The following is a 144,179-nucleotide window of genomic DNA, read 5'->3' as shown; positions in this document are numbered from 1 at the left end:
AAGCGAAAGGGGAAAAAAAGCTGCAACTCCAGTGTTGCAGGGAGTTGACTTCTGTGGAGCTTTGTTTGCTCTCCAGTTTGCTTCCAGTAGAAAGAGAGAGACATGCATGCTTTCCCCTCTGTGAGTATTTGTAGGAATAGCCACGGAGCTGTGGTCAGGCCCTTGCAGAGGACTTGAAAGACGCAGGCCTGGGAATAAGGGCTCTGTCACCTCCGTACCTTGATCCCTGCCTGTGGGGCCTGTGTCCGAGACCAGACGATGTAGTGTGTCGTCATCGAATGCATGACCTTCAGGAAAAGGCCACCTGCTCACTCAATTTAACCCTACTGTGCGCACACGCAGACCTCTTCCACCCCCACCAGTCCTCTCCATCTGAGATACAACTTCGAGAGAATTCTTTCCCCTTCAACCAAGGTATTGTCTCTGAGATTACTTCATTAAAGTGCAAATGGCCCCATAAAAGATACGAGGGCCATTGTATTAATTAACAATGACTTAATGCTCCTTCAATCATACTGATTAAGTAAAAGAGAAGATCCCTAACACTTGCTAATTACCGTTTTAACAAAGGATCCCAGCCTCCAGCCGCCATAGCATTAAAGCAGACTGGAGAATATTGTTTTATTTCTGCTCTATTTATTTTTAGTGACTTTATATTTGTGGCAGATGCATTTTCCATTTTATGTCACGTGGGATTTTCTTTAAGATGTATTTATTTCTTAAAAATGTGAATAAATTTAATAGAAGTTATTAAGTATGTAATAACGCAGGTGGTACTCAATAATGGCAAAACCCGGGAAGGCTCTGTACAAAAAATGAGCATAGAATGATGTCATCCTTGACCTAGTAATAAGTTAGCCTAACTTCAAAAATTTTTTTGATTTTAAATTATAAAACAGTGTAACCAATTCAGAGAAAGTTTGAGAAATAGAGACAAAAAAAAGCATCTATAAACCTTCTGCTCACACATATTGATGTGGGAAATAAAGGCAGAAGGAAATGTAGATAAAATTAAATGTCCTTATAACCTGCAGCCCATTGACAATTACTTGAGGCGGGCAGAATACAATGCTTCTCCAGGAAGATCCTAACTGTCTTAGTGTTAATACCTTGCCTAGAGGGAAAAGCAACCTTGGTTTGACAAACAGCAAGGCCTCTGGTATCCTGTGTCTTTAGCATATGAAGATCCTTTTGGAACTTTCCATATCTTTACTTTCCCCACCCCCAAAGCATATGATCATTTGCTCCTCATAATCCCGGGGCAGGAGGGGGCCACACATAGCCGCCCCTCTTTCTGCCCACGGGTCCTGTCCCCGTACCTTAATAAAACCACCTTTTTGCACTGAAGAAGTCTCAAGAATTCTTTCTTGGCCATCAGCTCTGGACCCCACCAAACCTCACTTATATACAAAAACTACATCATTTGGTGCTCCAACGTGGGCTTCCAGTCTTTTCATCTGGACTCTGAGCTTCGGTGCAAACTTGGTGAGTCCTTTGCTCTCCCTTTACTTCCATTCCGGGGGCGCTTCAAGGAGTATGGTCCTATTGGAACACCTTCATGTCAATTGCTCAGGCTACAATCCTTAAGCCCGTGGCTACTCTACGGGGAGGAAAAAGCCTGCCTTTTGGCTGGAAGTTAGTCCCCTGGCTGGAATGGTAATAAGATCCAGGAACTTGATGCCCTCTCTTTATTCCTGTCCTTATACAAAGTTTTCTGTCTGGGCACGGGACAGCCACCTAAATGACCAGGATGGCTGCCAGTCTTAAGACTCCCGTGTGAGGTTTCCTCTTCATTGATCTAATGTGATCCCCTCCACATCCCTGGTCTAGCTGCTTCCTGCCGCGGGACCTCCACTTGGAACTGGCCGCAACCAGTACCCGATTAAATTAAAAACCCAACCTGGGACCGTTTCCTAGGGAAGTTGGCTGTAAGGACTACATGTGTTGGAATGTCCCTTAGACCACGATGGATTTCCATCTTTACTGTTTTCTGTCAATGTCCTCTACTTAAGTTATAAAATTGGATACTTTCCTCTTGTAAAACTTCTCTAGTGTATTCCATGGGTTAAAAACAGCCAGTTCTACGTGGCCTTCAGTGGGGCAAGCGAAGGCACAGTGTGACCTTCACGGAGGGGCCTTCACACCAAGGCAAACTTGGTCCATACGCCAGCACCCATCATAGTCTAGAATGCGATGGGGAAGCGGGGAGAGGGCAGGTCTCCCTCCTACAGGGCCTTTACGGCAGGCGGTGATCATAGTGATTTCATTCAAGGGACGCCTCAGGTCGCGTTGACACCAGGAACCTCTGACATAATCCTGCACATGGGATGCCACCCAGGAGTTGGGGGGTGGAGGGGTTGTCTTGGTAATGGACCTTCTCTCTTCAGTCTCCAAGGACTCTCCCTTGGGATGCCTTTTAACCCACTGGAAACAATTAGGATTGCAAAATTTAAGAAAGGTACTGCATGGCCTCAATAGGATCTATCCGTTAATCTCTTCTGCAGGAAACAAGGCCATAGATGGAGGTGCCCTAGGTCCATCCCAGGCTTTCAGGGCTTTAAATCAGGACCGGGACGTAAGGGCCTCTTGCAGAATGTGCTTGGTCGTAACCAGACCAGTCAACTCCCTCCTGGTGTATTGGATAATTATCTAAATAGGCCTCCTCCGAATAAACCCAGGTTGGAGGAAACACAGGCCCTCCCTAGCAATGGGGACTCTCTGTCTCTCCCTCCCCGTGTTCCTCCTAATAGACCAGGTTACTCTAGTGGTATGTGGGGGCTTCTCCCTCACTCATTTCCCAGGTTAATGGCTGTAACTGGAACCAACAGTCCCCCGTGTGGTGGGATCTCTGGTTAGTCTATTTCAGGTCGGGAACTTGAAGGAATATTCCCAAGCAGCAGCCAAAACTCCCTTTGTTTCAGGGAACTTCCCTGTCTTCTCTGGCCCGACGTGGTCTATTTCCTTTTGTTGGCGGGAAAACATGGTGTCTGCCCCTCTGTTGGAGCTGTTGAGCTCTAGAACCAGGAACCCTTTCTCTGCCTTCTGGCAGCACTTTGCCTCTTCTGCCTTCCTGTCCCCCTCCTATTTCTGCACCACCTTGGGGGCGGCCTGCATAACTGGCTTCCCTACCAGCCTGGGTGCCTCTGGTACCAGCTGTTTTGCCCGTGGGTCCTGCCCCCGTGCTTTAATAAAGCCACCCATTTTGCACCAAAGACGTCTCAAGAATTCTTTCTTGGCCGTCGGCTCCGGACCCCCAGAACCGCACATATATTTAAGAACGACATCAATATCATCTGTCACACTTGTGTGTGTTTTGGGAAGGCTCCCTGTGATGTAACGGACATGCGGGCACGCCTGGTAGGCTGAGCAGAGGTCACAGAAAGTGGCTGCCCCGGACTGAGAAGTCCCGGACCTGGCCAGGGTTGGAAGCTGAGAGGGGCCCGGGGGTGGTATAAGGGGTTCTTTAACCAGAGGATAAAGAGGTTGAAAGGGAGAATGTCAGGGGCACCAATCTGAAAGTTTGGTAAGCACAGCTCCGTCTGGATGCTCCCAGGAGGAATTATTTGAAGGAAAATCTATCACCTAATTGCCTAATGGCCAGATAGGACCATCCCTTTGCAAGGACCAGCGACACCTTCTGGGGAAGATGCAGAATAACTAAACTGCATAGGAGCCTGGAATGTTCACTCGAAAGCTAATGTATGAATGATGATGTCACTTAGAATGAAACCTCACAGGCCAGAAGTATTCGTGTGGTGGGATCAGAGTCCCACACTTGTTACAGTGCCTTGGAAGTCACATCATGAGCGGAATAATTATTTTTTTGATCCACTGAAATAATTCACCCTTTGCAGGGACCAGAAGTCTTCCTACAAGTGGCAACTGTCCACCAACGAAAAACAAAACTGCAAGCTGCAAAATAAAATACGTGTTTGTGTGTGTGTGTGTTTTAAGATTTTATTTATTTATTTGTCAGAGAGAGAGGGGAGAGAGAGAGCACAAGCTGGGGGGGGCAGCAGGCAGAGGGAGAAGCAGGAGCCCTATTCGGAACTCCATCCCAGGACCCTGGGATCATGACCTGAGCCGAAGGCAGATGCTTAACCGACTGAGCCACCCAGGTGTCCCATAAAATATGTGTTTATTTGGGGTCTTAAGGATTACAATCAGGAGACACTGATTCAACTGAAATTGAAAGTGCTCTGAAGAGACAAAGGAGGTTATAGAGTTTTTAAAGAGGAAAGAAGGAATTTATGTAAGTTCTGAACGAAATGTAAGTGGTGCGGGCAGAGCTGGAGGTACACTAACCGGATGGGCTGGGTTGCTAGGGCCAGTGTTAGGCGGAAGGTCCATTTATGTCCATTTTAACATATAGTAGATGCCTTGGCTCTTAGCGGAGTTCAGCAAAAATTCCAAAATTGGAGACAGAAGACATGCATAAGCCTCGCTTCCTCAATGTCATCCTGAATCCATTTGATTTTTAAAGAAAAATTTAAAAGATTTTTTTTATTTTTAAGTAATCTCTACACCCAGTGTGGGGCTGGAACCCACGACTCCAAGATCAAGAGTTTCTTGTTTACACTGACTGAGCCCGCCAGGTGCCCTGGCTCCATTTTAAAGAACCCTCTTAGCAACGCTTACTCCATTTTCTTCTGTTCTCACAAATGCTAAATTAACAAGGAGACCATTCGACTGGGGGCTTCAGTGCCTTAGCAGCCGACTTCAAAGAACCCAAGCCTAAGGGGCGCCTGGGTGTTTCAGTCGGTTAAGTGTCAGCCTTTGGCTCAGGTCCCGATCTCTGGGTCCTGGGATTGAGCTGCTGTCCCCTGGCTGATCAGGGAAGGCCTCAAAGGGAGGTGACAGCTGAGTTAAGACCTGAAGCATGAAGACCCAGGAAAAGGGCTAGGGAAAACCATCCAGCTACAGGGCAGTTGCTGAAGCAAAGGCACACCAAGTGGGCCTTTCAGAGGGACAAGGTGAAGCCTGTGGGCTTGGACAGAAGGAGGGAGAGAGGCACTAAAGTTAAATGTTTAATGGAAGGCAGTTCAGCATGATGGTTTAATGTGCAGACTTCAGAGCCAGGCTACCCAAATTCAAATCCGCACTCAACACAACCTAGCTCTGTGACCTCGGACATGCTACTTAACTTCTCCGTGGCTCATTTCTTCATCTATAAGTTTAGGTAACGACTTCATGGGGTTTCTATGAAGATGACATGAGTCATTCTAAAGAAAGGCCAGTGCGGCTTGGTACCTGGCTAGTCTTCAATAGATACTAGATATTAAGTTAATTTAATAATTAAGTTAATTAAGTATTAGTGTGTCCATGTCCACGTAGACTAGTCCAGTGGAAAGATTCCCCGTCCTTGGGACCGCACTTGAAAGGACACTGACAAGTTGGGAGCCCATGACTACTTTTTTAAAGTTGATCAGTAATACACTAGAGACCTGCGAACGAGGGCTCCCGGGCCAAACCTCTCCCGATGTCTGTTTTTGTAAATCCCCGCGTAGGAAATAGTGTTTACACTATTAAATGTTTGGAAAAAATAAAAATAGGAATATTTCATAACACATGAAAAATATATGAAATTCAAATTTCAAATATAAATAAATATATTCACAAAGTTTTATTGGAACACAGCCAGAGTCTGCATTTATATGCTGTATCTGGCTTCTTTCTTGCTCCAACAGCAGAGTTGAGAAATTTCCAGAGACCGTAGCCCTAAAATATTTATTATCTGATGCTTTACAGATAACATTTGCCAATCCCTGTAGTACATCATAATTGTTAGGAGTGTGGATTTTGGAGACTGAATTTCCTTCTAAGCAAACGGACATAATGGGAACTCCCTCAACAGACTGTGATAATTAAGAATATTTATCCTATAGTCTGAGCTCAACAAGCTTACCCCTTACTTTGACAATGATGATAATGATGTTCCTCTTGCTGACAGTTCAGTCTCCGATTGACAACTTTCCTTCTTAAATTATGTAAATATTTTCCCTGGAAACCACTTTTCCACCCTGGAAGACAGTTTCTCTCTCTCTTTTTTAGATTTTATTTATTTGGGGTGCCTGAGTGGCTCAGTCGTTAAGCGTCTGCCTTCGGCTCAGGTCATGATCCCGAGGGTCCTGGGATCGAGCCCTGCATCGGGCTCTCTGCTCAGTGGAGAGTCGGCTTCGCTCTCCCCCTCTGCCCCTGCTTGTGTTCCCTCTCTCGCTATGTCTCTGTCAAATAAATAAATAAAAAATCTTAAAAAAAAAGATTTTATTTATCTATTTATTTACGTGAAAGAGACAGAGTGAGAGAGAGAGAGATCACGAGCAAGGGGGAGGGGTAGAGGGACAGGCAGACTCCCTGCTGAGCAGGGAGCCCGATGCGGGGCTCGATCCCAGGACCCTCGGGATCATGACCTGAGCCGAAGGCAGACGCTTAACCGACTGAGCCACCCAGGTGCCCTAGTTTCTCTTTTTTTTAAGCTCATTTTGTATATCTGTGCACACAATAATAGTTTAACTCTACGAGGGCAATCTTTCCCCTTTATTTCTAAGTTCTTAGAGGGCTTCTCAGCTAAGCCTCCCAGCATTTAAAAGCACAGCTATGGAGCTTTCTAACTCCCCTCTTCTATCTATGCTCAGGTTGACAAAAGTTCACAAATCTGTTTAAGTAAACAGGATACCTTTACAGGCTCAGTTTATTTACTTCCTGATTATGGAACAAGATGTGGTTTGATTGTTTTAGGCTATCCTGAGACAAGCTAGTAAGATATCACCGGATGTCAAATATTCTCCCAAATTCATTCACTTTTTGTTTCCTTTTAAATAGACTTTGTTTAAATTAGAGTAGGCTTAGGTTCACAGCAAGAGTGAGGGTATCATACAAAGTTCCTGTATAACCTCTGCCCCCCTTCCCCCACACACAACATACTCCACTTTAAATATTCCACACCAGAGTGGCACATTTGTTACAATTGATGTACCTACGTTGACATATCGTCATTACCGAAAGTCCATAGTTTACATTAGAGTTCACTCTTGGCATGGAACAATCTATGGATTTTTACAAACGTATAAGGACATGTATCCACCGTTATAGTATCATACTGAATAATTTCATGGCACTAAAAGTCTTCCATGTTCTGTCTATTTATCTCTCCCTCCCCCTATCCCCTGCAACCCCTGTTTTTTTTTTACTGCCTTTTCCAGAATGTACTCTTTTTTTTTTTTTTTAAGATTTTATTTATTTATTTGACAGAGAGAGACACAGCGAGAGAGGGAACACAAGCAGGAGGAGTGGGAGAGGGAGAAGCAGGCTTCCCTCTGAGCAGGGAGCCCGATGCGGGACTCGATCCCAGGACCCTGGGACCATGACCTGAGCTGAAGGGAGACACCCAACGACTGAGCCACCCAGGCGCCCCTCCAGAATGTTCTATAGTGGGTATCATGCAGTATGTAGCCTTTTAAGATGGGCTTTTTTCACTAAGTAATATGCACTTAGGGTTCTTTTATATCTTTCCATGATTTGATAGCTTATTTTTTCCCCACCCTCTACCCCCTGGCAACCACTTTTCTATTCTCTGTTTCTATGAGTTCAATTTTTTTTTTTTTTGGTTCCACACGTAAGTGACACCGTGCAGTATTTGTCATTCTCTGACAGGTTTATTTCACTTAGTGTAATGCCCTCCAGGTTTATCCATGTTGTCACAAATGACAGGATTTCCTTCTTTTTTAAAGCTGAATAACAGTCCATTATATATATATATATGGACTATATATATCACATTTTCTTTATTCATTCATCTGTTGATGGACACTTAGGTTGTTCCATACCTTGACTATTATAAATAGTGCTGCAATGAAGATGGGAGTACAGGTACCTCTTCAAGATAATGATTTCATTTCCTTTAGATATATACCCAGAAGTGGGATAGCTAGATCATATGGTAGTTCTATTTTTAATTTTTGGGGGACCTCCATACTGGTTTCCATAGTGGCTGTAGCAGTTTACATTCCCACCAACAGTGAAGGAAGTTTCCTTTTTCTCCACATCCTTGCCAGCATTTGTTATCTTAATTGTTTTGATGATGACCATTCTAACAGGTGTGAAGTGATAGCTCTTTGTGGTTCTGACTTGCATTTCCCTGATGATTAGTGATGCTGAGTGCCTTTTCATGTACCTGTGGGCCATTTGTATGTCTTCTTTGGAAAAATGCCTATGCTGATCTTTTGCCTATTTTTAAATAGGGTTATTTGTTTTTTTGACATTAAATTATCTGAGTTCCGGGGCACCTGGGTGGCTTAGTTGGTTAAGCGTTTGCCTTCGGCTCAGGTCCTGATCCCAGAGTCCTGGGATAGAGTCCTGCCTTGGGCTCCCTGCTCAGTCGAGAGCCTGCTTCTCTCTCTTTCTCTCTCCCTCTGCTGCTCCCCCTGCTTGTGTGCTTGCTCTCTCTCTCTCTCTCTCAAATAAATAAGAAAGTCTTTAAAAAAATAAATTATATGAGTTCCTTGTATATTTTGGATATTAACCCCTTATCAGACTATAATTTGAAAATATTTTTCCCATTCTGTAGGTTGCCTTTTAATTTCATTGATGGTTTCCCTTGTACAAAAGCTTTTAAGTCTGATGTAGTCCTGTTTGTTTATTTTTGCTTTTGTTGTGGTTGCTTTTGGTGTCATAGCCAGAAGTCATCGCTAAGACCAATGTCAAAGAGTTACTCCCTATGTGTTCTTCTAGGAGTTTTGTGGTTTCAGGTCTTAATCCATTAAAAAATTTTTTTAAATGATTTTTTTTTTTTTAAGATTTTATTTATTTATTTGACAGAGAGACACAGCGAGAGAGGACACACAAGCAGGGGGAGTGCGAGGGGGAGAAGCAGCCTTCCTGCGGAGCAGGGAGCCCGATGCGGGGCTCGATCCCAGGACCCTGGGATCATGACCTGAGCCGAAGGCAGACGCTTAACGACTGAGCCACCCAGGCACCCCTAAATGATTTTGTTTATTTATTTGAGAGAGAGAGAAAAAGAGGATGAGGAGCAGAGGGAGAGGGAGAAGCAGATTGGCACCGAGTGCAAAACCTGATGTGGGGCTCCATCCCATGACCCCAAGATCATGACCTGAGCTGAAATCAAGAGTTGGATGCCCAACCAACTGAGCCACCCAGGCCCCCCCAACTTATTTTTTCAGTAAGCTCTACACCCAACATGGGGCTTGTACTCATGACCCTGAGATAAAGAGTTGCATGCTCTACCAACTGCGCCAGCCAGACACCCCAGGTCTTGATCCATTTTGAGTTGATTTTTGTATATGGTGTAAGATAGGAATCCAGTTTCATTCTTTTGCATGTGGCTGTCCAGTTTTCCCAACACCACTGTTGAAGACACTGTCCTTTCCCTATTGTATGTTCTTGGCTCCTTTGTGGTAAATTAATTGACCATATTTGGACTCTCTAGTCTGTTCCATTGATCTATGTGTCTGTTTTTATGCCAATACCACACTGTTTTTGTTTGTTTGTTTGTTAAGTAAACTCTACACCCAATGTGGGACTTGAACTCACAACCCTGAGATCCAGAGTTGCATGCTTCACAGACAGCCAGCTAGGCACCCCAATACCACACTGTTTTGATTACTACTGCTTCATAATATGGTTTGAAATCAGGAAGTGTGATTTAATGCTCCTGTAAGTATCATTTTAATTCTATTGGAAATGGGATTGTTTTCTTAATTTCTCTTTCCGATAGTTCGCTGTTGGTGTATAGAAATGTAACTTGTGTTGATTGATTTTGTATCCTGCAAATTTACTGAATTAATTTGTTAGTTCTAGCTCATTTCTTTTTATTTATTTTATTTTAGTTTCGTTTTTTAAAGATTTTATTTATTTATTTGACAGAGAGAGACAAAGCGAGAGAAGGAACACAAGCAGGGGGAGTGGGAGAGGGAGAAGCAGGCTTCCCGCTGAGCAGGGAGCCCGATGCAGGACTCGATCCCAGGACCCTGGGATCATGACCTGAGCCAAAGGCAGACGCTTAACGACTGAGCCACCCAGGTGCCCCCTAGCTCATTTCTTTTTAATGCTGAATAATATTCCATTGTCTGGATGTACCACAGTTTATCCATTCATCTACTAAAGGACATCTTGGTTGCTGCCAAGTTTTGGCAAGTATAAGTTAAGCCTCTGTGAATATTTGTGTGCAGGTTTTTATGTGGATATGTTTTCAACTCCACTCAGGGAAATACTAAGGAGCACAATAGCTGGATCATATGGTAAGAATATGTTTAGTTTTGTAAGAAGCCGACAAACTATCTCCCTTTTTTAAATTTATTTTTAATTTTTTTTTATTTGAGAAAGAGAGCACAAGCAGAGGGAGTGGCAGAGACAGAGGGAGAAGCAGACTCCCCACTAAGCAGGGAGACTGACACGGGCTCCATCCCAGGACCCCGGGATCGCGACCCGAGCCGAAGGCAGATGCTCAACTGACTGAGCCACCCAGGCGCCCCTACAAACTGTCTTCCAAAGTGGCTGTACTATTTTGCATTTCCACCAGCAATGACTGAGAGTTCCTGTTATTCCACATCCTACCACCAGTGGGTAGTGTCAGTGTTCTGTACTTTCGCCGTTCCAGTAACTGTTTAGTGGTATCTCGTTGTTTTAATTTGTATTTCCCTAATGACATGGTGTAAGGCATCTTTTTATATGCTTATTTGCCATCTATATATTCCTTGGTAAGGTGTCTGTTCAGGTGTTTGCTCACTTCTAAATTGAGTTGGTCATTTTCATTGAGTTTTTAGAGTTCTTTGTATATTTTGGATCTATGTCCTTTATCAGATATGCCTTTTGCAAATATTTTCTTTCATTCACTAACTTTTAAATAGAAACCACTTGTAATTCTTTTGGTTGGAGAAGCAAAGTGAGTTCTACAATAGAATTGACTACAAGATGGTAAAACTAAAATAATTTTTTTCCATTATAGCATGAAAATTTTTTTGTTGGAATGGCAGGGGAATTTTGGGGAATAAAAATACTGCCAATACTATTTTGGGGAATTTTGGGGAATAAAAATACTGCCAATACCATTCATCCATCCAACAATTATTTATTGAAGACTTACTATACTCCAGGGACTATTCTGACCTACTCCTAGGAAACAGATCAAGGGTAAACAAACCATAAATCTCTTCTCTGGGAGACTTTTATGGCCATGAAGAATAGAAAGATCACTCCCACCTACATAAACAAATATTATCACAAACTTTCTTATCTCTGTTCTTCTAGAAACCCATTTGAACAGTCTGGTCAAATGGGTGCTTACTCCCCAAGATGCTTTGAAATATTCACCTGCAGTCTTTGCTGTGTCTACCAATTTTAAAATATACTATGATCTTTATATCACCGTAATTAAGCCCTCATAATGAGAGACCTGCCTTCAGCCCAGCTTCTCAGGCCTCATAAATATTCCAACATCACCCTCTGAGCTCCAAGACTCTGTCACAGTAGTGTGCCCTCTTTCTCTTTTATTGCAGTAAGAATAACTCAGCTTTGTCTTAGTAAGAGGTTGTTTCTCTGGTATTTTCTGGAAGCCACTGTTGGACAGCAGTAAATTGCAGTTTTTAAACTTTTATTTATTTATTTATTTTTAAATATTTTATTTATTTATTTGACAGAGAGAGAGAGACAGCGAGAGAGGGAACACAAGCAGGGGGAGTGGGAGAGGGAGAAACAGGCTTCCCGCCGAACAGGGAGCCCGATGCGGGGCTTGATCCCAGGACCCTGAGATCATGACCTGAGCCGAAGGCAGACGCTTAACCGATTGAGCCACCCAGGCGCCCCTAAATTGCAGTTTTTTAAAAAAATTTTTTTATTTTTAAGTAATCTCTACACCAAACATGGGGTTTGAACTTACAACCCCAAGATCAAGAGTCACATTCTCTACTGACTGAGCCAGCGAGGTGCCCCTTATAGGTGAAGTTCTTTTTTCTTTTAAAGATTTTTTTTTTTTTAAGTAATCTCTACACCTAACATGGGGCTTGAACTCACAACCCCGAGATCAAGAGTTGCACGCTCTATAGACTGAGCCACAATTTTAAATACAAATCACTACTTAGGCCTCATTAGGAACATGATATTTGAACAAAGATTAAAAAAAGGGGGTTCACCTTAGGGAATTGTGAGAGGAGAGTGTTTCAGGCAGTGAGGATAGCCAGAACAAAGGTTCCAATGGGGTTCAGGCCTGTTTTCACTATAGCAGAGTGAGCAAGGAAAGAGTAGTGAGAGATAAGGTCAGAGGTTATGTGTGACCATGAGTGAGGTGTGTGCGTATGTTTGTGCATGCACATGAGTCTAAGGGGTAATAATATAATAAAGAGTCAGCTAGTTAGTCTACAAATATTTATTGAAGTCCTACTATGTGCTGTTCTAGGTACTAGGGACACTGTGATGAGATAAATCAATTTAATGAACATACATTCCAGTAAACAAACAAAAAGAAAATTTCAGATATTATGGGCTCTGAAGACAAAAACAGAATAGAAAGTGACTTCAAGGAAGAGGCTACTCTACTTGTGTGTTAGGCAAGTTTTCCTGAGAAATTGATGCTCAGCTGCGGTCCCCACAAAGAGGAGGCAGCTGCCTGATGAGTGTGAAAAGAGCATTCCAAGAAGTTACAACAATTCACAAAGCCCCTAGGGAGTGTGAGGGCTAGCAGGAGGTCAGTGTGGCTGGAGCATGGTGGATGAGCAGAAAAGAAGGGCTCCTACTACCTTGATGGTTGGGCAAGGAAGTCAGAGTCAAACCATAGATAATGCTAAGGGTTTGGATATCACCCAACACGTCATTGGAGGCCATCAGATGGATAGTGATGTGATTAAGCAAATGTTTATGAAACATCACTTGGATTGCCATCTGAGGAGGGGACTTTCAGGAGAGGGAAAAGAGAACCAGGGAGCGAGGACTCCAAGAGAGGAGTTTCACTGAAGCCTCAAGAAGAAAGAGTTTCCAGAAGGAGGGAGTGGTCTGTCTGGCCAAAGGCTGCTAGCCAGCCCTGTAAGATTAGGACAGAGAACCGGCCACTGACTCTGGCAAGACCTAGGTCATTGGTGGCCTCAGTTAAGAGCCATTGAGTAGAGGGGTGGGTGTGGGAAGCCTGACTGGAGTGGACTGAGAGAAAGTGGGAGTGAAGATGTGGACAAAGCAACCACAGTCAACTCTTCAGAGATGAGCGGAGCCCAGTTTGGTGCCTAGACTAGAATTCAAGTTCATGACATTTGATTCGTAACTAAGAGTTCTCTTCTATGGAGCACTGATGGAAATTAAACACTCCTCAAATTTAAAAAGATAGTTGCATTACAATATCACCTGATTCTGAGATTGCCAGTAACTTGATTCAAAACAGTAATAGTTAGCACTTGGACTAGAAGATCAGAGCTACTGAGAGAATTGCCCCCAGACTCTGTCTGCTTCCGGGAGGTACCAGGGCCAGAGAAGAAAAGACCAAGTTCTGAGGGTGAGTTTGGGGAAGATATAAGAGGAAGAGGCTGCCCTACCCTTAGACCTCTTACCAGAGCTCCAGGGCAGGCTTGGAGAGTGACATGGCTGGGCCCTGAAGCTGGTGGCAAGGGGGCAATCTTAATCATACTGGGTGAGAGCCTCCCATGTGGAGAGAAAAGAGGGTAAAGCTATGCCTTTTTGACCAGAATTGCCTGAGAGAGCTAGAAAGGGACACTGAGAAATGAGAATATTTTTGTTCAGATTGTGGGCTTATGTGTACTTTGGAAAGTTTGAATTAATGAGTGGCGTGGTGGTTAAAAAACAATCAGGGTTTCAGACATAGGCAGAAGTGATAAGGCAGTGTTTTTCGGGGGCAGCCCTGCAGTATAGGCTGAGCCAGCTTTGTGGGCCTTTGCTCTTTGCAGCTGTCCAGGGCTACACACTTGTTTTAATGCATCGCTATCACTATCTTAAAGTTCTTTTTTTATTATTTTTATTTTTATTTATTTTTATTTTTATTTTTTTTAAAGATTTTATTTATTTATTTGAGAGAGAGAGAGTGAGAGAGAACATGAGAGGAGAGAGGGTCAGAGGGAGAAGCAGACTCCCCACTGAGCAGGGAGCCCGATGCGGGACTCGATCCCAGGACTCCAGGACCATGACCTGAGCCGAAGGCAGTTGCTTAACCAACTGAGCCACCCAGGCGCCCCACTATCTTAAAATTCTTAATAATTTTTTGGCAGGGTCCCCTGTATTTTCATTTTGTGCTGAGCTCCACAAATTATTGCCTAGAGTGTAGGTTAGGGTTCATCTCTAAGGCAGGCATTTTTCTATCAAATATGGATCAATTCTTAATAGATTAAAGAAGGCTATATCAGTATGTTGTTGGCTGTGAGCAAGAATAAGACTTCCCAGCATGGATGCATAGATAAGTTTAGCATTTCTAGGCATTACTGTTCTCTTAGGTCTTCTTAGGACAGATGTCCTTAATTTTACAAATAAAAGGAAAAAATGTGTTAAAAATTATAGATATTTCTGAATATTATTCAGCCTTAATAAGAAAGGGAATTCTCACAAATGCTACAAAATGGATGAAGCTTGAGGACCTTGTGCTAACTGAAATAAGCCAGTCACAAAAAAACAGGTACTGTGTGATTCCACTTATATGAAGTATCTAGAGTAGTCAAATTCACAGAGACTGACAATGAAATGGTGCTTTGCAGAGGCTGGGTGGATGGGGATATGGGGAGTTGTTTAATGGGTATAGAGTTTCAGTTTTGCAAGATGAAAGAGTTCTGGAGATTTGTTGCCCAGCAATGTGAACATATTAAACACTACACTTAGAAATGGTTAAGATGGTAATTTTATGCTTGTGTATTTTACCAGTTAATATATACATCTATATACATATATATGAGAGCCAGAGAGAGCATGTGCACAAGCAGGGGGAGAGGGAGAGAGAATCTTTTTTTTTTATTCAAGAGAGAGGGGGAGAGAGTGCATGTGCTGGTGGAGGAAGGAGCAGAGGGAGAGGGACAAGTAGACTCCTTGCTGAGTGAAGAGCCCGATGTGGGGCTCTATGTGGGGCTGGACTCCGGGGCGATCCCAGGTCCCTGAGATCACGACTTGAGTTGAAGTCAGATGCTTAACTGACTGATCCACCCAGGCAGTCCAAGTGAGAGAGAATCTTCAGCAGACTCCACACTCAGCTCGGAGCCCCACGCAGGGCTCCATCTCACAACCCTGAGATCATGACAGGAGCCCAAATCAAGAGTTGGTTGCTTAATTGACTGAGCTACCTAGGTGCCCCCCAATTTTTTTAATTAAAAAAATTTTATAGATAGTTCTGAAAACTCCCACAGAGAGGTGCTTGGGTTGAACATATCAGATGTTTTCTTCCATGGGGGAAGAGATAGGAAATACGAGATTTCTAGGCGGTTTTGATATCAAAACAGACCGATTTCAAAGGCTTGGTGCACTATTTCATCCTTTTGTCTCCAAAGAACTGTGTCATATGAACTATATTATGCTGTCTTGACTTTCCCTGTGTTTTTTTTCTATTATCCTGATAATGTTTTATCCAATTCTCTACAAAGAATTTTTTTAAGAGCCTACAATGTGTGAGGCACTGCCCGAGGCAATGGGTGTACAGTGGTGAACCTGAGAGATTCATCTCATTCTCTGTTCATAAGGCTTCTGTGAAGTAGACAGTTCATCCCACAACTAACTTGTGGTAAGTGTCATGAAAAGAAATTCAAGAGGCAGGGAGAGACTGTGACAGGGTCTGAGGCTGGAGGTCTAGAAGGCTACCCTGATTATAGTAGATTCAAGATGGCTGCCAATTCTTTGCCCTTCTCCCCATGGAGAGACCCTTCCTCTGAATCTAGACGGGTCCTGTGACTTGTGTTAAGCAATCGGGTGCACTGGAAGGGAGGCTGTTTATCCCCTGAGGCTGGGCCCTAAGGGGCCTTAGTTCCTGCCTTTGTTGCTTGAAATGTTTTCCCCTGGAAGCCAGCCATCATATAAGAAGTCTGACTACCCTAAGACCACCATGTTGTGAGGAAGTTCAAATTAAGCATGTGGACAGAGAGAGGCCACAAGGAGGAGCACCCAAGCACCAGCCTGGGAGTGAAGTCTTCTTGGACCTTCTAGTCCAGCCTTGCCAGCCACCAGATGAAGGCAAGCTGAGTAGATGACCCCAGCTGACCCCACATAAGCAGAAGGACCCAGCTGAACTCTGCCTGACACCTGTCTCATAGAATCACCAGCAAATAACATCATTGTTGTTTTGAGCCACTATGTTTAGGTAGTTTGTTACACAGCTGTAGCTAACCAAAACGCTGGGGGAAACAGTCTGTGACTGAAACAAAGGGATGTTTGGACTTGAGCACCTAGCTTTAGCACAAGATTCCCGACAAGGCACCATGGCAGTGGGGCAGGGCCTGACAGCTCACCAGAAGGCAGGGTTGAGAGGCAATAGAAGGAGTAGTATTTACTAATGAACAGAGTCTTGCTCTCTCTAGGACTCATGGGTGCTGTGGCAGTGGGATGAATTTGTAGCGTCTGAAAGCAGAAAGATGTGAGAATTACTCATAGGGAATAAATAAACCTACCCAATGTGCCCTCTGATTTTGTGTCACCAGCCTATCTATACACTTGTCAACTTTTCATCCCTTTGGGTACCTTTCCTGACCTCTGGCATCATCCCTTCAACCCAAATTTCCTGGTGCTGCTTTGTGCCTATTACCCCCAGAAGCCTGGCGGCACATCGTTGTACACAAATGGAGGGATTTCGGGACACCTGGGTGGCTCAGATTGTTAAACATCTGCCTTCGGCTCGGGTCATGATCCCGGGATCCTGGGATCGAGCCCCGCATCGGGCTCCTGGCTCAGCAGGGAGCCAGCTTCTGCCTCTCCCTCTGCTCATGCTCTCTTTCTCTGTATCTCTCTGTCTCAAATGAATAAATAAAATCTTAAAAAAAAATGGAGGAATTTCTTGGCGATGTTTCTGCACCACCAGCCACAATACCTGCAGGGCCCCAGAAAGCAGCACTCGCCCGCCAGGCCTTCTCTCCCTGTCTTCCTCAGGAAGGGGGCTTACAATAAGAGGAGAGGCCAGTGACAAGGATGTCCCCTTCCTGCACACTCCTGGTGTGCCAGTACGCCATGCTAAATATCACAACGACCCGTGAAGAGGGAGCAATGATCCCTCCGATGCAGATGTGGGACCTGAGGCTCAGACGATGGGAGAGCGGGTCCGCATTTGCACTGCTGGTGGGACAGGGCTGGGAGTGTGCCCTTTGAAGAGGGAGGGACCTCCCCACACGTGCTCCAAACTGTTCAGTACTCAAGGCCTGAGTTCTTTGGGCAGCTTCTCTGTTGATGGGACACTCATGTTCTTTCAGAGAAGGTCTTTGTTTACAGAGTGGGAGGAAGAAAAGTTAGTACTTGAAATTCTGCTCTCTTGACACAAATGGCCTTTTCTGGAATGATTTATCTATTTATTAATGGGATTCATCAATTTATAAATAGCACATGTTTTTTTTTTCTACTTAGTTTTTTTTTTCTTTTTAAAAAATTTTTTAAATTATGTTATGTTAATCACCATACATTACATCAGTAGTTTTTTTTTTTTTTTAAAAGATTTTATTTATTTATTTGACAGAGAGAGACACACACAGAGCAGGAACACAAGCATGGGGAGTGGGAGAGGGAGAAGCAGGCTTCCCGCGGAGCAGGGAGCCCGATGCGGGGCTCGATCCCAGGACCCTGGGATCATGACCTGAGCCGAAGGCAGACGCTTAACGACTGAGCCACCCAGGTGCTCCACATCAGTAGTTTTTGATGTAGTGTTCCATGATTCATTGTTTTCGTATAACACCCAGTGCTCCATGCAGTACGTGCCCTCTTTAATACCCATCACCAGGCTAACCCATCCCCCCACCCCCATCCCTCTAGAACCCTCAGTCTGTTTCTCAGAGTCCATAGTCTCTCATAGCACATGTTTTGTATGTGGCATTGAGCACAGAGGTCTTCATTGTGAGTCACAAGATACAAGTTCTACTTCCCATATGAGATGGAACTCTGTGACAAATTGTTTTACTATTCAGATTTTTCAGATCTCAGTTTCTTTTTTTTAGGTTTATTATTTATTTATTTTGAGGGGGGAGGGGAAGAGGGAGAGGATCTCAAGCAGACTCTGCACTGAGCACAGAGCCTGACTCAGGGCTCCATCTCACGACCCTGAGATCATGACCTGAGCCAAAATCAAGTCAGTCACTTAACTAACTCCCAGGCACCCTTCAGATCTCAGTTTCTGTCTCCTCCACTGGACTGAGAATAATTTGAGGGCAGGGAATGTTCTGGTCTTCTTCTTATCTCTAACATCTAGTACAGGGCCCCCAGATGTTTGAGGGTAGAAAGAAATAGGAAGTGGTGCCTGGGTGGCTCAGTCATTAAGCGTCTGCCTTCAGCTCAGGTCATGATCCCAGGGTCCTGGGATCGAACCCCGCATCGGGCTCTCTGCTCCACGGGAAGCCTGCTTCTCCCTCCCCCACTCCCCCTGCTTGTGTTCCCTCTCTCACTGTGTCTCTCTCTGTCAAATCAATAAAATCTTTAAAAAAAAAAAAAAAAGAAAGAAAGAAATAGGAAGAGGGAGAAGAAAGAAGGAAGGGATTTATCATGTAATACTGGTCATTGGATCAGCTATATGATAAAAAGAAATGTGCAGTGTTTGTTGAAAGACAGGTGGACCTGGGTGGCAAGCTTTTTAGGAGGAGGGGAGATGTAGCAAGGGCCTCTTCTGCAGAAAGGGCACAGAAGATGGAGTTGACACGTACATACAGGCAAATGCCTTGGCAACCTTCCCTTTCCTGGTTCCTCCTAACACAACTGATACCGCAAGATGACAAGCGGCCCAACAAGAGGACGGAGGGCAGTCAGCGACAGCTCTGTCCGGCCACTTTCCTTTCCAGTTACGTCTGTAGGTGGCAACAAGAATGCAGAGGTCCAAGGAGCCCTTAACACACATGTGGAATGGCAATTGATTTTTTTGTGCCACCAAACTTTAGCTGATACGTGTTGTTTGGTGACCTCAATTCTTCTGACCTTTCCAGAGCAAACTCCCACTTTAGGATCATGCCAGGATTTAAACAGGGAGCCTCAGCTGCAGAGGGCAAAGGAGTCATGCTAATAAGCTCTCCAATTCTGCTTCTTGCAGACAGCTTTGGTTTGGAAGGAGAAGGCATTATTTTTGGAATTCCTTCTTGCTTTCATCCTGTGCCTTGAATGATGAATTCCCTAGTGTTTCCTCTCCAGTTGCTCCTGGGGAAGCAAGTGCGCTTTCAACCCAGAGACTGGGTGCCTTTTTTTTTTTTTTTAAATCATTTTCAATCTGCCCACTCCAACCCTCCAACTCTCCATCTTCTGCCTCCATCCCCCCGCCCCCCATTAAAATCACCTCCATCTGGTCTCCAGAACAGTGGCTTGTTTGAGAGGTGCTAATATGGTGAGCGAAACCGTTCACAATATTTATTTATTTATTTTTATTTGACAGAGAGAGACAGCGAGAGAGGGAACACAAGCAGGGGGAGTGGGAGAGGGAGAAGCAGGCTCCCCGCTGAGCAGGGAGCCCAATGTAGAGCTCGATCCCAGGACCCTGGGATCATGACCTGAGCCAAATGCAGACACTCAACGACTGAGCCACCCAGGCGCCCCCCGTTCACAATGTTTAAAGTCCAGTTTAACTCTTCTGGTGTCTAGAAAAAGTGACTTCATGGATCTTCAAACAGATGATAGCGTCACTTGACTTAGGGCATTAAAATACAGAGGTCGGGGTGAAGGGATAAGGGAAGGACACAGCTCTGCCTTTGTCGGAGGGGGTGATATTTAAAACTCCTATGGTCTTTCATGGAGTAGACAGATGCAGCCACTGTTTACTTACAAATCCACAAAATACTTTCAAAATGTAACTTCACTCTGTGGTTTGTTTTTGCTAAATTATCCTTTACTAATTTTATTTATTTATTTATTTATAAAGATTTTATTTATTTCTTTGACAGAGAGAGAGAGAGCGCGCAAGAGAGCACAAGCTGGGAGAGGCAGAGGGAGAGTGAGAAGCAGACTCCCCAACTGAGCAAGAAGCCTGACATGGGGCTTGATCCGGGGACTTCCAGGATCATGACCTGAGCCGAAGGCAGAATGATGCTTAACCAACTGAGCCACCCAGGCGCCCTGATCCTTTACCAATTTTAAAAAAGAAGTCTCAGAGGGAAAACTACACTTTTCAAAGTTAGATGCAAATCAAAATCTATGAGCATCTTTCAGATAAATTTTCTAAAGAGGAAAATAGATGCAAATAGTAATTTGGGGGAATATTTGTGCCTAAAATAAAAGAACATGCCCTATGTGAGTAGGGAGTAGTTCCTAATATTGACTTATCTGACTAAATGTATTATTTCTTTTTTAAAACATGGGACTGTGGTGACCAGAAAAGGAGCCTTTTTGACTGTTACTTTTTAAAATATTTCTATTTTTTTTAAAGTAGGCTCCACACCTACTATGATCCCGAGATCAAGAGTCACATGCTTTACTGACTGAGCCAGCCAGATGCCCCAAAGATGTTTGACTTTTTTTTTTAAGTAGGCTCTACACCCAGGGTGGAGCCCAAAGTGGGGCTTGAACTCATGACCCTGAGATCAACACCTGAGCCAAGATCAAGAGTTGGATACTTAGCTGACTGAGCCACCCAGGAGCCCCGATGTTTGACTTCAAATGCAAAAACTTGAAGTGAATTTGAACTTGCAGTGAAAAATGGATGGACTTGGTGACCCTGTCAAAAGCATGGGTGTGTGTTTCTCTGTGTGTGGGTGTAATGTGTTTAAAGTTGTATCGAGGGATGCCTGGGTGGCTTAGTCGGTTAAGCGTCAGCCTTCAACTCAGGTCATGATCTTGGGGTCCTGGGATCGAGTCCTGCATCAGACTCCCTGCTCAGTGGGGAATCTGCTTCTCCCTCTCCCTCTGCCCGCCCCTCCCCCTGCTTGTGCTCTCTCTCTCTCTCTAATAAATAAATAAAAATCTTTGAAAAAAAATAAAGTTGTATCGAGTCTAATATGGTGGCTCCTGAGATGTAACGATTAAAATTTTATTTTATGTATTTTTATTATTTTTTTAAGATTTTATTCATTTATTTGACACAGAGAGACACAGCAAGAGAAGGAACACAAGCAGGGGGAGTGGAGGAGGGAGAAACAGGCTTCCTGCCGAGCAGGGAGCCCGACATGGGGCTCCATCCCAGGACAGTGGGATCATGACCTGAGCCGAAGGCAGACGCTTAACGACTGAGCCACCCAGGTGCCCCAATGATTAAGATTTTAAATAAACTTAACTTGTCCTTTAATTCTCTAAAGTTGGTTTTAATTAATTAATTAATTAATTTGTTTATAAGTTTATTTATGTATTTATTTATTTAAGTAATCTCTACACCCAACGTGGGGCTTGAGCTTATGACCCCAAGATCAAGAGTCGCATGCTCCACTGACTGAGCCAGCCAGGCGCCCCTAGAGCAGGTTTTAAATAAGCCTGAATCTGACAAGAAATCTTACTATTCATTCTTTACAAAATTTCAAGTAGTCAAGTCATAAAAGGAATTTCTCAGTTTCTCCGATGGCTCCTAGAAATAAAATCTGCGATCTCAAGAATACAGTGTTAAACTCTGAAATACGAAGGACTCAGGCATAAGCACGGATGGGCCAGGGGAGGGGAGACAAAGGGAGAGATTTCTTTCCCCTGAATACATTGTCCCACAAAGGTGCCTTGTGTACAGTTTTCAAGATCACATGTAGACACGATGGTTGTTAACATTTTAATGAAAAAAAGTTTGAGGAAGCCAGTGTGAAATTCTCAGATGAAACATCAGTGGTGAGATCCTGGGACATAAAAAAAGATCATCAAAACTGGGCGTCTCTTTTATTTGCCCTGTCTCCCACCAAACATCTCTCTGCCTGCCTGTTAAAGAAGGAAATATTTGTGGAGAACACATTCATCCTAATGTGCTAAGTAAATGAAGAGGATGTTGCAATAGTGAATGACACAGTGTATTAGTTCTTTTGACCTCAAGTACCTGGTATTGTCCTTTACTGAGCTTAAAGTTTGTCCAAACAAGCTTAATCTCTCTCTCTCTCACACACACACACACGCATGTGCACGCGTGCACAAATATCAACCTCCCCACTCCTCCACTAAACCCAAATGAGTCTGTTTTGCTTCAAAATAATTCCTTCAGTAACTCCCACTTCTCTCAGGATTTAGCAGCCACTCGGGAGCTGGTCCCCAGGCCTCTGCATCTATCCATCTCTTCTCTCCCTCCCAACACCTCTGCCATATTGACTCTGAGGTTCTTGAAAGCACCACACTCCCTCCTCACACCTCCAAGCCTTTGTTTTACCATTTCTCTTTACCTCCATGTCTGCCCGATTCTGATAGGTCTTTCCACATTTAGCTCACTAGCACTAGTTATCCTAGTGCTGAGTAGGAGTTATCCTCACTAATGATAGTCCTGAAAACCTTCCAGGACTATCTATTTGCTCAAATCAGGATGGTACTTCCCCAGTGAGTTTTCATGCATCTGTCTGGGCCTCTATAACAGTATTACACCAAATGGAACCCTTTGTCTTTTCCTATTTACTGTTTCTTTTATAGTAGCACAAAAGCTGTCTCATGGCAAGTGTCCTTTGTACATTTGATGGATGAATTGTTTAATCAGAGTTAACGTACTCACCTGTGTGCCTAAGTGGATGAGGACAACTAAATTTTATATAGTTTGCTTGACTAAGAATATTTTCCTGAGAGTGATTTGGCAACCCAAAAATTAGTGGGGGAAGTAAACAATAGTTACTGAACAGGCTGCCTTTGATTATCTTCTGTGCATCATCTATTTAACCGATGAAGACTTTAAATTATTTTTGTGGGGATAACAATACTAACTAAAAATAATGAAGACCACATTTATTATGGATATATGCTAAACATCTTTTTTTGTTGTTCCAAGTGCTATAATTGCAACTCCAAAATTTATCTTTCTCCTCCAGCCAGCCAACCCCTAACACACACACCCAAAGACACACAGACACACAGACACACAGTCCCCTAGAGCCACCTCATCAGATTGCATCTTTAGTAGTGTCCTTTAAGAAAAATGTTGCCACATTTCCAAAGTCGGAATGGATCTCATAAAGGAAAATAGAAAATGATAAGAAGACCCATTCAGTTGGCATATGTGGCTCCCCTTTGACCTCTTCAAACGAACCAAGAATTCAAGAGTGAAAATCGTATCGGGAAGCAAAACTTGAAATCTTCTCCCAAAGCCCTTTGCACCCAGTCATGTGGACCTGTGCTGAGTACAAAGTCAGTTCTGCAAGTCAGCTGGTAGACAGAAGAGTTATTTTAGAAAGATCATCTCAGGAAGCTTATTTATATTCTCTTTGAAGTAATGAGTCCAGTGAACTCTTGAACTGGAGATTTGAAGTCCTTAATTTTTGCTGTCACTTGGAAAATAATTACTCTTGATAATTTTTAATATAATTTATTAGAGAGCAACAAAAGTGGCTGACATTATTATTAGCTGGACTTTTGGCCTGTTTGGTAAACACCAGATAAAATGTTTTGAGGGTGGAGTTTGAAAGTCTAATTAGACAGCATTCAAAATAAATATCTTAATTTCAAGCATAGTTTGTATTTTTCAATGGACATGAAAGACTGTTAGAATATTCTGCCTTGCAACTCTGTATTCCAGAGAAATGAGGTTAGAGATCTGGCCTGGAATTTGGCGTAGAATCTTTTTCCATAAGGTGTAGTGAGAGGCGAGAGACTTAAGACTGAGTTTTAGTTCCAGTTTTGCTTCTGTGACCCTGGCCAACTCACTTCAACGTGAACTTGGATTTCCACAGCTACTGAGTAAAGGAGTTGGACTTTTAGTCTCCTTACATCTCTGATGATCTGTGTTGGATTATTCCATATCCAGATAAAGGAGGCCGCATGTTTTTGGCTCTACCAACTACCATTTACACAAATAACCCTCCCTTGTCTCAATGAAGGGGGAAGTTATACACATGCCCTGCTGCCTTCCACCCTGGGAAATGCACATGGATTCCAATCAGGGGGCCCCAGCTGACCGATATGTCTACAACCTGTTCCCACTCCACTGGGTGGGGGGCTTCTGGAGGCAGTTGGGTCACGCTCTCTGACCCAAATTGGCAAAGCGAGAGAGCAGTCTGATGTGCCAGCAGTTACATGACCCATCCTCGGGAGGGAGAATGGGGTGGGCGAGCCATGGTTCTGGGGAAAGCCTCATTCAGGTTATTTGCTCTGCGTGAGGGCCCAATCCCTTCAACTGGCCTCAGTACACTTGCTTTGCCTCTTTCTTTTCCCACACCTTCTCTGGATCTTGATTTCCCTTCTCATTAGTGCAGCTGGATTCTCGTTGGCTCATAGAGAAGATAACGTACCTAAGCCATTCACCACCACCCTAACTCTTCCTTGGTGCCAGGACCCTGATTGGGGTCAAGGGTGCCCCAAGCCCATGTAGCTAAGGGCAGGACTCCAAAGACTCAGCTCTAGGGGAAAACCCTGATTGTTGTGAGCAAGGCACTGTGCTCCCATTTGCCTGTTATCCTCACTAGTGATTGGTTTGGGTATAGGCATGTCTTATAGTTCTGGCCAATGTTGGGGAGATCAGTTGAGAGACTTCGGGGAAAATTCCTATTGTGATGTCTGCATGCGATGCCTTGAATGTCATGGCCATCTTCTGAAAATGAGAAAGATAAGCTGACAGGTTGAATGAATTTGGTTGAGTAGAGAAATGGGAAGAATTGTCTGGGTCCTTGGTGATTTGATGAGTTGCTTAATCAACCCTGGAACCCAACTACCTCTTGAATTCTTGCTATATGAGATAACTTTTTTCTCACTGCTTGAGTCAGAAGCCACAAACATTTTAATACAGTTCATGCCGGCACACTGGCGAGGCAATGAGGAGACCCCTGGGCTTTAGAATTATGTGGACCCGGTTTCAAGTCTCAGTTCCTCCACTTATAGGTTGTTGCTGAAGACCAAATTACTTTATAACTTAGTGACTGGGACGCCCGCGTGGCTCAGTCGGTTGGGCAACTGCTTTCGGCTCGGGTCGTGATCTCAGGGTCCTGGGATTGAGTCCTACATCAGGCTCCTCGCTCAGCGGGGAGGCTGCTTCTCCCTCAGCCTGCTGCTCCCCCTGCCTGTGCACATGCTGTCTTTCTTGCTGACAAATAAATAAAATCTTTAAAAAAATAAATAAAAATAAAAAATAAAACTTAGTGACTTAAAAAAACACTAAGCATGTATCATCTCTCAGATTCCGTGTGTTGCTACTCTGGGGTGGCTTAGATTTTTCTTCTCTCATGAGATTGTAAACAGGTATCGGCTGGGGCTACAGTCATCTGATGGCTTAACTGGGGCTGGTGGGTCTGCTTCTCAGGGGGCTTACTCAGGTGGCTGCTGGGAGGCCTCTGTTCCTCCCTATCTGGGCTTCCCCATAGGGCGGTTTGAGCACCCTCTGTTTTCAATAAAGGTCTTACTAGGTCTATAAAGTCCTTATTAAAGGACTGGATGGTGCAGTTGGTTAAGTGTCTGACTTGATTTCAGCTCAGGTCTTGATCTCAGGGTCGTAAGTTTATTTATTTATTTATTTATTTATTTATTTATTTACTCACTCATTTATTTATTTATTTATTTATTTATTTACTCACTCATTTATTTATTTATTTTATTTATTTACTGAGTGAGTAAATAAATAAATAAATAAATAGATGTCTTATTGTTATTTTGATGTGGCAAGGCCAACAGATCAGGAATGACTGCCAATGAAAAGATAGTTGGTTATACTCCCAGATCACAAGAGGAGGGCACATCCACATCCCTAGGAAAGCCCTGGGAAAGGTCTGGAAGCAGAGGCAGTAGGGAGAAGATGAGGCAAGAGCCACAATAAGTGGTTTCCATGTGAAGGAATGGGTAAAATAGGCTAAGTAGGCTTAGGATGGGCTAGTTTGAATTATTTCAGCAGGCTCTGGGGCATAATGGCTATTCCCTAGTTGTCTAGTACCTGGCCATGGAGTGATTAGGGCAAGTGGACAGTGGCCCAGAGTGCGGGAGCTCGATAAAGGAGGGGATGTGGGCCCTGGACTGGTTGGCTTGCATTTGGAAAGTGTGCTCACAGACAAGGCGTTTGTTACCTCTAGGAATTGGCTAGCCCTTGGAGGGGCAGTCCCTCCAGGCCATTAAGGCCCTAGATGTCAAAGCATGAAAATACAAAAATAAAAGACATGATTAATGCATCCTCACAGCATGGTGGCTGGCTTTGCCCTGGGTAAGTAGTCCAAGAGAGCAAGGCAGAAGCTGCAATGCTCTTTGTGATCTAGACTCCGAAGTCACAAACCATCACCTTTGCCAGACTTGAGACAGACTAGTCCTGATTAAACGTGGGGGGAAACGACACCAGCATGTAAACACCTAAGAGGTGACGATCACTGGAGCTCATCTTAATGGCTGGTTACCACACATTTGAGAAATTACTTAACCTCCACGTCTCAGTTTCTTCATCTGAAAAAGATGGTAATAATATTATGGTAGTCATACCTCTTGGTAGCAAGCAACAGAAAATGATCCTGGCTTACTGAGACAAAAGGGGAATTTATTGGATATATTTAGGGCAACTCACACAATAGAAGGAGGCCTGGGAGCAGGAAATGCCATACAAGGCCAATGGTTTGCTGGAGAAACCTCCCCTCGACACTGGATATTTCTGCCAGAGCTGAATTCCCAGCACCATGGCTGTTGCTGTGGGTCACTCTCAGCTGCTTCTGCATCCTGAAGGTTCCACTGCACTAGCAGAGTGGGGACAGGAGGGTCTGGCCCCTTCTGCTTCCAAAAATTCAACAAATGTCCATTGCAAATCCACGCCTCTTGGGATGCTCATGAAGACGGAACAATAAATGAGTCTTTGGAAAACTGAGAGTCATCAGTAATTGGTTGTCTGATAAACCTCAGGGTGGCATTGACATCAAGTGGGTGCAGAGACCTCAGGTGGAGAGGGATCTTGTCTTAGCCTCTGAAGCATTCTCATAGTGTGTCCAGACACACTGATCACTTCTAATCACACCCTCACCCAGCCCCTGCTCCTATACACACGTACACATTCTGTGTGTTTCCAGCTTTATTGAGATATAATTGTGTATGTTTAAGGTGTACAAAGTGATGACTTGATATATGTCTATACTGCAAAATTATTAGCCACGGTAGGGTTAGTTAGCACCGCCATCTCCTCACATAATTATCTTTTTTTTTTTTTTTGTAGTGAGCACATGTACACATTCTTAATTTGCTGAGTTTTATACAAATCCTATCTCCACTCTGATTTGGTTGTCCTGTGAGCAGAGTTGGAGGCAAGGGAACAGTATGTGACTAATTAAGAAAAGCAGGGGCGCCTGGGTGGCTCAGTTGTTAAGCGTCTGCCTTCAGCTCAGGTCATGATCCCAGGGTCCTGGGATCGAGCCCCGCATCGTGCTCCCCGTTCCGTGGGAAGCCTGCTTCTCCCTCTCCCACTCCCCCTGCTTCTGTTCCCTCTCTCGCTGTGTCTCTCTCTATCAAATAAATAAATAAAATCTTAAAAAAAAAAAAAGAAAAGAAAAGAAAAGAAAAGCAAAAGCCTCCTGTGAAAATTTCAACCCTGGCCTCTTGGTACCCTGATATGAACCACCATTAATCGCACTAACTGGTGGCAGATCCTATTAGTGTCTTTATTACCTTTACTTTTCTCTCAGTTTGAATTGTCAAGGCATGGCAAGACACCTCTTCCCCGAGAGCCTGTGCTTTGTTAGCTGTTGGCATGGGTCTTACTATTCAGACTCAATTATTTCATTCAAAGTGTTTCACCCATGTTGGGTTTGAACTCACTGAGGTTGATGCGTTTAACTTGTCAGTGGTTCTCAGATTTCAGTGTATGTGAGGATCACCAGGAAGGCTTGCTAAAACACAGATGGCTGGGCCTCAGCCCCAGATCCTCTGTTTTAGTAAGGCTGGGGTGGGGCCTGAGGATGAGCATTTCTAGTAAGATCAGGTGGTGCTGATGCTGTTGGTCCGACACTACACTGACTTGGTGACTTGGGGCGGTGCTGGACTGCTTTGTAAACGTATACTCTTCCCAATAATTGCCTTTCATAAAGAAAGCCAAGACAATACTCATAGAGCCAGATTCCATGGTACTCAGAAATAAATACTGAAACACGATTTCAGTCAGAAAGATATTTACATGCATGGAATAGTGTTGGCTACCAGAACTTGACCAGATAGCAGTTAATTATTTTTCTCACATTCTCAGGAAGACCAGAAGCTGTCCAGGGCTAGTGAGATGACATCACATGATCAGAGGCTCAGGCTCTTCCTTTCTTCTCTGCCACCCTTGGTGAATGGCGATGGACCTCATGGTCACGAGATGGTTACTGCCCCTCCGGTATTGCCTCTGCCACTGTGGGCAGGAAGAGGAGGGAAGATAACGAGGAAATGCAGGGGTGGCTTTCTGGGTGGCTCAGTTGGTCGAGCAACCAGCTCTTGGTTTTGGTTTAGGTCATGATCTCAGGGTCATGGGATCAGGCCCCGCGTCTGGTTTCATGCTTAGCAGGAGGTCTGCTTGTCCCTCTCCCTCTGCTCCTCCCCTGCGCTCTCTCTCTTCCTCAAATAAATAAATAGGAAATACATGTGGGAGCTTTCCTGAAAGTCCCTTTATAGACTTACGTTCCATCCTCATTGGCCAGAACTATGTCCCATGGCCACACTCAGCCTCAAAGGAGCCTAAGAAATCAAATAGTTTTAGTTCAACACTTGTTTACCCAAATAAAATGAGCTTCTGTTAATGAGGAAGAAAGGGAGAATGGGTGGAAACGAGCAGGCTCTGTCTCAGCATTCACCTGCTTGATTCTCAAAGGATCCCACACAGTGTCCTCAGGCCAAGTCCATATATGGTCTAAAGCAACCACACAACAGGTCAAGGGCCAAAGGACATGGAGAGATTATCTCTACTGGCCTTTCTTGTTTCATGCCCATGCATATTATATGAAAAGGGTAAGGTCTGGTTAGAACTTGATTCTTTCTGGGCGCATGGGTGGTTCAGTTGGTTAAGCGACTGCCTTTGGCTTGGGTCATGGTCCCGGGGTCCTGGGATCGAGCCCCACATAGGGCTTCCCTTGCTCTGCGGGGAGCCTGCTTCTCTCTCTCCCTCTGCCTGCCACTCTCCCTGCTTGTGCTCACTCTGTCAAATAAATAAAATCTTAAAAGAAAAAAAAGAACTTGATTCTTTCTAACAGGACTTTTGAGGAGTCTTCTATGTTTAGGTACATGTAATGACTTTCCAAGACGGGGATAAACATGCTGCATTTCCCAAGCTTATTTGACCACAGAAGCTTTTTAAACATTCCCCCAGAGTATCTCTCTGAATTAAGTTCCACCAGACTTTTGCCAGGAAACTTTGATCTATTCAGCATGAACTATCAGATCCCCCCAAAATGGAAAAAGCAAATAGGCTCTTCTTGAATCAGTGGGATAGTCCTCTCTTTTTTTAAGAGGAAGGAAATGAATATAGGAACAGTTGGTGAGGGGCGCCTGGGTGGCTCAGTTGGTTAAGCAACTGCCTTCGGCTCAGGTCATGATCCTGGAGTCCCGGGATCGAGTCCCACATCGGGCTCCCTGCTCAGTGGGGGGTCTGCTTCTCCCTCTGACCCTCTTCCCTCTCGTGCTGTCTCTCATTCTCTCTCTCTCAAATAAATAAATAAAATCTTAAAAAAAAATTGGTTAAGGAACAGCTGGTGAGGGGCACCTGGGTGGCTCAGTGGTTAAGCGTCTGCCTTCCCCTCAGGTCATGGTCCCAGGGTCCTGGGATCGAGCCCCACATCGGGCCCCCTGCTCAGCGGGGAGCCTGCTTCTCCCTCTCCCACTCCCCCTGCTTGTGTTCCCTCTCTCGCTGTGTCTCTTTCTGTCAAATAAATAAATAAAATCTTAAAAAAAAAAAAAAGGAACAGCTGGTGAGTCAGGACATGGGGTGTGGTGCCTGTCTGTTGTCTGGTAACTCCGTGAACTTGCCAAGCCCCTCGCCCTCTCAGAGGTGTCCTGTTCTTATTTGCAAAGTAAGATCTGTAGGAGATCAGGCTGCATCCCAACAAACTAAAATGTTTGCTACTTCACAGCTCCTAGAAATGTCCGGAAGGGATGTCTGAATAATCTTTGTTAATAGGAGACATGGGAAGTAAGAAGAATAGTTTAAGATAAGAAAAATTCTTTTAGAAGTCAAGAATAGTTTTTTTTTTAAGATTTTATTTTTAAGCGATCTCTACACCCAACATGGGGCTTGAACTTACAACCCCTACATCAGGAGTCGCATGCTCTGCTGATGGAGCCAGCCAGGGGTCCCTAGAAGCCAAGAGTAGTTTTATGAGGAGCGGGGGCACCTGGGTGGCTCAGTCGGTTAAGCGTCTGCCTTCGGCTCAGGTCATGATCCCAGGGTCCTGGGATGAAGCCCCACGTGGGGCTCCCTGCTCAGCCAGGAGCCTGTTTCTCCCTCTCCCCTGCTTCAACTCCCCCTGCTTGTGTCTCTCTGTCAAATAAATAAATAAAATCTTAAAAAAATAGAATAGTTTTATGGGGAAAAAAATACCTTAATGAATATGAGGGATGGAGAATGTGGGATTGCATTAATTTCCTATGATTTCTCTAACCAGTTACCACAAACTTGATGGCTTCAAAAGAACAAATTTTTATCAGTTTTGGAGGTCAGAGGTCTCATCGGGCTCAACCAAGGTGTCAGCAAGATTGCATTCTTCTCTGGATGTCCTAGGAGAGAATCCACCTCCATGCATATTCTGGTTTCTTTTTTTTTTTTTTTTTTAAGATTTTTTATTTATTTGACGGAGAGAGACACAGCGAGAGCAGGAACACAAGCAGGGGGAGTGGGAGACGGAGAAGCAGGCTTCCCGTGGAGTGGGGAGCCCAATGCGGGGCTCGATCCCAGGATCCTTGGATTGTGGCCTGAGCCGAAGGCAGACGCTTAACGACTGAGCCACCCAGGCGCCCCGCATATTCTGATTTCTGAAGGCTGAGCACATTCGTTGGCTCATGGCTCCCTGCCACCATCATGAAAACCAGCAACACTGCACTGACCGTTCTCCCTTGTCACATCTGCCTCTCTGACAACAGCTGGGAAAGGTTCACCCCTTTTAAGGAACCCCGTGATTAGGTTGAACTCACCCAGATAGTTCAGGATTACTCCCCTCTGAATTTAACATCTGTAGAGTCCCCTTTGCCACGTAAGGTGACGTATTTACAAGTTTTGGGGATTAGGGTGCTCTTTGGGGGCTAGGGGGACATTATTCTGCCTTCTACATGGATGAAATGTTTTGTCTAATGAAGTGTAGGTATTTTTTTTTTAAAAGAAGTGTTTTTTTTTTTTTTTTTTAAGATTTTATTCATTTATTTGACAGAGAGAGACACAGCGAGAGAGGGAACACAAGCAGGGGGAGTGGGAGAGGGAGAAGCAGGCTTCCCGCAGAGCAGGGAGCCCGATGTGGGACTCGATCCCAGGACCCTGGGATCATGACCTGAGTCCAAGGCAGACGCTTAACGACTGAGCCACCCAGGCACCCCAGAAGTGTAGGTGTTGAGAAGACTCACTCTCCTTCCTTTCTGAGTCTCCCTGAAGTTCTGTCCGTATCTACACTTCTCTATATCTTTAATAAACTGTTCTTACTTCCAAAAAATAAAAAATAAAAAAAATAAAGAAGTGTAGGTGTTGAGAAACTAAAGCATGTTCCTGAAAAATTGAAATTAGGCTTCATAATTTATGGGGTAAAAAGGAGTAGACAGGATTGATACAGAAAAAAAAAAATCCAAGGAAGCTGATAAGTTACAACATGAACAAAAATAGTTAACTGTGTTAGATACACATTAATCCTTTGTGAAAAAGCCAGAGCAAAGAGTCGAGGCTTAGCATGGGATTGCTTTTCGCTGTTATATAGCATACCTTCACAAAACAGAACTAAAAACCTAGAACTTACACCATTTAAAAAGCAAAACTTCATTAGCATTAACGAAGTTGGTCCTGCATGGCTTTGCTTGACTTTCAGGGGTGGAAGATGGTGGAATAGTCATCACAGAGCCCCAGATAGTGTTTGAAAGAATTGATAGGAACTGGTGAGGGGAGGACAGCCTTGTCTTTGTTTAGTGGCTGCAAGAAACATGGCGTTTACATTCAAGGTGACAGTGGGCTTGGGGCCAAGGGTGGCTAAAGCATCATGCAAGGGTCAATAAGATGGTAAGAACCAAATTCAAGTAAAAGTATCCAAGTGAAGGGTGTACACTATGGCTTTCTCAACCTCGGCACAACTGGCATTTTGGACCAGATCATTCTTTGATGTGGGTGACTATCCTGTGCATTGTAGGAAGGTTAGCAACATCTCCAGATTCTACCCATCTGATGCCAGGAGAGCCCCTTCCTCAGGTTGCGACAGCCAAAAGTGTCCCTTAAGGCGGCAAAATGGCCCCATCTGAGAACTGCTGGTATAGACTGAGAACAGGTGAGGGGAAGCAGTGAGCCAGTGGGTGGAACCTAGAGCCTGGAGAGATTTTTCAGGACATGAACCAAGGGAACATTCTCCAGATCCTTTTGCTGGATCTTGGGGGACTGGCAGGGAGCCACCAGGAACATCCAGTTTGTTTGCACATTGGTCTCTAACTTGGCTGTGGCAGCCTCCAGGTCAGAAAAGCTCAAGCATAATTTATTTAGGTATTGCACTCTGGCTATTGTCTATTTGTTATGCAAGCACAGACTTTAAAAGGTAATTCACCTGGGCAGGTGATATGCTTGTTTGTAATATAAACAACCTGGGATCTATTATCTTGTTTCACTCATCTAGAGTAATTGCCAGTCCTCTAGGACCTCTGATTTGTAGAAGAGGGAGAAAAGAAGAACTGTGGACTCTGGATTGCAAGCTGGGCCACCTCAAACCTATACAAATGATCTTATGCAATTTAGAAAAGATGCACCCCTGGTGGATGAATTAAAAAAAAAGGTGTCCCTCTGGGCGGGTTAGGAGCAGGGCTAGGAGAACAGGTGCACCTAATCTGCAGCCTTGGCCTCCCTCAGCATGGCACCCTGCACAGTGAGCACCTGCCGAGCCCCTGGGCTGCAAGGTCAAGCTCTGTGTCGCATGCTGCATTTTACGTATCATAGGAGACACACGTTAGCCTTGGAATCAGACAGGACATTGGGATCCCCTAGCTATGACAGGTCCTAAACTTTCTTACCATCAGAATTAGAATTTTCCTACAACTCATTGTCAGAAACAGAGGCAATAGATTATGAAGCAGTGAGCGAGAGGTGGTTTAGGAATGTTCTAAGGGAGAAAAAAGCAGAATGGATAGCTAGAAGCTGTACCTGTTGGCCTTTTTGTGTCTGGACTATTCATTTATAAATTTAGGTCCTAAGTGATGAGGTGGATACAGAGACAAATAAGGGAGATGTGCTTTTTGAGTGAGGGCAGACCTCTGAAAGCGCTCCTAACTATTAAACACTGGTGGCCCAAGGCCTCTAGTTTAGGAGATGCCATCCCGCAAAGCAAATCGTGATCTACTACCTGCATTCTGGTGAACTTCCTTCAAGGACCTGGGAAGACCAGCAGTGTTAACCCTCTTCCTGGATGGGCTAGGTGTCATTCTGCCGAGGGACAGAGAAATTCTTTTTTTTTTTTTATTTGAGAGAGGGCAGGTAGGGTGGGGTGGGGCAGAGGGAGGGGGAGGGAGAATCTCAAGCAGACTCCCCATTGAGCCGGACACAGGGTTCCATCTCATGACCCTGAGATCAGGACCTGAGCTGAAACCAAGAGTTGGATGCTTAATCGACTGCGCCACCCAGGTGCCCCAGGACAGAGAGATTCTAAATCAAGAAAACCTTCATTAAATGCAGATGTTCCCCTGTTGTAGACGAAGACCCTGAAACACAGAGTCAGGCCAGCTGTTACCATTTGCAGGGACGGGGCTGGAGCACACATGGAGGCGCAGAGCCCAGGTCTGATATTTAAATAAAATTTGTTCCATCCTTGCCCCTGGGCAAATATATCTTCATAGCAACAAAATTGGGGGAAAAAAGTGACATCTATGGGTTTTATATGACTGAAAGTTTGCAAAAATTTTAAAAATGACAATTTTGTGATTATTGCACACTTGTGGGCATTCTGTTATGACACGTTTAAATGAGCATTAAAGGGGCGCCTGGGTGGCTCAGTCGGTTAAGCGTCTGCCTTCGGCTCAGGTCATGATCCCAGGGTCCTGGGATGGAGCCCCGCATGGGCTCCCTGCTCAGTGGGGAGTCTGCTTCTCCCTCTCCCTCTGCCATCCTGGCCTCCACGCCCCGCTTGTGCTCTCTGGCTCTCTCTGTCAAATAAATAAATTAAATTAATGAGCATTAAAGGCATACACAATTCATGTATGATTACGTTTATCCATAAAATTAATATTTTTTGCTTTAATCTCAACAAAATCATTATATTCTTATAATCAATATTTTCACATAATTTGTGTGCTGTTGACAGTAAAACCCAACTAGATTTACTTTCTTGAATCTTAGATTTTTTAAAAATTTCACTTTGGGTAAGTTTTACTCGGCAGAGGCAGCGGCAATTGAAATTGTCAATAAAATTCTTTTTTTATTTTAAAGATTTATTTATTTGAGAGAGAGAGAGAGCGCGTGGTGGGGAGGGGCAGAGGGAGAGGGAGAGAGAATCTTGAGCAGGCTCCACGCGGAGCACGTAGCCAACGCAGAGCTTGATCTTCCCGAGACTACCGCCCGGGCCAAAATCAAGAGTCGCTCGCTTAACCAACTGAGCCACCCAGGCGCCCCTGAAATTGTCAATAAAACTCTTACTTACTAATCACAGTGTTCCTTAAAAGGGGAGAACCTTTCCCAGCTTTCCAAGACGGGGATAAACATGCTGCATTTCCCAAGCTTATTTGACCACAGAAGCTTTTTAAACATTTCCCCGGAGTATCTCTCTGAATTAAGTTCCACCAGACTTTTGCCAGGAAACTTTGATCTATTCAGCATCAACTATCAGATCCCCCCAAAATGGAAAGATTTATTCCCATCTTACTTTTTTAAAAAATTTTTTTATTGTTATGTTAATCCCCATACATTACATCATTAGTTTTAGATATAGTGTTCCATGATTCATTGTTTGTGCATAACACCCAGTGCTCCATGCAGAACGTGCCCTCCTCAATACCCATCACCAGGCTAACCCATCCTCCCACCCCCCTCCCCTCTAGAACCCTCAGTTTGTTTTTCAGAGTCCATCGTCTCTCATGGTTCTTCTCCCATCTTACTTTTAAATATCAAGCATTGTAATGGGGTCACGCGATACATTGCCATTATCACAGACATGAATATCTAAATTTCATCCTATAAATTAATTTGTCATGATTTGAAAAATCCTTTAGAACAATATCTTTTAAAAAATCTAGATTCCTATAATATTGTAAAGGGTTGATGTCATGTCTCATGCACATTATGTGTGCACCTACGTGCACACACATTTGAGAGTAACATGAGCCGTTTGTGAATATTGTGCTAATTCACGAGAAACCGTAGAACCATACACTGGAACAAGAAGAACAAGAATCCATGGGCGACAAAGGTCTGGAGAGCTAAGTTATCTTTCCTCCCCCCCACCCGCCCCAGGAGCTTCTGCTGCCCCGATCCTCCTCCCTCTCCGAGGCGTCTCCCTCTACAGACGTCTGCAGCTTTGGGTGTGCTTACCTGTAGTTTGGAGAACACAGGGCAAACGATGGAGGTTTGCAGGGAGCGGAATGGTGTTAGCCAACTGCCGACGTTCAGGGTTACAGGTGGGACTGAGCCAGTGCTCAGAGCCACGTGACAGAGAGCCTTTTAAAGGGCCAGGCCCTGGAACCCCCAGCATGGGTCTGTGGCCAGCACTGTGTTACTTGCTAAGTCACCATATAGATATTACTGGAGTGGGTTGAATGGTTGCCCCCAACAGATATGCTCATATCCTCATCCCTAGAACCTGTGAATGTGGCTTTATTTGGAAAAAGGGTCTCAACAGATGTGTTAAATTAGGGATCTCAAGATAAATCATTCTGGATGATCCAGGTGGGCCCTTTGTACCATGCCAAGTGTCCTTGGAGGGGACAAATAGAGGAAAGTCAGAAGGAGAAGAGAAGGTCATGTGAACACGGAGGCGGAGAGGGGAGTGCTGTGGCCACAAGCCAAGGAGAGCTGACAGCCACCAGAAGCTGGGGGAGGCAGGGAAGATTTCTCCCCTAGAGCCTTCAGAGGGAGCACTGCCCTGCCGAAAACTTGATTTCAGACTTCTGGCCCCTAGAGTTCTGAGAGGATCATTTCTCTTGTTTTCAGCCACCAAATTTATGGTGATTAGTTATGGTAGCCTTAGGAATTTAGGCTAATTACAACAATTACTAATAATGTTGAACATTTATTAGGACTGATTACATGCCAGGCCCTTTACTAAACCCCTTTCACAAGCATTATCTCACTTAAACCTCACAACAGTCTCAAGAGATAGGTGCTATTATCATCCCCATTTTATAGATGAGCAAACTGAGGTTCAAAGGGGTCAAGTAGCTTGCACAAGGCCACACGGCTGGTAAGTTGGGATTTGAACCCAGGTCTCTCTGATTCCAAAGACCTCTTTTAAGCACACACAGAAACCTCCCTGCTGTGTCATGGACCCAGCTGTAAAGGAGACACACCCTACACTTGGTGGTTTTGTCTGTGCAATGTGGTCTTTGTCCCCCTTCTTAAAAAGGGGCCTGATTGGGATGCCTGGGTGGCTCAGTCAGTTAAGCGTTTTCTTTCAGCTCAGGTCATGATCCCAGGGTCCTGGGATCGAGTCCCGCATCAGGCTCCTTGCTCAGAGGAGAGCCTCCTTCTCCCTCTGCCTGCCACTCCCCCTGCTTGTTCTCTCTCTCTCTCTCTGACAAATAAATAAATAAAATCTTAAAAAGAACCTTAAAAAGATTCTTTGAGCACCCTCTCCCCAACCCTGGGCTCTTTACCACCGCCTCAGAAATGAGATATAAATTACAATGGGCCACTCTTCTAACTCAGTGGATCATGGGAACACTGTTTCTGTGTCATAAAGAAACATTTTAGGCATACACAATCACTCATAGTTCTTTGCATCTATTTAGCCTCTGGGTCATTCGGGTTTATTTGTAGATGTTGCCAAGATGAATCAAAAATCTGGGGAAACTCTTTGTCCTTGGAGAAGGACAGCAGTAGGGATGGATTCTTGTTACTTTCTTTTTGCTGATTTTGAACTTGTGTTAAGACTATCTCACTGTCCCAGGAAAAACAGAAAGAAAAGTTTGTGTTCTTGAGACTTAAAATATATTCTCTGAGCTCATGTAAGCTAGCTATCAGAATTTCAACACTGGACTCTGGTGATGGTGTGATTTTGGAAACAAGCATTTCTTTCCTTCTCTACTTTTGTCCTGTCTTTTGGGGATTAGAAGGGACTGTTCTTTGTCTGCTGACAAACCCAAATTGTGTGTGTGTGTGTGTGTGTGTGTGTGTGTGTGTGTGTGTGTGGTGATTGTGGTGGTTGGGGGAAGAAGGTCCGGTTGAGGTGGTTACTTTTATTTTGTTACCCTTTATTTCTTTTCTTTCAAACAAAATCTACCCCATTTTACAGGTGGAAACATTGAGTCTTGGTGCCTCGAAAGGATTTTCTCCAAGATAATTCAACCAGATAGACTTAATTACAAATGCTCTGCTTGTCTTCTCAAGAAGCCCTTCCATTTAGTGAACACCAGAGCTGTTATACAATGAGTTCTGAGGCTAATTTTAAAGCAAGTCATGTGTCTCTCCCGTTGCTCTGACCCAAATATGAGACAGAGATTCAAAGTTACGCACAAAGAAAACCAAAATCAATAAGGAGGCCCTACATGAGCACTTTGGTTGATTCAGGAAATGTGCGCCTCATCTTTCAGCCACTGCAATGCTTCTTCACTTGGGCATCACTCGCTGTTTCACTTAGGACCCTGCCCCCCGCCCCCCCGAGACTGTGCGGAGGGGGACCTGAGTCCAGAGCCAGGCCCGGGGACGACTTGGGGTCACTGTTCTCTCCAAACAGCAAGAGATGCTCATCTAACCTCGCTCCCAGAGATGGCTTTGCACTGGGCTAAGCCACAATAGCTAAGAGGTTAGAAACCCTTGTTCTCTCGAGGGGCTGGCGGTGGAAGGACAGGGGAGCCGGGCAGCTGACAGGCCGGCGCTAGGAGGCGCTAGTGCGGACAGAAGGTGCTGGCCTCATCCAACGGAAGGTCACTCCCGGTCTCACTTTTCTGAGTCCCTGCCTTCTGTCCAGGTGTCCTGCACACAGTCTCCCCCCGGAGCTTCTCTCCTTTCTCCTTTCTCTAAACCAAAACGTGCTCCCAGGGAAGGATCTGATCAATTCTTTCGCATCAGGAGAAGGGACAAACTCTTATCTTCCCAGGAGCATATGCATTTTGAGGACCTAAAGCAAAACTAATGAGTCTCTGTGCAATTTCTGAGGTCAGGGAAGTCAGGTAAGAGGGGCGCGGCCCGCTCTGGGGGGCAGGCAATGGTGCAGATGTGCAGGAAGGTCCGGGTGCGAGCAGGACAGGCATTTCCAGAGACGAAGTCTTTCATCCTACGGTAAGACAGGGCTCCGGGGGCAGGTGGAGGCGGCCATGGGAGCTAAGGAGGCAAAGAGCAGAAAACCTTGAGCTCAAAACTCTGTGCTGGAAGTTATCTGCTTTTTCCTACAGAAAATAGAGGTAAAACTCACTCATTTATTTATACTTTCATTCATTCATTCATTCATTCATTCGTTCGTTCATTCAAATGAAATGGTATTTGCTATCAGAGAGGCAGTAGAGAGAGCCATGAATGAGATACAGAAGGCCTCTCTCTACCTGGAACAATGGAACTTTCTCTCCAACGAGCAGGGTGAGGCTAATATATAATTTCACGTGGTTCGAAGTGCTTTGAAAAGACAAAACAGGGTAGGGAGATAAGAGAGCAGCAAGGAGGGTGCATGGGGCGGGGGTGTTTAGATGAGGAGGCAGGTCAGGCTTCCTAGGTCGGGTTTCCGGATTTTGCAAATAAAAATACAGGACACCCAGGGCGCCTGGGTGGCTCGGTTGAGCGACTGCCTTCGGCTCAGGTCATGCATGATTCTGGAATCCCAGGATCGAGTCCCACATAGGACTCCCTGCTCGGTGGGGAGCCTGCTTCTCCCTCTGACCCTTCCCCCTCTCATGCTCTCTCTCTCTTTCCCACTCCCTCTCAAATAAAATAAAATCTTTAAAAAAAAATACAGGACACCCAATTGCATTTGAGTTTGAGAGAAGCAATGACAACTTTTTCAGCCTAAGTGTGTCCCATGCAATATCTGGGACATACAAGTACTAAAAAATTATGCATCATTTATCTGGAGTTCACATTTAACTGGGTGTCCTGCATTTTGTCTTGTAACTCTAGCCCATGAGACCCCCATGAATGAGGTGAGGGAGAGTTCCAGGAGAGAAAACAGGAAGGGCAAAGATTTCCAGGCAGAAATGAGCTTGCTTTGTTCAGGGAGGCCCATGTGGTTGGAATAGGGGGGACCCCAGGGAGGTGGGCAGGGGCCAGATCATGTGGAGCCACAGGCACATGTGAAAAGTTTGCATTTTATTCTCACCTGTGGGATTTTTAAAAAGATTTATTTATTTATTTGAGAGAGAGAGAGAGCATGCGCGCACGTGTGGGAGAGGGAGTGCAGACTCCCCGCTGAACACCCGACCTGGGGCTCCATCCCAGGACCCTGAGATCAGGACCTGAGCCGAAACCAAGAGTCGGATGCTTAACCAACTGAGCCACCCAGGAGCTCCTCATCTGTGGAATTTCAAGGAAAGCCCTCAGCACCGCAATTACTCGTTTCCATGAATATTTCAGTTGAGTATTGTGTTTCCCAAAGCAGACACCACTGGCATTGCTTTAAGACCAGACTAGGAGAGTAGGAGAGTAGGTGAACAGGAGAGTCGGTGCTTCTGCCCTGGGGGAAAGTGAGCAATGTTTCCCCTAAATCTGCTTGACCTCACCCTTCTTCCTCATTCACTACTGCCTTCAGTTTTCCTAGCACAGGACAAAGTCTTTCATCCTCCCATAAGGAATGAGCTGACAACACTACCGAGGGAAGGGATTTAGGGACTCAAATTCTGACTAGTCTGTAAATGACTACCAGGAAGTGTTTGGAAAGTGACGAACGGGAGAGCGTGTAGCAGGAGTCAGGGGAGGACGGCAAGAATATGAACAGGGGGAATGTGAGGGTGCTCACGTCAAGCACCGGCAGGGTGACTAGCTTGCCTAGCTCTGACCCTGAGTGCCGGCCGAGTAGTATTGGAACCAAACTGTCACCCCTTCTCTGTATCTAGATGGCCAAGAATCTCTCATGGAAGAGATATTCAGAGCCAGGCTGGCGGCAAACCAATACTGCCAGATGGCAGAGCAGTCAAAATATTGTGCTGTGACGCCCACACTGTGTTTGGGTAAAGGCTGAACTTACATTCCTGCAGCAGACCTCGGTGGGCTCCGGTCTGAGAACGTTTCCTGCCGCCTCTGCCATTTTCCTCAGCGACTCACTGAGTGACTCATGGCTCATCTCCAGCAGTTTGTTCCTTGCAGAGATTTCTCTCTCCCAACCAGCCTCTTCTCTGGCCTTCTAGTAAAAGAGGCCCTATGCTGAAGAAGGAGGTTTGACTGTGTTTCTGTGAGAACAGAAGAGCCCTACCTAACTTTCCATGGAATGCGGGGTTTGGGGACCCAAAAATAATCTTGTGAGGTAAACAGAAAAGCAGCCTCAGGTCCAAGTGACAGAGTGTGGACTTCTGTCTTGTATCTTTTCTCATGTATGACGGACCGTCAATTCATTTGAAAATGATTTAATGACTTGTGCAAGATCTCATAGCTGCTTGCTGCCCTCTAAAACAAAAATGTTAGGGGTGCCTGGCTCAGTTGGAAGAGTGTGTGGCTCTTGATCTCGAAGTCATGAGTTCGAGCCCCATGTTGGGCGTCGAGATTACCTAAATAAATAAAACTTTAAAATAAACATGTTCTTTTTTCTAGAAAACCATGGTTTAGAAAACAAGACAGTATCTTCAAGAGGGAAGGGGGTTTCTCCCATTGTTGCAAAGGCATTTCTTTCAGACAGGTTGAATCACTTGCTGGTGGACTGGTCGATTCTTCCCCAAAAATGTAATGACTCCCCCATTATACGAATGATAAATGTTTACTGCAGAAACTTTGGAAAAGTTAGAAAAACACAAAGGGGACCATAAATATCACCTGTAATCCTCCCATTGAGATATAATTGCTGTTGACATTTTGATGTTTCCTTCCTGTCTTTTTCCGCATACAGATGACTGTATTTTAACAAATTGGAAGAAAATGTGGTATAAGCTGATTGATAACTGGTTTTTTTTAAACTTGTTTTTTTATTTAATACTATTTCCGTGATTATTTTCTCACATCATAAAATGTTTTCATCATCCTAGGGGTCCCTCAATCTACTCATTTGGACTTTTAGGTTGTCACCTTTTTTTAAAATTATAAACACCATCACAATGGGTATGCTTGGTCTTATCAAAATACAGTGATGTTTCCACCCTGTGGTCTGTCTGGGCCTTGGTTTGAGAAAAGATTGAAAACAGGGAAAAAAACAGAGGACGATAGGCTTTAGCTTGATTTGCCTCCGTCTGCCGGAGAAGGAAAAGAAGTGAAGCCAGGATTTCCAGAGTCCCACCGTAAAGGCTGTTTCCCTTCCCTGCGCTCTTAATTCTGTTCCTCCAGCTTATCACCTCCCTGTCTCTGCAGCTCCTTGGCCTTCTCTCTGCCCTGCCCTGCCGCCCCTCATGGCCACCCCAGAACTTGACTCAAAAGACCCTCCCTGGTCCCTCTGGCTGCAGCTGAGTGTTTGCTGCGTCTTGACTCAGTGTCTGAAAAGTTCTTTCTAGGAGCAGCGAATGAAGGATCAGCGTTCGAATATCTGAAGTCGTGCCTATAAAACTCTTCGGTTTGCACCTGCCTTGCCTGTGGGTGCACCCCACCGCGCGGCTCTGCCTGACCGGGGAAGTGGTAAGAAGCTCAAAGAAAATTAACGATAGTGTGACCTCTGGATTTCTTTAATTTCTTTGCTGGACAAACCCACCATCCCTCCATTCCTTTCTCATCAGGCACTAAGTGTGCGTGAGTTCTAATAACTAGAAAAATCGGGATGATCATAATTCCCAAGCTAGAATTTGAGAAGCAGATGAGAAAGCTCATACAATCAAATCATGCTCAACTGAGTGCTTTAAAAAAAAACCAAAACACCTTTGTTGCAGGATTCCAAAAATAGTTCCCAGTGCTGCCCTTCACCTTCACAATTATTTTAGTCTTCTGTTCTAAATCTGAATGGCACAGAGCAGCAGAATTTGTACATTAAGTTCATAAGGGAACAGTCAGCTCATTAATTCTTAACATTGGTGGTATTTGACTGTTCGCTGTCATATGCTCCGTTCCAAAATCTATCTGGCCCGCTTTTCTGAGATGATTAAGATGTTGTATTGATAACCTGAGGGCTATCAACAACACAGTGGCCTTCCTGTGTGAGACAAGGTTATAGCCCCCCCATGGGAGGGTGTGGGTGACAACGACACTAATCATCTCAGGTTCATTCGTTCACAAGTTCATTTATTCAAATATGTGAGACTTTCCTAGGTGCCCGGCAAGAGAAAAAGTGTTTGCCTTCCAGGAGGGAGACAAATAAATATTTAATATAAATGAAAATGTTACAAAGCAAAATAAAGCCAAGTAAGAGAATGGAGTATGTGTGTCAGAGGGGAGGAGTGGGGGGCAGTGATATTTTAGACCTGGTAGTTAGAGAAGGCCTCTTTGGGGAGGTGGTATTTAAGTGCAGGAACCAGTCATGGAAAGAACTATGTGGGGATGAGCAGCAAGGACAAAGACCTCAGGATGGGAGAGGATCCATCAGAGAGCTAGCAAAGACTCGAGGGCGGCTGAATGCATTGTTGGAGGGTGGGGGCAGATCCGAGGAGGCTGGGGGCCAGCTCAGGGAGGGCCTATAGGTCATTGGGAAGACTTAGCATTTTATTCACTGTGAAGCTATTGTCCAGAGGTGGCCCGAAGGCAGGGGGAAGTTAGTGACCCTTAGTCTGCTCTTCTGTGCTCTTTCCCACGTGCTGATTCACTTCAGACTCTCCTGGTCCCTGAGCCCAGCAGACTACTTCAGGTCCCAGCAGGCTGGAAGCATTGAGGGATTCTGGGGAGAGTCTCTGTGTCCTGGTCACTACGGCTGTCAGGTCCACTGTCTTGGTGGTTTTATAATTCAGATGAGCTGCTCTGGCATCCTGGGTCTATTGGAAACAGATTCGGGACTCCTGGGTGGCTCAGTTGGTTAAACGTCTGCCTTGGGCTCAGGTCATGGTCCCAGGGTCCTGGGATCAAGCCCTACTGTGCTCCCCTTGCTTAGCGGGGAACCTGTTTCTTCCTCTCCCTCTGCCTGCCGCTCCCCCTGCTTGTGCTCTCTCTCTGACAAACAAATAAATAAAATCTTTAAAAAAAAAATAAATTCAATCAATTAACGTATAATGTATTATTAGTTTCAGAGGTAGGTCAGTGATTCACCAGTCTTATATAACACCCAGTGCTCATTACATCATGTGACTTCCTTAATGTCCATCACCCAGTTCCCCATCCCCCCACTTACCTCCTCTCCAGCAACCCTCAGTTTGTTTCCTATGATTAAGAGTCTCGGGGCGCCTGGGTGGCTCAGTGGTTAAGCGTCTGCCTTCGGCTCAGGTCATGATTCCAGGGTCCTGGGATCGAGTCCCGCATGGGGGTCCCTGCTCGGTGGGAAGCCTGCTTCTCCCTCTCCCACTCCCCCTGCTTGTGTTCCTGCTCTCGCTATCTCTCTTTCTGTCAAATAAATAAATAAAATCTTTAAAAAAAAAAAGAGTCTCTTATGCAGGCGCCTGGGTGGCTCAGTCGTTAAGCGTCTGCCTTCATCTCAGGTCATGATCCCAGGGTCCTGGGATCGAGTCCCACATTGGGGTCCCTGCTCGGTGGGAAGCCTGCTTCTCCCTCCCCCACTTCCCCTGCTTGCGTTCCCTCTCTCACTGTCTCTCTCTCTGTGTCGAAAAAAAAAAGAGTCTCTTATGGTTTGTCTCCCTCCCTGATCTCATCTTGTTTTATTTTTTCCTCTCTTCCCCTATGATCCTCTGTTTTGTTTCTTAAATTCCACGTATGAGTGAGATCATATGATAATTGTCTTTCTCTGATTGACTTATTTCGCTTAGCATTATACCCTCTAGTTCCATCCACGTTGTTGTAAATGGCAAGATTTCATTTTTTTGATGGCTGAGTAATATTCCATTGTGTATATATGTATATATATATATATATATGTTTATATATACCACATCTTCTTTATCCATTCATCTGACGATAGACATCTGGGCTCTTTCCATAGTTTGGCTATTGTGGACATAGCTGCTATGAACATCGGGGTGCAGGTGCCCCTTTGGATCACTACATTTGCATCTTTGGGGTAAATACCCAGTAGTGCAATTGCTGAGTCATAGGGTAGCTCTATTTTCAACTTTTTGAGGAACCTCCATACTGTTTTCCAGAGTGGCTGCACCAGCTTGCATTCCCACCAACAGTGTAGGAGGGTTCCCCTTTCTCCGCATCCCCGCCAACATCTGTTGTTTCCTGACTTGTTAATTTTAGCCATTCTGACTGGTGTGAGGTGGTATCTCATTGAGGTTTTGATTTGGATTTCCCTGATGCCGAGTGATATGGAACATCTTTTCATGTGTCTGTTGGCCATTTGGATGTCTTCTTTGGAGAAATGTTTGTTCATGTCTTCTGCCCATTTCTTGATTGGATAATTTGGGTGTTGACTTTGAAAAGTTCTTTATAGATTTTGGGTACTAGCTCTTTATCTGAGAAGACATTTGCAAATATCTTCTCCCATTCCGTCGGTTGCCTTTTGGCTTTGTAGACTGTGGAAACAGATGAGATTTTTAAGGAAAGCAGACTTTATTTCTGCTACAATGCCACTCACATAACCATCAACTATTATGTGGGGATAATTCCTTCTGAGTCCCCCCTATAGACCATGTGAACAATATGTATTTTCTCCAACCCCAGAGAACCATGCTGAGTTTTAGAGGAGGTTAGATAATTTGACAAGGTCACATTGTGTCTTAATTCAGGCTGTTGTACCAAGGTACCATACACTAGGTGGCTTACAGACAGCCATTTCTTTCTTATAGTTCTGGAGGCTGGAAGTCTGGGACCAGGGTGCCAGCATGGTCAGCTTCTCGTTGCGGACCCTCTTCTGGGTTGCACAACTTCTTGGTGTATCCTCATGTGGCAGACAGCAGAGAGACATGACTCTTCTAAGGACACTAATCCCATTCATGAGGGCTCCACCCGTGACCTCCTCTACTCCTAATTACCTCCCAAAGCCCATCTCTTAATACCATCATATTGGGGGGCAGGGTTTCAACATGACTTTGGGGGGCCCCAAACATTCAATCCATGACACATGATTATTGAGTGGTGGTGGGATTAAATTCAGATCCAGCTGGCTGGAAAGCCTGTTTTTACTATCTATCACACTGGCTAATCCTTCCTGAGTACTTTCATTCATCACAACATTTATCAAACATCTCCTGTGTTTGGAGCCGTCCTGGGGATGTAGACACAGATAAGAGGCAGTCCTGCCCTCAAGTGTCTTAGAAACGAGTGGGCTGTCTGGAATCTATACTGCGTCTCCCAGAATGGAGATCACACAGGCACCCCCACTGCAAATACACACACCGTTCTGGACTTTCTGACATGGAGATTTGTCTTATTCTTCTCATTAAAGAAACCTGCCAGTGGCCAAGCAGGTTGTGCCGTGCACGAATAGCACCTGTTGACCCATTTATCATTGGCTCACATTGGCACTACCTGTTCACATTGGATTTCACTTTAATTTGGATCCTAAACTGTCACTTTATTATTATTATCATTTTAAAGATTTTATTTATTTATTTGACAGAGAGAGACACAGTGAGAGAAGGAACACAAGCAGGGGGAGTGGGAGAGGGAGAAGCAGGCTTCCCGCAGAGCAGAGAGCCCGATGCGGGGCTCAATCCCAGGACCCTGGGATCACGACCTGAGCCGAAGGCAGACGCTTAATGACTGAGCCACCCAGGCGCCCACCTAAATTGTCACTTTAAAAAGTCTTCAGGGGGAGGGCGACTGGGTGGCTCAGTCGGATAAGCATCTGGCTCTTGGTTTCAGCTCAGGTCATGATCTCAGAGTTGTGCGATCAAGCCCCGCATTGGGCTCTGCACTTAGCCGGCAGTCTGCTTGAGATTCTCTCTCCCTCTCCCTCTGCTTCTCCCCGCCACTGAAATAAAGAAATAAATCTTAAAAAAAAAACATCTTCAGAGAGATCAGCCTGTGATGCAGGGCTAAAATGACACGTTGTCAATGTAGAAGCCCAGCTGTCACTCAGCGGCAACGCAACTGAGGGCAGCAGGAATTGGCCAGTCTTGGAGTGAGTGCTTACAGAATCATCAGAGCCCGGCATCAGACTCACGCATTTGCGGGGAAGGACTACCGCTCAGGGGAACACATAGTGCTATCAGAAGCTTCCAGATGACTTTCTAGAGAAGGCGTGAAACTTCCAGTGATAGCTATTCAGCTCAGGAAAATACGAGTCACCGATTTAAACACATAGGTAAATATGCCAATATTCTTCCATATGCCTCAAAATGATCTCAGTTATAACAGAGATTATTCTCGACGACAGTACCTTGGTTGTTTCCTTCAGAAGAGTCACCACAATTTGTAATTATTTTCTCTTTGTCTTTCTTCCAGAATGAGGCGATCTTTTCATTGTTGTTTCCCCAGCAACGGGCAAAATGCCTAGAGCAGAGTGGGCACGTGCAGAGGAAGAATCTGGAGGGGTTGGAGGAAGCAGGAGTCCATGGCCAAGATGCTGTATACCTACCTGTGGCCAGAATGATTTGGAGATGTCTTTCTTCAGTGTCCGGGAGAAGCTTAGACTCAAAAGTTTTACTGTGATGCTGAAAAAGATAAATGCTATGTAGTTGCCTAAGGAAATATATGTTACTGTTAGTTTTTTAAAAGAGGTTTTATGAACAGGGCACGCCTAGGTGCTGCAGTCGGTTAAGCAGCTGACTCTTGATTTCAGCTCAGGTCATGATCTCAGGGTTGTGGGATCGAGCCCCACATCGGGCTCCACGCTCAGGGAGGAGTCAACTTGTCCCTCTCCCTCCCCTTTCCCCTCCCCCCTGCTCTCTCTCTCTCTCAAATAAATAAAATCTTAAAAAAGGTTTTATGAACATATTTTTTTTGGAAAAAAATTTATTAAATTTACAGATGTTACTTGGTGTTAACTTTTATGACTTGGTGGTTTCTTTTATTCAATGGCATCCCAGAATGAAGGAAATGGTATAAATAAGTAAAAGCCCTTTAACTATTCCAAAGCTTTAAATGAGACATTTTAATATTTGGGGATCTTTCTGAGTGACTCTCCCAACGTTCTAATCCATTAACTAAAAACCCTCACTAGACAATGGGTATTTTCCAAATAATATAAACCACATGGGTATAACTTGTGGGCAAATTCTCACCTGGTTGGAAAGGAAGTAGCCAGCACGATTTGAATACATGCAGCCGTTAATCGCGGCTGAGAAGAGCTGGTCCGAGGGGCTGCTGTCGGGCAGGGGCCTCTCCCTGCATAGTGAGCTCTAAGGGCCAGCATCCGCTTGGGAACGGGAGAGCCCATTCCTACGGAGGGAAGCCGGGCCTATCCTCTCTGGGACTCTGCTTCATCTGGAGAATGATGGCTGTCAATACCTCGACAGAGGGAGGAAAGCGCCTCTGGCCTCACTCAGTCACTGCTTGGTGCTCGGCACGTGACCTAGGTCGTTCAGGCTGGGGTTAACAGAACACAGCAGACTGGGTGGCTTTTAAACAATAAACATGTATTGCTCACAGTTCTGGAGGCTGGGGGGTCCACAACCAAGGCACCAGCAGATGTGGTGTCCGGGGAGGGTCTACTTCCTCACGGATGGTCATTTTCTCGCTGTCCACGTGGCAGAAGGGAGATGCTAGCTCCCCGGGGTCTCTTGCACAAGGCAGTCATCCCAATCCCAGGAGCTGTCCCTCCTGACAATATCACCTCCAAAAGGCCCGACATCCTGGTACCATCACATTGGGCATTAGGCTTCAACGTAGGAATTTGGCAGGGACGGGGGTAGGGGCAGGGAGAGGGGAACGCACATTCAGACCATGGCCCTGTCCCCACCTGACTCCCTTCCAGGACACCTGAACCAGCAGGGAATGCCCTCAGGGATTTGGAAGGCTGGTGACAGCACCACTTCTACTTCACTCTGATCAGAAGAAAAACTGCTGTCTCCAGAACAGTGCTCCTTCTCTGGTGCTTTCCTTGTACCCATGGTTCACTTTTATTTATTTATTTACTTGTTTGTTTGTTTTAAAGATTTTTAAAAATTTTTTATTGTTATGTTAATCACCATACATCATTAGTTTTTGATGAAGTGTGCCGTGATTCATTGTTTGCGTATAACACCCAGTGCTCCATTCAGTACGTGCCCTCTTTAATACCCATCACCAGGCTAACCCATCCCCCCACCCCCCTATTTTAAAGATTTTATTTATTTGACAGAGATAGACAGAGCGAGAGAGGGAACACAAGCGGGGGAGAGGGAGAGGGTGAAGCAAGCTTCCTGCTGAGCAGGGAGCCTGATGCGGGGCTCAATCCCAGGACCCCAAGCCCGATGCGGGGCTCGATCCCAGGACCCCAAGATCATGACCTGAGCCGAAGACAGCCGCTTAATGACAGCCACGCAGGCGCCCCCATGGTTCACTTTTAATCCTTTTATCTGAACTTTGTGCTTTCTCCTAATCTTTCCCTGCCTCTGCTTCTTCAGAAACCTCACTGCAAATCCCACTGCAGGTCCGGGGACACAGTTGGCGCCCACTTGGGTCTGGGGCCAGAGAGTTTGCCAAATTCCTTGATCTCATTTCATAAAAAGCCACATTTAAATCATGAATTACTTTCAGTATTGTGGTAAATTTAAAACATGCTGTAAAAGACAATTTTCCTATTTAATATCATTTTGTGACGCCACTAAATTTAAATGTCCAATTCATCTACTTTTTTAAGAAATTTGAGTTCCCTTACCAAAAGCTATTATTAACTGAGCTTCAACCAAGGATAACTTAGTGCAAATAATTTGTGTTGAATAGATTTAAAATCTGATACAAAATTGATCGGCGTGCACCTTCTTCTGGTTTACTTACCTGTGTGGTCTTTCATCCTTGATAATAAGTGACTATTACTGTAAAGCTCTGTGCTAGAACCTCATATTTCATCTCTGCATTTCACCTCAGCCATCTGTGCTAAGCATCTCTCTCTCTCTTTACAGTGCAGGAAACGGAAGTTCAGGAGAGTGAGGTCACTTGCTTACAATCCCACACTAAATGGCAAAGCCTGGATTCCCACACATCCGCCGTGCCGCTTCCAAAGACACACGGACCCCTTCCAGCACAGGCAAGAGTGCCTTCTGTGCTCTAAGACATGTGTCCTACTGCACCCAGTTCTAAAATAAGGGTGGGATTTAGGGTGTAGCTTGGGGCCACCACAATTCCCTCTTCCCAATCCCTTAGGAAAGCTGAAGATTTGGATCTGACTGCTCTCTTGTAAGGGCATCACATGACTTCTGGCCTTGGTCTTCTCATCCGTTTTACCCAGCGCCCCGAGAGCAGAGGGCACCCCTGGGCAGGCAGGAGGGGCTCTGACATGCCTAGTCACATAGGCTTACAAAGGGCCACCAGCCGGAGCACTTCATGAGGGGGTGCAGGGGGGCATGAGGTTGTGGGAACCTGGTTTTGATGGTCTGTTCCCAATAGGTACCTGTCTCACTGGGAACACTGTCAAGGGGAGGGCATACAAATTGCTGGAAAGTGCTAGCTTGGCTGAAACATCGTCACATTCATCAGTCACAGGAAACCCTCATCTATGCTTGTTATTTGAACATAGAATGCCATTCGTAATATGTGCTGACATAATCACTTAAGAATTTGTTTCCAAGCCAACATGGAATCCCACCTGTGGTCCATTCCTTTAGGTATCCCAAGTTTTCAGACTTCAAATGTCAGTTCTTTGGCTAGAAGGACTTTTCACAAGGGCTGAGGCCCCCTTTGAATCTGCTCGACAGACTCCCATAGGTTTCTAACTAACAGGTGAGTCCCCAGGCTCCTTACAAGCACTTCGGGCTCCTCCTCAGTGCTGGTAAGGGAGAGCAGGAGGGCACGTGGGCAGGAGGCATAGCGAGGGATAATCCTTAGAAGGCCTAGTTACTACCTCCCCCTGGGAGCTCTTAGCCACATTCTACACATTTCATCCATGGGAACACCCAAATTCCACCCTCTTCGCCCTTGACCTCACTGGAAGAATAAGCACTTTCTCTCACACAGCCAATGGTTCTTTCAGCAGTGCCATTTAGCCGCGTCAACCACGGACTCCTGTACTTTCCTACAGATGCAACGCTGTCTCCCAGACGACCCTGTCACCACCTCCTGAAATCTCGAGGGTCCGCGAAGGCTCAGATGGAGCCCCCACCCTCCCAGAGCGCTTCTCGGTCACCCTGCTAGAAGAGTTCTCTCTCCGTGGACTATCACAGTAGTTGGGTACATCCACCTCACGGAACTCACCACAGAGCCCCCTGTGAAATCATCTGTGTGGGTGTTTGATCCCAAGCTAACAAAGGCTCCTTTAGGAACGGAAGCCTTATCTCACAGATCCCTGCGTACCAAGCACTCTCCCGGTGAGCCAGGTAACATTCTTCAGAGGTCTGGTCAACACGAGAACACGAACGGGCAACAGAGGGGGCAGTAAGCACCATTCATGAGAGTCCGGACGATCCGAAAAAGGGGACAACCCCTGACGACCGTGTGATTGGTTCTCTGCCATCACTACCTCATCAGGCACAGGGCTCCACCCTGCTTGTCCCTACAACGTCCACCGCAGAGCCTGAGCCATCTGCCACAACCTTAGACCACAGGCTGGGGCCAGCCATCATTCGAAAACGACAGCAAAAATCAGTCCTGGGGAAATTTCTCCCTTTGGGTGAGTGCCATCCCTATGCTGGAAAAGAGGAAATGAAGCTCATAAAAATGTCGAAGATGACAAAAAGTGCGCTTTAAGTTGGTGCCTAGAATGAGAACGAGTGCTATGAAAGCAGAGAGCAGACGACTAAGGTAACCACTGTCTTGGTCCTGTTTTCTCCAATGAGGGCAGGATCTTCCAAATTGAGAGTGCAGAGAAACATCCGCTTCGTACCTGAAGTCTAAGACTGATGTGGGGAGAGTGGGAGACACCTGTTTCAAAGGAGATCACATGGCAGGACTGCTGTCAGGGCTCGGGCGAAACCATGAACAGAGGACCAGATCCTGAGAAGCACTGCCCTACCTTCCCAGGGGGGAAAGGGGGGAATAAGGAGCTCCTAGAAACTCCAGAATGGTGAACTTTATGTAGAACGCTGGCAAAATCTGGAATGATACAGACGATAAACATTCTGACTCCTAACAATTGCTGGTTTCTTTCCAGCTCTTGATTCAACGTAGTGTCACACCAAAGTAACCTCCTTTTTTGTTTTTCTTGATAGGATTACCACAACAGCCAACCCAGGAAATCACAAAACAGTAGCTGAGAGTTTTAAGAGACCAGTGGGGTGGACTGAACAGAACACAGTCTTGAAGGCGATAGCTAACACTGAGACTTTACTCTGTGCTTGATGTGGCTCCAAGGGCTTCTGTACTGTATTTGCCCGCAAGTTACACAGGTAGAAGTCCAACCAGGCAACCAGGCCCCCAGGCTGTGCTTTTCACATTAGGCTACAGTGCCTTTCCGCATGCATGGCAAGGCTGCTAAAAAGAGGGGAGATGTGAATCCTGCCCTTCCCATACCGATGGGCAAACCTGCCCTTCCGCTTCCCTGTAAGAGAGAAGGATGGGAACGCATCGGGCCTTGCTCTGCCCTCTGACCCACTTACTTCTCGGAGGGGAGGAGGGCGACCTTCTGGTTGCCAAGATGGGGAGATACAGTGAGTATATTTTCTTGGCACGGCAACGTCATCAGGACAGAATACGACACTGCAAGGGGACCTTGTAGTTTATGGTGGGTCCATTACTGGGCTGATAATCAAAATATTTTAATAACCAGTTCATCACCAGACCAACAAACGCCACAAACCACTGGTGTGCGAGGGCCAGCCCTGGTCAGTTTGCGTCAATAGGGTTATTGGCCAGGGTAATAAACCCCGTTGTGGTATTAGCATCACCAATCCAGTCTTTCCAGTAAGAGATGAACTATTTTGATTTTCATTTATCTGATTTCTAGGTCCTGTTTTTTCTTTCTTTTTTTTAGGTCCTGTTTTTTCAATATGTGCTGGACTTAGAGGGGAAGGGCAAGGATATGACTATCACCACCAAAACCCCAGGAGTCCTCTGTACTTTTCAGACAGTATCCCCAAAATTAAATGCAGTTTCACATGACATTTTTAAGGTGATACTGACAAATTAGAAGGCACTCAAAAGGTAAGATCCAGCCTACACTGCGGACCATGTGTTATGCAGGAGATGGAAAGACGGGGGCCATTCAGGTCATGGCTCATGCATACGTGGTTGGACCTGTAAGTCGGACTGTGGCAGGCTGAGGGGTGGGGGGAGGGGCAGAAAACAATCTTTGGCAAAGAAAGTGGTAGAGCTTTGGGAATAAGGTGGGCTCCCGTTACTCTAGCGAAGGGTCAGCAAATTATGGCTACAGCCCTTCTGTTTCGCGAGTAAAGCTTTACTGGAACCCAGCCATGCCCATCCATACACATATGGTCTATGGCTGATTTGCACTCGACAATGGCCCAGTCGAAAGTGGGGTAGGGACTGCAGGGACTGCAAAGCCTAAAACACGTACTCTCTGGCTTTTTACAGACCTCTGGTCTAGACCTAGGAAAGCAACTAACAGCCTGAAGGTGTGTGTGTGTGGGGGGGCGGGGGGAAGAAAAGAGGAAGAAGGGGTATGTTTGGAAAGCTGGGACCTTTGGTTGGGGCACGAGAAAAAGGCAGAGAGGAAACAATTAGGGTGGAACCACCACCATGTTTTACTATGTGGGGGTCCCTCCTCATGTGAGCTGAGCTACAGAATACCCTTTCCAACTGAATTACCTACATCTGTTGGGGTGAGTTCCAATTTTAGTATATGTGCTGCCGAAGCGAGCACTGGGGGGAGTTCCTAGAAGGTGGAAAGAGTGGATTTTTCTCCTGCCTGTCCGAATTGGCAGCATATAAACAGTAACATATAAACACACGAGCACAGGTAATCAAAAACGTTTTAATGATTAATGTTTAGACATTATTTAACAGTGTGGGTATATTCAGATGAGCTAAAGCACACTTTGACAGCACACTACTGAATGTTATAGTTTCTGTATTGAAATATGTAAGGACATTTGCAAACTAGTACCTAAGAAGACATACATTTACAAATATACACATTCTAGATTTGATAAGGTAAATGTAAACAGATGCTGTGACTCCCTCCAAACAGAAAACCCACAAAACTAATAAGAGAACCAATCAGCTCCCTGTAATATGAATGTGCAAAATTAAAGCATGGTAAACTGATATTTACATAAATATCAAACCAACAATTAGTTTATACATTGTCAATGACCTTCTAAGATGTGTCACGAGTGGTTCAATGACTGTTTTTTCTCCCAGTGGAGAAGGTATTCAGAGACTAAATTCCAACACTTTAAAATGACACACACAATAGTCCTTATCTGTTTGACCACTGCCTCCATGGTGAGAGACATGATTTTATGATAAGCAGTCTCATTTTTAAATAAGCAGTTCTACACAGGTCTTTAGATCCTAAGCAGAAAAAGAAAATTACAGGTACTATTAGATTTACACTAAACAAATTATCTCTATGCAATTTCCCAGTTCTCTTACATTGTAGCTATCTGTTTAATTTTACCTTAAATTTTTTTTAAGGTCCCTTTTTCCCCCTTCATTCATTTTTATAAGCTAGGCACATTTTAAAAGAAGTTTGTGTCAAAACAGAGAGCAGTACAGAAACCAATCCAAATTTGGACCCATTGCTCATCTATGGAATTCTGTCAAATGGTAAATATTCAATTATCTCTTTTGAAAAGTATACATCCCCTCTTTCACGAGTGGAAAGCAAAGTGGGCATTGTTTCCTGTATAAAAACACTTAGCACTTCAGAAATTTTAAATGTCCTATTCATCCTACATACTTTCCAAAATCTTGAAGACAAAGAATATATATCTAGGTTTCATCAAGACTGCTTTAGAGCCCCCCCCTTTACATTATCAATAGTGGCACTCAAAATAAAAAAATAAGATCTGTTAAAAAGTTAAACTGACCTTCCACTAGATTTGAGCCTGCCTGATTTAAAGCCAGTATTATAAAACTGAAGGTGCCGTTTCTGATTTCACATGTACAAGTCACTTGAAATTATGTGTCACACACTAGTTTCATAAATCATGGTCTTTGATTTTTTTCTAAACAGAGCTATTAAAAACGAATAAAAACTTGAAACATACCTAATTTAAATTAATAAGCTTTGGGCCCTGCTTTTTAAATTTTAAGGCATGTGTGTTTGTCTACTGTAACAACATTGTACAAATTTACAATCACATGCATGATCTACAGTAAAAAAAAAAAAAGGTGTGGATTACAGTGTTTTTAAATTGTGAATCACAATTCAGCACCTATCATGTTATAACTAATAAGGCAACAGCAGTGTTGTATACTACAATAATACGCCCTCCACAGTTTAGCGCAGTGGTCGGTGAGAGCCCAGAAATGTTAAAAATCTTATGCCTACGTGTCTAATCTGTATACATTTTCTAGGGGTTTTGAACTGATGAAAGAGGTCCTACATGAATCGCGCTATTGTAGGCCGGACTAGTTACAGCAGCTGTTAACGAGCATCGGGCACAACTCATACTGTGCTTACAATCAGACGATGGGTTTTGGAGGTTTTTCAACTCTTCGGCGTCAATCCTTCCGTTGCTTCCTCGGCTTCACGTTGTTTTCCAGGGAAGAAAAGCTGTTGCTGTGTCCGTTCACGGCAGCCACGGACCCGTTCTGGTGGTCCTTCAGGTGCTCTTTCCTCCGAGAGGCCCCCTTCTTGTTGTAAGTCTGAAATGCATCAGGGCAGATGGGCCGTGTGACTGGGTGCTCTGCTGGGGGTTGGGGGGCACCCCGCTTCCCTAGCTCTAAGCCTAGATTCCTGCCACTGAGATGTAAGGTCTGCCATCAAGCAACCCTGGGAACGTTTTTTGCCACTGGTTTCAATCACTTCTTTTTTGAGGCGTAGCCTGAGGTAAGTTCACAGGGGAATGGGCTGCAATGTAAGGGCTATTCTACAAACGAAGTAGAAAATTCAAATTATACTTCACTTGGCTGTGCCCTCTCTGTATGTGGATGGCAGAGGATCGGGGCTACACGGCCACACCAGTTTCCCCCGCTCTGTGGGACCTCTCCCCATCACTCACATCTCTCACCTTCAGAATTTGCTCGTGAGTTCAGCAACTGCTTTGGCCCGTATGTACGAAGTGCTACGCTGCCAAAGCAGTTAAAATAGTATGATTTCAGTTTTGTCGGGTCCCATCCCTTATCCTCCCTCACGCCTGATGAATGTCCCAAAGTAGGGCATACACCGCCCGTGCGGCAGTCCGGGAGCTCCCTCGACCGTGCCACCACACCCAGGGGTGTGGGGCCTAAGGTGCAGGTGGGCACAAGGATGGCAATGTGGTGACGCCCCCAGGTGGCTGCTCAACCAACTGGACTTCACTGCCGCCACGTCCCTGGCCTCTGCCCGGGCTCCTGACCTCTGGTGCCTGCCCAGAACCAGGCGCTGCCCACGGGAGCAGGAACACACCTCATCCAGGGGTAATGGGGAACTGCAAAGTGACCCATGGAAATAATCTGCCCACTTGGACCCTTCTGTGAGTAAAACTGACCTTACATCATGCACTTGGGAATGAACGGAGCCCCCAAACCTGAGCAGTGGAGGTGTGACGGAACTACAGCTGAGGGCTGTGACGGACATGTCTTTGGACATTGAATGTAGCCCCAGAGTTCAGGGCAGCAGGGCTGTGGGCCTGCTGGCGGAACTCACCCATCACATGTCTGCACTAGGCTGGGAGCAAAGCGCCACGGAGCTTGCCGAACAGCTCTGCTTTCCCACATGAATCCCAAGCTCCCCTGCCAAAGATCTAGAACCCCGGAAGTTTGGGACAGACTTCAGCATCTCCTATGTTGGCAGTAGTCCCCCTCCCAAAGGTAGGGGCTGACCTGTCACTGTGACTAAATTAGAGCCCGCTGCCCGGCACGCAGCAGGGGTTCTACAGGTCGTCCGCCTTAAACGAACAGAGGAGGGCCTTTGCTGGAAAGGCCACGAGTCCCAACTGCCACGGAAGAGTGAGACTTACCTGAACGTAGAAGTTTGTGAAGAGAGTGATCAGAGAGATCATGTATCCGATCTGGAAGTAGAGCCACCCAAGAGGGAACGTGCACGGCCAGAGGACCCCGCAGCTGGTCTGGATGATTGTCAGCACAAACTGCAGCTGGTGGGAGAGAGGGCCACAGCTGAGCAGCACGGCCACAGCCCACGGACAGGGCACCACGCCAGATGGGCTCTCCATCCAGCACGACGAGTCCGTGAATGAACACTCACGGGCCCTTCTGGAGGCGAAGTCCCTTCACAAACACTAAGCAGACATTTATGCATAAAGTTCTCCTAAACTATATATGTGCCTTTGTCATATACATTCTTCTCCGCTTCCTACTACTTAAACCACCTTCTCTAAAATTCCAAGAATAGTTAACAATACTACATGGTATACATGAAAGTTGCAAAGAGTAGATCTTAAAAGTTCTCATTGTAAGAAAAAACCCTATAGCTAGGTAGAGAGACTGTGGCTGTGACCTGAGCTTACTGTCACAATCCCTACACATGCCTGATCAGTACGCCATACACTTCACAGAATGTTACAGGGCTAGTACAGCTCAGGGAAGCTGGGGAACAAAGGAAAACTTATCTAACCCCCCCCAAACACACAAACTTTAGGGACCCTGTATAGAGATGCAAAGTATTTTTTTGTATGCTTTATATTTTTAAGGGAGAAAGGAAGGGTGTGGAGTGTATGTTTATTTTATTTTTTTAAAAAAAATTTTATTCATTTATTTGACAGAGAGAGACACAGCGAGAGAGGGAACACAAGCAAGGGGAGCGGGAGAGGGAGAAGCAGGCTTCCTGCCAAGCAGGGAGCCCGATGCAGGGCTCGATCCCAGGACCCTGGGATCATGACCTGAGCCGAAGGCAGACGCTTAACGACTGAGCCACCCAGGGGTCCCTGGAGTATATGTTTAAAAAGAGAACCAGTGATGTCGCTGTGGGATGCGCAATTCCTATTTCTCCCTTTTTTTTTTTTTTTTGAAAGATTTATTTATTTGAGAGAGAGTGTGAGCAGGGAGAGGGGCGCAGAGGAAGCGGGAGAGAGTTCTCAAACAGAACCCCCGCTGAGCACGGAGCCCAACGCAGGGCTGGACCCCACAACCCTGAGATCATGACCTGAGCTGAAACCAAGAGCCGTACGCTTAACTGACTGAGCCACCCAGGTGCCCCAACTTTTCCTATTTCTTATCCATATACCCTTTTGGTTTGAAGAAGGCTGGTCAACAGATTTAAACTTCTATCAAGATATAATGCTAAGTCCAGATTATTTCTGATGAATAAATCTTTTTTTTTTGGATGACAGATCACAGAACAACTGCTTGGAGAAACAGGGGAAAAGTGTTAAAATGAGGTGTGGCTACTGAAGGGTGAGTCTTCAAGAGGAATAATAATACTAGGGGGGAAGGGTTCTGCCCACTGGATTTCTGGCCCAGCCCCCAGGGTTTCTCCGTAGAACTGTTTTTTCCCCCCTTCTTCTCTTTTTTAAGGTAAGTATTCTAAGCTAAGGAATAACTAGGAGTGGTGCTTAAAATAAATCTAGGCAAACTGGGTGCAATCTTCTACCTCAAAGGGCAGAGCTTAATGGGAAACCAACTTCCCCAGTCTGTTCTTGTAAATTCTGCTTTTGCAGGGCCACAGCCGTGTGGTATAAATCAATCTCCACATCACTTCTCAAGTGTAACAAGAAGGTTAGAGAACAATTTTCCTGCCTCACAGGTGGGTGGAAAAAAATTAACAAGGACTAGAGAGCAGCTGGCAAAGAGGTGATAATGAAATGTCAAACACGTAAGTAGCTCAGAGGATCTTCTCAGATTTTTTTTTCCCAGACTGTTATTTTTAAATATTGAAAAATCACAGTTGACTTGGAAAGACTGGAATCAGCTTGGTTTCTTTAGAGAAATACGCTGATAAAGCAAGGCTAGGGCTAAGGCTTTACTGCCTAAACCCCTCAGTCAGCTGGCTTTGGACTACTGCCTCAGTGTCCTCATCCATAGAGTGGGGATAACAACATGAGATGCGGCTACTGGAATAGTCCACGTAAACCTGCTTTCTTAGCATGAGTGCTTGACACAGAGTACACTCAACCAAGGTCAGTGTTTCACATCCGTAGTAATAGTAATTAGTTCACGAAAGAATTCACAAGGGGAGAGAAACAGGCGTCCGTCATATCCTGACAACTCAGGGAAGCTTCCGGAAGGACGGTAGGACATGATCACCGGGTGCCAACAGCTGCTGGGTGGCCCTGGCACGGCCAACCTCGGGAAGCACAGCAGGTGCCATCCTAGCCAACAGGTGCTTCGCTGCATGGGGGCTGAGAGGTTGCCGGGCACCTATCTTACTGACATCCTCGCTGCCTAATGGCTACAAGCATCCGGGACTCCTGCTACCCCACAGCTCCTTCTAAAACTCCCGGGAACACGGGTCACAGTGGTCACTCTGGATTCTGGATTATAATTAGGAAACACACAGGCAACACATACTTTGTGCACAAACTAAGCACGAAGGACTGAACTTGAAGTCAGGAAATCAGCTTCTTGTCCTCATTCTACAGCCCAACTAGCTGTGTGCTCACAGGCATAGTTTCCTCCTCAATTGAAAGAAAATCCTCTGCTCAGCCTGTTGCAAGTAGTTTAATTGGATCGAAAGAGAAAGGGTGGGAAAGGCACATATCAGATACTATTAAAGAACAAAGCCAGGAAGAGGGGTCTGCCAGGCAGCAAGTCCTGGACAAAGAGGCTGAGTCACTTACCAGTTGCCCCTGAGTGATATACTTCTTCCACCAGAGGTATGGGCGCACGGAAGGGACGGACGACAGACCGTAGTACGAGTACATGAGGACATGGATGAAGCTGTTCAGTGTGGCACCGAAGTAAGCTGAAGAACAGAGGGGATTTGGGAAGGAGAATGCATCAGTGTTTTACACATAACAAGATTCTGTTCAAATCCGAAAAACAGATGCATTCAAACAGGGGCTGGCAAGCACTGTGTGAACCAGTACTTGGAATTCCGTTTCCACTGGGGCAGGCAGACTGGGATGCTTTAAGGCCAGGGTCAGCTGGAGCTGCCAGGCAGGCATCTAACATAAGAGTCAGGAGACCACCTCACAGCTTTGTTGCCAGACCCCCCATCAACTCCCAGCGCAAGGTGCTTTTCTTTACATGCCGAGCGCGTCAGGCCTGGGGAAGATAGCTGATGGGCAGGAAGTTCAAAGCTGGCTGGCTAACACACCTGCTGAAGTTGGAAGAGGTCTTGGAGGCCTCGGCCTCCTTATTATTCCCCAGGACTGCAGGGCTGAGACCACATATTTTTTCAATAATACAATCCTGAGTCCAGTTCCTTGGAGATAAAAGACTCCTCTTTTATCGCATGCTTCTAATTTCCAGTAGAACTACCAGTTCTTTTTTTAGCCTCTCTGTCCTCCTCCCCCACAGCAGGCAACCCAACAGAGCTCGCCAGTTCTCCCACACACAGTCGGAGGTGCATACGGCTGGGGTCAGGGAGGGAGGTTCTACCTCTGGCTATCACAGTAACTGACTGTGTGACCTTGGACAAGTCACATCCAGGTCCTGGTTGTTTCTCTTGGGCCCAGTGCGGCTAGTTAAAATCTGCCATCCTGTGAGTTCTTTGAAAATGTAAAGAGACACTGTTTCTATTAGAAAGTTAAGTCAGATAATCCAGAGCCATGAGGTGTGATGGTGGGAAGAAAACATGAGAGGGCCGGGGCCTGGAACCTGAGCTCTACCAAACCTTTTACTATCTCAAGTTTCCTCCCAAACCACAGGGAGCTGGGTTTGGTGAGTCACCTTTCTGGTTCTAAAATTCTATGACTGTGTGAATCTTGGTGGGCCGGGTTAATCCAGGGCAGTGCCATCCTAGGAAAAAAACCCACATGAGCAGACCCAAAGGTTCTCACATTCGTCAGTGCTAGATGGCAGAAATTTTGATCAGGACATTTGTTAGAACTCCCAAGCTAAACCTAGAGGAGACAACTTAATCTCTGAAAATTATGAGAGACCTCAGACCATATGCTTTCTAAAAACGACACACATCCGTCTTTGGGCATTTACTTCAAATTTCGGTGCTTGCCATTGAAGATGCCCTGCTAACTGTGCTTCATGGAACACGGCAGGCTCATATGTGCAGACTTCCTCCTGTGCTCTTCAGCTAAAGCTGTGTTTCATCATTAGTCTTGTTCCCTGGGACTCCCTCAGTGGTGTGGTTCTATCTATCTGGCCTGCCCCTCTCAGTCAAATATCTTCCAAATTGTAGAGAAACAAGGACTAGAAATAACCCAGAACACCTACCCTCTATGACAGAGGACACTGTCCCTATTTCCCTATAAGCCCCAGGCTGGGGATTTGGCATCTCCCTCACCTTGGCAAGTCAGCCAGAAATAGGTTTTGTCAGCTTACTGAGTGCACAGGCCACACAAACGATCATTAAAGCAACTCGGACACAAAGTTCCAGTGTTTGACCTAGAAATCCACAGAAAGAGCACCTCCTCTAAAAGCCTTGGTTTCAATTCAGCCTCTCTGCTCACACCTGTCCCCAGCAAACCCCCCCCCCCCCCACCATGTAAGACTTACAGTGGCCGCAGGGGACCCAGTTCATCACAAACCACCATATGTTCAGCATGGAGGCGTGGTGGTAGACGTGCAGGACTGTGATCTGGTGGTTGTTCTTCCGTAAGATGAAGAAGAAGGTGTCCATGAATTCAATGAGCTTGGAGAAATAGTACCACCAGAGGACACGGATAATCTAAGAGGAAGAGATCATCAATGTTTCTCTGGACCATCACCCCGGACGTGTTTTACTACCATCCCAGAATCCCAGGTTCACTTGAAGCCTGAGCACCCCACTGGCTCCTAAAGTCCTTCAGCAGCTGGGAGCTCTGGTCATTCTGAGAGTGTCTCTAACCAAAGAATACTGGGGGGGAGGGGGAGGTGTGGAATGATGACAGGGAAAATTTTAAAAGCAGCACGGCCATCTTTCAAGACTAACAAAAACAGGAGGATCAAAGTTCAAAAAACCCCTGAAGCCTGCCTAGTCCCTTTGGAAGGACCTGTGAAGCCATCGGTATAAAAAACCCTCCCGAGAGGCGCTTCTGATTTCAGGGGCTGGCGTGGGGGCAGGTGCCAGGATACAAGGCGAAGAAGAAAAGGAATCAGAACTTTGTGTCAGGTCCCTGACCAGTTAAATACGTCACACAGTTCTAAGGAAACAACTGCCCATCTGAACTTAAAGCAGCAGCTTTTTATTTAGAACAAAACACTCAGAGTGGAAGTCAGAATCTAAAGACCACCCTTTAGATTTCAGCACTTTAAGGAATGATTACAGCATTTAAGACGTTATTCTTATGATCCTGTTTATATGAATGCTGACAAATGCATGTAGTTTTTTTTTTTCTGGAAACCTAAAAAAAATTTTTTTTTCAAGATTTTATTTTTAAGTAATCTCTACACCCGATGTGGGGCTCCAACTCACAATCCTGAGATTATGAGTTGCACGCTCCACCGACTGAGCCAGCCAGGTGCCTTTTCCTAGAAACTGTTAACAGGACTTACTGTTACTAAATGAAACTTTAGTTTTCATCTTATATCTCTCATGTTGTTCAACTTTTCATACCATGTGGACATAGGTTTTTAAAAATTTTTTTTTAAAATGTCAACAGGAATTATCTTGGGCAGTGAGGATATGAACCATTTTGTCTTTTGTACAATTTATTAAAAAAAAAAAAACCTACTTAAAAAAGAGAGACCATACCTTCATATCTGCTTCTCCCGCGCTGCGAGTGCCTTGACAGAAGAAGTTGTACCTGCCTTCCCATACTCCTTTCACTAACTAAAAAAAAAGGATAAAAAAGGAAAAAGCCCATCACCAACAAGATCAGAAATATGGAAAGCCCTATTCAATTAAACTTCATCTGTTTCAGAATCTATGACAATTGACCTTGGGCTGGCTGAGGCAAGTCTGGTCTTTGCTCCTCAGCAAAAAGCACGACGATGGGGAGTGTGAACACCGGGAAGTCTCCATTTCACGAGGGGTGGCCTGGAAGTCAGTCACTCCAGGGTGCCGCCTTACCAAGCTGGCGGTCTCCACAGTTCTCCATTTCCTAGGCTGTCCCAAGACCCGGACCAACCTGATGGCAGGCTCCGGTCCCACATGCAGTCTCCAGGGAGATCACACCTTCACAAATTCAGCCCTTCCCTAAACCAGCACTTCTCAAACTTTGAGCATGGTGTACCACCAGAATCCCCTCAGGGGCATGTAAAAACAGGATCACCAGGGAGTGTTTCTGATCCAGTAGGCCCGGGGTGGGGTCCAAGAATTCATATTTTTAACAAGTTTCCAGATGATCCTGATGCTGCTGGTCCAGAGACCACACTCCAAGAATCACTGCTGTAAAACCTAGGATGATTTAGTCAGCCTCGCCTTCGTTATCTCCTGTTGCCGTGTCATCCGCTGGGCCCAGGGAGCAGAACTCTGCAGTGTCACAGAAAGGACCCCAGAATCAGGGGGTATGCAAGCTCTAGGTTACAGGCCTGCAGTATCAGCAGTTCTCTATGGTTTCCTCATTTATCCATAGCGAGGACAACTGGCCTAGATGAGATTTAAGGACCCATTGTAACAGTCCAGAGGGAAGGTTTACTTTGAACACCTGTGCACGTCCATACTATTTTCTAAACAAACACCTAGGACAAGGTGCTATTCCTTGTTCATGTGAACTGTAGCTTCCTGCTTCCCAAAGCCTATGGTGATCTTGATTTTTCCTGTTGACCTTCTCTCTGGGGGCCGATTGGCACTCTATAAATGGGGAGAATTCTGAGGTGGCCTGACTTGTGCCTGATCTCATCTGGTATCCAACATAAAAAACTGGCCCTGGGTCTCAAAGTGTGTTCCCCAGTCCAGCTCCATTAACACCACATAGGTGACATGGAAATTCTTGAGCCCACCCCAGAATCAAAACTCTAGGGGTAGACCATCAAGGTAGGGCCTTAGAGTCACGATCACAGAGCTTTTGAAAACTGAATACTGTGGTTTACAAAGTGTGGTTCCCAACCCAGCAGCATCAGAATCACCCAAGAATTTGTCAGAAACACAAAATCTCAAGCCCTACCCTAGACCTTCTGAATCAGAAATTTCTGAGTGCGAAGCCCAGAGGCGTGGCAACAGGCTGTTTCACAGGGGACTTTGACGCAGCTAAAGTTTGCAAACCACCGGCTGAAAGCCTTGGTTCCCACTCTAGTTACATAACAGAACCACCTGGGAGCTTCTAAAACCTGCTAACGCCTGGCCTCGCCCCAGATCATGAAACCGGAATCTTGAGGGGCCTTCACAAAGCTCTTAAGGTACTTCCAACCTGCAACTAGGAATGGGAACCACGGGTTTCATGCTGGGTAAGCAGCAAAGGGATTACAAGGGCCTGAAGACAAACGGTTAAACTTGAACCCAGTTTGACCTCAGAAATGCCAGAGCGGGCGTGGCCATTGCACTCTGAACGCCCTTCTTAGAAACTGCTTTTTCTTCTACTAACTTCCTTTCTGTGGTTTGCCTTCTGGCTTTGTCATCTTCTATACATAAAAAAGTATTAAGCGTTAACATGGTTTTCAAGGCCAAAGACCAACACAGGCGTTTGGAGTACACATGGGGGAGGCATTGTTTTTCGATGAAGAGTTCGCATTAGGAAGCAGAAGACCAGGGAGCCGGGACGAGTTAGGCTGCCGTCCACCGAGGCCCAAGATCTGAAGCGAGCCCGCTAGGTTCCTCGGGCCCTGGGTGTTTTTATGTAAAAAGGTGAGGTTGGACTAAATGATCTCTAAAGGTTCTAATTTTCTACAATTCCTATGTTAGGACTTTTAAAAAACAGACCACACACAAACTATGCTATACTTCACTATCTTTGAAAGACCAACATCCGCAGGGTAATTTACTAGAAGGTATGTCGTCCTTTTGGACAATATTGTGCTCTCAAGTCACGGCAGGTTAAGCACCCACATGCAGACCCATCCCGAGTTCCAAGGATCGAGATAAAAAGCCTGAACCTCAAGTGGGATTGGGAGTTGGGGGTGCAGGCTTGTGCGCCCTCAGAAGACCTGAGGTGGGGAGAAGAGACTGGAGTCTCCCCGCCCTTCCTTCTACCCCATGAGGGAACCAGTGAATTATCTTCTGTGGCTGGAGGTTATGGAAAGGGAACGAACGGTTCTTGAGAAAATTTTCACACGACTACTGCAAATGATAAAAAGGATAACACAGCAAAGTGCTCCATGAAGATAAATTTATGCAATTTAAAAGATGCCTTTATTTAAAACGATAGCCTTACTTGGCAAAATTAAAAACTTATTAACCATGATTGTCCTCACTAGACATGCTTTTTGAAATGTTAACAACTGTCAATTTAAAATTCTAGAACCTACCATCACTGCTTTCCAGCTATTTTGGTCTTTCGTGTCCTGAGACACTCTGGGTTGGTTTGCTTTTGCCAATTTTAGAACAGGATGGCTGGTTGTGTGTGCAGAGTACAGACCACTGCATTCATGAATGCCTACCTTGGTAGGGGAGGGGACAGGCAAGGGAGCTGAGGAAGAATAGAGCTAATCCTTCCTTGTATTCCTGTAGGCACCTTGACCTCAAGGGTAGGCACACCTGAGGAAGGACCTGTTAACTCTAGCAGAGGGGACGAACACATCCCTTTCTTCTAAAATGTCTTTCAGAAGGCATCCAGGTTGGATTGCTTTGCTCCTTAAGCTAATTACTTTAAAATTCCATTTGTCCCTCTTCCTATAATAGGAAAAAAAAAAGACATGTGTATCTAAAACACCCAGCATCTCTGGAGACTAAAGAACTCCAGGTCTTGGGGGGTGAACTTCCCCCAAACTGAAGCATTAAAACAGGTACACAAACCAGAAGCTTTCAGCCGGCTTCAGGGCCCTGAACCCACCGTCCCCTTCTCCCAGGGGGGGGCTCACTACAGCCCCCAGGGCAGCTCGCCCTCCCTCACCACTGCCACTCAGCACTTCCACTGGGGCCAACCACTGAATTCTGTGTTTAAGACCCTTCAGTGACTCCCAGTGCCTTTAGAACCAAATCCCAAACCCTAGGTGCAGCATTCAGTCTTCCACTGCTCTTGGACCTACAGTCAGACGGGCCCCCTTTCGTTCCTTGCCCACTGTACAGTGGCCAAGGGCAAAGTGCACAGGTTTGGGCACTAGTCAGGAGGACTTTAATTCCTAGCATCCCACATTTAGCTAGGTGACCTTAGACAAAGGTCTGTACACCTCTCTATACACCTCAGTTTCTTCACTCCCCAAATAGGATAAAAATAGCAACCCCGCCTCTTCAGGCTGCCATGAAAAGTAAATGAGATGGATGGAGTGTACAAATGCTTACCCTACCCAACCTGGTACATAGGATAAACACAACAAATGTTAGCAGTGACCATTCGCTTATTCTTTTCAACTGGAATGCTGTCTACACCCAGGTACTTCCATCTCTAGCTCTTAAAATCCTAACTATCCTTCGAAGTTTGCTTAAAGTTATTTTTTGTTTTTTAAATATTTACTTATTTATTTTAGATAGATAAGAGAGTGGGAAGAGGGAGAGAGAATCCTCAAGCAGACTCCTGGATGAGCACAGAGCCTGACATGGGGCGTGATCTCACAACCCTGAGATCATGACTTGGGCCAAAATCAAGAGTCAGATGCTTCACCAAATGGACAACCCAAGAGCCCCTAAAATCCTCTTTTCTTCATGATTGCTCACTTGGGCCTCCAGTCTGAAGTCTGTCCTTCCTCTAAGCTCACCCTGCCATGGCTTATAGTTATCTGCTCATATGCTCCCTTTCAACCCTTGTTAAAGGGTCTGTTTTAAGCTCTTTGGGAAGCTCACACGGGTGGGGACTGTGGCTCCTGCATCCACAGAACCCAGCACGGGGACCTGCACACAAGACGTGCTGAATAGTTGCTAAACTGATGACAAAGTTTGAGGCCCTACTTTTCGCCTCCCCCCCCAAAATCAAGGCCGAATATATTATTCATAGCCAAAAAAACAGCCCCAAACCAAAAAGATGTCATTTCTGCTTTGCAAATGGAGAAACTGAAACACAAGAAAGTATTTTAGTGAAACCTGGACTTGACAATATTCATCTGAATTCTGTTCACAAGACGGAAGAACCCGTCCCCATCAAACGTCATAATGCGGGAATATGGAAAGTTGAATTCTCAAATATCCTCGGTTTCAGAAGGGATAGAATAATTTAACACACGAGGACCAAGCCCCTGAGTTAAAGTTCATTCATCTAAGACTCTCATCAATTCTCTATAAAATGGGCCTCTATCAGAAAGTTCTACTCCCTCCATCCCCCATAAGAGGGAAACAGCATGGGCCCTGCTGTTCCAGCGCCCCTCTAGGAACACATCAGTGGACACAATGCTCTAGTCAAAGTCACCTTGGCTACCGTTTCCCTTCAGGGCTTGGGCCTGGCTTCCTTTCAGAGAGCTGCTCTGGTCAGTTCCCCAGAAATTCAACACACTGCTGCAGACACTGCAAAGCCAGGGCCCAGGAGGCTGGACAAAGGTGAGGAACTGAGAGTAGGGATAGGTCTCTCTACCTGGGGCTCCTGGGAATCCGCTCAAGAGCGCACAGGACTATACCTCAATGAAAACGGGGGCCACGACGAACAGCTTGCCACCATCTGCACAGTTCCGTACGCCCCCAGCTACTCCAAGAGCAACCAAGTGTGCATTATTTACTCTACCTGGCTTTTCCCAAGTAATCAAAATACAAACAGCACCACTGCAAACCATATGTGCTTTCTCCTTCCTGGAGTAAAGCAAACTTTAATTAGGCAAGGAGCATGGAAAGAGCTAGAATTAAAGCCGAGCTAGAAGCTTTCTCTTCTTATGGGACAAATTCAATAACCAAAGGTTGTTTCATGCATCTTTTCATTTAAAGAAGAGAAGTTAGGTGAGTATCACAGCTAGGTCTGGATGATGCAGCTCATGGAGTGAATAATTTTTTTTTTTAATTTTATTTTATCTTATGTTAGTCACCATACATCAGTTTTGATGTAGTGTTCCACCAGTCGTTGTTTTTGTATAACACCCAGTGCTCCATGCAGTACATGCCCTCCTTAATACCCATCCCCTACCCCCCCCCCAGAACCCTCAGTTTGTTTCTGAGTCCATAGTCTCTCATGGTTCATCTCTCCCTCTGATCCCCCCCCTTCATTTTTCCCTTCCTTCTCCTAATGTCCTCCATGCTATTCTTTATGTTCCACAAATAAGTGAAACCATATGATAATTGACTTTCTCTGCTTGACTTATTTCACTTAGCATAATCTCCTCCAGTCCCACCCATGTTGATGTAAAAGTTGGGTATTCATCCTTTCTCATGGCTGAGTAATATTCCATTGTAGATATGGACCACATCTTCTTTATCCATTCATCTGTTGAAGGGCATATCGGCTCTTTCCACAGTTTGGCTATTGCGGACATTGCCGCTATGAACATTGGGGTGCATATGGCCTTTCTTTTCACTACATCTGTGTCTTTGGGGTAAATACCCAGGAGTGCAATTGCTGGGTCATAGGGTAGCTCTATTTGTAATTTTTTGAGGCACCTCCACACTGTTTTCCAAAGTGGTTGTACCAACTTGCATTCCCACCAACAGTGTAAGAGGGTTCCCCTTTCTCCACAACCTCTCCAATGTTTGTGGTTTCTTGCCTTGTCCATTTTTGCCATTCTAACTTGTGTAAGGTGGTATCTCAATGCAGTTTTGGTTTGAATTTCCCTGATCTAATGATGATGAACATTTTTTCATGTGTCTGTTAGCCATTTGTATGTCTTCTTTGGAGAAGTGTCTGTTCATGTCTTCTGCCCTTTTTTTGACTTATTTGTTTTTTGGGTGTTGAGTTTGAGAAGTTCTTTATAGATCTTGGATACCTGCCCTTTATCTGGTGTCATTTGCAAATATCTTCTCCCATTCTCTGGGTTGTCTCTTTGTTTTGTTGACTGTTTCCTTTGCTGTGCAGAGAAGCTTTTTATCTTGATGAAGTCCCAAAAGTTCATTTTTGCTTTTGTTTCACTAGCCTTTGGAGATGTATCTTGGAAGAAGTTGCTGTGGCCAATGTCAAAGAGGTTACTGCCTATGTTCTCCTCTAGGATTTTGGTGGATTCCTGTCTCACATGGAGGTTTTCATCCATTTTGAGTTTATATTTGTGTATGGTGTTAGAGAATGGTTGAGTTTCATTCTTCTGTATATGGCTGTTCAATTTTCCCAACACATTTATTGAAGAGACTGTCTTTTTTTCATTGCATATTTTTCCCAGCTTTGTCGAAGATTATTTGACCATAGAGTTGAGGGTCCATATCTGGGCTCTCTTTTCTGTTCCATTGGTCTATATGTCTGTCTTTGTGTCAGTACCATGCTGTCTTGGTGATCACTGCTCTGTAATATAGCTTGAAATCGGCAATGTGATGCCCCCAGCTTTGTTTTTTCTTTTTCAACATTTCCTTGGGAATTCGGGGTCTTTTCTGATTCCATACAAATTTTAGGATTGTTTGTTCCAGCACTTTGAAAAATGTCATTGGAATTTTGATCGGGATGGCACTGAAGGTATAGATTACTCTGGGTAGCATAGACATTTTAACAATGTTTATCGTTCTGATCCATGAGCATGGAATGTTTTTTCATCTTTTTGTGTCTTCTTCAATTTCTTTCATGAGTGTTCTGTAGTTCCTAGAGTATAGATCCTTTACCTCTTTGGTTAGGTTTATTCTGAGGTATCTTATGGTTTTTGGTGCTATTGTAAATGGAACCATTTCTCTAATTTCTCTTCTACAGTTGCATTGTTAGTGTATAAGAAAGCAACAGATTTCTGTGTGTTGATTTTGTATCCTGCCACATTACTGAATTGCTGTAGAAGTTCTAGTAATTTGGGGGTGGAGTCTTTTGGGTTTTCCTCATAAAGTATCATGTCGTCTGTGAAAAGAGAGTTTGACTTCTTCTTTGCCAATTTGAACACCGTTTATTTCTTTTTGTTGTCTGATTCCTGTGGCTAGGATTTCTAGTACTATGTTGAACAATAGTGGTGAGAGTGGGCATCCTTGACATGTTCCTGATCTTAAGGGAAAGGCTCTCAGCTTTTCCCCATTGAGGATGATATTCGCTGTGGGTTTTTCATAGATGGATTTTATGAACTTGAGGTTCATAACATATACGTTCCCTCTATCCCTATACTCTGAAGGGTTTTAATCAGGAAAGGATGCTGTGTTTTGTCAAATGCTTTTTCTGCATCTATTGAGAGGACCATATGGTTCTTCTCTCTCCTCTTATTATTGTGTTCTATCACATTGATTGATTTGCGAATGTTGAACCACCCTTGCATCCTGGGGATAAATCCCACTTGGTCGTGGTGGATGATCCTTTTTTTTTTTTTAAAGATTTTATTTATTTGACAGAGAGAGACACAGCGAGAGAGGGAACACAAGCAGGGGGAGTGGGAGAGGGAGAAGCAGGCTTCCCGCAGAGCGGGGAGCCCCATGCAGGGCTCGGTCGAAGGCAGACGCTTAACAACTGAGCCTCCCAGGCACCCCGTGGATGATCCTTTTAATGTACTGTTGGATCCTATTAGCTAGGATTTTGTTGAGGATTTTGAAATCCATATTCATCAGGGATATTGGTCTGAAATTCTCCTTTTTGATGGGGTCTTTGCCTGGTTTGGGGATTAAGGTAATGCTGGCCTCACAGAATGAGTCTGGAAGCTTTCCTTCTGTTTCTATTTTTTGAAACAGCTTTAGGAGAATAGGTATTATTTCTTCTTTGAATGTTTGGTAGAATTCCCCAGGGAATCCATCAGGCCCTGGACTCTTGTTTTTTGGGAGGTTTTTGATCACTGCTTCAATCTCGTTACTGGTTATTGGCCTATTCAGGTTGTCAATTTCTTCCTGTTTCAATCTGGGCAGTTTATAGGTTTCCAGGAAGGCCTCCATTTCATCCAGATTGCTCAGTTTCTTGGCATATAGTTGTTGATAATAATTTCTAATAATTGTTTCTATTTCCTTGGTGTTAGTCATGATCTCTCCCCTTTCATTCATAATTTTATTAATTTGGGTCCTTTCTCTTTTCTTTTGGATAAGTCTGGCCAGTGGTTTATTGATCTTATTAATTTTTCAAAGAACCAACTTCTAGTTTTGTTGATCTGATCTACTACGTTTCTGGTTTCTAATTCATTGATCTCTGCTCTAATCTTTATTTCTCTTCTAATGCGTGGCTTAGGCATCATTTGTTGCTTTTTCTCTAGTTCTTTAAGGTGTAGAGTTAGTTGGTGCATTTAGGATTTTTCTATTTTTTTGAGTGAGGCTTGGATGGCTATGTATTTCCCCCTTAGGACCGCCTTTGCAGTATCCCATAGGTTTTGGACTGATGTGTTTTCGTTCTCATTGGTTTCCATGAATTGTTTAAGTTCTTCTTTGATTTCCTGGTTGACCCAAACATTCTTGAGCAGAGTGGTCTTTTCCTTCCAAGTGTTTGAATTTCTGCCAATATTTTTCTCGTGATTGAGTTCCAGTTTTAACACACTATGGTCTGAGAATATGCAGGGAATAATCTCAGTCTTTTGGTATCGGTTGAAACCTGATTTGTGACCCAGTATGTGGTCTATTCTGGAGAAAGTTCCATGTGCACTCGAGAAGAATGAGTATTCTGTTGCTTTAGGGTGGAATGTTCTGTATGTATCTATGAAGTTCATCTGGTCTAGTGTGTCATTCCAAGCTCGTTTCTTTGTTGATTTTGGGCTTAGATGATCTGTCTATTGCTGAGAGTGGAGTACTGAAGTTTCCTACAATTAACATAGTTATAAATATGACTCTTTATTTTGGTTAACAGTTGGCTTATGTAGATGGCTGCTCCCATGTTGGGGGCATAGATATTTACAATTGTTAGATCTTCTTGTTGGATAGATCCTTTAAGAATGATATAGTGTCCTTCTGTGTCTCTAACTACAGTCTTTAGTTTAAAATCTAATTTGTCTGATATAAGAATTGTTACCCCAGCTTTCTTTTGAGGCCCACTGGCATGGAAGATGGATCTCCATCCCTTCACTTTCAGTCTAGATGTATCTTTAGGTTCAAAATGAGTCTCTTATAGACAGCATATAGATGGGTCCTGTCTTTTTATTCAATCTGCAACCCTGTGCCGTTTTATGGGAGCATTTAGGCCATTCACATTGAGAGTGATTATTGAAAGATATGAATTAATTGTCATCGTGTTGCCTGTGAAGACCTTGTTTTATAGATTGTCCCTATAAATTTCTGTTGTCTATCAGTCTTGGGGTCTTTCTCCTTTTATAGAAGCCCCCTTAATATTTCTTGCAGGGCCGGCTTAGTGGTCACATATTCTTTCAGTTTCTGCCGGTCGTGGAAGCTCTGCATCTCTCCATCCATTCTAAATGAAAGCCTTGCTGGATAAAGTATTTTTGGATGCATGTTCTTCTCATTTAGTACCCTGAATATGTCTTGCCAGCCCTTTCTGGCTTGCCAGGTCTCTGTGGATAGGTCTGACGTTATTCTGATGTTCCTCCCTCTGTATGTAAGGAATCTCTTTCCCCTAACCTCCTTAAGATGGTTTCCTTGGTTCTAAGATTTGCGAGTTTTACTATTATATGCCGGGGTGTTGGCCTGTTTTCCTTGATCTTGGGAGGGGTCCTCTCTGCCTCTGGGACACGAATGTTTGTTTCATTCCCCAGATTGGGGGAATCTCAGCTACGATGTGCTCCAACATATCTTCTAGTCCTCTCTCTCTCCACCCACTCAGGGATTCCAATAATTCTGACATTGGAACGTTTCATGGTGTCACTTATTTCTCTGATTCTATTTTCATGGATTCTGAGTTGTTTTTCCCTGGCCTCCTCTTTTCCCTTTTTATCTATTAAATCGTCTTCCAGGTCACTAATTTGTTCTTCTGCCTCGCTTACCCTAGCGGTTACATTATCTAGATTAGACTGGATCTCACTGATAGCATTTTTAAGTTCTGCCAATTCAGCTTTCATTTCTGCCCTTAGAGACTCTATGTTGCCATTAATCGATTTCTCCATTCTAGCTACTGTCTTCACAATTGCTAGCCTGAATTCCATCTCCGACATCTTTGTTATATCTGAATCCATTTGTAAATCTGTGGCATAAGTCATAATCTCTGAGTCTTTCCTATTTTGGGGGGTTCCTCCTCCCAGTCATTCTGTTGAGGGGTGGTTGAGGGAGCATAGGTCCAAATTACTGACCACCACCCAAGCAAGATGCACCTGTTTTCTTGGGACCTTAGGGTTGCTGGCCTCTTGTTTTCCCAGCCTATCTTCTGGGGGAGGGGCCTGCTGTGTTGTTACTCAGGAAACCCTGTTTGGGCAGAGTTGCCCTGCCCCCTGTGGTGGGGGATGGCCTCAGTGGAAACCGGTTTTGGGGGGCTTTTGTTCTCTGGCAGCTTTCCCTGGTGGCTTTCCGCATCTTTTCCGAGAGTCAGAGCAGAAGAGACCGTTTCCAACCCTCTGACTCAAGAGCAGAGAGATCGCAGTCTGTTCTTCAGTGAGCTCTCCAGGCCACACTGTCTCTGTTTTTGTCTGTGCTGCTACAAACTGCAGCATCCTGGGCTGTGCGCCCCTCAGCAGCGCTCCCAGTCCTGCCTCCAGGTTGGGGCACGTGTCTGCCCTTTGTGCTTCTAAAACCGCCAGCTGCCCCCAGTTCGCATGCGTGGCTCCGCCGCTCCGGGTTTCCATCCGGGGGGCTGCCCTAAAGTCCTTTCCCTGCCGCTACCAGTCTGTGAGCCTGTGCCCGGTCCCCAGCATGGCAGGCTATCACTCACCGGCAGTGTAGGATCTCCATGGCCAGGCTCCCTCCCGCTGCCATTTATCGTCCAATATCTGCCCGTGGAATCACAGCTCCCCGCTTTGTACCTTGAAACCAACCGCCTGCAATATTCTGTTTGTAGAGATCCAGATCTTCTTACATCTCAGGCTAATTTCGTGGGTGTTCAGAGTGCTCTGGTAGATATCCAGCTCAATTCTGGGGACCGGTTGGAATAGGGTCCCCTACTCCTCCGCCATCTTTTCCCAGGACTCTGAAGTGAATCATTTCTAATGGTGAGAGGTGACTTCTCATCTAACACCACATTTAGCCACAAATGTGGTATAACCTTTAGCATGACAACCATTTCCAGGGCACTTTCTGGAATTCTACCAAAGCATCTCAAGAAACAAGGTCATTTAGCATTTAAAGAATAAGCAAAAGAATGTCATCTTGGGTGGCCATTATTAGCTTTTCACCCCAATATCTCAAGATGTCAGAGCCACAAAATAACCCTTTTTGAAAAGGACTGGCTGCTTCTAGTGATAAGGGCCTGGTGAGCTATGTGGTTAGTACCCCCAAGCAGACATCCATCCAATAAAAGATGAGAAGAGACTGTCTATACTGGAATTCAAACTATATCTAGAAGAGGACCCAGGGACATTTCCACATAACACCAAGTGTGTGGGGGTTGACATTTGCACAGCCCTTATTGTTTCTATGTGGATGCTCAAGTGTGTATTTTTTAGACTTGGTACAAGCCACGTTTTTAATAAGGAAACAGAGATGAGAAATGATACAGATGCCCCAGAGTCACATAGCTTTTTGGTGGAACCACTGGGACCAGCAACCAGGAATTCTGGCTCTCAGTTTAACTGCAATCTCAAACAGGAGTTCCATGTTCCTCTGACCTTCCTTGCTTGTTTTTGAATCCTTAATAATTCAAGAGCACAATGGGGGTACTCTACCAACGAAGCAATCTGAGGAAAAGTAGACTTTTACCTGCATCTTTACTTCAGCAGATGTTTGGTTTAAAATTAACCACCAGCTGCTCCAAAACTGAAAGTATCTAGTTCTTCCAGGGTTTAGCTAGCCGCTCTTGGCTGTGCTATTATGGAACAGGGTCAGGTCAAAGCACGCGGCTTTGCATTTCAAATCTTTCATGTCCAGACCATAAGGATGCCCATTAAAATAACTGCACACTCATAACCTCCAAAAGTGTTTTGCTTTATTTTCCTTATGACCAGGAACATCCTTGGGTTACTGCTGAATGGGATACTTTCAGTTAAGTCATAAGGACAGGCTCTGTACACTAGAGAAGTCTTTAGAACAAAGCACAAAGGACCAGCTTGTCCTCAGCCCAAGCTGAAACAGGGATGTCTGGCATTTTCCCCTGAACCCTAGACCCTGTCCTCTTATGCTGGCAGTCCTATTCTCTCATCTCTCAGGCCTCCTGAGGAGTGGCTTCTGCTAAGTAGCTGCCATGCATCCAGCAAGAAATGCTCATTTTGCAGTTCATGGGGTGTTAGTGGTTAAGGAGAGGAAAACCTCAAGCCAAGACTCAGCATCTCGAGATAGTACGGTACAATGGTTTGAGGCACAGACCCGAATTCCTGGCCTACCCGGGAACTCTCCCTCAGCAGAAAGGGCAGTGACAGTCCAAGAAACAGTAAAGGAGTTAGCCCAGTATCTGGCATAGGAGGCACTATGTAAGTCTTTGCTATGATTTTAGCCAGATGTTTGCTATTTCTGCTGCCCACTAATGAAGGCCCATGACTAGGTCTGAAGTGGTGTTGCTCCTATTGTGTACTGAGGCCCCGGCCAGAGCATCCTTTGCATAATTTAAAGAGACTTCTCCAGCCCACCTACTGATTCTTGTTTTGCAGATTAAGTATGCTTTGTTTGAGGATTTGTCCGGTGACATGTTCCTTGTTACAACCGCTGCCAGTGGCCCAGTTACCAAAGGTTTGCAGAGTCAGTTTAGAGAAGTCAGGCCTGGCTTTGGACCAACTCCGAAGCTTGCACTCTAATGGAAGGTAATCCTCCCTCTTCTGCTGGGTGTGAGGAGTGCGGGGATGGCTGTCTGGGTTGTACCCTTTCTCCATTTGCCCAATATAAGGCATTCTCTCAGGGCAGTGCCAGATAAACTGAGACGAACATAACTGAATGGGTGCTTCCACTCCCTGACAAAAGTTTCCTTCTGAGCAAGGAATTTCAGTGGCAAGGGAACGAAGAGCAAGAAGTATTTTAAGGCAATGATCAGGCCTTTCTGAGAAGTATTAATCTCACCAGATGTTTCAATTTCTCTATACCTCTGTTAAATGAGAAAAAGCAGAATAGTAAATATTTTTTTTTTGGAAGTACTTTGGTAAACATAATTTTTTTTTTTTTTTTAATAAAATTCAATATTCAACTACCAGGTCTTTTAAGTGTTTTTCCAAATCCTATTTCCCCACAATAACATTTCTATTTTAGGAAAGCCTGAAGGGAAAGAAAAACAACAAGACAGTTTAGAATATAATGTTTCCAAAGCAACTGCTCTGTGGTTCTATCAGGACCTTCAAAGCCAGAGCCCAGGGAGGAACAGACTGTCAGGTGCCTGGGGAGATGCTTCAACTGTATTAACCCCACAGTTACAGAGGAGGGTTAGAAGGCACAAGCAAAACACCCATGCCAGCAAATGTCTTTCATCTTTCCAATAAAGCAGCATCAGAAATCTTCAAAAGAAGACTCAAAGAAAAAAAGTACTGATGTCTGGTTCTGGCAATGCAGCAAACTGACCAAAAGCAGAACCAACTCCCCCACTATAAAGACACACAGAAATGCTACATGAAACATACCAAGTCCATCATCACTGATGCCTAACTATACGGTGAGGCCCCCTCCCCAAAACATTATGCAGAAAGGAGGACGTTAGCTTACATTTAAGTCCTTTTAGAATCTTTCTTTTATTTGAGGAAGACACCTTACCTGAGATGACCCCACCCAGCAATACTACCTCGGGATGCTTATCCAGGACACCAGACAAACCATTTTGTTTTTAAAGAAGAGATTTAGTGTAGATTTAATAATTATTCCCAGAGGAATAATGTGGCTGAAAGCAAATGGTTAAGTTTGGAGATAACTGTCATATCTAGATCACAGAGGGGAAAAAAAAAACACAAAAAAACACCATGATGTTCCTATGTTATGTAATGAGGAAAAAAAAGAAAAGAAAAGAAGTAAACCTTCAGAAATAAATGACATATAGTCATTCACAGTAAAAACTCAATAGATGGATGGAACAGCAGAGTAGACACAAATGAAAGTGTGAGTGAATCAGATGAATGCAGAGGAGAGAGATAAAGGGGCACATATATGAAAGAGAGGCTATGTGGAGTCAGGGACTGTCTAACACAGGTCTAATAGTAGAGGGGGGAGGAGAGGCCAGAGTTGAGCAGAGGATGGCCGAGTACTTTCCTGAACTAATGAAGTCTGTTAGACCAAAGGCTCGAAAGTCCTGAAGGAGATCAATAAAAATAGATGGCTACCCAGGCACACAACTGTTTTATTTTCAAACGCAACTTAAAAATTATCCGGAACAAAAATGATTGCCTACGAATGAACAAAAACAGGACTGCAGTGGACTTCTCTGGAATGAATCTTCAAAGTGCTGAAGAAAAATAATCTAGAATTCTTTGCCCCACTTAAATACTATTCAAGCTTAAAGACCAACAAAATGATGCTCAAGAGTTGAGCCTTCACAGCGAAGAACTACTCCAAGAGAAGGAAACGGAGCCTCAAAGGGAAAAATGGATTTCACAGATCAAGAGTGAGCACAGCAAAGAGCAAGGCCTGAATAAAGATGATGACAGTGTAGGATGTTAGCAAACGCTGGGATGACGGAACATGATGGAGACATACAGGAAAGGGGGATCAGCACTCAAACTTCCAAGGTCCTGTGTGACTCAGGAGGGTGGAAATAAGAATTCACTGTAGACTTTATGAAGTTGAGGAGGCATATTAAAAACTTACGGTCAACACTATAATACAGAATTAGAATGAATGACTATTCAATCAGTAAAATGAAAAAATAAATATAAAAATTCAACAGAAAAGAGGAGCGAAAAAAGAAGAAAACACACATACACACCAAAAAAAGGTGATAGAAATTATTCCAAAATAATCACTATGCTAAATGAAAATGGGTTACATTTCCCCACTAAAAGACAAGAGACTATGAGATTCAGTCGTTAGAGTCCTAGATGTATATCTAGTTTAAAAAAGAGAAATCACATTTGCACAAGGAGACCAAGAGTACTCCATACAACACTATGAACAGGAAACCTGTACGTCATGCAAAGAAAGCTGCATAAAATGGTATAATAAATTCTAACACTGAAGTAATACAGAAATTAAATTAACTAAATCTCTATGATTCAACATGGATTCATCTCAAAATATAATACTGACTAAAAGAAAGCTATCGAAAGAGTATAAACAGTAAACCATTAACATAAATTTAAAAAATTTCTCAGAATATACTATATATTGTCATGTATACATACACATGTATTGAAAGTATAAAAACATATCCAGAGAAGAAACACATGAACTTCAGAAGAAAGTTGTATCTGGGAAGGGGCTGTACTTCAGATGCATTTTTATATTTTTTTCAATTAAATTCAATTAGCCAACATATAGTACATCATTAATTTCTGATTTAGTGTTCAATAATTTACCAGTTGCATATAACACCCAGTACTCATCACACGCATTTTTATAATATTTCCTTTTTTAAAGATTTTATTTATTTATGAGAGAGAGAGAAAGCGTGGGGAGAGAGGCAGAGGGAGAAGCAGACTCCCCACTGAGCAGGGGGCCTGATGTGGGGGTTTAACAGATTGAACCACCTGGGCACCCCTAGTATTTTCTTTTTTAAACAAATAATTCAGACCAATAATAAAAGGTCATTATTTGTGAGGTACATAGATATCATTTATGTGATTTTACTTTCCATATTTTGAAGTAGTTCTGAAATTACAATTTAAAATAAGAAATGCAAAGGGGAAGAAAGAGGGAGTTTTGGATCTATGCCAATCCAGATCCATCTATCCAGTCAAATAGCAATCACGGTTTTAAAATTGCATTTTAAATGTTCTGAATGAGACTGTTCTCTCACTCTATTCACAAAAGACAGTTCTAACTGCAACGTAATAAACATAAACAAGTACTCAAAAAAACAATCTTATTTGTAATCTGTGATTTTGTTCAAAGTAAAACCGTGGGCCAGGCATTTGCTTTCTCTTTTTCTTTTGGCATTTGCTTTTTTCTACCCTAGTGCTCACGATACATGTGGTGGAGCCATATTAACAGAGGGAAGAAACACTGAGATCACAGCCGTCTTCTATGTCAGTGATGTGTGTGCAAGGGACAGGATGCCGAGGCCACACCCAGCGGAACACCTGAGTGGAAAGCAATGTGTCATGTTCCTTGGGAATAGTGGGAAGGCAAAAGAGGCTTAAGAATCACTGCTCCGGGGCGCCTGGGTGGCTCAGTTGGTTAAGCAACTGCCTTCGGCTCAGGTCATGATCCTGGAGTCCTGGGATCGAGTCCTGCATCGGGCTCCCTGCTCAGCGGGGAGTCTGCTTCTCCCTCTGACCCTCCTCCCTCTCATGCTCTCTCTATCTCATTCTCTCTCTCAAATAAATAAATAAAATCTTTAAAAAAGAAAAAAAAAAAAGAATCACTGCTCCGTAGGGGCGCCTGGGTGGCTCAGTCATTAAGCGTCTGCCTTCGTCTTGGGTCATGATCTCAGGGTCCTGGGATCAAGCCCCGCATCGGGCTCCCTGCTCTGCAGGAGGCCTGCTTCTCCCTCTCCCACTCCCCCTGCTTGTGTTCCTGCTCTCACTGTGTCTCTCTCTGTCAATAAATAAAACTTTTTTAAATTTTATTTTATTATGTCAGTCACCATACATCATTAGTTTTTGATGTAGTGATCCACGCTTCATTGTTTTTAAGAAATCATCACTGCTCCGTAGAGCTTGGGTCCTGACTCTGTGTGCTTCTGGCTTCACAGGAGAATTGATTCTTGTCAAACGGAGGTGGCCTTAGGTCTAAAAGAAGAGGGAGTTTCTTGGGGGTAGAGACCAGAGGAACGAAATAAACTGGTGTCGGGGGGTTTGAGTAGAACTATGCATAACACGCAGGCTGACAGCTCAAAGTGCCTCCTCCTGAGGAAAGGGGCCAGCAGTTCTTAAAGTTCAAAGCCTCGTGTCCTGTACAATACTGACCCTGCTTCCCCCGCAGCTACCACTGAGATCAGTGCACAACACCCAGGCCGATCAACAGGGATGCTCCCTTTTGGACTGTAACAAACCAAGCAATTTGATCCTCTCAGCTGAGGGGGGCACAAGAAGCCAGAAGCAGGAGGAGAGCAGACACACCAAAACGGTTACACATCGGGAGACAGCAGGTGCCTGCGTGGGACTCCCACGTCTGACATGTTAACAAAGGAGTTAGAAGTGTCTCAGACAGCTTGCTGGGGGGGGGGGGGGGCAGCAGTGGGAACGAGTCCAGCTTGGACATCTACCGCATCACGAGGAAAAGCCACATCTGGCATTGTGTGGTTGGGGATTCTCAAGCTGGAGCTCAGGGACTTAAGGTAGCTTGGGGAAACGGGGGCTTCAATAAAGACGAAATATGCCCTCCATCTCAGAGGGTAGAAAGGCACCCAAGAATTTTACATTTGCTACAAAGGGCACAGATTTACAATGCTGAGTAACTAACACAAACTAAGCTTTTTTTTAAAAAATTTTTTAAATCTTTTTTATTTTTATTTTTAAAGAATTTATTTATTTGACAGAGAGAAACACAGCAAAAGAGGGAACACGAGCAGGGGGAGTAGGAGAGGGAGAAGCAGACTCCCTGCCAAGCAGGGAGCCTGATGTGGGAGTCAGTCTCAGGACCCTGGGATCATGACCTGAGCCAAAGGCAGACACTTAATGACTGAGCCATCCAGACGCCCCAAAGCTGTTTCTCTTCTACTAACTGAAATTTTATTTGAGCCTTCACCATTGATTGTGATTTTATTTTTTTTAAAGATTGCATTTATTTATTTGACAGAGAGAGCGAGAGCACAGGCAGGGGGAGCGGCAGGCAGAAGGAGAAGCAGACACCCTTTTGAGCAAGGAGCCTGATGCCGGCCTCGATCCCAGGACCCTGGGATCATGACCTGAGCCGAAGGCAGACGCTTAACCGACTGAGCCACCCAGGCGTCCCCCTGACTGTGATTTTAGATAACACCTCATTTACTAAGTAAAAGCCAAAAGGCTTGCCATAAAGTCCTGTACTTTTTTTTTTTTTTTTAAAGATTTCATTTTTATTTATTTGACAGAGAGAGACACAGCGAAGAGGGAACACAAGCTGGGGCAGTGGGAGAGGGAGAAGCAGGCTTCCCGCAGAGCAGGGAGCCCGATGTGGGGTTCGATCCCAGGACCCTGGGATCATAACCTGAGCCGAAGGCAGACGCCTAACGACTGAGCCACCCAGGTGTCCCAAAGTCCTGTACTTTCAATCTAAAACACACCACTGTTCAAAGACACTTCTAATCAGGGATCTACAATCATTTTCCCGAAAATAAACACTAAGTTTTTTTTGAGATAACTACAAGTAATGCCAAGTCTCTCCTTGGGGAATTAAAGCCACAATAAAAGGTTACAAATCTAAATGGGAGTGCTTGCAAATGTTTATACATGGCTTAATTCTCCACCCAGAGATTTAACAATAGTTTAGTGCTGTGAGACATTTGTACTGTAAGCCTGAAAGGTGGTCCCTCACCTAAAAACGTATACAAACTGTGCTTACCCTTGGAGGGCAGGCAGCTTTCCTCCCCTGTTTAGCTTTAAAGCCTATATTATGTAACAGCAAAAAATAGGGAGGATGTAAGTTTTGATTTCCATTTCTTTCATTTTTATTTCAGCTACAAATGTAATAACTATGAACAAGTCTAAACTTTTTCTAGATTTTAAACTCTGTTTCACAGTTTTCAAACCGTCATTTATTTATTTTCCTTCTTCTGGTAATTTTAAAGTTATAGTGACTCTCCCCCTTTCACTTCCTTGTTATCTCCCCTCTTTCAAGACTTCTCTTTGTCTCCTTTAAGTGACAGTTAATTTTATTTGTATTAGCCTAGAACTTGCCAAGGCAGCTGTGAATTCACACAGGATAAAATAAACACACCTTATCCATGACTACCTATTTATTTTTTAAATTCCTTACAGACCCAAATACGTAGATAAGCAGAAGGGTAAATAAAGACTAATAATCAAGACTCTGCCAACTGTGTGACCAAAGGCAAACAGCTCCAGGTCTTGGGACATTTGGCTGAAATGAGAGGCCCAACTGGGATCCATGACCTCCTCAGTTTGTTCTGTCACAAAACTCCATGATTGCCGTCCTAGGTTTTACTCGTCAATGGAATATAAATGCTAATTTAAAGAAAAAAACAGGAGCTAAGATGAAATGAAAAGCTTGACAAAGGATAGGTTATAATGGTATTACTGACGGGTTTACGTAAATACAGGAAAAAAAGTCACACAAAAATCTAATGTAAATACCACGTAACAAGTAGGGCTTATTTTCAACTCTGGAACACCTGATCTGGGCATATTTTTAGAAAGTGGATTTAATTTAAGGAATTACTGCTGTATGTACTCTAAATCATCAGTTAAAAATGTTTTCCTCCACTGTATATTTCTTGAGTCTCTTCATCCAGTGCTCAGATGGCTCAACCTCACCTCTAGTTCTCACTAAGCTGTCAGAGGAAAATCTGTATTTCCTACTACAGTGCTTCTGGAACCCTCCCAATTCAGTCCTATGTACACAGCAGCAATTTATACAGCACTGTTCTTCCCCTCTTTACCCAAAAATGACCTGTTTGAGAGAGGTTAAATTCTGACGTTCTAGCTCTATCTCCAGGGCTTGAGAAACCTGTAAGGCAGATCCTTAAGTTCTAGAAGACTTAATAATTTAAATATTTTTTCTCTAGAATAGTGCTATGCATAACAATAAACTCTATAAAAGCTTTCTTTCCTTTTTTTTTTTTTTAAGATTTTATTTATTTACTTGACAGAGAGATAGAGAGAGAGCACGAGTAGGCAGAGCGGCAGGTGGAGGGAGAGGGAGAAGCAGGCTCTCTGCGGAGCAGGGAACCCGACGTGGGGCTCAATCCCAGGACCCTGGGATCATGACCTGAGCCGAAGGCAGACGCTTAACGACTGAGCCACTCAGGCACCCCTATAAAAGCTTTCTTCAGGAAAGGGCTGTAGCATCTATCAATTATGGGAAAATAAACCGTTCACTCTGAAAAACCTGACACCTTGCTGCAGTTTGTCCCTTGAACACAGAGATGTGCACAGTGCTGGGCCCAGGAGTCACTCCTGTGCTCTGCCCCTGCCTCCAGTCCTGCAATATCCATCTGGGAGGCTAATTAAACTGCCTTCATTCTAGAATAGGACAGAAAAAAGCGAAAAAAGGGGTTGTAAGCATTTCACAGAGTATCAAGCATAAAAATCTACTACTCTAATCATAAACTCTTTAGCTGGCTTATGCAACATACACGCAGAACAAGCCACTGAGCTCCCACAGGTGCAGTCAATACCTCCCACCATCAAACAGAGTGTTTTGCACCGGTGTGAGCACCCAGACACCCTCTTGCACACAACCACACGCAGACAGGGAGGCAGGATGGAGAGGCCTGAGGCTGACGGAGAATTCATTCTTTCCTCTAAACACCAATTGTAAGATTCATTTTGATTTCTCCCCTCCTCCCCTTATCTTCTTCTTTACTACTCCTTGGGGAATTAAAGCCACAATAAAAGGTTACAAATCTAAATGGGAGTGCTTGCAAATGTTTATACATGGCTTAATTCTCCACCCAGAGATTTAACAATAGTTTAGTGCTGTGAGACATTTGTACTGTAAGCCTGAAAGGTGGTCCCTCCCCTAAAAACATATACAAACTGTGCTTACCCTTGGAGGGCAGCTTTCCTCCCCTGTTTAGCTTTAAAGCCTATATTATGTAACAGCAAAAAATAGGGAGGATGTAAGTTTTGATTTCCATTTCTTTCATTTTTATTTCAGCTACAACGTTTGCCTTTGAGATCATCAAATATGGTTTCCAACCTCCCAGTTATACAGATAAAATAATTTGGCCCAAACTTACAGACCATTCAGATCTTAAACACAGATCTCACCATCCACTCTTCTTAGCTTTTAAAAATGAACTTGTCAAATCTCAAAGCTATTTACAGTTATCAGATCAGGTGAGAGGCTTGCCAAAAAACACACCCAAACACAACTGCTACCCACTTCCTTCCTCCCCCACCTCCAAACCAGGATCCTGCATTTATTAAATGCTTAATAATAAAATGTTCACAGATCTGTTTTTCACATTTTGTTCATTTTCCACCCTGTGTTCTGCTTGCATAAAAGTATTTCTAGAAAATGATATGAAACATCACAAACCAATAGCAAAGGCTTCTATTTTAGATATTCTAGAAGGCATATTTATACAAACAACTCTGGCATTTTGGCAAGTCAATTTTAAAACATACTCAAAATGGATTAATGTATTTGCTCTCCCAGTCCCCCCATCCCACCCTGCAATGCAGCTGCCCTTATTTAGGAACACCACTGAGGACGGTGATCAGAGCACATTTAAGGGACAGACCTACCTCACAGAACATATAGAGAGACAGCAATGCGAGGCCAAGGTTATACACCACTAAAATTCCCCGGCAAGAGAACGGCTGCCTATTCTTCATGTATTTTGGTCCCAGCCATACAATTAGTAAGTATATGACAGAGCAGATAAAAGTAGGTATATAATTGTCCAGAAGAAACCATCCTTTTACTCTGGTATCTGGAAAATAATAAAAGAAAAATATTTAGTGATTAATAAGGCTGATAAAAAAACAACCACAACTTTTTTTTTTTCAAACACTAAAAATCTTCCCTCCCCATAATTTTTTAACAGTCATCTAATACTTAAGTTCCTAATGCCAACAAGGCCAACTGGAAGAGGAAGCAGGAGTTTTCAATACTTGTCATACAAGGTGAAGCTCCTTGTTACATGTTCTGAATAACATGTATATCATACGTGGTTTTTGCTAAGTAAAAATAAATATATATATATATATTTTCCAAAGAATCTTAAAGAAAAGAGAAAGCTAAATTTTCCACTAACTGTATTTACTGACCAGATGTGCTGAATGCTGCACAGGATAATGAAACTCCAGAAATGACAGGCTTTTTGAACTCCAGAGTCCTCACCTGATGTCAAGTGCCTGCCAGCCTGCCCGGCATGTGCAGACTCAGAGAAAATGGGCTATTCATCCAGCTTAACGACAGTCACTGATGAGAGAGGAGGCATCTGCTCTGAGTGCAATGGTCAACATTGTCCGAGGGGACAAATAAGAAGGGGTGAGGTAGTAATGACCAGGGAAGTGATTATTTAAGAACCACGGGAGCAGCAGCGGCTTGAGAGAGTAGACCTGCACAGATTCAAGGGAGCTACAGAGGGAGGAGAGCTCTCCCCTGTGCTCCCATCCTCTTTCCCCTGCAGGGATGAGGAGAATTAGCTCCAAGTAGCTGCTGGGAGCAACCTGCCAGCCTCTCCTTGGATGGGGGTAAACGCCCTGGCAGCCAACCCCCCTAGGTGTTAACCTGTCCCCTGCAAGTCAACTTCATCCTGTGGCCGACTCCCAGGAAGCCACCTCTGCAGCATGTTCCCCTCAGCATGCTGCTTTGATGAACCCCCAAAACCTATCGCTCCTCAATCTTCTCTACCGTCCAAGGTCACCTACTCTGGAGCTCAGAGGCGCATGCAGGTTTTGCCTCCGCCATCTTCAGAGAGGCAGCAGCGAGCAGGGACAGGCTCTGTCCCCTCTTCAACCTCCCGACTGGGCCACGCTGCTACTTTCTCCAATGCTTTTTCTCTTGATCTTGCAGGAAAAGCACCCATCCACTTGGGGAACAGGTTGTCCGTCTCCTTTCTTGCAGACATTCTAAATTCTCCTGGTGTTTCTCTGTAGTGCTCCTGCCCTGGCTTCAGAGGGAGATGCCCTCCACCCTCTCCCCACTACTTATGCTAAGGTGGCTCCAGTGGACTTAAGGGGGAGGTTCTTAATGCCTTGTGTTCTCAACTCTGGGCCCTGGCTATCAACTGTGAGAAAACAAGTTCCCATTTAGCAACTAACATTAGGCGGTTACATACGTTTGTGTGCACACATAGATCACAAACACAGTAACTGCACACACAGAAACCTCCCATTTCCTTTCACTTAATGAAACAACTGTGGCCGTGGAGCTCTGAGGAAATGACAGTGGGGCAAAAGGCGCTGGGGAAGAGTTTCCTTGTTCTTAAATCCATGCAAATGAACAGATTTTTTTCCTCCTCTTCCGCAGGTGATGTCTGGAGCTTCTGCAGTCATGAAAGGTGGAGGGACTTTTCTGAGGACAGAACTGCTGATATACTGAGAATACAAAGTAGAAAATGACAAGAACAAGTGTCCTTGGTCCCTGAAATAACTCAGGGGTTGCTCAATCTTGGCAATGTAAACTGATCATTATTGTTTCAGCCATTCAAAATTGGATTCTTTTGTCCCATAAGGTTGAAATAAGGCATCATCTCAACACAAGTAAATACAAGATGATCTAACTTGTTTTTCTCATTTGGCTGTATGTTAATTTACTTAACCTTTCGCCTCTTGATGGGCACCTAAATTATTCCCAGTCTTGACAAGCAATGCTGTAGGGAACACCCTTATTCCTATCTTTGCATAAATGATCAAGATAAGCTCTAGGATAAAGCCTCAGGAGTCAAACAGCCGAATCAAAGGGCATGTGCTTTTTGATTTCAATGGAAGACACAATTACTCTCCAAAGAGGTCATACCAACTACTCTTTCCCCACATCATCACTGTTCTCAAACACATTTCATTTCTACCACACTAAGAGATGAATTCCTTTTGCTATTTTCTTTTGTACTTTAAAAATCATAAGTGAAACTGAAAATCTTTTCATCTGCCTAAAAGCTTCTTGCAATTTTTTAATGACTCTGTGAACCTATAAAGTTCCTTTTTTATAGATACATCGGGAGACATTACAGACGATATTCAAAGAGAGCAATATGGAGCTGATTTACTTCCTACAAGGAAACAAATGATGAAGTATAAAAAAGTGAGGTCAGGTGTATATATTTACCCATTGATGTGACACAACACGAAAGGCCATTAACAAGCCGTTAAAACTGTAAGAGGGGAAAAGTTTTAAACTACTCCAGCAGTGCATTTTGGAAACCGGTCTGAGCTGCAGACTCGCAACAACTGAGGAAAACATACCACCAGGTGAAAGGTGCAGCATTCTCAGGCTGCAAGCTTTCCAGCATAATCTGAACCCCAGCTACAGCCAGCAGAGGGTCACAGCAGCTGTATCTCTGTGCCGATAGCCAGGGACACTGCACCACCTCAAGACCATTGTCACAGGACTTCTCCAAGCCCCTTGTTATCCAGGACAAAGTGTTAGTCTTATCATAGAAGACGCTAATGTCTTCTGGAATCTCTTCATGCAATATTTATAAGTGTCTATAAGGGGAGGGGAGCAAAACCAAAACCACCTTACCTCGGGGGCCTAGCAATGCCTTGAAATAGGTACTAAGTGATGCATCAAAATTTTCCATTTTAAAACCTATTAAGAAAAACAGACATTGATTAATCTCTACTCAAAATGCTTTTATACAGTGCTTTTTCATAAAAGAACAAGAACAAATCCTTTTCAAAGAATATGCTACGGACAAGGTTATGAAACTTTTAATTCCCAAAGTAACTTGTGTGCTAGGTCTAATTTGAAAATCAAAAGGAAAGACAGAATCCCGTGAATTCACTTTATAAATGAAGTGCCAGTTTTCTGAAGTTCTTTTCGCAGTTCCATAAAAATGCTTTCTGTGAAGCTGGAATCTCAGTGGGGAGAAGAGTGGAACTGGATGGAAAAAGGTGGCAGACGGGAGAAGATTCCATCTGGGCAAGAACCAAAGCTTGAGGTAAGCCTGCAGCCAAGATAGGAAGCGCCATGTTGGAGAAAGGAAGGCCCCGGTGAATAGATGGTTTCCTCTGCTTGCTATTTTAATTATTATTTAAAAATATTTCATGTCCGTGGTAAAAAAAATATTTAAATATTAAAAATGAAAAGAGGTGCCCCCCCCAAAATAATCTCATCACTTCACTCCAACCACAATCCTAAAGCCTCACTGTCAGAAGGAGCCTATGGTAACATTTCTTGGACATACCTCGTGACTTTTCTGAGCACAAAAGGGGTCATGCCAATGGGTGTTTTTTATAATTGTGGATTTCAACCCATTAATAGATGATTAGGTCAACTTAGCATTAAAAAGTAGTTACAATAATATTAATCAGAGTGCTTTGCCCCTAGTGAGAATGAATATTTTCATAAATCTTTAGTGTTACTGTATCACATAAGTATGATGATAATATATACCTAAGTACCATGTGCTGTGCTGTGATATATAATATATTCTTACTGTGGAGGTTACAGTGAACAAACAGAAAACAATGTTATATCAAGAAGAGTACATATTACTTGCTTTCACTTAAAACATCTTGGAAATATAGTCTCCTATCAGTAGTTACAGATTTACCTTCATCTTCTAAGATTTTATAGCTCCCCACAACTCCCCCCCATTTAAGATTTACATTTACAGTATAGCTAAGCATCTTTTCATATGCAATATCAACTAGATTTTCTATATTAAAGTTAGAAGGCATACATTTACTCTTCACAGAAATAACCACAAATATTTTACTTTCCCAGGGCAAAGGCAAAATTGGTTTTATTAACTAAGTAAGCTGTTAATCATTTAATGATACTTTTCTTCCTTGGCTTACCACACTGAAGTATTATGTATTCTTTGGCTAATTTCATGGATAAACTTTCCTTCATCCATGGACTAGTTACATCTGTGTCAATCCAGCCGGCAGTGAGACAGAGACAGGCGGAGCCACCAAGAACACTTAGAAAGAAGTAGTTACCAGGGTTCTGTTCTGACATCTGCCCCGGCCCTCCGGGGCGGGGAGTGGAGTGCGCAGGGAAGGTCCTGACTCCCTCAACCCATGGCTGGAAACCAGGAAGCCACCAACTTCCACACATCCAAGTGCCAACAATTATACACAATCACAGTACTAGGTCACCTCTGAAATTCTGAAATTAAACAGTTTTTTTTTAACATACTGTACTCCTAAGACCATTCTGGTCCTGATCCATTTTCCTGCCCCAGACTGAACCTCTTCAGGGGACAGAAATTCTAGAAAATCTTGAGAATTGGTTAAGCTTTACATTTCCTAAGCAGAATTCCTCTTAAAAAGAATGCCATCCATTTTAGGATGCTTTATCTATTCAAAGTCCTGCAGTTGGGAAATAATTTTATTGTATCTATTTTTTCGTCATCTACTGAAAATCATCTAGAACACGTAAGTTTTAGAAGACAAACATCATGTTTTTGTGAAATCGAAATCATTCTAATACAATTTAACTTTATCTGTGATGGATGGTAGGCCATGTATATGGAGGTCACGGGGTTCCCTTCACCCCCAATCAAAAGCAAACAGGCACCAGGAGGAACAAGGTTGTGAACACCTGTTGACTATTGGGCTGAATTACTGATGGACAAGCTGCCCACCAGGGACAAATCCACCTTCTTCCAAAACATTTTAAATCTAAATCCTGCTTTTACTTAATGAATATAGAGCTTACTAATGGATCATATTACACATACAAAAATCAGGCATTAAGCACAAAGGGGCTGAGAGCAGGTATACAGGCCTAACAGGCTGGCAGGTGATTGGGTGGCTAAGCGCTGGGCTCTTTATCAGACCACTTGGGTTTTTATTTTTTTTAAAGATTTTATTTATTTATTTGAGAGAGAGAGGGAGTACATGCTCATGCATGAGCCGGGGGAGTGGCCGAGGGAGAGAGAAGTAGACTCCCTGCTGAGCAGAAAGCCAGACACTGGGCTCAATCCCAGGACCCCGGGATCATGAGCTGAGCTGAAGGCAGATGCTTACCCGACTGAGCCACCCAGGCGCCGCAAGACCACCTGGGTTTGAAATCCTTTTTGTCCACTAGTAGCAATGTGACTTTGGACAACTTATTTAACCTCTTATCTGTAATATGGTGGCAAATGTAAAGTAATTGCCTCAGAGGTTAAGAAGATCAAATGATTTAATACACATAAGATCCCTAGAGCAGTGCCAGGCATGCAGTAAGCCCTCGATAAAGGTTTCCTACTGTATGTCTGCAACAGGTTCAACTCCATGAGGAATACTGCCAACCATCAGTGGCCACTCGTGCTTCTCAGCAGGGGCACTGCTGGCCTTCTGTCCCCGGCCCCTATGTACTCAACGCCATCAGTGAGCCCCCAGTCATCATGACAACCCACCCACAATGTCCCCTTCAAGTGCTAACACCCCCAGGGGGACAGCAATGAAAGGTAGGTGAGTTGATAGCATCACATGAGAGAGGAGCGGTTAATATGAGGCATTAAACATGGAAGATAAGGCTAAAATGAACACAGTGATTAGATACACAAATATCAAGCACCTACTGTGTACAAAGGATGGCTGAGCAGGGATAAACACAAAGGAGCATATCTAGACACCTAGAACAAACTAGACATTCATAGCGCGGAAAGAAGCCAGAGGTTATAAACCAAAAAAAAAACGAAACTCATCCCGCGAATGAGTAGATGTTAGAATGATGCATACTACAACAAGCTGTATACTTAATACTAAGCTGTCAAGATACCCTTCAAATAACAGTATTCTGGGATCATTAGGAAAATACCTGACAAAGCAATAAGGCAATCATTCTAAATTTTAACCAAGAGGCTTCCCAGAGGGGCTGTAACCAGTTGTGCTGTGTTTTGTAAATGTAAGGAGGATACAGAAAAGGTGGACACAAGTAAAAAAAAAAAAAAAGTCAACTATGACAGGGAACAGACCTGTGGGAGAGAGTTGGGACGTGGGGAGAACATGAGTGGTCTTGGAAAAAATGAGGCCCAGGAACTGGTATAACGACCTATCAGTGTAAGAACAATGCCTAGGACATCGTTCAATTTGGGAATCTAGGCTAACATCATAGCAACAGAAGAGCAGCTTGATTAAACGTAAGGTAAAATTTCAGTCCAAGCATCCTGAAGTCAGCAGCAGGTTACCAGAAGCAACTGTGAAATTTAGTATTTGGAGATATTAAAGAACTCTGTTACAAGCCATCTGTCCGGCGCAATCCCCGCCTAACCCCATCTTGGACAGAGGCCCCGAGCAAGCCGGCAGGCGAGAGTACCCCTGTGACTCTAAGATGGGACGGCTCTACAAAAGCGCACACAACACGTGATTTTCTCAGTCACAGCACTTCTCTTCTTGGACTGCATTTCTTCACGCGAGAATTCTTAGCTTGGGTTGGTAGAACTTCTCACAGTCAAACTTAGGAACACATGAAACAGCGAGCAAAACATTCTCTGCAAGAACATACGTGGAGAATAACAAGAGAGAGGCGGCTTACTCCTGAAAGGTCCACGGGGATGGGGGAGAAAGGATGGGCAGAGGTGGCCCCTGGCACGCAGGTCCTTACTCAGTGGAGTCCTGTCTGTGAACCACAAGGCCTGCTTTTGGGCTGGACTCGGCCTTGTGCAATGATTCCCCCAAACTCTCCCTCTCCCACGCTCACAGCTGGACGTGGACGGTAACCCTGTCAGACGCAGGTGTTTGTTTTTACACAGGTTACCAAGGGACTGTCGCCAAAGGTTTACTTTCATCGTTTACTCAGCATCAGCTCACATTTCTGTCTGACCAGCCATGTATCCGGCATCCCTCCGTACCATGTATTCACTTTCTCATTCATGCCGTACGCTTACCAAGTGCCTACTACGTGCCAGGCACATGGGCCCTGACGGATGCCGCAGGGAACAAGACGAAGTTCCAGGCTGGCAGAGAAACAGACACATATAGAATCTGTTATGTAAAGGGACTGTTAGCAAGAAAGTAATACAGCAGGGGAAAGGGGGTGGGATCATGGAGCAGGATCTACTTCGGAAGATGTACTTAGAGAAGGCCGCCCCGAGGAGGTGACAAGACAGCAGACGCCTGAATGGACAGAGCACCAAGGCAAAGGGCATTCCAGTTAGAGGGACAGGTGAATGCAAGCGCCCCAAGGCCAGGGTGTGTGTGGCATGTTCAAAGACCACAGGCTAGTGGATGGCAGCAATGCAGGAGGCCTCCTGTCCTCCACTCCCTGCCTGGCACCCAGAGCTCGCTCAGTGGCGGTCCACAGACAGCAACCACATGGCACAGCTTGCGAGAGCACGTGGCCAAAAAGGCTGGGAACAGAAGATGCCAAACCTTAATTGCTCTCACCACCACCGTCCCCTCATCCTCCTGGCTGCAGGCTGCTTGCCAGCACCATGCCCTTTTCCTCCTCATCTCCCTTGCTGAGCCACAGGAACAGTACAAAAGGTCTCAGCAAATGAATTCTCCACGGCCAGGCAGGGCAGGCCGCCCTGCTGGGTGAACTGGGCACTTGCCGAGTGGCCGGTGGGCCCAACTCTACTCTTTGGTATTTTTCTCAAGGAATAGGAGAGACAAAGGGCCCTGGACAAACCCCTGACGCTCTGCAGAAGACACTCAACTATGCTGCCAGGTCTGTGCACTGCCTGACGGTTGCAGTCCCCCTTCTCCCAGGCTGCCCAGGGGCCAGAGACATCCCTCCTCGGTAATCCGAGTCACCCTACGGGCAGCTTGGGCAAGCTGGGCCAAGTGGGAACACAGCTGCTCCGTACAATTGTACTAGCAGGGACCAAGCCCAGGCACAGGGCCCATGGTAGAGGAGCTTTGGTCCGAAATGAAGCAAAAGAATAAGCCATTCTTTGATCTGGCTGGTTCCCCACACAGACAGGAAAAGGGGTGGTCAGCACCTCCCAGGAATCAGGCCACACTGACATCAGGCCAAGCATCGCTTCCCCATCCTCTGTAACCCCAAATCTGTGATGCCCACTCAACCTACAGGGTTTCTCAGAATTACAGGTCATGATGGAAAGCAACAGGGTCTGTTAAAAAAAAATTCTAACCGTAACAGTATTCAAAGTATTCACTAGTTCATTCATAGGCCACACAGAAAAAATAATGACAATAAAAATGGGATAAGGGTAGAAATCAGAGGCAAGTCAATTAGAATAGATTTTATAGGGGCACCTGGATGGCTCAGTCGGTTCAGTGTCCCGCTCTTGATTTCTGCTCAGGTCATGATCTCAGGGTTGCGACATCGAACCCTGTGTTGGGCTCCGCGCTGAGCGTGGAGTCTGCTTAAGATTCTCTCTCTCCCCCTGCCCCTCCATCCCCCCCAAAAAAGAAAAAGAATAGATTTTAAAGAATTCCTCTTTTATGCACATTTTCCAAAAGATCCTCTTAGTTGCAAGCCACTCCCCACTATCAAGTTCTGGGGTGTTTGTGGTAACCATGCGACTGTATTATAATTGTGCCTCACTGTAAGTATCTCACTAAAAAAATTAATTAATGGGGGCTGGTCACTCTCTATAAATTACCCTAGATTATAAGAAGGTGTGAGACAGTTCAGCATACCTGTACCTGAATCAATTATTTTATTTTATTATGTTGTGTTAATCACCATACATTACATCATTAGTTTTTGATGTAGTGTTCCATGATTCATTGTTTGTGTATAACACCCGGTGCTCCATTCAATACATGCCCTCTTTAATACCCATCACCGGGCTAATCCATCCCCCCACCCCCCTCCCCTATCAATTATTTTTTTAAAAGATTTTATTTACTCACTTTGAAAGAGAGAGAGAGAGAGCACACACACAAGCGGAGGGAAGGGCAGATGGAGAGGGAGAAGCAGACTCTCCACTGAGCAGAGAGCCCTGATGATGCGGGACTCGATCCCGGAACCCTGAGATCATGACCGAGCTGAAGGCACACGCTTAACCGACTGAGCTACCCAGGCGCCCCTGAATCAAGTATTAATTCTGTGTCCTGGAGCAAGTTCCTGCCACACATACTAATAGTTATAGGAGTGAGGTGCACCTCAGGCCTGAACGCAAGAAAACATACGGCACTACCACAACACGAAATGCAGAAACCTGAACATACTGATGCAAGCAGAACACAAAAGGGCAAAAACAGCATCCTCCAAAGAGAGCCCTGCTCATGTGGAAAACCCATCTGTCAGCTCCCTCCAGGAGCAGTATGCCCAGGTGAATCATCTGCGTGAGGTTAAATAAGCATTAGTGTGCTCTTTGATCTATTACAAAAAGAGTTTACTGGAGGCTTGTCTGAAAAAAGATACCACACTAAGCTTTAAGCAAATCAGTTGCACGCCCCTCCTTTCCATTTGGCTCCCAAGAGGGACCACAAAATGTGAGAGAATGGCGGGGTGGGGGTGGTGACAACAGAAGGGTGCTGGGGTTAATGAGAGATGGCGTCGACAGTTCTTCCATCATAGCTCTCAAGATGAGTTTTTGGTCTCACTAAGAATGCAAACACCATCATCTTGGCTGTTTATATCTGCAGCAGGAGAAAGCTGGAAGGCTGCTCAGCAACTGAAAAGTATTAAGATCTTAGGGCAAATCTGTTTTAAAAGACATCAAGATTTTTTAAAATTTACTATAGTAAAGAATGTTAATTTCCTAAACTCACAGGTAAGTAGTAAAGATCTCTAGGGTCAAGTCTTGGCTCTTCTTGCTGCTAAGGTGATGGTAGTAGGCAGCAGTCAGTTTGCTGTGAAAACTCCCTTTCCTACAAAATCAGTCGAGTCAGACATGGCTTTTGGCTTACAGATGTGTTTACTGCAGACATTTAACTACTGTTCAGCACAACTTCCTCATCATATCCGGTTTTATTTATTCTTTGAATTGTCACAGTTCACCTAAAACTGAGCCAATTGAGCTGACGAGCTACAAGGGGTCAGGATGAAATCTCCCTTCACTTTCTCTTCTACCCATTCATCTCTTTAACAGTCAACTTGTGTTAGGCAGGCATGGGAACTTTCTTCAAGCTGACTGCCAATAACACGAAAAATTAAATAGTGCTTTAATTTGGTAGTCACAACACTCTTTCCTGCATTTAGAAAGGTTTTTCTAAGGTTGGAAAAAAATCAGCCCCACAATGAGAGAAGGAACATAAACCATACCTTGCTCAGAAATGTTAAAATATAAAATATAAAAACACTGTCATAAAGACCATAAGGGGAAGAACGTCTAAGTACTAGCAAGCTTCCAGATATGAAAGTAAACTGACAAGAGAATTCCTTTAGAATTCTCGAATTTAAATAAATGATAACTCCGGATTAAATCTTGGCTCAAGAAAACTTATCTGCCACCTCAACAGCGGTATTGTCACTCTGCCAACCCACGAATCTATGCTTATTCTTTTTTCCTGTAGAATTCCCATACTTTCTAACTTCCATTCTAAGGGCATAACAAACTCTTGTTAATACTCTGACACAATCATGTTGCTTACCATACACCACACATGTAGAGAGAGAACGCAGTCCTATTCAGGGCTTTGGATAAGTGACTGCAAAATTAGGGCACTAATATGCCCTACAAAGGATAGCTTCAGGTTAAAGAAAGCTCAACAGCCTCACTCTGGTATAGTGTCCAATGTGGGGGTGGGGCGGATTTTAAATGTTGCAATAATCAATTTTCCTTACTACAAAGATTAGATAGGTTAAAAGAGAAGTGCCTATCTCCCACTCCTTGGTTGCCACCAGTTAATTAAGAAGTACTATTTTAACCACTGCTGGAGAAGGACAGTCTTCTAAACCAGTGGAGTCACCCCCTGTGGCTTTGTTTTCAAGTGAATTATCTGTGGGTCTTTCCTCCATGCTCTCCCTTAGTCTTCACTTCCAACCCCTTCTCCCAGGCCCAGATTAGGTGTTACAAAGACTCCCCATTGGCCTCTTGTAGCTTTGCAGGTCTTGACAACTCATTTAGCATATATCAACTTCAACTTCGATAGGGCTTGGATACTTATGTTTTCTGGTATTATGGGAACACACTCCGTACCTCCTTAGGTAAGCCCAAATCCCTCGAAGGGCAAGTACTCCAATTTGTTCTATGCATGCAACAATTATCTATTGGTGATACTATAAATGAGGACATACACCTATTATGAAATAAAAGAGGGAAAACAGCATCATGCAGTGATACACAGGAGCCCCCAACGGCAGCTTCCTAAAACATAGACTAAGTCCTACTTACAGAAGGTGTTCCCCAGAGAAGAGCTCTAAAGGAGTTGTTCTCCTCATAAGGTGTGGAAGAAACTATAACAAAACACCAAAAATGATTAACACACACGCTCCCCTCTTAAACAGTTGAGGGAATTTCTTCCCCACTCGGGAGAGATGTATTTTTCTAATTTTGGAAGGCAATACACAAATATAGTCAATCTGAGAAATTCAGGTGTAGATGATTTTTTTCAGCAGTGGGAAGAGGGACAGTAACAAAACCTTCAAACTTTTTTCTGGGGGAATTCTTATTCACAGCTAAAGAACAGCAGGTGCCATCAAATTCAAAGCTCTTCCCGCAGTTCCAGGAGGGGGAGAAAAGGGCCCCACACACCATCCCACTTACCCAACAAACATTTAGAGAGGGGTTCACTGAACAAAGTTACTCTTGTAGGACAACTTGGTCACAGAAGAACAAGAAGGGGTAATGACTTCTGCTTAGGTAAAGCACACTGTCATGTGGAAAAAGACAATGCTAATCTACACACACAACTCTCCTTGCCGGTGGATGAAGGCCAGATGGCTGCAGATGGACTTGGAACTCTGCTCTCACAGAGTTCTGCTGACAAGAACTAGTTAACCACCACAAGGCTGCAGTGCGAAACAAGGCAAAAGATCAAGCCCTGGACTGGGTCATCCCTGGGACTGGTTTTATTTCTGTGCTCCCAATAATTCTCAGAGAATGACTGCCCTTCTCTCTACCAGTCATCTGAAAGGTGGCTGACTCACTGAATTAACAAATACTTAACAAGTGCCTACCATAATGCCAACCAGCATACTGCTTGATTGGGAGATCAACAGATACAGACACAGACACTACAGATCTACTACTGACCCCCCCCTTCTTGAAAGGTGTAGCAGTATACAGTGTGCAAAGACACCTGTTGAGTCTGTCACTTCTGGGTAGCAGTGGTTAGGAGCACACACGCTGGAGCCGTACAGCTTGTGCTCAAATCCCCGCTCCACCACTTACTAGCCATGTCATCTTGGGCAAGTGACTCACCCTTTTATGCCCTGGTTTTTTTATAAAATAAATGTAATCACAGGGGCATCTGGCTGGCTCAGTCAGTAGAGCATATGACTTTTGATCTTGGGATTGTGAGTTCGAGCCCCATGTTGGGGGTAGAGGTTACTTAAAAAAAAAAAATTTTTTTTTAAAGTAATTACAGTACCTTCCCTCATGTTATTAAATAAATACATACCAAATACTCAGAATGGTGAATGCCTGGCACACAATATAGGTTGCAAACATGTTTGTATTATTATCATCTTACAAAGACCTTTGCCATTACCAAATTCACATTCAATAGCTACGAAAAAGTTTTGCTAAGCCACGAATCAGAGTTCCCTGGAAAGGCCATGGGCAATGAAATGTGCCCACATCCACCACTCACAGCTCTGATATTCTCTATTTTGGATGAATCACATGCCATAATGATTCCTGTGAATATGGAGATTTTTGAGTCTCTAGATAAATTCCTCTGGAATGTTAAGGGGATGTTGTCATTGACTCCTCTGTGGATGGAAGAGAAAATCAGTATGGTTCATACCATCTTTAGCACAGTGGAAGGAGGTCTGTACCTGAGATGCTTTTTTTGTCCTCCTAGCAACTAACACGTAGAAGATGCCCAATAAATTTATTCATTTACTACAACTGGGGAGGTGGCTGAGTTGACGAAGGTCACAGGGCTTGGGTGGAGACAAAATGTGAGGCCAGGTCTCCTACCCTATGATCTACTGCTCTTAAAACAGCCCATGTAGGGGCACCTGTGTGGCTGAGACAGTTAAGCATCCAACTCTTGCTTTCAGCTCAGGTCATGATCTCATGTGTCGTGAGATCGAGCCTCACGTCAGGCTCAACGCTCAGTGGGGAGTCTGCTGGAAGATTCTCTCCTTCTGTCCCTCCACCTACTCGTGTGAGTGCTCTCTCTCTAAAACAAATAAATCTTTAAAACAAAAACAAAACAGCCCATGTAAACTTTCACAGAAGCATCTTCATATGCTTATTAAAAGGATGGTGACAATATGTATCAACATCCATGAGAATAAGATAATTAATTTTATGTTAAATAACATTATCAAAAAATAACATTATCAAGTTAAAAAACCAAAAACCAGTTGTATCCACCTATGCTGCTCAGTAACAGAAGCCAAAGAAATCTTCCCTAGAGGGGAAGATGATGGAAAAAGGGGCAGCAAAATCCTCCTTGCCTCCTTTTCATATGCCTGTCACCACTTACACTGTATCTCAATCAGTGATTAAAATTACAGGCTTATTGTTTAAATGATGTGATTATCAGTTATACTGTAATTATCTGTTCATTTGTTCACAATCCCAATTAAGCTCTAAGCTCTTCAAGGGCAAACCTCTGATGTTCCCATTTGCAGCTCCAGACAGCCTGGACCGATGCCTGACAGGTGGCTGATTACTGGTTGAAACTACGAATGAATGAGGGAATGAATGCATGCCTCCATGCCTTTTAGAGTTTCCTATCAAAGAGTTCTCAATTTTGTCTGCATCGAGAATCACCTAGAAGCTTTAAAAAACAGACACTGTGATCCCACCCCTAGAAATTCCGATTCAATAGTCTAGAGGCTGAGAAATTCATCTTTTTGAAACGTTACTTGGTTAATTTAGATGAACAGCCTTCTCTGGGAACCACTGCTATATATATATGTGTGTATATATGTATATATGTGGTATATATGTATATATGTGTGTGTGTATGTACATATAGATTAATAAATTGGGCTTTTGGATGCTAATAAATCCCCTGCAGTTCTTGAAGTTCTGTTGCCCAGACGGTATCCATATATTGCATTACACTGACAGAGTCTAGACAAGGACTATGGTCTCAAGGACAAACTATTTTTCCTTCTAACAAATTTTGTTACAATTCCCTGTTTGCTCTAACTCCACCATGACTGCTCTCTGAAGCTGTTAAATCTTGCAGTAATTTGTTCCTCAGCAACAGAGGCAAGGCTTAGAAACTCACAGGTCAGTGACGCTGAGAGGGGAGGTTCTTCAAAGTCAACTCTCCCTTCTCTTGTTGGCTTTCCATTTGGTTCCGACACATGACCAAGGCACCAAGTGGAGCTCGGCCCTAAAGCATAAATGCTCCTTCTACCCCGATTAAATTGGAACTGGGAAGGAAATGAAAAGGTCTGTTTTGGTTATGAAATTGGTTATGAAATTTGGTTATGAAAAAAATATGACACTTTTATTACCAGAGTGAGGCTTAACGAACAAGGAAGCTAAAACTTATTGATTACTGTAAATCCAGCTTTTCAAAGACTCAATAAGGAATTATCCTCATTTTTAGATGAGGAAACAAAAGTTCGGAGAGTTCAGATAACTTGGTCAAACAACAAAAAGGGCCATTTACTTATTCCGCAGGTTACAGACTTGGGGTGGCCAACTGTCCTGGTTTATTGGAACTTAAGGGTTTCCCAGGTTACAAAATAAGTGGGGGGGGGGGCGGACAAAAACAAAGCAACCCCAGGAAAACCCCAGGCACACTGAGAAGAGCTGCTTACTCTACTCTGTCCACATCTTGGGCTCTTTGCAATTCACCATGCAGCTGATTTTTTTTAAAGTACATCTTCAGGCTATTGTTTTGTCAGTTTATGTATTTCAAAATGCCACCTATGAAAATGAAAACCACAAACCTTTCTATATCTCACAGTACCCAAGACTGTTTTTTTTCTGTAAAAAAAGTAAAACTGCTTTTATGATACAATATAGCATGGAAATTTTTCCACATAAGAATTTCTGCAAACTTTTGTTTCAAAATAGCAGTCGAGTCCAGGATGGGTAGGTCCTGACCCCTGGGCCTCTCTGCACGCCCTCGAGCCCACTGGCACAGCTCAAAGGGCTGCTAGCCAGCTGGGATGGGCTCCTCCCAGAGCTGCACACCAGGTCAAGTGCTCTGGCCGGAAGGGAAGGCAGTTTCACAATTTCACAACTTCCTCCTTTTGTACAGAAGCTCAGAGACAGCCAGTTGGCACCACTGAGAAGTAGTGCGCAAAGGGTTTTCATACGTCAGGAGGTCCACCTAGCAGCAAGTCAGCATTGCTCAAATAGCTCTGGCCCTGCCTCTTGACAAGATCCATGTAACACTCACTAGGATGGCTATAAACATAGACAACTGCAAATGTTGGTGAGAACAGGGAGAAACTGGAACACGCAGACATTGCTGGTAGGACTGTCACCTGATTCCTCAAAAAGTGAAACACAGAGCTACCTTAACATCAGCAATTCTACCTCTAGGTAGATACCCAAGAGAAATGAAAATATATGTCCACATAAAAACCTGCACACAAATATTCACAGTGGCATCATTTATAATAGCCAAAAAATGGAAACAATCCAAAAATCCATCCACTGATGAAGAAAACACATCCACACAATGGAATGTTCTTCAGCCATTAAAGGAAGGAAGTATTGATACACACATGCTACAACCTGAATGAACCTTGAAAACATTATGCTAAGTAAAAGAATCCAGACACAAAAGGTCACATATTGTATGACTCCATTTACATGAAATGTCCACAATGGGCAAATCCATACAAAGAACACTAGTTAGTGGTTGCCTGGAGCTGGGGGAAGGATGGGGGTGGGGGGAGTGTAAAGTGCTGACCTATATGGTGTTTTTGAGGTAATAAAAATGCTTTGGAATTAGATGCACTTAAAATAAAAACTTTAAAAAAGTAGAACTACTTTTAAAAAAAAGCTTAAAAATTTTGCATACTCAAGCCTACTTCTAGAAACCCTTATACTAAGGAAATAAAAGCTGAAGTGCATTACTATTTACCTATAGGACTGTCATCAGTGACATATGTAACAGAAGAAAAATGAGGGGTGGGGGTGGTTTAAATATCCATCTAGAAGTACCAGCTAAATAAACTGTGGTACAAATATGTAATATTAAGCTACTATTAAAACAAAATTATTGGTTATTTAGAGAAATGAAAACCTATGTTTACACAAAAACCTGTACCTGGTTCACAGCAGCTTTATCTGTAATAGCCAAAAACTGGAAACAATCATACCATGAAACATTACTCAGCAATAAAAAAGAGCACTCTATTGATAGACATTAACAACCTGGAAGTTTCAGAGAATTATGCTGAGTGAAAAAACCCAATCCATTTATATAGCAATTTTGAAATGACAAACTTACAGAGGTGAAGAAGAGAGGAGTGGCTGCCTGCGGTTAGAGATGGTGCGAAGGCAGGAGGGAAGAGATGTGGCTAGAAAAGTCTGTAGCTTGACGGTAACAATGTAAGTATCCTGCTTGTGACATAGAACTACAGTTCTGCAGGGGGAAACTGGGAAAAAGGTACTTGGGATCTCTATTTATTAATCTCAAAATAAAAAGTTTAATTAAAAAAAAGATCCATATGGGGCGCCTGGGTAGCTCAGTTGGTTAAGCGTCTGCCTTCAGCTCAGGTCATGATCCCAGGGTCCTGGGATTGAGCCCTGTGTTGGGTTCCCTGTTCAGAGGGGTGTCTACTTCTCCCTCTGCTCCTCCCCCACCCCGCTACTCATGCTCACTCTCTCAAATAAATAAAATCTTTTTTAAAAAATCCACAAAAGTGAGGAAAACAAACCAATAAGAAAGATTAAGCATTTGATCTTTTTTAAACATTTGATTTTTTTTAAATTAACAAATAATGTATTATTTGTTTCAGGGGTACCGGTCTGTGATTCATCAGTCTTACACAGTTCACAGCACTCACCATAGTACATACCCTTCCCAATGTCCATCACCCAGCCACCCCATCCATCCCTCCCCCTCCACTCCAGCAACTCTCAGTTTGTTTCCTGAGATTAAGAGTCTCTTATGGTTTGTCTCCCTCTCTGGTTTTGTCTTGTTTCATTTTTCCTCCCTTCCCCTCTGATTCTCTGTCTTGTTTCTCAAATTCCTCTATCAGTGAGATCATTTGATACTTGTCTTTCTCTGATGGACTTATTTCGCTTAGCATAATACCCTCTAGTTCCATCCACGTTGTTGCAAATGGCAAGATTTCATTCCTTTTGATGGCTGCATAATATTCCATTGTATATATATACACCACATCTTCTTTATCCATTCATCTGTCGATGGACATCTTGGCTCTTTCCATAGTTTGGCTATTGTGGACATTGCTGCTATAAACATTGGGGTGCAGGTGCCCCTTCGGATCACTACATTTGCATCTTTGGAGTAAATACCCAGTAGTGCAATTGCTGGGTCGTAGAGTAGCTCTATTTTCAACTTTTTGAGGAACCTCCATACAGTCTTCCAGAGTGGCTGCACCAGCTTGCATTCCCACCAACAGTGTAGAAGGGTTCCCCTTTCTCCGCATCCTCACCAACATCTGTCGTTTCCTGACTTGTTAATTTTAGCCATTCTGACTGGTGTGAGGTGGTATCTCATTGAGGTTTTGATTTGGATTTCCCTGATGCCGAGGGATGTTGAGCACTTTTTCATGTGTCTGTTGGCCATTTGGATGTCTTCTTTGGAAAAATGTCTGTTCATGTCTTCTGCCCATTTCTTGATTGGATTATTTGTTCTTTGGATGTTGAGTTTGAAAAGTTCTTTACAGATTTTGGATACTAGTCCTTTATCTGATATGTCATTTGCAATTATCTTCTCCCATTCTGCCGGTTGTCTTTTGGTTTTGTTGACTGTTTCCTTTGCTGTTAAGCATTTGAGTTTTAAAAAATTCAAATACCATCCCCTACACCCCCACCCCAATCCAATGACACATGGCTGTGACTTTCTGGCATGTGTAACCGTAAAGGAAGGTTTGTGCTGGAAAGGAACTCTCTGAACTAGGACTCCATTCGTGAAAGCTTAACCCCTGACCAAAGTGCTAGTATTTTAACTAAGTTTAATTTTCAGTCTAATGTAGCTTCTTGGTAAATGCTTATTTATATCCAGACTACTCAGGCTATGGGGAATACTGTTTTGATTAGTGTCATGTTCTGATTCACTTCAAGGGATCACAGAGCTCACATGGACCAGTTTTCATAGAATAAGAAAATCACTAAATATATCAAATAAAATCTTCCTTGGGGCACCTGGCTGGCTGAGTCGGTAGGGCATGTGACTCTTGATCTCAGGGTTGTGAGTTCAAGCCCCACACTGGGTATGGAGCTTACTTAAAAACAACAACAAAAAAACCCAAACACTAATAAAATCTTCCTATATAACACTTATGATTTTATGATTTAATAAAATTTATGATGATTCAGAGGCATTCTGTGATGTTTGAGTGTTTCAGAGTCAGAATTATGAATGCCAAATCCCATTTTTCAGGCCTGCAGATGAGAAGGCATAGATATTTTGGATAAATCTGTAAATACACTATGCCTCTATGGTTTAAATAAGTTCCTGCAATCAGTCATTTCCTTGCCACTTTCCATTCTCATAAATGGAATGTAGAAAACTTTAGATAGCAATCGTTGAGAGATGTCAGATTCTAGATGTTAGATATTAAGAAAAGCTTACTGCACTATGAAAAATAAAAACTGTGCTTTCTTCTATTTTTTGGATCATTTTCTTGTCAATCCACTGAGAAACAAGGTGGTTCAGAAGCACTTGTATAATGTGGACGAGTCCCATCATTGTGCTTTTGCGGTTCACTGGGGTGAGCGCTGTGCATCCGTCACACGTGTGCTCAGAGTGGCCCTTCTTGCTGCTGACAGGAGGGAGGTGTTCAACTCCCACAGCGCTCCAGAGGACATGGGCACTCCAGAAAAGGCTGAGATGACTTCTCCTGCAACCCTCTCTGGAAATTCCCCGGCAAGATTAGATCTCTTCCTAGCAATGCTTTTCTTCTTTTTACGAAGCGCTACTTTCAACAAATGCACCACTGTGTTTAAAACCCCCTCGACAACCATTAAACGTGAAATGCTGAGAATCAGGCCCTACAGTGATTACACTTTAGTGGAACTACAAGTAATTTAGCAAGTCATATTAATGTAACAATATTCTGACTGACTAATAACAAGATTTCCCCCTTCATTTCAATTCTCCCCAAGTACCAATATTCAACTCTGAGCTGTCATAAAAGCCATGTTGCTGTAACAAAATGAAAAAAGGGAAGCCAGCGATCAAATTAACATGAAGTCAATTAGGTGCCCACCTACAGCCAGAACACCAAGGGACAAATGCTAACAAGTCCCAAAATGAAAATTAAGAACATAGTTAATGAGGAAAAAACAAACACCTACTTGTGTATAGAACTTGTAAAAATTCTTTCCTGGAGAAGCCTGTCAGGTGAAAATTTTAGGAAAAGAATTTAGGTTGCAAAATGCCTTGTATCATTGTTTAACAACATGCCTTTACAGAGCACCAAATGCGTTTATGGCCTTGTGGTAGCTGGTAGAGAGAACATGGTCCTTTCCCTGAAGTTCAGAGATCTAGCTGTCATCCAGTTGGAATCCACATCTTTTAGTTCATTTCAAAACACAAATTTAGCACAAATCAACAACAACTCAACACCCTCCCCCCTCCCCCCGCCACCTCTGAAAGGCAAGAATATTTAACTGGTGGGGAGGGGAACACATATAAAATGATATAAAATATCCCACTTTGATCTGGAAAAGCTATCACATTTTCCTACAAGGAACCAAATGAAAGCAACTAGAAGAAAATGTGATTACAGAAGCAGTGACATGTTTAAAATGTACTACGGTTTTTTCCACTGATTTTTTTCACAGACATGAACAATTTAATATATGCCACCAGGGAGGAGAAGGGAAGGGAGAGGGTCCCAGGCCAGGCTGCTATAACAAAATACCATAGGCAGGTGGTTTAAATAACAGACATTTATTTCTCACAGTTCTGGAGGCTGAGACATCCAAAATGAGATGCCAGCAGATTAAGTTCCTGGTGAGTGCACTCATTCTAGCTTGCCGACAGCCTCCTTCGACCTGTATCCTCACAAGATAGTCCAGTGCTCCTTGGTCTCTTCTCTTCTCACAACGGTACTAATCCCATAATGGGCATACTCATGACCTCATCTAGACCTAATTACCTCCCAAAGGCGGGTGGGCGGGCGTGTGCGTGTGTGTGTGTGTGTGTGTGTGTGTTTGTGTTAGAACTTCAATATATGAATTTGTTGGTGGGGGGCATACACAAACACTCAGTCTATAACAAAGAGGCAATTTTCCATTTAAGACCTAACAAGAATGATTTTGTTACAGTGTCTAAAGAAAACTGCTACTTTTTAAAAACCTGGTCTCTAAGGTGAATCTTTTTCATTCATTCAAATTATCAAAACACATAATCTCTACTTGACAAAAGGGCTGTGTTCCAAATGTTAATTTATAAACTCATCTTCTGGTCTTCGGAAAATCTATTTTCTATAGAAATAACGTTATATTAGTAGTTATTAACCTTTTGTAGATCCCATAACAACTGTAAAAATCTGATTAAAGCAAAAGAGACCTTTTCTCTATCCACAAATGATAAAACAGACATTTAGAGTCTTCCAAATCCTCGAGATCCCAGTCCCCAAATTAGGAACGCTACATGTAAGTGGTTGATAGATCTCCAGATGGGCCCTATGCCACTTAACTCATAATGAAGTGGCCCCTATAGGACTCTAGATTCTCACTATTTCTAGGAGAATATAAAATCTGTAATATGTATAATCTGAGTTACAATCCTGGGCTCTGACACAACACTGTAACATATGATGCTTGAAAAGCTGCTCACCTGTACAGACCTCAGTTTCCCGATCTGTAAACATTGTGCAAAGTAATGCCCAATACTCATGGGGTTGTTGTGAGGATTAAGTGAGGTTATGAGGTGCATCAGCACCTTCATTCCTGGCAGCTATTTTTACGATCAGCAGCAAACATCCAGCAAACATACATTTAATGCATTGTGACAAAGAAATCCACAAGACAATAAACCTGCCTCCAGAGATGTCAGAGTCTAGCAAAGGGAGAGAGAAGTGATAAATAACTGTAATAGTGATAGAGGTGCCTGACAAAGGATGTATGGGGGAAATGGGAGGATAAAAAAAGAACAGTCAATTTTACATAGGGACAAGTGGGTCAGGTGAGGCTTCAGTGTCATGTCTGGGTTAAGGCTTGCCAGTGGAGGATGGGATCGAGGGGAGGGGAGAGAAAAATGAAAGATGATGCTGGAGAAGCAGAGAAGGGCTCTAGTGTTTATTTTAAACTGGGGAGGTGGAGTGAGAGTGGGGGTGTGCAGGAGGCTGGAAAGGTGGTGAGGTGAAGGTCACGTCACTTTAGAAGACCACTGCCGTAGCCCACATCAGAGGCGGAGGACGTCGTCGGGCCAAGTTGGAGAGGGAATGCAGGGGCCAGAGAGAAGAGATGTCCAGAGGTGGGCCTGGTGAGGAGAGGCAGGAGTCCAAGCTTCTGGCTTCCCACTCTGCACCCTGGACTACTCAAGGAGTCAGGGAGCACAGGGGCAAGCAGGCCATGAGAAAGGAACAGGGAAAGTTCTGACCATCTAGAAATGTACTGGTCCACTACTCTTATTAATCACAGATCGATTATACAGTTTCATATGTGCCTGCTGAGTTAGGAGGCTCACCATACAATCTGAATGCCTGGAGTGCAAATTAGTGAAAATTCACTGAACTGATATGCTCTCTTATAAGGGAACCATTTGGAAGGTGAGCTGTGCATCGAGTTCATGATGTTAAGCATAAGAAGGTTGACGCTTACGCTGAGACCTATGCCACACATTTGTTTAGGGATTTACATACTCGTGTCCTAAAAAAAAAAAAAGCCAGTTATGCTCTAAGATGAATTACAACACACTTCTTGAGGCTGATTTATTTAGCAAACTGCTAGTTCCCTTTACTAAATGGTTTGCTAACCACTGCTCCAAGGGAGCTTCTCAAGTCACTTTCCCATCACATCAACATCCAAGAGAAGCTAACAACCATGGAGAACCTAACCAGCCCACCATTTCAAATGATTTTTTTCTTATTTTCAAGGCCACTTTTTTGAAGATCATAATGATTATAACAATAGCAACTAACACTCAGTCCCTACAATGTGCCAGTAGTTTTTCTGCTATAAATTTACAAGGATAAACTCAATTCTATCATTTTTCACACATCCCCTCTGCACAGAGTACACTGAGGCAGAGGGCAGTTGAGTCATTTATCCAAGCTCACACCAATAGCAGACAGAGGGACTCCAGAGCCTGCTCTTTTAAGAACCACACCTACTCCCTCCCCAGTGTTACAGGAAAAATAAAAAGGATGTTTACTGCAGGAAATCTGTAAGGTTTTTCTGTATCATTTTAAAGTAAAAACATAAAGCAACCAAGAATGTGGCAGAATCCATGTTACCCTTGTACCATTTATTAGCAGAGTGATGGTGGGCAAGTTCACCTCTGACAGCCTCAGTCTCCTCACCTGGCATATTCCCGTCAAATGGGACTAAAAATAATACCTTCAGATGAGATGGTTCATGTAGAGCATTTAGCATGGAGCTATGCTAAAATTCTATAATAAACATACAAATATTTAAAATATGAATCTATGGGGCGCCTGGGTGGCTCAGTTGTTAAGCGTCTGCCTTTGGCTCAGGTCATGATCCCAGGGTCCTGGGATCGAGCCCTGCATAGGGCTCCCTGCTCGGCGGGAAGCCTGCTTCTCCCTCTCCCACTCCCCCTGCTTGTGTTCCCTCTCTTACTGTGTCTCTGTCTGTCAAATAAATAAAATCTTAAAAAAAATAAAGCAAAATAAAATATGAATCTATTTCTTTTTTCTATGCTTTAAAAAAGCACATCTTGCAATCCTGCATTTTTACACTTTAGCAATAATTTCCATCAGAAATCTGAGTTCTCCAATATTTATATAAATGCTTTAATTATTCCCTTTTTTTTTTTTTTTAAAGATTTTATTCATTTATTTGACAGAGAGAGACAGCGAGAACAGGAACACAAGCAGGGGGAGTGGGAGAGGGAGAAGCAGGCTTCCCGCTGAGCAGGGAGCCCGATGTGGGACTCGATCCCAGGACCCTGGGATCATGACCTGAGCCGAAGGCAGACGCTTAACGACTGAGCCACCCAGGCACCCCTTATTCCCCCTATTATCAGTCATTTAATCTGTTTCCAATTTTTACTATTCTTAAATAATATTGCAATGAACATCTTTGCACATAAAACTTTAGCTGTATGTTATTTCCTTGGATGAGATCCCCAGAAATTGGTCAATATATTGCAAAATTTCTTTCCAAAACATTTTTACCTATAACGTTCCCACCAGCATTGTCTACAGGAGCAGCCTACATAACTGAATCCTGACCAGGACTAGGTAATCAATCTCAAGGAAAAAAGATTTTTTCCCCTAATTTAGTCTAATATAAAATGTTCTGTGTATATATCAAAAATATAAATCCTACAGAAATCCCAATGGTTGAATAAATACTGAATTATACACTGAAAATATGGATAAATAAAGAGCCATTTCTGGGTAATGCTCAAAACAGAAAAAGGAATAATAAATACTATGTATCCTCCACTTTCTGAAGGATTAATCTGTGAATATAATAAGCTGGTATTTGTTAAGTGGTCACTTATGTAAGGAATCTTTATTTCTCTCAGGTTATTAGTAAGTGGAATTGTCTGCATTCCACAAAAACTCCCCCTCAAACCAAGGAACTAAGTCTAATTACCAATTTGTAAAACCTCTAGGAGAAGCATTACATCTTACATAAACAACAGCGATCCTCAAGAACAAGAGTGGATTTTAAAAAGCATAGTTAAAGCATTTGTTAAGTGTCTATTTTGTCTAGGGACATGGACCCTTTTTTTATTTTATTATATTATTTTTTATTTTATTTTATTATGTTATGTTAATCACTATACATTACATCATTAGTTTTTGATGTAGTGTTCCATGATTCATTGTTTGTGTATAACACCCAGTCCTCCATTCAGTATGTGCCCTCTTTAATACCCATCACCAAACTAACCCATCCCCCAAGCCCCCTCCCCTCTAGAACCCTGTTTGTTTCTCAGAGTCCATAGTCTCTCATGGTTCGTCTCCCCCTCCGATTTCCAACCCCTTTATTTTTCCCTTCCTACTATCTTCTTCTTCTTTTTTTTTTTTTTTAACATATAATGTATTATTTGTTTCAGAGGTACAGGTCTGTGATTCAACAGTCTTACACAATTCACAGCGCTCACCATAGCACATACCCTCCCCATTGTCTATCACCCAGCCAACCCCATCCCTCTCACCCCCCACCACTCCAGCAACCCTCAGTTTGTTTCCTGAGATTAAGAATTCCTCAAATCAGTGAGATCATATGATACATGTCTTTCTCTGATTGAGTTATTTCGCTTAGCATAATACCCTCTAGTTCCATCACGTTGTTGCAAATGGCAAGATTTCAATTTTTTGATGGCTGCATAATATTCCATTGTATATATATACCACATCTTCTTTATCCATTCATCTGTCGATGGACATCTTGGCTCTTTACACAGTTTGGCTATTGTGGACATCGCTGCTATAAACACTGGGGTGCAGGTGCCCCTTCGGGTCACTACATTTGCATCTTTGGAGTAAATACCCAGTAGTGCAATTGCTGGGTCGTAGGGTAGCTCTATTTTCAACTTTCTGAGGAACCTCCATACAGTTTTCCAGAGTGGCTGCACCAGCTTGCATTCCCACCAACAGTGTAGGAGGGTTCCCCTTTCTCCGCATCCTCACCAACATCTGTCGTTTCCTCACTTGTTAATTTTAGCCATTCTGACTGGTGTGAGGTGGTATCTCATTGAGGTTTTGATTTGGATTTCCCTGATGCCGAGGGATGTTGAGCACCTTTTCATGTGTCTGTTGGCCATTTGGATGTCTTCTTTGGAAAAATGTCTGTTCATGTCTTCTGCCCATTTCTTGATGGATCATTTGTTCTTTGGGTGTTGAGTTTGATAAGTTCTTTATAGATTTTGGATACCAGCCCTTTATCTGATATGTCATTTGCAAATATCTTCTCCCATTCTGTCAGGTGTCTTTTGGTTTCGTTGACTGTTTCTTTTGCTGTGCAAAAGCTTTTTATCTTGATGGAAGTCCCATCTTTGCCCTTGCTTCCCTTGCCTTTGGTGATGTTTCTAGGAAGAAGTTGCTGCAGCTGAGGTCGAAGAGGTTGCTGCCTGTGTTCTCCTTTAGGATTTTGATGGACTCCTGCCTCACATTTAGGTCTTTCAACCATTTTGAGTCTGTTTTTGTGTGTGGTAAGGAAATGGTCCAGTTTCATTCTTCTGCATGTGACTGTCCAATATTCCCAACACCATTTGTTGAAGAGACTCTCTTTTTTCCATTGGACATTCTTTCCTGCTTTGTTGAAGATTAGTTGACCATAGAGTTGAGGGTCCATTTCTGGGCTCTCTATTCTGTTCCATTCATCTGTGTCTGTTTTTGTACCAGTACCAGACTGTCTTGATGATGACAGCTTTGTAGTAGAGCCTGAAGCCCTGAATTGTGATGCCACCAGGTTTGCTTTTCTTTTTCAACATTCCTCTGGCTATTCGGGGTCTTTTCTGGTTCCATACAAATTTTAGGATTATTTGTTCCATTTCTTTGAAAAAAGTGGATGGTATTTTGATAGGGATTGCATTAAATGTGTAGATTGCTCTAGGTAGCATTGACATCTTCACAATATTTGTTCTTCCAATCCATGAGCATGGAACGTTTTTCCATTTCTTTGTGTCTTTCTCAATTTCTTTTATGAGTATTTTATAGTTTTCTGAGTACAGATTCTTTACCTCTTTGGTTAGATTTATTCCTAGGTATCTTATGGTTTTGGGTGCAATTGTAAATGGGATTGACTCCTTAATTTCTCTTTCTTCTGTCTTCTTGTTGGTGTATAGGAATGTCACTGATTTCTGTGCACTGATTTCATATCCTGCCACTTTACTGAATTCCTGTATGAGTTCTAGCAGTTTTGGGGTGGAGTCTTTTGGGTTTTCCACATAAAGTATCATATCATCTGCAAAGAGTGAGAGTTTGACTTCTTCTTTGCCGATTTGGATGCCTTTTATTTCTTTTTGTTGTCTGATTGCTGTGGCTAGGACTTCTAATACTATGTTGAATAGCAGTGGTGATAGTGGACATCCCTGCTGTGTTCCTGACCTTAGGGGGGAAGCTCTCAGTTTTTCCCCATTGAGAATGATATTTGCTGTGGGTTTTTCATACATGGCTTTTATGATATTGAGGCATGTACCTCTATGCCTATACTCTGAAGAGTTTTGATCAAGAAAGGATGCTGTACTTTGTCAAATGCTTTTTCTGCATCTATTGAGAGGATGATATGGTTCTTGTTCTTGTTCTTGTTCTTGTTCACATTGATTGATTTGTGGATGTTGAACTAATCTTGCAGCCCAGGAATAAATCCCACTTGGTCGTGGTGAATAATCCTTTTAATATACTGTTGGATCCTATTGGCTAGTATTTTGGTGAGAATTTTTGCATCCATGTTCATCAGGGATATTGGTCTGTAATTCTCCTTTTTGATGGGGTCTTTGTCTGGTTTGGGGATCAAGGTAATGGTGGCCTCATAAAATGAGCCTGGAAGTTTTCCTTCCATTTCTATTTTTTGGAACAGTTTCAGAAGAATAGGTATTAATTCCTCTTTAAATGTTTGATAGAATTCCCCTGGGAAGCCATCTGGCCCTGGGCTTTTGTTTCTTGGGAGATTTTTGATTACTGCTTCAATTTTCCTTAGTGGTTATTGGTCTGTTCAGGTTTTCTATTTCTTCCTGGTTCAGTTTTGGTAGTTGATACATCTCTAGGAATGCATCCATTTCTTCCAGGTTATCTAATTTGCTGGCATAGAGTTGCTCATAATATGTTCTTATAATTGTTTGTATTTCTTTGGTGTTGGCTGTGATTTCTCCTCTTTCATTCATGATTTTATTTATTTGAGTCCTTTCTCTTTTCCTTTTGATAAGTCTGGCCAGGGGTTTATCAATCTTATTAATTCTTTCAAAGAACCAGCTCCTAGTTTTGTTGATCTGTTTTACTGTTCTTTTGGTTTCTATTTCATTGATTTCTGCTCTGATCTTCTCCTGCTGGGTTTAGGCTTTATTTGCTGTTCTTTCTCCAGCTCCTTTAAGTGTAGGGTTAGCTTGTGTATTTGAGACCTTGTTTCTTGAGAAAGGCTGGTATTGCTATATACTTTCCTCTTAGGACTGCCTTTGCTGCATCCCAAAGATTTTGAACAGTTGTGTTTTCATTTTCATTTGTTTCCATGAATTTTTTAAATTCTTCTTTAACTTCCTGGTTGACCCATTCATTCTTTACTAGGATCCTCTTTAGCCTCCAGGTATTTGAGTTCTTTCCAACTTTCCTCTTGTGACTGAGTTCTAGTTTCAAAGCATTGTGGTCTGAAAATATGCAGGGAATGATCCCAATCTTTTGGTACTGGTTGAGACCTGATTTGTGACCTAGGATGTGATCTATTCTGGAGAATGTTCCATGGGCACTAGAGAAGAATGTGTATTCTGTTGCTTTGGGATGGAATGTTCTAAATATATCTGTGAAGTCCATTCGGTCCAGTGTGTCATTTAAAGTCTTTATTTCCTTGTTGATCTTTTGCTTAGATGATCTGTCCATTTCAGTGAGGGAGGTGTTAAAGTCCCCTACTATTATTGTATTGTTGTCGATGTGTTTGCTTTTGTTATTAATTGGCTTATATAATTGGCTGCTCCCATGTTAGGGGCATAGATATTTACAATTGTTAGATCTTCTTGTTGGACAGATCCTTTAAGTATGATATAGTGTCCTTCCTCATCTCTTATCACAGTCTTTGGTTTAAAATCTAATTTGTCTGATTTAAGGATTGCCACCCCAGCTTTCTTTTGGTGTTCATTAGCATGGTAAATGGTTTTCCACCCCCTCACTTTCAATCTGGAGGTGTCTTTGGGTCTAAAATGAGTCTCTTGCAGACAGCATATCGATGGGTCTTGTTTTTTTATCCAATCTGATACCCTGCGTCTTTTGATTGGGGCATTTAGCCTATTTACATTCAGGGTAACTACTGAAAGATATGAATTTACTGTATTGCCTGTAAGGTGACTGTTACTGTATATTGTCTCTGTTCCTTTCTGGCCTATGTTACTTTTAAGCTCTCTCTTTGCTTAGAGGACCCCTGTCAATATTTCTTGTAGGGCTGGTTTCGTGTTTGCAAATTCCTTTACTTTTTGTTTGTCCTGGAAGCTTTTTATCTCTCCTTCTATTTTCAATGACAGCCTAGCTGGAGATGGTATTCCTGGCTGCATATTTTTCTCATTTAGTGCTCTGAATATATCATGCCAGTCCTTTCTGGCCTGCCAGGTCTCTGTGGACAGGTCTGCTGCCAATCTAATGTTTCTACCATTGTAGGTTACAGATCTCTTGTCCCAAGCTGCTTTCAGGATTTTCTCTTTGTCTCTGAGACTCGTAAGTTTTACTATTAGATGGTGGGGTGTTGACCTATTTTTATTGATTTTGAGAGGGGTTCTCTGTGTCTCCTGGATTTTGATGCCTGTTTCCTTCCCCAAATTAGGGAAGTCCTCTGCTATAATTTGCTCCAATATACCTTCTGCCCCTCTTTCTCTTTCTTCTTCTTCTGGGATCCCAATTATTCTAATATTGTTTCATCTTATGGTATCACTTACCTCTCAAATTCTGCCTTTGTGATCCAGTAGTTGTTTATCTCTCTTTTTCGCAGCTTCTTTATTTTCCATCATTTGGTCTTCTATATCATTAATTCTCTCTTCTGCCTCATTTATCCTAGCAGTTAGAGCCTCCATTTTTGATTGCACCTCACTAATAGCCTTTTTTGATTTCGACTTGGTTAGATTTTAGTTCTTTTATTTCTCCAGAAAGGGTTTCTCTAATATCTTTTTTTGCTTTTTTGCTTTTTTCAAGCCCAGCTAGTATCTTTAAAATCGTCATTCTGAACTCTAGTTTCGACGTCTTACTAATGTCCATATTGATTAGGTCCCTGGCAGTCGGTACTGCCTCTTGTTCTTTTTTTTTTTTAAAGATTTTATTTATTTATTTGACAGAGAGAGAGAGAGACCGAGAGCAGGAACACAAGCAGTGGGAGTGGGAGAGGGAGAAGCAGGCTTCCCGCCGAGCAGGGAGCCCGATGCGGGATCACGACCTGGGATCACGACCCGAGCCGAAGGCAGACGTTCAACGACTGAGCCACCCAGGCGCCCTCTTGTTCTTTTTTTTGAGGTTGATTTTTTCCATCTTGTCATTTTTGGACCTTTTTTTTTTTAAGAAACTCAATCTCCTAACCCAACCATAAGGGAACCCTTGTAAAATAGTAAATTTGATTCTAGTAAGATAGGCTCATAAAACTAGCTTTAAAATAACTAAATGTTTAAAAAAACCCAAGCCCCAAAACACCCCAAATGTTTATGTATTTAACAACTTGAAGTACGAAGACTCCCAGTTGGGTTTTTTTTACCTGTGTACACATTTTGCAGAAGATAGGCCATTTTTGCTAATCAGTAGCAGAGTCAGCCAAATTCAGTTTATATCATTACTAGTTTTGTTAATAAAGTATCATAAAACAGCCTGATTTTTCTAATCCCATGTGGAGGCACTGAGTGAGCACTCAGAAAAATATTTTGACTTGCTCACAGAGAAATTTCATATGCATTTCATGGGACACAAATGAGAAACCCCAAAGAGTCTTCTTGCTTGCACTTTTCAGCTCAATCACCACATCCAGAATAAATAAGTGGCATAGGACCCAACAGCTTCAATTTAGAATGAATCAACTCCTACTTGTGTCACAAAAATTCTCATGATGACAAGTGGCACACTATCCAAGAATTAAGTCACAATGAAAGGAAAACTTGATCAGCAAAATGTTGGGCAGGCACTAGGATAAGCTATCCAAGGTCTAATAGGATGAAATGGCATTAACTCTGGCCTAATTTTTCCCAGCATCAAACAAATCTCCATCATTATAGATTTTAATGCCTCAGTAATGAGTTAAGAGGATTTCATTATGAAACCATAGTATTCTTCCTTTAGAGAGTCCCTGGTTTCAGGATGGTAACATTAAAAACAGAAAACACGACAATGATAATCATAATTGTAACTAACACTGAACACTTAGTACTGCTAAGCAGGATACCATGCACTTCACATGCACCATTTAATCTTCTCACTAACCTTGTAAAGAGTTATTTTTCTCACTTCACAGGAAAGGAAATGGAGGCTCACATACCAGACGTGCTCTGCACGCTATCCCTGAGCCTGTGCCAGCTTTAGGGCCATCAAACCGTGGCCCTCTGTTTCCACAACTTGAGCTCTTAACTGCCTCTTGTAAGTGACAAAGTTTAACTTTGCTAGGAAATTAAGCAAGTGCATTAAAATAGCAACCCACAAATACCTGTAACACACTGCTGGGTCCTAAGTAATAATGTATTGTGAGGAACAATTTATACCCAAGGCAACCTAACACCAAGACAATGGTGTACAATAGTGTCAGTGAGCACATGGTTATTACTGATGGCAATGCTTCTGTGACACACATTTGATTTGGGTTTTCTTTCCCATATAAATGAATCATCATAAAGACTGTGGTGTCCTGTAGACAGCATAAATGATGTCATATTAACCTCAGGTAGCAGGCCTGCTTAGAAATGACATAAAAGCAAATAATAATGAAGTGAATAAAGTGAAAACTTCTGGTAAGGGTGTTCTGGAGGATAACATGATAGGGAATGAGGAATGTGTCCATCATGTTTAGCACTTGTCAGTTTCTAGAGCCAGGATGAATAATGAGCTTTTCCCATATCCCTTAAAAATATGGATGTGCAGGCATATAAAAAGATTATAGATATATCTCATCTCTAGATATTAATTACATAAATTTATGTTATTAAAATACACATTAAAAAACATGGATATAAAAAAAAACCATGGATATGTACAGTTAAAAGATTTAAAAAAAAAAAAAAAAGAAAAACCAGGCCTATGGCAGTGAGTTTGAAATAACTAGGTTTTGGCAAGACGAAAAGTTGAGGGATGAGCTATCATAAAAACAAACAAAACATCAAAATTTATCTCCAAAGAAAATAAAAAAGAAGTATTAGCTTGGGTGCCTGGGTGGCTCAGCTGGTTAAGCGACTGCCTTCGGCTCAGGTCATGATCCTGGAGTCCTGGGATCGGGTCCCACATCGGGCTCCCTGTTTGACGGGGAGTCTGCTTCTCCCTCTGACCCTCCCCCTCTCGTGCTCTCTCAAATAAATAAATAAAATCTTTAAAAAAAAAGAGAAGTATCAGCTTGAGGTTTGACATATGGAAGAACTTCCAGATATGTGCAAACATTAGAAAAGGCCTACATGAATAAACCCCCACCTCCCTGGGGGTACAAATTAACCTGCATAAATAACCCCCACCCCTCTGGGGGTACAAATTAACCTGAGGCCAAGGACTTTTTTCAGACACCGATAACCCAACTCCACACAGACTGAGAAAAGGTAGGAAAACACTGTGCTAAAGATCACCTAAGTCTCCCGACTTTGCCCCACCCTACAGGCCTACTTTGTAACATGAAAATCCCATCCCACGGTTAAGTTCTTTCAGGAAGGTCAGTGTACAACTTCTCTTCCAAAATGCCATTTGTTTCCCACTCAATTTACTACTGCCCAACTTTTCACATGTTTAGATGTCCTACCCAAGCACAAAACAATTGATGGAAAGATACAGCAAAGTAGAATCATCTGGGCATTATTCTTCAATCTGAAACAAATTCTAGGCTGCTACCCCTTACACTGTCATAGCCAAATGTATGATATTTATATCCAAATGCTGGTTTTTTTCCTTTTTAAAGTGCCCATACCTTATCTATGACTCGTGGAAATTTACAAAGATTATAAGCCACGTGTAGATACTTATGCATGCCATCTATTTCCAGGCACTCTCTTGGATGGAGTGGACCTTAAGAGTCTATAATTGTCTAATGTAACTGGAATCACATACACGTGGAAAGTTAACACCACAAAAGCACCAGGTAAGAGGAGAGCCAAAGGGGTGAGGGCTACGGTGAGGAAGCAGAGATCTGGGGCTGGGAGGCTTCCCCAGAGCAGTGGCTTGGCCTGACATAAGATTAGTAGGTGTGCATAGGCCAAGGAATGAGGGAAGGGTATTCCAAATATGAAGGCACAGAGAAGTGGGGTGCCATACTCTGGAAGAACTACGATACTGGGTGAGCCTGAGGAACATCTCTAATTTTACCTCTACTACATCAGGCAGCCCCATAGCTGACCTGCAGGTGATAACACCACCTTCACTAGAAAATCACGTCAGCAATGAGTTAAAGCACTTTAAAACATGTGAGAGCCCCACAAATATTTGTTAAGTGGATTGCTTCTGAACAGGATGCCGGGGAAGCCTTCACACAAGTGGCATATGACCAGGTTATTAAGGATTTTTCAAGGCGGTAGGTAGGTCCAGGAGGCGGAGTGTGGATGGGTATTTCACGCTGAAGGCAAAGCACAGAACGAGGCACGGAGGCATGAAAGGACAGACTAGGAAGAAGGCTCAGGGTACCAGAGCACTTCAGTCACCTCCTCACCTGTTGATACCATCCCCCGCGTTCCTTATCAACATCCTCTTCCCATCTGTACGACAAATCCAGACCGAGGACTTCCAGGCATCCACTCCTGTCCCCTCCCATCCATCCCCACACTGCACCAGAGTATTTGTAAGCCACCAAATTTGATCAGGCCACTCCTGCCTGAAGCATCTCAACTGTGTCCTTTGATCTTGGATACAATCTACAGTCCCTCACTTTGCTTAGTGCCCTCTTCATGCACTAGCTCATACCAGCTTCTAGCTCAGCTTCTGCCTTCCCCTCCAGTGCTCCACCCCCCAACCACACCCGCTTCCTTCCCCCTTCCCCACTGCAACCTTTACTCTGGCAGATCCTATGCATGGAAGCACCCTCGTCCACCTGTCCCACTTCCTGCTTCTCTTTATTTATGCCGCAACCCTCCTAGAACAGATTGGTCACTCCAGAGAAATCTCCCCTCAAAGCCCAAGTCTAGGTTAGGACTTTCAGTTTACTTTCCAATCACACCCCAAATACCATTTAACAGTTAGTATGTAAGTCCCTGAGGGCTGTGCCTAGTCTGGTACACCAGGTACCATCAGCTCAGTGCGCGGCACACAGCTGTGTGTGGAACAGGTGGTGTGCTGGGTTGTGAGGCTGGCCAGCAGACTGGGGACAAAATGGGGAAAACTTTGGAAGCCAGTAAGTCCTCAGAACTTTATTCTGGAGACAGTCAGGAGAAAACAGCTGGGCCCTGCGGTGGCCTTGCTTGTCAACACCGCTGGACTCCATCACTAATCTCAGCACCAACCAGAATGGCTGACTCAACTTCAAAGAAGCAGAAAGAAACTCCACATCTGCTTCCCACCTCCCCCTGCTTCCACCTGAGTGAGCAGTCCTCAGAGCAGCAGTGCTGCATCATTACCCAGCAGGCCACAATTACAGAGCCTTCCACCTCACTTGCCTCCTTAGAAACTTGGGTCTGCCCACCTGCTCACTGCAGCGAGCAGTTCTGGGTGACACTGACTTATGACCACAAGAGATTACCCCCACTTTAGATGGGCTCCTGTTTCCACATCTATTCTCTAACTTGGGACCTCAAATTTACCCCACTTTGAAAGAGGACATTCCTCCCCCTCTTTAAAGCAAGTTCCTTCCCATCCACTCCCCCTCCCCATTCCCCCCATGGTAGTCATTTTGCTCCTAGTGATGACCACCACCAGATTCAGACCTCTGATCCGCCCCCCCGCCCCCAGCTCTGGCCCCTGGCAGTGCACTTCCCTGCTCAGAATGGACGTCACAGTCAGCCATTCGATAAATACTCTGGATGCTGTGTCCACCTCTGTGGAACCTTAGTCCTAGGGAACTCCAACTGGAGGAACTGTTGACTTTGCTGAGACTTGAAATGTCAAGATGAATTCCTAAAAACTCCCTCTCCTTAAGTCAGGTCACTTTTTACATGCTACTACCTGGATGAACCTCGAAAATATTATGCTAAATGAAACAGGCCAGATACAAAAGGTTACATATGTTGTATAATTCTACTTATATGAAATATGCAGAACAGGCAAATGCATCACGATAGAAAGATTAGTGGTGGCCTAGAGGCTGTGGGGGCAGGGAGAAAAGAGTGACCGCTAATGGGCCCAGGGTCTCCTTAGGGGGCGACAACAATGTTCTGGAGTTAGAAGTGATGGGAGCACAACATTGTGGTTGAACTGAACGCCACCGAATTGTCCGCTTTAAAATGGGTAATACGGGCGCCTGGGTGGCTCAGTTGGTTAAGCAACTGCCTTCGTCTCAGGTCATGATCCTGGAGTCCCGGGATCAAGTCCCACATCAGGCTCCCTGCTCAGCGGGGAGTCTGCTTCTCCCTCTGACCCTCCCCCCTCTCATGCTCTCTGTATCTCATTCTCTCTCTCAAATAAATAAATAAAATCTTTAAAAAAAAAAAAATAAAATAAAATAAAATGGGTAATACTATGTGATTTTCACTTCAAAAAAAATTCAAATGCTTAAAAAAAAAAAAATCATTCTTTTCCCTTCAAATTCATAAAAAGTGGCTTTCCACCTTCCCACCTGCACTCTGGATCCTTTCCTGCCTCTTTCAAGAATTTATTTAACTCCGATTTCCTTTTACCTTCAATTTCCTCTGTCTACAAGATTCTTTTTTCTGCTGACAAATCTGTTCAAGTCTCCCCAACCTAAAAATCCTTCCCGTAACCTTGTTTTCCCCTTAAATCTCATCTAGAAGCATCTCAAAATCTCGTAAAAAGCAGCCAGTATCAACAGCCTCCATTTCTTCAGCTCCAACATTCCCTCTAGTTCCCTCCCCAGTGATAAGGCAGTCTACAGACAGTGAAATCTACCTGCTACAACACTTCTAAAACTGACAAAATACACCAAAAAACTCTTCTAAAAATGAATGGAAGAGACTGCAAGAAACTGAGGTCAAGAAAGAGCCAGGCATGAGTCATTAAAAAGAAGCTGCCAGACACCCTTGGAGCTGCACTGCCCAATAAGAGGGACATGAGCCCCATGTAGCTATTTAAAAGTAAATTAATTAAAATTAAACTAAAAACTCAGCTCCTCAGTTGCACTAGTGGTATTTCAAGTGCTGAATAACTGCCTGTGACTACTATTGACTATTGGACAGTGCAAAATATACCTCCTGGAAAAATCTTGGTATGTAGAAATAGTGCTGTTCACTATGTACCTGATGTAGAGATCACAGAACCAGAGATTATGAACATTTTGAAAGAATCCTCTAGAGTAAAATCAAGGAGAGGTGTATGCAGTGCTTACTAAACCCCAACTAGAGTTCTATGTCATCAGACATTACAAAAAAAAGGTCAGAAGAACCTTTCTTTAACACATGAAATTACAAAGGTTAAATGGAGTGAACAGAACAAGATGGAGAAGTGGGACAGGATGCAACAAATTTTTATTAAAGCAAAAGCATTGTCCAAAATCAACAGTTAAAGAAAAAGTCAAATAGGCAAATAATATCAAATAGGCATGAACAAAAAAATCAGCTATTTTAAAAACTATTCCAAAAAACAGTCAATTTAAAGGCCCAAATATTAATGTATAAATAGCAAACAGAATGGGACAAATAAAAAAATAAAATGAACATCTAAAAAGCTATTTATGCTATTGAGACCTTAGTCTCTTAATTTAGTCCTTTCTGCTTTGGATTTTAAAAAAACTGACCACTACAGTCTTCCATGAGCATCCACACAAGCAACCAGTATTGTTAGAGGGCATGGATTTACTTTTAAATATTATCCTAAATAGGGTACCCCACACATTTATTTGATAAAATGACCCAAACCAGCCTACCTAATGATGTTCAAATATGAAGGGGACATTCAGGAGGTAATAGCTGCTGAAATAAGAAAAAAAAAAAGGTGTTTTCGTAGCTAAGTAGAAAGGCAGTCCTTATTTTAAAATTAAATAAATAGGATCTGATTAGAACAGGTTTCTCAAAGTATAGCCCAGACACCCCTGAGGGTCCTTGGGCCCTTTTTCAGGGGTTCCACAGGACCCAAACTATTTGTGCTATATTATTAAGAGATTATGTGTTTAATCTCATCTCTCTCATCATTGTAAAGTGTCTTAGAGACTGCATGACGTGTGATATACCAAAACACTGAATGCAGAAGTAGATTAAAGAACCCAGCTGTCTTTCATTAAGCCAGATGCATAATATGTTGGTAAAAATGTCAAAACAATGCCTACTTGCACTAATTTTTTTGTTTTGGAAAATACAGGTTATTTATGTTATCATGTAATGGACTCATTATTATTTTTAGATGTATTACCATTTAAATTGTTATTTAAAAATAATTTAAAAATAATTTCTAATAGAGTAAATACCAAGATATAACCCACATAAATGAAAGCTCTCTGAAGTTCTTAATTTTTGAAAGTTGTAGGTCCTAAGACCAAAAGTTTTGAGAGCTGATGTATTAACAATTGTGTATAGAATCTTTCCCTCTCTACAAGGTTTTACTACTAAAAAGATATTATAAATTTAGCTTCCCAATTTAACAGCGAATATCCCAAATATACTTCAAAAAGAATGTCTTTATACTTTAGTGGGAGTTAAATTTCACTTGGAGTACAGAGTTTAAAAACTGCACCCTCAAATACTTGAAGCTCGTTTAAATGTAGTCATTCTGAAAGCAAGCTAACGATAATGAATGAAACATAATAAATATATTTTAAAGTACCCCATGAGATTAGAGGCTCTTAACTATAGGAAACAAACTAAGGGTTGCTGGAGGGGAGGTGGAGGGGGGGGTTGGGTAACTGGGAGATGGACATTAAGGAGGGCACATCATGTAGTGAGCACTGGGTGTTATATAAGGCTGATGAATCACTGACCTCTACCTCTGAAACCAATAATACGCTATATGTTAATTAATTAAATTTAAATTAAAAAAAATAAAGTACCCCATGAGATAATTAAGTTCTTACTGATTCCTCACCAGCTCAAGTTATATATAGTATGGTATGATGAGAAACTCAACACCAATCAGACAGGATGAGCTGATTTTCGCATTACTATGTGGGCATAAAAACTCTGAAAGTTTCTTTAGTCAAAGAATGATACTGACGCCCCCTCCAAATGAGGCTACTCCTCGTGGACACTCTAACTCACCAAAAACTAAAATTTAAAGTCATAAATAACAAGAGCTGCAAGTTTCCTGTGGCTCAATCACATTAGGCAGCTCTGCAAGGAGAATATGTCCATTCATCAACCACAACACAAAAGCTGAAGTACTTATATATTCTTTTTATAGAAAGAGAAAAGGCTAGCTTAGAATGAAAGTCAAAAATTCATTTTCCTGACTTCAATTTGCCACAACAAAACACCTTGTAAAAAACCACACTTTCCATTTGTCTCCTGTCACTTCAGTTGTCAATTTTCACTAGGTCCTCGTTATACTCATTTTGCAATTCAGTTCAAGCTAGCATCATGCAGGTTTTTCAAAACTTCAAAATGCAGCCTCCTCAGACAGAAAGCTTCCCCCCGACAGGCTGCAGCATGGTCACTATCTACTTCCAGCATCACCAGCTGGGCTGTGTGCTCACCTCCTTTCTTCCTCTAAATGAGGTGTCAGGTGCAGGTATGGCCCTGACATTGTACAGAAATATTCTAATTACCAGAAGGAAAGCAGAGTCCCAGCTGAAGGAAGAAAAAGCAGGTCAGCAGAGAGACAAAGAATGGATACGAACAAAAGAGGGAGAAAACTGCATGACACTCCCTTCTCCTCCAAAATAAGAATCTAAGAGTGACATTTCACCTCTCCTAGCATGACTCCTTTCACTGTTTGAAGTGTATTTGTTTGGAACAGAGCAGTGTCAATGAGAGAACAAATCTTGTGTGAAGCTTAACACTTACTTGCTCAAAGGTACATTACCTACTCCCATCTGTTAGGAAGAAACTCCATACTTTTCATCCAGAGCTCAGAGCATTCACCTTTAGGTCATAGCCACAGAGCAGGTATTTTTGTAAGTTTCTCTCCACAAAATGTTTCCTCTATTTGCTTTCTTAGTTTGGACAATGTTACAAAGATGCCTATAAGCCAAGTAGACTGTTTCACTAGGGGAAACAAGAATTCAGTTCAAAGAAAAAGTTGACTTGTTAATGGGCACCGAACGAGACCAACACTTTCTCCTTCCTCTCCTTTTCAACAGGGCTTCAAACCATCTTGCACTCCGTTTCCGCTTTCTGGATGTTTGGGGGGGCTTTGTCTTATAGGGATACCGATTAATGTAAATGACAACCTACAATTTAGGACACATAAATCTTAATCAAAGGGCAAAGGGAAGGGAGAACAGAAAGTTTAGTTGGTCTAGCCAGAATGAATGAGATTTGTTTCACTCTTACGTCCTTTTTTGAAACTTTTTTTTCTTTTTTAGATTTTATCTATTTATTTGACACAGAGAGAGAGAGAGCACAAGCAGGGGGAGCAACTGAGGCAGAGGGAGAAGCGGACTCCCTGCTGAGCAGGGAGCCCAACACAGGGCCCATCCCAGGACCCCTGGATCATGACCTGAGCCGAAGGCAGACCCCTAACCGACTGACAACCGAGGCACCCCGTATTTCCTTTTTTGAAGAATTAAATATAAGTAACTCAATGAAATCAAAGTGATTTCATGTGTGGTTTATGGAAGTCATTACTTTATTAGCCATACCTCCTATCTTCAGAGGCTTTAAAAAAATTTAATTATATTTAGTACAGTCTTTACTGAAACATCTTCCTTTTCTTCTTTTAAGCTCCAATTACATGGTGCAAATGCCACCAAGTAAAGGGCAGTGATCAAACAAATAAAACAGCATCAACAGGCAGTTGATGGGAAGGGAAGGCAATGTGGTGCACAGAAAAAAAATCTGTCATCTCAATACGTTCTACACAGTTGCCCTGAAATGGTTTCTCTCCCATTTCTCAGGAAACAGGCTGTAATTTCAATCACTACAACCAAGCTCATTATGAAGAACAAAGGAATTTGGAAACCAAGAACTTTCAGGATGTAACCACGCCTAAAATAGGTGTATACATAGTTCCAACAGCAAATTGATACTTCTAAAACAGCTATGGAAGTGATATAGCAAGAAGCATCCACGTCTCTTTTTCCAGCACAAGCCAAGCTTTGTTTAGGGCTCCATCCTACCTGACTCAGTAAGGGAGATCTCACAGTTTCAGGACCTGGAAATAGGACCCCAAGTGACCAGCACGGTGACAGACCAACCTGAACCAGAGAGGCTTCTGGGAAGGTGACCTGCAGCACAGAACATAAAATATGCAAGACAGGGTCACAGAAGTATGTTATTTTTATTTTACTTAAATGTATTGGTTATTTATTTAGTATTAATTGTATTTATTAAAAAGTTTAAGGGTATATAGAATCCGAATGGCAGCAGAAATAATTTTGGTAAAGCACTAGGAAAAACTTCTTAATTTTATTTTATTTTATTTTATTTATTTATTTATTTATTTTTAAGATTTTATTTGCAAGAGAGAGAATGAGAGACAGAGAGCACGAGAGGGAGGAGGGTCAGAGGGAGAAGCAGACTCCCCGCTGAGCAGGGAGCCCGATGTGGGACTCGATCCCGGGACTCCAGGATCATGACCTGAGCCGAAGGCAGTCGCTTAACCAACTGAGCCACCCAGGCGCCCCAAAACTTCTTAATTTTAAGGAATATAACATAACTGGATTTTTTACAAGGTTGCTGAGTCTCTACGCTGGAGAAATTTAAAGAAACAGTACAGATAAAAATCATGACCAGTGACACCCAATCCTGCATCCCAATCCTAGACATCGAGGGCCAGTTTGCATCTGCTCTCTCTCCACCTCCACACATGTGAAGCTCCTGAACCTCAAACTCAGTAAGCCAGAAACTGAATTCATCATACTTCTCTTACAATCTTCTCTTCCTTCTGATCCCCATATTTCTGTTACCGGCTCTATAACCTTCCCTGGAGTCCAGCCCCGAGAAAGTACACTCCATCCCTCACCCGCCCTGGATACCTGGCCACCACCCAGGCTTCTGGTCTTGTAGAAGTTCTGCAATTTCAGCCTCCCCTCCCCCAGCCCCCTCCCCCTCCAGGCTCACCCCATCACTTCTCTACCTGCAGAACTTCCTCCTAGCCAATCCCTGTAACAAATGGATCTGTCCCACTGATCCCTCTTAAAGCACAGCTCTCCTTCACTAGGCAAACAAATACCATTGTTTTAGTTTTCCATGGCTACTGTAACAAACAGCCACAAACTAAAGAGCTTAAAACAAAACAAACTTCTCTTACATTTCAGGAAATCAGAAGTCTCAAATGAGTCTCAGACTAAAATCAAAGATGGCAGCAGGGCTGCGCTCCTTTCTGGAGGCTCGACAGGAGAATCCTCCTTCCTGCTTGCATTTCTTGTTTCAAGGTCCCTTCATCCATCTTCAAAGCAAGCAACACTGGACCAAGTCTCCTTGTACCACCACTGTTCTAGTTCTCTTCTGCCTCGCTCTTCCACAATTTAGGACACCTGTAATTACACTGATTTCACCTGGATAATTTGGGATAATCTCCTATTTCAGTTAGCTGATCAACAACCTTAATTCCATCTGCAACCTTAATTCCCCTTTCCCTGTAACCTAACATCTTCACAGGTGCTAGGAATTAGGACACAGCCATCTTTGGGGTGCTGCTATTCTGCTGACCACAACCACCTGATACAATGCACCAAGACAGGCAAAAGTTAAAAAAAGAAATGCAGAATTTGCTGTCAAGAAAATCACACTAAGTCCTTTGATACCAAGTGTTAATTGGCTCCCTGTTGTTTAAAGAATTAAGTCTAATCCACTTAGTCTTACATTAAAGGGTTCCATGATTTCAAAATACTTCTGCAGCATTATCTTCTACTACTTCCTTGTAGTACCCTACACTGGACTCAAACTGCAGAACTCAGGAGCACCAAACACACCTGGGATTCTCCACAGTCTCATGTAATTTGCTCTATCCAGAGGCCCTCTCCATTCTCCTGTGCAAATTATTCTCATTTCTTAAGACCCAGCCAGATCCAAAGCCTCTTAGCTTCTCCTTCTCTCTGCCTTCTCAGAAGCCCACAATGCCCTGTTCTGCCAAATTGGCAGATCCATCAGTGACAAAGGAGAACAACTTTAGGCAGAGGTAGTTTTGGGTGCTGTTCTACAGCTAGCTGGGTGACTCTGGGCAAGCTATTTCAACTTTCAACCTCGCTTTCAACATTTGTCAAGTGAAAAGGCAGGCCAAGTTATTTCTAAATTCTTTCCCCTTTTTTTTTTTTTTTTAAAGATTTATTTATTTAGAGAGGGGGAGAGAGAGAGAGAGAGAATGTGTGGGGAGGGACAGAATCTTTTGAGCAGACTCCGGCTAAGCTTGGAGCCTGCCCCGGGGCTCGATCCCATGACTCATGAGATCATGACCTGAACTGAAACTGAGAGCCGGACGCTCATCCAAATGAGCCACTCAGGTGCCCCTCTTTCCCAGTTCTTAAGCTCCATGAAATTGACAGGACTTGTACCCACTTCTCTCCATCCCCAAAGCCACTGTTCTGGTCATCTAGACTGGATTAATGCACTCCCTCCCGATGGATCATCTCTGCCTCCAGTCTGGTACTGCTCCTCACCCCCCAAAAGCATCTTTCTGGTTACTCACCTCCTCACAACCAGTTAAAAGCTTGCAGGAAAATGTCCAAACTCCTCAGTGTGGCCCCCCCAGGGCCCACGTGATCAGGCCTCTGCTTCCTCATCTGGTTTTCCTCACTGACTTTTTCAGTTCCTCACATGCTCCTCCATCCCCCAACCCCTCTCTCAGAGCCTCTGCTAGAATACTCCGCCTATTTCCTCTTTCCACCAGATTCCTGCTTATTCTCCAGGCAACCTTTCCTGATCCTCCCCATACGAATGAGGTGTCCTTCCTGTTTGTTCTCCTGGCACCCTGCACTCAACTCATAATTCCCATCACTGTAGTATTGACACCTGTTCACTTGTCAGTATCCTCCCCCTGAATCTAAATTCCACATGGGCAGGACTGTCAAACTCATCTACCACCTGTGGTATAGATTAGGGGTTATTGCCTAACTTCTGTATAGAGTAGCAGGACTTCTAGCTGCTTATGGCCAGAATCAACTGAGACTTTTCCAGCTTCTCTTGCAGCTAATGTAGTCACATGTTTAAGTTCTGGCCAAGGAGACAAGCAAAATTATCTAGGGGCAGTTTCTGGGAACCTACCCTAAGAGAAGGCATGGATGACCCTTCTGCCCCTTCTTTGTCTCTTCAGCCTGCTGGCTGGAAGATGGGGCTATCACACTCTAAGCCTGCTGCACAGTGAGCTAGCAGTGAGCCTGTGGATGGTTAAACCAGTCCTGGACCACCTCTGCAACCTTTTATGGGACATATAAACTTCTACCTTATTTTGAGATTCCCCTGCTGAAGCCACTATTGTTTTAAAATCTCCATCACTTACAGCCAAACCTTACTGTAAAAGACATGGCCATTTCCACAGTACCAATAATTATGTTGACTCAAGTACGTACCTCACCTCTTCCGCTGGATTATAATCTCTTTGCCAGTGGGTGTACGGTCATGTGTCACGGCAGGATCTATACTCCTTAGCAGAGGGTAGCACACAAGATTCCTCAATGGTGAGTGAGTGTGAATGATCAATGAATTAATGATCGTGTGGCTACTGACACAGACAGGCTTTGTCCAACCTATACAGTCTACTTCAACCTGGAATCAATGTTGTGGCCAACCAAAATAAGGTTAAAAAAGTGTGTCAGCTTCCATCACTATTTCATCACGAAATAGCTGTATGTCAAGATACCAGAGTTTACTCTCTTCCTTCCCTGGGCACAGTGCCACAGGTGTGGTCTCTCACTGGCATACTCTACATGAACGCTTTACAAGGTAATATGCAAATAAGCAAGGTCCTTTAAAATAACAGCACGTGTCACCTTTGCTCCTGGCTAAGTGGGAGGTCTGGCAATTTGTATGATCTGAGGGTTACTGCTGCTCTTCTCCCTCAGCTGGGAGTAGGAAATGGTAACCCTACAGGCAGGGAAGCCAGCTCTCCACAGTCCCCTGCTAGGTGGGCTCCTCATTCCTGAAATATTACGCATTCTCAGGCTATCAAGGTACACTCATCTCCACACAGCCATTAGCACAGATTACTGAACTGATACTTGAAAGCTACATCTTGGAGACACAGTCATGCAAATAATTGCTAGACAGCTACCACCTGCCTGATGGTCTATACGTACCGAGGACACAGAGATAAACATGCCAGACACTGAGCAAAGAGAAAAGGAAAAGCCATTCTTACATTAAGAATGAGGAAACTGAGGCACACAAAGGTTAGGTATTAGAACTAAGGTTAAACAAGCAGAAAGGGGTGGGAACATGATTTAATCAAAAGGATCACAGGCTCTAGGGTGTGAGGATTTGACTCACGAAGAACAGGGCTTTTTCTGCTACTGAATTCACTTTACTTTTGTGTTTATTGTTTTTGCTGGGGAGCACCTGATGAGGAGGCATTCAAATACAGCCTGTGCAGAGTAGAGATGGGGACAGACAGGCACATTTGGAGAAATGGAAGTCTGTGGTGTGTTGAGAGTGAGGAGTGCATGCAGGAAAGTGGCAGGAAATGAAGCTGGATCAAGAACGGCCCCGGAGAGAGAGAAAATGAAGCTTTTAGGATGGAGTGAAAGATCCTGTTAACATGTCAGGATAACACTGTGACAAGAGAGTAGGGACCAGACCATAGGGGAGACAGGAAGGAGACAGGGAGAAACTACAGTTGTCCAGTTAGGAACCGAAGTGCTGCAAGGTTTGGACGATGGGAGGGGAAGGGGCCGCAGAGAGGGACAGAGAGGAGCCTGAAAGGACAATACTTGGTGACTGACAGCTAGAGTGGGGGGAGGAAGGACATGGCTGATGAGAGAGAAGGACCCAGACACCACTGCCAGCTCGAAGGCTTGGGCAAACTGGTGGATGGTGGTGCTCCTGACCAAGCTGGCTAACAGGGCGGAGAGGTTTGGAGGGCATCCAGGTGAACCTAGCTGATGAGAAGTGGAGTCTGAAGCTCAGAAGAGGTGGATTAGAAGGAAATGAGATGGAAATTGGGTGGACAGTCAAACCTATGGCCACATATATCACCCACTGAGATTGGTCTTCCAACAATACTTTGCAATTACTCACCTAAATCTTGAATTTTGGGAAGCCCTTTAAAATATGCCAGTCCCGTTTCTCAAAATGATGATAAACTCAAGCATGAAGCTCTGTACCAAGGCTCAGTGAAAAGCACCCCTCCCACTGTATACTGCATTCATAGCCGTTATCCTTTGGGGTCACTGAGCCTATTGCAAACCTACCACTCCTTGCCAAGTAAACAAAGAGGAGCTGCTCTGAAGAGGAAGCGAGCATAGTATTTATAGCATTCTCCTTGGGACATGGAGGTCCTGAGATACTGTGTTTAAGGGGCTCTTTGGAGAAGCTCTGACCTGTTTCACAGGGCAACCACTGTCTCCTCTGTAAGCATGCTTCAAGAAAATCAATGGCCAAAGTCCATCATGGACATCCAGATCTTTTGCATGCCTCCAATGGCTGTCTTAAAGACTAAGCTTAAAGCGTCTACGAAATGCTTCATATTCCTAAACATCTAAGTCAGACTGCCAATTGCAAATAGCTGGGAGACAAACATTTAAGGGGCTTTTAAGCTTTTCTGCTACAGGCAGCTACTTATAATTCTTATCTGATTGCAGTCTCTTAACTGATGTGATTACTTGAATATTCAAAGTAAATTATCATGTTCTTCAAGCTAATTCATATGAATACACAAAAGCAGCATCATAGCCTCGGTTGAAATTAAAAGAGGGTGGAAAAATATAATTTACAAAGATAGGTTATGCAACCCCCAGGAGAAGTCTTGAAGGATTTAAATTCGAGCCTGTGTAACATAAGTAAGGCACATGACATGAAAACACATTTCTTTGTTTAAACTGAATCCAAACACCCACATTTTACAAATGTTACTTGGGTATGGAGGTGAATGAGGAGAGGGAGAGGCAGAGCTCAAATGTGTTAAAACACACACACACACACACACACACACAGTTTGGGGCGCCTGGGTGGCTCAGTGGGTTAAGCGTCTGCCTTCGGCTCAGGTCATGATCTCAGGATTCTGAGATCGAGCCCCGTGTGAGCTCCCTGCTCAATGAAGAGTTGGCTTGTCCCTCTCCCTCTGCCCCTCCCCCTGCTTGTGCTCACTCTCTCTAATTAAAAAAAAAAAAATCTAAAAAAAAGAAAAGTTTGTCACAATGTGGCACTTTTAAAAGCAAACACAATGTAGAATCATTTATTCATCTCTTCTACAGAGTGTGTCCAAAGCCAAGAGTTACCACCTGGTCACAGTCCATGTTAATATGTAGGCCACTCTGAGTTTTGTGATTCTCTTATTTTAGGAATTGTGGTACCCATAACCATCACAATGTTGTTAGATCTACTGACCCACACCCAGAAAGAAAATGAAAAGTTCTGAGAGTCTAATAATCCCAAGAGAACTAAGGGTGGTGATAAACGTGTCTATCTTGAGCCTAAACAGGTGGCCCTTAACGGGGCCTGTGTCAGAATGACCTACTAGATGTTCTCAAACTGCACATGACTTACACCTCAGTCCAAGGGAAATCAGACAAGCTGGAGACAGAGGCTCCCTAGAGGATCTGGGTGCCCTTCCCTCCCAGCCCACACCTCTCAGGTCTTATACACCTTGTAAATCAAACCAGCTGCAGCTGAGGCCAGGTAAGGAAACTGATGCTGGATGCCCATGGCCAGTCACACCAGTCCAGCCTACTGGCACCTGAGCTTTTGAGCACGGATTTTTTACACCAATGATTCTAGAGCTCTTCCAGAGCTACACAGTACCTGTGCTTCTGATTACCTGATTGCAGAATTCTGAAAAAAGGACTCAGAGAAGAAACAAAAGGTCACCCTTTCAAGACTGATGATAAATGTTAAGAATTAGCTTTCTTTGTCTAAACCTTTGTTTAGTTATTGTCAAAAGTTCTATATTGGTTATACTGTCAACCTCTCAGAATGTAATGATGAATAAGAAACTCAACTTTGTTTCCTCTAGTTCTCTGTCTAGAGCTGCAAATGCAAAGATGCCTGCCTGGTCTCAGAGGCTTCCTGTGGCAGGATGGCTGAGAGCGGACTATAGCCAGACTGTCTGGATTCGAAACCTGGTTCTGCCAGCTACTGGCTGTGCAGCCTTGCACAGGTCACTTCACCTTTCTTAGTTTCCACATCTGTAAAATTGGGGTACCTACCTTCTGGGGTTTTGTGAGGCCAAAATAAGTATCGGTAGAGCACTTTAGAAAAGTGCCTAGCATGTGCTATTGAACAGCTATATTCAGCACCCACAGAATAGGCTCATTCTTTTTATAAGTTGCAAAGTATTGCATTGCCCAGCTGTAATTTATTCTTCTGAAGGACATTTGTATCTTACAATTGTATCTTACAATCTTTTGTTATTGCATCTTACAATTGTATCTTACAGTCTTTTGTTATTATAAACAATGCTTCAATGGACATCCTATACAATAGAGATCTTTTTACCATGATCATCAAATGCAGTCCCCTACTTAACTTTCATGTTTAATACTGACGGTTTGAACACCCTTCCAAAGTAGGCACAGGTATTACCACCTCCAAGTTCTACCCAGTCATAAGGGGCAGAGTTGGAACCCCATCCAGATGTGTGGCTGCTAACCTGAAAGGCAGCTGCTTTAATTCACTTCCCACAACTTTGCTTACTTAAAACAAAACAAAACATACTAGACGCTCTTATAAATGTACCTCAGATCCACAGTAAATATTTAGAAGTTCTGTAAGAAGGAAAACTCAAATTTTCACAGAGGTTCATATCTGCTCACAAAAACGGCAGATGGAGGTAACAACTTCTGTAAATATGAAAGTAATTTATTTCTTCTGCCAAAGACTGAAGCAGAAGTACCCTGAACACTACCCCCTGGGGCCATACACCACACTGCCAAACTCCCAGAGAAGTAAATGAATAATTATCGAATTTGGTATCATGAGAACTATTCTTTGGGGAAAGAGAAATTCATAACAATTACTCTGTAGTAGCATTTGCTATGCCAAGACAAGAGGAGAACAGGTACTCTGGGGTTCAGCATAACAGATACAATAAAGACCTGAATGGCCAATTCTCCAGCATGGCTTTAATTAGGTCTTTTTTTTTTTTTTAAGATTTTATTTATTTACTTGACAGAGAGAGACACAGCAAGAGAGGGAACACAAGCAGGGGGAGTGGGAGAGGGAGAAGCAGGCTTCCCGCCAAGCAGGGAGCCCGGTGCGGGGTTCGATCCTAGGACCCTGAGATCATGACCCGAGCCGAAGGCTGACGCTTAATGGCTGAGCCACCCAGGCGTCCTAATTAGGTCTTTTTAGTATGGGCTTATAAAGATTGTCCTGACAGGGTGAAATTGTTGACAATGGGGACAGGAAAGGGCAACTTCATAGAGATGGAAACTGTAACCAGCATGTGCTAGCAGGAGGGTGCTAACGTAGTAGAAGGATTATACTTAGAAATTGCAGGTGTTTCAAGAAAATGGTTATTCTCCTAACGAGAGAAAGCATGACAGTACCAGCACTAAAAACATTTTTTAAAAAGAAATGATTTCCTAAATCCCTGTCAGCAAAGACATCAAACAAAAGTACAAATGTCTAATTTAAGAAAGATGGTTACACATCACTGTACTTCAAACACAAATGGCAGGGGTCTGGGGAGGAGGAAGGGTGGAAATTTAGTCTTTCTGAACACTCACCAAGGACCAATACTTTATATCCAGGGACCACACAAATCTAAAAGGAAATACACACGAGTCAAAAAAAAAAAAAAGAAAAATTCCCATTGAGGAAATATGCCAGCAGGAGCCCAGTGGGAACCAAACAGTTTGCTAATGATAACATTTATGGGTTCAAAGGGGGATCATCGGGGATATGTGTGGGTGAGTGGGGGGGAGATTCTATTACAAATACTCAAAATTAGGTCAGGTTACCTTCCTAAACAATTTACTTTGCTAGGCCAGAACACGTCCAGCAGTTAAACTTAACCTCTTAAAGAGAAAATTGTAACTTCCATCACTGATTTTGACGTTGCTTTTCTAAGACCTAAATGCTTTCAACTTCCACTCTCTACCCCCAGTCAAACAGAAACAAGGGATTTGCTTTTGGCAAAAGTGAAAATAAAAAATTTTAGTTCTTGGAAGTCACCTTAATCTTTTAAAGAAAAAAAGACCAATACCCAGAGTTGATTTTCTCTTGGTTGGTGGCAAGTTAGGATAGGAAGCCATGGCAGCCAGGTTCTATACAAGGGTGAGGCCCCCCTACTTAAACAACTATGCCTTCCCATTTTCTCAAATTACTTCAGTTGTAATAAAGAATTATGTATGTGCTTTACTATAATCCTGTATCATGAGGCATCACTGATTTTCCTATCTGTTACACAAGCTGGGTAAGTCAGCTGATGGATAGAGCCCAGAAGCCTTGGTTCTTACTTCTGGCTCCAGCTGCATGAGCTTTATCAATACTGGATTTTCCTACTCTCACCAATGATACTTCATTAAAAGTTGAGAAGCATCCCGATTTCAGTAATATTAATATGTGAAGTGCCTGCAGTGATTTTAAGAGGCCACGGATTATAACCTGCATCTCTACCAAGATATGTTAAAATATGAACAACTCTGAAAATGGATAAAATGGGGAAACACGTAGTTGTAGAAGGGCGACAAAAAGAAAGTGGCCAACAGAGGGGTGTGTGTGTGTGTGTGTGTGTGTGTGTGTGGGAAGCAGCTTGTCCAGATATGTATCTGGGCTGTTTGCATATTCCACCTGATTGCAAAGCTTCCTTTTTCTTCTTCTATAACACCACGTTTCTTTGACCACTCGGTCTTATGAGTGCTCTTCATCTTGTTGGCCCTCAAATCCATTGGTCTCCAGGTCTCATAGATCTTATCCTAGAAATAATCTAATACAATTAATTAGCTCTCTCCAGCCTGTGCTCATGGCTGTAGCTCCACCTGGGGCATTCTCACTGCCCTGGCCACCTCTAACAGCCTCCCAAACCATCTCCACAGTCCTAGCATCTGTCCAAGCCAATCCATCCTACACATTCTGGTAGGAGTCATACTCCTGGAGCACTGCATTCATAATGTACTCCTAGTTCAAAAGCTTCAGTGCTACTTTGTAACCTCAGGAGAGAGGGCAGGCTAGGGGCTCAAGATGACCTGGGCTCGAATGTTCTGTGACGCTGGCCAAGTGTCTAAACTTCGCTAAGCCTCCAATTCTTCATCTGTAAAGTGGGAAGGCTCACGGTACCAATTAATAGCAATTGGAATAGCAATTGGGTTTGACACATAATAAGAGCCCAGTAATAAACAGCCATTATTATCATCAACAACTTGCCTTTCTAACCTTTTCTTCCACTTCTGTACTATCAGCTTCAGCCAACTGGGCTACTTGCTTTTTGCCCAGTGATTCCACAGATGTTTGCTCTCCAAACTCCTTCTCTCCTGGAATGCCTGTCCTATCTCTTCAAATCAGTAAGATTCCTCTATGACATTTAAGGCTACATTCAAATGTAGACTCAATTCTACCTACTTTAATCCAATCATCTCTTTAGTACTGACATCTTGGAGGCCCTTACAGCTCACAATGTGGCTGACTTTCCCCATGTTCACACTGGCCCTCACTGAAGGTATGGTAGCAGCCCAATAGGTGAGGTGAGATTTAAATCCACTTCCTCAGTTCTGGGATGGGTCTCCCAGGTTGTCAGATTTCCATTGTTTTAGTTATTACTTCAAGTAACCAGGTTTAACTTAATCACCTCAAAGCCAAGGACCCTCTTTGAAAGGTGGTGGGAAGTGAAGTGCCTACATGAGAGTATGTTAATGGGGGTCCAGATCGTTGCTGGCAGTCATCTTGCAAAACCAGCCTATGGACTATGGATAGAAAGTTTTGCCCTGAGGATTTTTCAAGTCAGGTGGTCATTTAAGCCCATTTGAGTCAGGTTTCTGTTTCCTGTACTGAAAGCATCCTAACCAATCTTACAGTGGTAAGCACTGATGTGCCTAACATAGATAGCTCTGCCACATAAAGCTTTCCCAGACATCCTCACGAAAGTCCTCCAGAAATCTGTGTTTGACCCCTTTTTAGTCCAAGGCATAGATTTAGTATGGGTATGAAAGGATTAACACATCAACTAATTCAGATCAACTAATTCAGGAAGACGTTTGGAGTCAGAACTGTGTCATTCAACTTTGTATATAACCTCTCCTAACATACACAAAGTACACATAACTGACAAGTCAATGAATAAAAAAGGCATCTAGAAAAAAAGGGAAGGGCATAGATTTTAGGTGGATCTGAAAGATGACAAGCTGTTAGGTTGACTAGGTTAGATTTTTAAGTTAAAGTGTAACAGAGTTACAAAGATGGCACACGGCCGACTGAACAAATCCTAGTGACTTCATAGGGATCCCGGAATTTGTACCTGTGAAAACCTAAAGTTTTGAATATTTTCCCAGTTACTCGAGATTCTTGAGATTTATTCTTGGCTACATCCTCTAAATCTCACTGCCCCTTCCCCAGGAAGAAAAATAAGGAAGCATTTATTAAACCACTATTTGGTGGACCCCAAGCCGAGCTTTCATTTGTAGCTCCTGAAATCTGTAAAAATTCTGCAACAGAAAACACCCATTTATACATAAGAAAATTGGGTTAAGGGAATGAGGACAGTATTTGAAGTCATAAGGCACTTTTCTTGAAAAATCTGACACATTTTAATATGCTTTCTACTTTCACTTTTCAGCGAAGTTCCATATTCTGTAAAATTAGCCATCTGTAGCCATCAATAACATTTTCCTTTTTGTCTTCAGTTAGAAATGGAAGAGAAATGAAAATGCAAAAAGAGAAACGGTACAAGAAAAGCTCCTGGCAATGAGAAGTTATAATCTGGGGTAAGAACCTAAAAGGGCCATGAGCGACATTTCTCCTTCAAGTGCGGAGCTTTCCGGGAGAATCCCAGGCAGCATCTGAGCTGACTACAAAAGTGATTCACTCGTGTCCTAACCGAAGATGTAAAGTTAGTGTTCGTCCACAGCCATCGAATGCAAAACCGCCTACGTCGGTATCTGCAGATTCTGCACCAAATGGTGTTGGCTGAGATGTGCAAGCAAAACAAGTACAAACCAACAGGTTATCTACCAAGCAGTTAGGGGAACAAGTTACCAAATCTAACAAGCAACATTAGCTCTTCCGTACAACCCTAAAAAGCACTTCCTGCCACGGGTCCGTTATTTGATAATTAAGGTTGCTTCCTGGCCACAATCCCCCCGCCCACCGCTGGCACCTCTCGGTTCCCCAGCCCAGCTAATAAGTCAGGCACCGGATTCTTCCATACCGGATCCCCAGGTATGGAAGAATCGTATTCCCGGAGCACCAAAGTTGGCATAATGCATTCTACAAATTTGCAATCAAGAAACGGGGAGATGAGCTTAACTATAGTCGTGAGAAGGGGAAACCATCACCCTCAAAGTGCAAGAGCACGGAACGGTTTCAAGAGACGGTTTAAAAAGAACAACTCTTCCTCCAGGCACGACTCCCCCCGCCCCCACACCCGGACGCGGGGACAGACGCGGCAGAGAGGAGGGAATCTTACAAGCGTGGAAACTGTAAAAGGGCACTTTTCCTTACAAGTCTTAACAACCACAACCCTAGGGCTTCGCCGCCCCAGAGCCGCTCCCGCGCCGCGCGCCTCCCTCCCGGCCAGCCGCTCCCGCGCTGGGACTCCCCAAAGGGCCGCCCAGGTCGCCCTCGGGTCCCCTCCCCCCCGCTTCCCTGCCGGCCTCATCCCTCTCCGAGTACCGCCAGGCTGCTGTTCTCTGGTTTTAATAAAACCCGAGTGGCCCTGACCTGGCGAGCTTCCCTCCGGCAGGCAGACGCGAGAAGAGGAAGGGGAAAAAGGAAAGGCCGAGAGTCCCCTCACCGCCGGCTCCTCGAGCTCCGCGCGGGGCGAGGGAGGGCGCGCCCTGGCTCTCGGTGCCGAACCGACCCGCGACCCGACAGAGGTTCTCCGAACTCAGTGAGGTTTCGTTCTGCCCCGAGAGCGCACTCGCTCTTCCGGAGGGCGCTTCCCTGGACTTCCCATCCGCGAGTTCATCCCGACAGGGAGGGCGGACTCGAGCTCTGAGAGCCATCCCTCCCGCCTGCGGTCTGGGCACAGCGTGGGTCCCCGCGGCGCCTGTCAGCGTGCAAACATGCCCGCCGGATGCTTCCCCTCGCCGAACAGGTGAGACTGCAGCACGGTGGGAACTCCCGAGGCGCCCAGCCTCACCCTGGCGGCGGGCACCGCGCTCCCGCGCCCGCCGTCGGTGCCCGGGGAGCCGGGCTGGGGCCCGCCGGAGCCGCCAGGCTTCTCCTCCACGCGGATCGAGCGCGGGGCCGCGCCGGCAGCCGTAACTCTGCCCTGGGTCCGGTCCTAACCGCGGTTCGCAGCCCTCGCGTCCGGGCCGCGCGCTCGCGCGGGTGTCATGGCCGAGCGGCGGCCCCCGACAGAAGTTTCCAGGAGCTGACGGCTTACCTCGTAGTCCGAGGGGCAGCAGCAGCTTTGAGAAGCAGCGCGGCGGCTGCAGGAGCGCCCGTGGCCAGCGGAGCCGAGGAGGATGTTAGAGGGAGGCACCGGTAGCGAGAAACCGCCGCGATGGAAAGAGGAAGGCGCCGGGTATCTACAATCAGAACGTGGGCTGACCGTGACGTCACAATGGCGCGGCCAGCCAATCGGGGCCCGAAGGCTGAATCAAGCGCTATGATGTCATGCGGCCCTGGAGCCAATAGCGAGACAATAGAACTTTCGTGATTGTAAATTCCAGAATCCGAAGCAGTGGGGAGCCAAAGCCCGGGTTGGTGCCCTCGGGTTCACGTGTCTCCGGGCAATTTTTTCCCCCCTTTCTTCCTAATAAGCCTGCGTGGAACGCAGAGCCTGCGCAATAGCAGCGGTGAAGTTCCTGATGCCCTGAACTCTGAATCTCTGAAAGCCAGGCTGGGCAAGGTTGTGTGGCAGAATTTGGACGACAAGAAGCCCACTTTCGGAGCCATCTCCTTTTTGATTCTGAAAGGGATCCAGTTTTCCTTGGTTTTAGCTGAAATACCTACGGAGACCACCGGAGCGAAGGTCTGCAGTTGAACCAGGCAACAGGGAAAAGCGCTCAAAATTGATGTTATAGCTTAGCATCAATACCTACGGAGACCACCGGAGCGAAGGTCTGCAGTTGAACCAGGCAACAGGGAAAAGCGCTCAAAATTGATGTTATAGCTTAGCTCCCTTGTGGTAGGTTTACTGTGATTTTTCTTACGGATTCTTATTTTTCCTCAGAGGTCACTACCAACTTCATTTCTACTCTAGAAATTATTCCTGAGGCTTTTAAAAGGAGGAGAGGTGGTGAAGTAAGTGACGCCTTTTCAGCTAGACATTTGTAAGCACTTAAGGCAGAGTGCTTTGTGCTCAAGGCACAAATAGATCCTCGCTGTTTTTCACTGGTGTTGAGTAACTTCAGGCCTTTGTCATCCTAGTATTCCACACTTTCCCTATATCAAACCCCAGAAATTAAGCCTTTCTCCTTGCGCCCTCTTACTACATATCCATTGACCCAGCATGGTCAACCATTTAATGTAAGCAAATTCTTTTACATAATCACAATTTAGTGTTTATCAGGTACCAGCTGCGGTCCAGGCACTGGGCCATTGCAGTGAGAACATAGGTGTACAAACTGTATACAAATTAGGTTATTTAAACATACACAAATAATTGAGACTTTTGATAGTCAATTGTCATTCAATTCCACAAACACTGAGTGGCTTCAGTTTGTCAAATAAGATGCTAGGTGTTAGGAATAAAAAAAACTTGAAGGAACCGCTCTGCCTGTAAAGTGATACAGTCAGGAAACAACCACCATGCAGTGGTAAATGCTACAAGGGAAACCGAGATACACAGATTAACTAAGATTTCTGATAAGGGACATGTGAAAAGCATGTGCTAGAAGCATAGAAGAGTTTGGCAAAGATATTTTATTTATTCTTCACTCTTCTGCTAGCAACCCAAGGCCAGAGTTGGTTCAGCTCTCTGTTACCCTATCCAAGTTCTTTCCTAGTTTTAAAAGTTTCAAATTTAACTTGGTATTCCAAAAATCTCAAGTTTTACACTCAATTGTTTTTATTGTGCTCATGTATCAGTAAAATGTTTTAAGCCTGTACTGCCAAAATATTTGTGTTTATTATTTTATTTTTTTATTTTTTTATTTTTTAAGATTTTATTTATTTGCGAGAGAGAGAATGAGAGACAGAGAGCATGAGAGGGAGGAGGGTCAGAGGGAGAAGCAGACTCCCTGCCGAGCAGGGAGCCCGACGTGGGACTCGATCCCGGGACTCCAGGATCATGACCTGAGCCGAAGGCAGTCGCTTAACCAACTGAGCCACCCAGGCGCCCCTATTTGTGTTTATTTTTAATTATGGACTTATATAACCGTCAAATCATACATTTAATATTTTTTCTTATGTTAAGGCAAAAGGAACTACCAAGTTCTAATATTTTATGCATGTTGTTTCCCGACTGTACCATCTGGCTCAAGCTTGTACCCCCACTTTAAAGACCACCGCTTCAGGTTTAAACTCCATTTGAAGGGGAAACATGTTGAATTTTGCTCACTGTTTATCCACAGATCTTAGTACAGTCCCTGATATATAATAAGAGCCTAGTAAATATGTTTTGAGTGAGTGAATGAGTGAATTCTTACTCACTATCACCATCATCCCTCTGGTGCTTCCATTTTCTGTTCTAAATTTCCAACCCTCTGTCAGATAGTGTCCCAGGACTATTGATTCTTCTTAAACCTAAGGTAGTAAAGTCATGTTCTCTTTCTTCCTCCAGCTGGAGAATTAAGTTTCTGAATACATATATGATTTAGGGAGAATTCCCCCCCTCCCCCCAGCCTGCAGCTCATCTTACACCCTACAGTGTAAACTACCATGACCACAGTATGAATTATTGTAGATCGCAGCGCTATCACATTCATGGATAAAGGTTTAAGGAAAGCAATAGAACTGAAATGACTCCCTGACTTGAATGTGGGTTTTTTTTTCCAAAATACATCAAAAGAATGCCTAAAATTCAATATCAGTGTTCAAGAAAAGTATTTTAATTAGTGTCAGAATCAGATTCTTGGCCAACCAGGTTCTAGACACTGTGCTGGAGCCATCCCAGTCCTTATAACCAACCTATCAAGAGTAAACCCAGGTAGGGTGCAGTAAAAAACCCTGTAACTCTTGCTTTTTTCTTTACGACAACCATACGATAGTCCCCAAGAAGTGATTGTTGAATTGTTTTCATTAAATAGTTAACTATTTTATTCCTTTTTGTCTTCCTCCTCCTACTTTTCTTTATTTTTAAATTCTGGTAGCATTTTTCCTTCTGCTCTTAGTTTTCATCAATGGTTTGAAATCTCCTCCAACCACACACTTCCAAGCATATTGGAAAGTTACTTCAGGGGCGCCTGGGTGGCTCAGTCGTTAAGCATCTGCCTTCGGCTCAGGTCATGATCCCAGGGTCCTGGGATCGAGCCCTGCATCGAGCCCCGCATCAAGACCCACATCAAGACCCACATCGGGCTCCCTGCTCTGCAGGAAGCCTGCCTCTCCCTCTCCCACTCCCCCTGCTTGTGTTCCCTCTCTTGCAATATCAATATTGCTCTTGAGAAAGAAAGTATTTAACATCCTGGGAAATATGTTCCATTTTTATAGCATCTGTAGTTGAATTAAGAAATATAATTGAGGGGTGCCTGGCTGGCTCAGGCAGTAGAGCATGCGACTCTTGATCTCAGGGTTGTGAGTTTGAACCAACCACATGTTGGGTGTGGAGGTTACTTAAAAATAAAATCTTAAAAAAAAAGAAATACAATTGAAAGTTTCATTAGAATACAATTCTTATTAATGAGACTTGTTTCATTTCAGGATGAAATACTTTATGTGCTTAGGAGGTATTTGTGTAACATAATGAAACCTGTCTTTTAAGACAAGGCAAAAGTCTATGTTTGCCTCTGGACATTCGAAAGTTGACTAAAATATAGGACAAGCATAAGCTAATTTATGCTAAGGATGTCACTATGAAGTCTTTGTTGGCTCCTACTCCCCCCCCTTCTCGATGATCTTACTTTTTTCTTATCTGCTAATTTGTATTTTCTGTTACCTTGTTGCCAGGGGTTCCCATTGGCCTGACTTGTCTTTGTTAGAGGCAGATAGATTAAAGGCAGTTTCCTTTCCTCCCCAGAACAAGGAATCTTTTCTACACTTCCATTGTTACTCTGCTGCTACTCCTCTTCATTGTACTGGGATTTATCTCTATTCTTGTCCTTGAGTGTTCATCCTGATGGGTGTGAACTACTTGAAGGCATTGCCCATGCCTGGTCTACCATGTTTTCCCAATGGCTGGTAGAACCTCTGGCAAATAGCAGATGCTCATAAATATCTGTTGAATGAATGAACAATTTGAACTAGTTCTGGATTCTCTAGTTTTTCTTCTCCACTTCCTTTTATATACTCTTTAGTACTCTATCCAGGAGCAACTGGACAATGAAAGGGGTCTGTGTCCTCAATCCTCTCTATATACATTTACTTCCTAGGCATTATTATCATCCTCTTTCATGACTTTGGGTTCTATCTCTACTGACTCCCAAATGTATTTCTCCCAAATGTATATTCTCCTGAAGTCTAGACTTATATACGTAACTGCCTATTAATGACTTTTCTTAGATGTCTAAAAGGCATCTCAAACTGAAAATAATAAAAAATGAACTCTTGATTCTCCCTCAAATCCATAGTTTTCCCCAGCTTTGTAAGTGACAACTCTATTCATTCAGTTTCTCAAGCCAAACACCTTAGAGTTATGTTTAGCTTCTGTCTTCCTCTGACATCCTACATGCATGCATCAGGTAAATTCTGTCTACTCGATCTTCAAAATTTATCCAGAATCTTATTACTTTTCACCAAGTTTACCACAACCACTGGTTTAAGTTACCATAAACTGTTGCCCAGAATTTTCCAATAGCCTGGACCTCTACTGCTTTTGCCTCCTGCAGTCTATTCTCAACCCAGCAGCCTGAGTGATCCTCTTAAAACCAAAGCCAGATGGTGTCACTTGTGTACTTAAACCATCGATCAACCTCTCATCTCAGTTAAGAGTAAAAATCAAAACTCTTACAATAGCTTATAAGGTGCTTCATGACTTAGCACCTGTGCCATTTCTCTGACCTTCTAAAGCTACTTTGTCTTCTACCCGCAATCACCTCCTTAGCACTAGACTTGCCTCAGGGCCTTTATCCTTACTCTTCCACCATGCCTAGTATAATCTCACCCCAAAATCTCCAAGACTTACACTCTTGCTCCATTCTGATCTCTCTAAATGTCATCTTCCTAGAGAGTTCTCCTTAAACTCTCTAAATTTGCAACATCTCCCTCCCTGCCTCCCATATTCTGGAAACTTTTTACACTGCTTAATTTTTCTCCTTAGCACTTATCACTGTCTGACATACTATATATTTACTTTTAATATTAAGATGGAATTCAAATCTCATTTCTCAACTTCTTCAAATGCTTAGCTTTGTTAAAGATAAGATTTTAACAGATTCTCAATGTGTCTTTTACTTTGCTGGTTATTTCATAACGTTCATAACTTGATTTTTTAAAATTCTTTAACACATGAAAGAGTTAAAGATTTCTAGGGAGTAGACAAAAGCAGACAATAACCAAACTTCTAGCCAAAAATCATGTGCAACTGGCCAAGAGCAGCCATGTGGTGTCTATTGTTGAGGAATATGTTCTGGTTAAGCGATGTGTTCTGCAAGTGCTCCTTATGATTTTGGCACTGGTGATATACTATAGAATATGCTTTGCCCTTATTCTGTCATTCACAAAACAGGTTCTCCATATCAGAAGGTTATCATATCATATATGATTTAGTCATGCTAAAGATCATGTGATATTTTAGTTATATGTATTACAAAAGGCCTTGCTTTTGTGCACTTGCAATATCAGACATGCCCTTATATGTCAAAAACTGGTGATAAAATTTCTTTTCACAATCTCAAGTTCACTGTTTGCCGGGAGTGAATGAATCATGAGACTCACCTGAAAATCTACAAGTGTGTGTGGCAGTTCAGTTATTTTTGCAAACCATTTCTTGGCATCTGACTGTGAAGCACATTTTTTTTTTTTTTTCAAATTTAAGTGTATTCCCTAAGGTTAGTTTCACTAAGTCAATTCTCTTTCAACTAAAGAGCATTACAAGATTGTCTTCTAATTGGAATGATTAAATGACACACTGCACTCTGTCAGATGTATCTCAATAAAATGAACTCAGGTATAAAATTTAAAAAGCTGTTAGATACCCTAGATGCATAAAACTGAGGCAATTTTAGGCTATTTAAGGTCTAGAAATAAAAGGTATAATAGTATGTCATTACTTTTGCATTTTGCTGATCAATAAGATTAACTTCTACATAGTCTTAAACTATAGTCTTTTCTTGATTTTTTTGTCTCTACCCCTCCTACCCTTTTTGCTTCCTTGAATGTGACCTAGAACAGAATGTTTCTTTCCTATTCTCCCCATAATCGGAGCACTCTGTTCAGGTCTTTTTTTTTTTTTTTTTTATCACTTATAATATTAATATTATAATTATTTGCTTATATCTCTCTGCCCCAACTCAAGGCCAGAAAATGTGTCATGTATCATCTTTGTTCCTCTAGCTTTGTGCTATGCCAGATATTTAGTAGACATAAAAGTTTACTGAACTAGACTCTCAAAAGACCATTTACTTTCTTCATGATAAAGACAGCAAATAAGACATAGGAAGCTGTTTCGGGCGCCTGGGTGGCTCAGTTGGTTAAGCGACTGCCTTCGGCTCAGGTCATGATCCCAGGATCCTGGGATCGAGTCCCACATCGGGCTCCCGGCTCAGCGGGGAGCCTGCTTCTCCCTCTGACCCTCTCCTCTCTCATGCTGTTTCTCTCTCGCTCGCTATCT

At 43.7% G+C, this 144,179-nt stretch overlaps 1 protein-coding gene across 2 annotated transcripts; it reads right to left on the bottom strand.

The window, feature by feature from the left end:
• Window positions 1-53,569: 53,569 nt before the first annotated feature.
• Window positions 53,570-137,852, bottom strand: ELOVL5 (ELOVL fatty acid elongase 5). 2 transcript variants are annotated; one of them, XM_032409647.1, is made up of 9 exons: window positions 137,691-137,852; window positions 124,177-124,284; window positions 87,240-87,305; window positions 84,293-84,480; window positions 62,511-62,588; window positions 61,334-61,505; window positions 59,497-59,621; window positions 56,722-56,856; window positions 53,570-55,426 (listed from the first exon to the last, which is right to left on the bottom strand). In XM_032409647.1, the coding sequence occupies exons 3-9, from the start codon at window positions 87,295-87,297 to the stop codon at window positions 55,283-55,285; spliced, it is 900 nt and encodes a 299-aa protein (XP_032265538.1). In that variant the 5' UTR covers window positions 87,298-87,305; window positions 124,177-124,284; window positions 137,691-137,852; the 3' UTR covers window positions 53,570-55,282. The 2 variants fall into 2 exon arrangements, with proteins under 2 accessions (XP_032265538.1, XP_032265537.1); XM_032409646.1 differs by lacking the exon at window positions 124,177-124,284.
• Window positions 137,853-144,179: the final 6,327 nt, after the last annotated feature.

The sequence above is a fragment of the Phoca vitulina genome, unplaced genomic scaffold, assembly GCF_004348235.1.
Source record: "Phoca vitulina isolate PV1807 unplaced genomic scaffold, GSC_HSeal_1.0 scaffold11, whole genome shotgun sequence".
Lineage (NCBI taxonomy): Eukaryota > Metazoa > Chordata > Mammalia > Carnivora > Phocidae > Phoca > Phoca vitulina.
Note: the sequence above shows the minus strand (reverse complement) of the source record. Positions and strands in the feature narration are given on the sequence as shown.

What these genes read in the sequence shown, in the direction of transcription:
- ELOVL5 (XM_032409647.1), bottom strand. Translation starts at nt 87,297, where the DNA reads ATGGAAAATTTTGATGCATCACTTAGTACCTATTTCAAGGCATTGCTA. An exon ending in CTCTCTATATGTTCTGTGAG is followed by an intron (nt 62,589 to 84,292) that starts GTAGGTCTGTCC and finishes CTTTTTTTTTAG; the next exon opens with TTAGTGAAAGGAGTATGGGA. An exon ending in CTGGGTCCCCTGCGGCCACT is followed by an intron (nt 59,622 to 61,333) that starts GTAAGTCTTACA and finishes TCTGTTCTTCAG; the next exon opens with CTTACTTCGGTGCCACACTG.